This window comes from Myodes glareolus, chromosome 6 (genome assembly GCF_982192425.1).
Source record: "Myodes glareolus chromosome 6, mMyoGla1.1, whole genome shotgun sequence".
Lineage (NCBI taxonomy): Eukaryota > Metazoa > Chordata > Mammalia > Rodentia > Cricetidae > Myodes > Myodes glareolus.
Window position 1 is genome coordinate 24,050,019 of NC_142031.1, and position 135,141 is coordinate 24,185,159.

The following is a 135,141-nucleotide window of genomic DNA, read 5'->3' on the forward strand; positions in this document are numbered from 1 at the left end:
ATGTGACAGTTGTCAAGGCAAGACCGAGACCCAGAAATCTGTCTAAAATCCGAGGCCCACACTCAGTGGACTCAATGCTGCCTTCAGTAACAAGAACCCTATAAGGCAGCCCCCCTACGTCTAGTCGCTGGGGTTCCTCTTTATTCCAGGAAGTTTTGCTCTACCAGTAGACGTCCACAGAAGCCTTAACCTGCAGGGTTCCTATGCAGGTGCTGCAGATCAACCGCTCCAACCCATCGTGATCAAGGTTTCTGTTCTAGGTGGGCAGAGAAGGGGGACGTTAGGCACAGATCGTCCTGTGGCTGTTGGTTGGCAGGTGCTGTGGGTACTGTTTCCCAGGCCAGCAGGTCACACATTTTCCAAAATGGAATAGCAACTTCTCAACAGTTTGACAAAATACACCTTCACTCCCAGCTTGCTCACACTGTCCTTACAGGACAGAAAACAGTTCTCTCCTACTTCACTCACTTGACACGGCTGGGGCCCTAGGAAGACAGGGAAGAGATGGAGTGGGCACGAAAGTGCCCTCCAGCTGTCCCTGGTGAAGTCTAGAGGTTAGCCATACCCCTCCGTAGTAGAAATACTAGAAGGGAATTCAAATGTGGGAGGCACGTGTGCTGTGCTTACTCACTGCAAGATGAAGGTATACAGATAAGACTGCCTCTCACTCCCAGGCCTGTGATCCATCCTAGTAAGTCCCAAAGCCTCTAGGCTGTGGTTTCTGGGGTCACTTTGCCTCCTTTAAGCTCACTGCAGGAAGTTCGCAGCGCTGTGACTTAAGGCCTGGCAGCATGGAGCTCTGTCTTTGCCTGTGGCTGGGCACGCGAGTTGCTTGTGTATAGCATGGTTCTCTCGGGCTATCGGGGGAGCAACCAGCCGTGTGGGATATATGGGGCACATCTGGAACAAAAAGCAGTCAGTGAGGCCTTCCACTAGGGAAGCAGCCTTGGGACAAAACCACAGCACGGGGATATCTGTCATTTTATACCAGCTGCGCAGCTCAACCCCCTCCATGTTTAAGACTCTGACAGCTGCAGGCTCCCTGACAACTGTCGAATCAGCCCATCTTGTTTCTACTCCCTGCTCCCAACAGGCATGCCCTAAATCAAGTCATTTCATGCTTAAAGCCTCCTGTGGCTTCCCAAAGTCCTGTGTCAGTCCAGCTTTTCCATAGTCCTGTTCTTTTCCTAACTGAACAGCCTCATTCACCTTTTGTGTCTCTGTTCTTACTCTGTTCTGCCAAACAGGCCAGTCCACACTGGCCAACCAGTCTGCCAAGCAGGCCGGACGGACAAACCCAGAAAAGGTTCCTTATTCTGTTTTGACTTAGTGTTAACTATTGTGTGCAGTTGGGTGACTCACCAATCGCCAGTTAGGGTTAAGGGCTAAGGTCTGAATCATGGACGGGGCTGGGGTAAGAACGAGTGGTTATGGTTATGGTTCTAGTTAGAGTTTTTTTTTTTTGTCAAAAGTTAGGGTCATCTAGGAAGAGGAAATTTCAATGGAGAAAATGTGTCTATCAGATTGGCTCTCAGGCAGGTCTGTGGAAGTATTTTTTGATTAGTGATTTATGTGGCTTGCAAGCCGTGAGGACTAAGCCAGAAAGCAGCGTTTTTCATAGCCTCGGCATCAGTTCCTGCCTTTATGTTCCTATCTGGAGTTCTTGTCCTGATGTCCTTTCATGACGGCTACAAATGCAAGCTGAGGCAAACCCTTTTGATGGCAGACGTCACAAAATAATCCCACACTATTTCATAATTATGAATAATAAAGGGTTATTTATTTAGGGGAGATTTACAGATCACTGTCCTAGACAACAGTCCTCTGCACTATGGGGAACAGGAACAGAGTCTAGCAGCCAGAAGTGAGAGCTGGAAGCAAGAGAACAGGCACATGCTTTACAGCTGCTTTTACAGTATAAGAGACCATGCCCAAGTGGGCTGGTATCTTAAAGACTATTGGCTGAAGGAGCTGAACATACTCCCACAGCACCCTTTCCTGTCCAACTTGGTTTTGGTCATGGTGTTTCATCACATCAAGAGAACAGAAATTGGTGCCAGGTTTGTGGGATGCTGTCACGACAGACTTGACAGTGTTGTTTTGGGAAGAGCTGTAACTTTGAACTTGAAAAAGTGTTGGATGCTTAGAGCATTATGGGCTGTTCTGGGAGAGCTAGAGGGTGATGCTGACAGCAGTGCAGATGATGCAGGTCTGACTTGTCAAATTCACAGGGAAGCAAAGACTATCATGGCTGTTTATGTAATACGTATTAAGAATCTGTAGTTTATGATCAATTGGAACTAAAGATCAGTTGTGATTACCGGAAGACCAGTAGCACCAAAGGGAAGCCTTTGCATTGCTGGGATAATCAATAATGGTGAGCTGGAGCTAAGATATTAGCAATGAATAAGAAGAGACCAGCATCACTGAGGTCAAGTCTTCCTGGAGTCTCCCTCAGGATCAGCACATGGAAGCTGTGGTCCAGAGGGACCAAGGTTGCATCTCAAGCTGTTAGAGATGTTGATAATGTGTAAGAGTTACCAAGTAGTACTGGTTTTGAAGTCATGGAGGGGTCACAGTAGCAGCTGAGGCTTGGGACTGTGAATGGCCAAGTGATGCCACCGGGGAAGGTGTAACTCAGGTGTAGCGAAGACCCCAGGAGTAAGTGGGCAGACAGAGAAGCTGAAGTTTGGCTCAGGAGAGACCATTAGCGAAAGGTTAGGGCTAAGATTAATGTTAGAGTTGCGTAAGCACACACACACACACACACACACACACACACACACACACACCACACACACACACACACCAGTCTGTTGAACCAGTTTCCACAAAAATGCTGCACTACAAACTGTCATTTTTCTGGATCCAGAAGCTTCATTAAGACCCAGGAAGTCAGCTAGATTGAAAGTCACTATCCCTTCCTCTGGTATTAACTGACAAGTCTATCCCACCAGGTCAAGAGCACGCTCTTACAGTGTGAGGATACATGCCACATTCATCTCTGTATACCACAATCGCAGCATCTAGAGCCAATTTCTTGGGTGTTTTGTTTGGTTTGTGGCATAGCTAACCCTAACCCTACTTGTCTTAGTTAGGGTTTCCTATTGCTGTGAAGAGACACCATGACCACGGCAACTCTTATAAAGGAAAACGTTTCATTGAGGTGGTGGCCTACAGTTTCAGAGGCTGAGTCTGCTATCATCATGGCAGGGAGCGCAGCTGCTGGGAGTAAGGCAGCATGCAAGCGGACATGGTGCTGAAGAAGTAGATGATCCAAGGTAATAGGAAGTGTTCTGAACCCCTGGGCATGGGTTGAGCATATATGAGAACTCAAATATAGAAATAAAACAGCATAATTAAGAAAGACTGTGGTGGTCTGAATGAAAATGGCCCCATGGACTCATAGGGAGTGGCATTATTGGAGGTGAGGCCTTGTCGGAGGAACTGTATCATATGGGGTGAGCTTTGAGGTTTCAGATGCTCAAGTCATTTTCTCTTCCTGCTGCCTGCTGATCCAGATGAGAACTCTCGGCTCCTTCTCCTGCACCACATCTACCTGCATGCCGTCATGCTTCCCACCATGATGACAATGGACTAAACCTCTGAACTGTAAAGCCAGCCCCAACTAAATGTTTTCCTTTATAAGACTTGCGGTGGTCATGGTGTCTCTTCACAGCAATAGAAATCCTAAGTAAGACCAAGGACCAAGTTTGTCCTAAGGGTGGGCAATTATCCCACCCATGAGTACTTCTCTACTTCAAGGGAATCGCGGGACTATTGCCAACCTCTGAGTGTTTCACATATTTAGGAAACATAGCGGACCACTTGAAGGGGATGGGAGATGAACCTCTACAGGGTGCCTCCACAAAAGATTGTCACATAAACACTGGCCTTGTCCCCATCCAGTTCCATCCAGGCCACACAACTGTGAAGGTCACCAGCGTGCAAGGCTCTCACTGCGAGCCGGCTTGTGACAGTCTTCTGATGGGGGGAGATGACAATCCTCCTGCTTCAGGGTGTGGTTATCATGTTGCTCAGAGCCAAGACTTTTCTCCAGGCCTTCAAGTTTGGAGGTTCTTGCTGGCGGCCAGGCTATAATTTGAGCAATCACAGGAAGCACACATGCACTCTGGGATTGGTAGTTTTTTTCATTTGCACATGTGTTTCATAAACTACAAGGTTCAGAGTGCTTTGCCCTGGACTGGTGCTGGAAAGGTACAGGGCAGGGATGTGTGGGGGTGGGGGTGGAGAGAAGAAGAGGACTTCAGACTGAAAAGGGATGTTTCAGTGTAAGTGTTGGCTGGGGTGGAGTCCGTGTAATCTGTGGCAAAAGCCTGGACAGAGGTGATCAAAGAAGAGACTTGGTGCTTGCTTGCTCTGGCATGGACCTGCCCTGGGAGTCTGTAAGTGGCAGCTGCGGGGCATCTCATGACCATGATGCTCAGCCCTCTTGTCATGAGAGATTCAAGTTGCAGCAACTGTGTGTGACTCTACTGGGTCTGATACCCAAGAGTGTTGTTGGAAGCTTCTTGTTCGATCCGGCTACTCAGACAATCATCTGTAATAGTCAAGTTTGTAGTTAGTTAGGTTTTCTAGGTGTAGAGAGATATATTTCGGTTAGATAGATAACCTTCAGACCTTTCAAAGACCTACGGAATATAGCATTTAAAATATTTTAAGAAGTTAGGACTTTTCATGACATGAGACACATATGCTCCTGGCAGCACCAATCTACTTCAAGAGGAAGATCGGCATCCAAGAGGCTCCTTATGGAGTCGGTTAGCCATTTGGGCAAGAAACTGCTCTTGCCTGGACTGCTTGATGTTATGCCGTATAAACTGGACCTGCAGAACCCACAGAAAAATGACTGCTGAACTTGCCTAAAGGTGCCTTCGGGGGTTTTTATTTCATGAAAGAGTCTGTCAGGACACAGAAGAAAGTGACTGACAAACCGCTAATATAGGCGAAACTGTCTTTGAAATTTCCTGCTTCATGGGAAAGTCTTCCAGATACTATGGACCAGAAGGCTGAAGATGGGTGCCCACAACATTACAGAAGAACTTTGGGTGACTGTCCAGGCAGCGAGATATGTCCATCAATTCTAGAGTTTTGGAACTCTACAATGTAAATGTAGATATGTAATATGTAAATGTAAGACATGCTTACAATGCATTTCCTGTTTACTTAGGTAATATTATATCCTTCTGAGGTCTTTGATAGAGTTGAAGAATAGATAGTTATAATTATAGTTTTTCTTAGTTATGATAAAAGAAAAAGTAGATAAAAATATTGTAACTGTAATTCTTGCTTGATAACTGTTTCACATATATAATTTTGCCGTGTTAAAGTTAAAATCTTTTAATTTAAACAGAAAAGGAGCAGAGTAGTAGTGGCGCATGCCTTTAATCTCCACACTCGGGAGGCAGAGGCAGGTGGATTTCTGTGAGTTTGAAGCCAGCCTGCTCTACAAGAGCTAGTTCCAGGACAGGCTCCAAAGGCACTGAGAAACCCTATCTCAAAAAAACAAAACAAAACAAAAAACCAGAAAAAGAGAAATGGTATGGGAGGTCCTTCTGTACATGTGTTGCTTTTATTGGTTAGTGAATAGTTATTGAATAAAGAAGCTGCCTTGGCCTGTGATAGGGCAGAGTAGAGCTAGCAGGGAAAACTAAGATTTCTTTCTTTCTTTCTTTCTTTCTTTCTTTCTTTCTTTCTTTCTTTCTTTCTTTCTTTCTTTGGTTTTTCGAGACAGGGTTTCTCTGTAGCTTTGAAATCTGTCTTGGAACTAGCCTGGCTTAGCCTGTATTTATTAACTATACATTACATTTTTTAAATGAACTGCACAATTACAGTGCCTTAGTCAAGAGCAGAAATACATATAAGATTGACCTATAATTTGTATCAATAGACCAAGAGCCACACCAAAGCAAATCATTCATATCTATAGCATATCCCCTTTAAATATAAATAAACACTTATAAACAATATTTGGTAATTTGGGCATAGTTATTTCCAAACTGTTTCCTGATTTTTGTTGGGTGAAGCATTTTCTTTTTGGGGGTTTTCACCGTGACCCTTCAGGAGGTCTTGGTCCATCAAACCACATTAGTCTGCAAGAAATCCACAGGTTCTCATCCTCTGTGGAAACAAAAGAAGAACATCTTTTCCAAAGCAACATATCCTTAGACCCAAATTCTGAAGTCATGATACATTTAAAACATATATGTTAGTTTAGCTTAGCAGGTTCCAGAATCAAATGTCTCTTTGCAGTGAAAAAATTCAAAGAAAACACAGTAGTATACACAATCCAGACTCTGTGTGTACATTCCATCTTTACATGGCTTATTTTTCTTTATTACTTTTTAAGACTTATCTTATTATCTTTACTTCTTTAATCTATGACTGTCTGTACTCTGTCTCTTTAAAGATTTTGTTTTATTTTTTAACTATTTACTTCCTTTTAAAACTGTCTATTTTTTTCTTCCCTCTCTCAAACCTCCATACATTTATCTAACACTGTGACCCATTTAGTGTTTTTTTTTTATCTGAATCTGTCTTTATTGTGTATCTATAATGCTTTTCTGATCAGAAGCACTTCTTAAAATGCAGAGTAATGTGGCTAAGACTAAGACTGCTATTTAAAAACATTACATATGCCTATGGTCAACTAAATTATATTCTCTATCCTCTTTGGGAAGATTACGAATTGGAAAAATTTCAGATTTCACTAAGGAATTGTATAATAGTTGTGTTGAGTTGGAGTTCCTGGGGGAAAATTAATAAAAAAGCCAAATGTTGTGCTTGTGAGTCTTTGGAAGGTTTTAAGACTTGGACAATAAGTTCATCAATGAATAAAGGAAACCAAAGATAGAAAGGGTCAAATAATCTCCAGTGAAGCCTCGGCTAGGTGGGAAGGAGATATTTTGGGAGGGTAACCACCCAAGATGTTCCTATGATAGGGTGACTAAGGTTGCCTGCAAGTGAGGGCCATACTTGGCCAGGGACATCATGTTGAAGTACAGATTAATTAGCATTGGGTTTTTAGTGGATACGGAGTTTGAAAGGACCTTAATTCATAATGACCAAAAGTGCAGGGACAGCTGGCAACAGTGGATAGACACATGGACAAAACAGTACAGCAAAAAAGAACCAAACAGAGCCTAGGAGTGGTCACTTATCCCAATGAACTGTACAGGGTGTGTGTTTCTCCACTGTGGGAGGACATTCTAGGGGTGGGTGTATCACTGAGACACATCCCACACGCCACCACTGGGGAGTTTCACCTGATGGTGCAGACTGTGAGGGCAGTCATCTGTGAGTGGCAGACATGGGAACCGGGAAAGCTTCCTCTCCCCAGTAAGGTGGGGAGTATCAAACGCCAAGACTGCATCAGCTGTGGCAACTGCATAAAGTGCCAAGGAGTCAGAAAAGGTAAGGGTCTTCACGTCCTCACACCAGAAGACTGTCACAAGCCATCTTGCAACGATAGCCTTGCACACTGGTGACCTTCACAGTCGTGTTCACTGGACTCTGCAGCTTCAACTCCCATAGATGAACTCCACATGCATGGGTAAGTGGCCAGGATGGATGGGGACAGGGTCAGTGTCTGCGGCTAGGGTTAGAATTAGTGTTTTGTGACAATCTTTTCTGGAGGCACCTTGTATAGATTTGTCTCCCATCCTCTTTAAGTGGACTTCTATGTCTTTTATATTTCAAACCATTTCAAAAGCTAAGTATAGCCTTTGCAAAAGCCAGGTGGCCCCTAGAGTGTTGGGGGCCTTGAGTATCAGCCTCAGCACCCCACAGGGTCCAGCTAAGATTCTCTCTGGCAGGCAAAAACTGGCTGGGGAAAGGGATCTGAGGGAAAGAACAAACTGACTGATTCGGGCACATTCCTCTTGCATATTTTTTTATTCGTTGGGGGAAGGAAGGGAAGATAGGAGAAAGGGAAGAAGGACCATTCTCCACAGCTTATATAGGCACACAGACAAGCTAGCAGTTCCATAGACGATAACAATGGTATCAAGCATGTATTTCCACAGAGTCACAAGAAATAGTGACTCCGACAAGGAGGTGCATTATGTCTCAGAGGAGGCGTTATGTGAAGCTCCCAGCAGATATTGGGAGGAACAATTAAGAATAGGACTTTGCTTTTGACTTCAGCCAGGTACCCAAGTGAGAATTATTTCTGAAGCTAGTTTTAGTGACTCAGGCCTTTTTCCTGTATGAATAGTTAGTTTCCTGGGCTATGGTCTTATGTTAATTGAAACCAAGGTAAAGGATAAATACAGAATATTAATAGCTTGTTGGGTTAGAACAAAGGGCCAGTAGATTACATCTTCCTGAGTCTGCTGTTAGAGCAGACATATTCCCTTCTGTTCGGGGTGTAAGAGTCTGCACTTCCAATGGATACCCACGCCCGACCCAGGCTGCGCGCTTCCTGAACTCGGGCCCACGAGAAGGGACGATTGTCCTGAGGGTTGAAAAAGAAGACACAGACAAAAGAGACTTGGCTCATCTACAAGAATAAATGGCAACTTTATTAAACTCAAGACAGGTATTTATATCAGTGGGCTAGAAGGATCGAAAATGCAAGGCCTCCTCCCATCCAGGAGCAGGAGGAAGATCAAAGCCTTCCCGGCGCCTCGGGCAGGGTCAGCTAGGGGAGGCAGGCATGGGCCCACTGCTAAGACCTTGAATACAAGTGGAATCACCATAACAAAGAGAACCAGGTTCTAGCTAGGTTATCCCCTCAAGCCAGAGCTAGTGCAGAGACTCCAGGAAGCCGGAGGTCACAGGGCCCTGTGAATCGCCAGGAGAGAAGGGAAGAAACTTTGGTAGCTACATTGGGGTTCCTTTCTTACCAGTGAGTGCTGTCAATAAAGTTGAGGGGGCCTAGTTTCATGTAGATTTTGGCTATGAAAACAAAGGTTTGACTAAGTGAATGCTTTCACACCAGGGCTTCACTGTGTGGGGAGATATCTGGTCGCCCTACATGAAAAGTCAGGTTTATACACTGCTGGGATACTACAGAAGGGAGAAATGTCATGATTTCACAGGATTACAGAATTGACAATGACTTATCCAGAAGACAGGTGTTCCCGAAGCTCTGCCAAACAGTTTTCTCCATGTGGATGTGGATGCCACACTTCCCGTGGGTTAGTCTGATAGATCTGCCAGCTGTGCATTTGCTGTGTTCTTGCGGGCTCACCACACTGGAGAATGGTAGTGGATTATGGAGCTAGATAGCTTCTCCCACTTATGTCTCTATGTTCAGCATTGTTGTTTTGACTTAACAACTGGGTCAGGATGAGGGTCTTTCCATGCTGTATTACACCTTGATAATATGTTTTTTTCATATTCTTTTGGATTCTAGATCCTAAGACCAATTTGCATTTACACGAAACAGTCAAGAATAGGCCTTCAGAATTCTTTCCCAAGGATCTTCTTATGGTATTCTTATTCCTAATAGGATGGTGACCTCGGGCTCTGCTTTTGTTTACTTGTTTTGTTTTGTTTTTTTGAGATAGGGTTTCTCTGTGTAGTTTTGGACCCTCTCCTGGAACTTGCTATGTAGACCAGGTTGGCCTCAAACTCATGAAATCTACCTGCCTCTGCATCCTGAGTCTTGGGATTAAAGGCATGCACCACCACCGCCCAGCTTGGGCCCTGCTTTGTAAAGATCTATAGGAAGGTTTCATTAGCTGAATTACATCAAGATAACCTCAGAGCAGTTTACAGATTTAGAAAAGTATCTAAAAACAAATAGAGAACTCTAAAGAGGACCATCCACACGAGGTGACCCTAAAGGAGTGGGGATGGGGACCATCCACACAAGGTGACCCTAAAGGAATAGGGATGGGGACCATCCACACAAGGTGACCCTAAAGGAATAGGGGGATGGGGACCATCCACACGAGGTGACCCTAAAGGAATGGGGATGGGGACCATCCACACAAGGTGACCCTAAAGGAATGGGGATGGGGACCAGTCCACACAAGGTGACCCTAAAGGAATAGGGGGATGGGGACCATCCACACGAGGTGACCCTAAAGGAATGGGGATGGGGACCAGTCCACACAAGGTGCATGGAGCAGGCTCAGCTGTGTGATACCTAACAAAGTCATTTTGAAAAATTGTACAACTTGTGCTTGTAAACTGCCCAAGGTATTCTCAGCCTCTTGGGTCACTGGCAGATATTCACACCCCAACTCACCCAAATTGTCTACTGCGTGTATGCTTGACCACGATGGGCTCCATGGTTTGGATAAAAAGGTTCAAGAGGGTTTTGGACAGGCTAAGCATATCCCATGACACCAGTGTCCCTCTGTGTTATAAATCAGTAGGACTCAGAAGCTATGTATCCCGGGGCTGGGGACTATGGCACCAAAAAAAAAAAAATTAAAAATGAGAAAATGGCTCCAGTGGGCTTTTGCTCTTTTTCATGGGAAGGGACATGTCTATGTGCTAGGTTGGCAACTGCCTATAACATAGAAAGCATTATAACAGACAGAATAATCACCAGCCCTACCTCAGTCACAGAAAAGGCAGGATTGAAGATCTTCAGGCCAAGCCTCTTTCTAGTGTGCACAAAACGAGTCCCTATATGTGACAATCATAGTCTTAACAACATGGTGTGATGTCTAAAGGAATTGTTATTATAGTCTCTCAGCGATGCCCTACACAGTATGAATAGCGGCCTGCTCATGTCTCCCTTCACCACATAGGCTCTCACAACAACCGCTAGCCATAATCCTAACTCTAACTTCTAACATGAGTCTTCACCTCCGACCCACCCGGTCCCTTCCAACTACGCATCGGTGTGCTCAAGGTGGGTTTACTCCCAGGAACTCTCCACATCAGAAAACACAACTGTGCAGGCGACTGGGTCTCAGGGCCATTGCTGGAAGCAGGCTCTGATGGGTTCCAGTCCCTTGTGCTTCCATCGAGAAGAGGAGATTCTCTCCTGCAGATCCAAAGTGACTTAGGATCCTTTCATCTGAGCTCCAGAGAGGGGTAGAAGGAAGGCTCCCAGGACTCCTAGGCCAGTGCTCCCTGCCCCTGTCCCCTTGGGGCAGTCATTTGGCTTTATGTAACGTCTGGCCAGGGTGGAAGCAGAACTCACTACCTGCCTTAGAGGAGAGTCTGGTTCACCTCATTGAGGTGACTGTGGGAGGCCAGCGTGTCTGCAGGAGGTGGGCTGGGAGGCTGGGCATCCCCTGGTGAAGGTTCCCTGCCTGTTCTCAAGCTCTGTCCTGGAGCCCAGGAGATTCTGATTGGCCACAACAGGCGATTAACCCAAGGTTATTGGTGGTGGGCAATGATTGGCTGTGACTGCTGGCTCTCTTGAAGCCAAGGTGGCTGCTCATTGATCCTGTCAGGATTTTTTGTTTGAAGGAGTACATTTTCAGTTTTAGTCAACTGATAACATTGTTTTATGTTGCCCCTAAAAAGCCCTAACTATTATCACTGCCGTCTTGGCAGGGGTAAATTCAAGCTGGTTTTGTGTGGGTTAACTATAACCTAAAAGTGGTTATTAAACAACAGCCATTAGCTTCCATGGTAAATTACTAGGGCTACAGCCTTGGCATACCAAGTCTGACTGTAATAAAATAGCCCTTTACAGAAGGTGGTCAACCCAGGGATCTTACCTCCCTGCTATTTCCTTCTAGTCCCTTCTGCAGAGCTGAGTGGACCTTACTGTTAGGTTTCAAACCCTGGACAAATGGCTGAGGTGTGGTGCCTGTTTAACATATCAGAGTGGACCTGGCTTTGAGGTTCTCTCTGCACCCCTCAGTCCCTGCCTATTAAGGGATCCTCCTGGCTGGCAATTCTGCCCTTGACCCTACATCTCCAGCCCAGGGACTGGGCTGCTCTTCCCTATATAATCCAAGTATTTTGGTTACCTGCTCTTTTTGTCTTTTTGCACGTTTGGGCCTCCTGGCTGCTACAACTTGTTCCCCTCTCTCTTCCCCCATCTCTTTCCCAACATGGTTCAGGGTCATGTACAGGCTGGACTTGACCAGAGGTCCCTGCCCTTCGCTGTACTCTCCCACATAGCTGCAATAAATCTTCTCCTCCATCATGTCTAGGAGCAGCCATGTTTCCTTTCCTGTCTTTTTTATTTCTTTTTATCATTCACTTTTATTAAAAGTTTTTTTCTTTTTCATTGATTTTTAATTGATCTTTAAATGATATGATTGTGTTATGATCCTTAAATGGTTGTGAACCAATCCTTTACCTAAGGAAGCTGTATAATTTCATACTTTCAAAATTTTTTCAGATACTTTTATTGTCTTTGTTCAGATGAAAACAGTCAGACCACAAGCTGGCTATTAAAAAATAAAAACGCTGAATGTGGTAGCACATGCCTTTAATTACAGCACTCAGGATGCAGGCAGATTTCTGTGGGTTTGAGGTCAGCCTGGTCTGCATAGTGAGTTTCAGGACATCCAGGACTACATAGACACTGTTGCAAATCAACACCACCACACCCCATATATCTTCAGCTATTAAACTGTATATTCTCTACCCTCTTTAGGAAGATTAGAAATTTGAAGATTGGCTGGAGAAATAGCTCAGTGGTTAAGAGTTCTGACTCTTCTTCCAGAGGACCCAAGTTCAAATCCCAGCACCCACATAGTGGCTCACAACTGCCTGTAGCTCTCAGGTTCTTAAGTTCTCCTTAACTCAAGGGAATCTAACACACTCACATAGACTTACACACAGGCAAAACACCAATGCACAGAAAAGTAGATAAGTTATGTATAAAAAGCAGTTTGAAGATTTTCAGATTTCATTATGTAATGTATTTGTTTCTTCCAAAGTACATCTGTGATTGTCCCATCCCCATTCAACATTTCTGTAGTGTCCATGTATGCCCAGTGTTCTACAGATGCTAGCTCTGTGGTCCAGAGATAAATATGGCCTGGATCTCACACTGTAATGATGTTCTTCCTCTTGGACTGGTGGGATAGAGTTTCATCAGCTGACACTAAGGGGTAAGAAGTATTAATTAATTAATTGTAGTTAATGCCAGAGTCTTTTATTTAAAAAAAAAAAAAGATTTGTTTATTATGTATACAGTGTTCTGCCTGCGTGTATGCCTGCACACCAGAAGAGGGCACCAAATCTCATTATAGATGGTTGTATTCCTCCACGTAGTTGTAGGGAATTGAACTTAGGTCCTCTGGAATAGCAGCCAGTGCTCTTAACCTCTGAGCCATCTCTCCAGCCCCAACGTCTTCATGGAACCATTGGTATTAGGATTATGAATCTTTTGGGAGTAAGAGGAGTGACAATTTGCAGTAATCTTGTGGAAATTGGCACTACAGGTGTGTGTGTGTGTGTGTGTGTGTGTGTGTGTGTGTAACCTTTCACCAGTGGCTTTCCTCAGCTGCTCTTTATGATATCTTAATGCCTTTAAGACTGGCAGTCTGGCTGTAGCATGAGAGTCAGCCTTGGTGCCTCTGCACCACAGCTTCTGTGCCCTGACCCTGAGGAAATACTCCCAGAGTTCGCTGTAGGAGAGCCCGCTTGTTCGTCCCAGCCACTCAGCTAGCTTAGCCTCGAAATAACCACATAGAAATTGTATTAATTAAAACACTGCTTGGCCCATTAGCTCTAGCTTACTGGCTAAGTCTTACATCTTAATTTAACCCATTTCTATAAGTCTGTGTATTGTCATGTGACAGTAGCTTACTGGCAAAGCATGTCTATCTTCAGCAGTGGATTCATGGTGTCTCCTCACTCTGCTTTTTTCCGCCCAGAAATCAGTTCTGTCTACTCTGTCTACCTAAGTTCTGCCCTATCAGGCCAAGCAGTTTCTTTATTCATTAACCAATACAAGCAACACACAGAGGGGACTCCCACATCAGTTCACCTCGGTGGTGCTGGTCTCTTCTTACCGCTAATGTCTCAGCTCCTGCTAACCAGCATTGATTGCCCCAGCAAAGCAAAGGCTTCTCTTTAGTGCTGTTGGTTTCCTGTTAATCACAGCTGGTATTTGGCTCCAGCTGACCATAGACTGCAGATTCTTAGTAATATCACACAAACAGCCATGACAGTATTTGGTTCCCTCTGAAGCTGAACGAGCCAGGCCCTCATCAGCCTCACTGCTCTCAGCATTGTCTCCCAAGTCCATGCATTCAGCCCCCTTTCACCCCACAGCCCAAAGTCTCAGAAACAACAGGGTCAGGTCTGTCACAGCAACGTCCTAAGAACCTAGTACCAGTTTCTGTTCTACTTTAGGTTTCTACTGCTGTGATAAAACCCCATAACCAAAGGAAACTTGGGCTGGAGGGGATTTATGTCAACTTGCCATTGTAATCTGTCATGATGTAACAGGCCCCCAGACCTCAGTACAACTGATGCCGTGATGGAGGGCCATTCAGGCCTCAAAGCCCAGCACACAGGCAGCAACACCTGCCAAAATAAGGACAAAGACCTCATCTATCAAAGTCCATATTGTGGGAAATCCCTTAAATGGTAAACTTGCTTTTTGGCTTCCACAGTTCTGATTCAGACTAATGGAAGTATGTCAACCCAGGATGAGTTTTTTTTTAAAATTGTTTTTATTGATCTATATATTTTTCTCTGCTTCCCCCTCCCCCATTCTATCCTCTCCCATGCTTCCCATGCTCCCAATTTATTCAGGAGATCTTGTCTTTATCTACTTTCCGTGTAGATTAGATCCATGTTTGTCTCTCTTGGGTCCTCTTTGTTGTCTAGGTTCTCTGGGATTGTGAGCTACAGGCTGTTTCTTTGCTTTATGTCTAAAAGCCACTTATGAGTGAGTACATATGATAATGTCCTTCTGGGTCTGGGCTACCTCACTCAGCATCATGTTTTCTAGCAATATTTTTTTTCAGTACAAGGTTATTTTTTTTTTTTTGGTGCTTAAAAAAATCACTCTGACCAAGAAAGGCTCAGGACTACACACTTGGTCCTGAATATCAAGGTGGTCACCAGTTGGCTAAAAGACTTCCTATTGGCTTGAACCCATGCCCAAGTGGTCTTCTCTGGTGGATCCCTCACACCTCACAAGAAGGCAAGTCAGGGCAAGCACTTGAGGCAAGCACTGAAGCAGAGAGCATGGAGGGCTCTCACTCACAGGCTTGCTTGCTCAGCCTTTTTTGTTGTTGTTGTTGTTGTTGATTTTTTGAGCTAGGTCTCACTGTGTAGCTATGGCTGTCCTAGAACTCATGGTGTAGACCAGAGTGGCCCCAAACTCACAAAGATCTACCTGCTTCTGCCTTGTGAGTGCCAGGAAATTCCACCACACGTGACTCAGCTTACTTTCTTCTACAACCATGATCACCTGCGCAGGGGTGGCACCGCGTCAGTGGGGGCCTTCCCAAATTAGTCATTAATCAAGAAAATGTCCCACAGGCATGCCCACAGGCCAAACAGATAGTGATTTTTATGCAAGTAGGAGTTATGGATCTAGTTTCAATCTTTTATGTGCAGGTCATTAGTTTTCCAGGCATCATTTAGGATTAGGTTAATCCTTAAATTAGGTTAGGAAAGGTTAGGTTTGTTAGTCTTCTGCTGTCACTTTAAGAACTAACCACGCCCACCCAGCCACTTCTGACCTCCCCCTTCGCCATCTTTCTCTCTCTCTTGTGTGGTTGTCTCCTGTCGTGTGCACACGTTTCTCTCTGTCTCTGTGTCTTTATGTCTTTAATTTGTCTATCTCTGTCTCTCTGTTTTTTTTTATTTCTTTTTAAGTAATAAATGTTTACCCTTATGTTTATTTACTATGTCTTGTGAGCCTTTTATTCGCCGTAACCGCCCGCCTGACTCCCCCGGCCGCATGGCGCTGCAGGGACTCACGGCCATCCTTGTCGGACTCCGCGAGCCGTGCGGGACATCCCATCATCATATTCTTTTTAAAAGAACAAAAGGTTCACTCCAGGTTTCCTGCTGGGTCCTCTCTTCTACCCCATTACTCTATGTATGCACTTTTTATGCCAATATCATATTGCTTTCATTACCATAGCTCTGTCGTATAATTTGAAATCAGATACTGTGATAACACCATTTCTTTCTTTCCTTTAGGATTGCTTTGACCATTTGGGGGTCTTTTGTGTCTCCATATTAATGTTTAAACTGTTTTTCCTAGTTCTGTGAAAAATGTCATTGGATGTTTGATTAGGAGGAGGGTCAAAGAGCTCCAGAGACTTTCAAGTCCATCTTCAGTTTCCCACAGCAAGGTCAAGGTTTAAATAGAGGGCCAGATACAGAAATACCTGAGCAGTCTCCAGTCAAGGTATGGCCCTGCCCATTACTGGCGGTGCTGTAGTTGCTCCAGCAAGGCATTCTGACAAGTTGACGAGACTGTGTGAAATCTCCTCTGGGGGAAAGTCTGTCCTCTGGCTAGCCCAGGCTTTAGACTGTTTCTTTTTCTTTCTTTTTTTAAAAAATATTTATTTATTATGTATACAATATTCTGTCTGTATGTATGAGTGCAGGCCAGAAGAGGGCACCAGACCCCATTACAGGTGGTTGTGAGCAACCATGTGGTTGCTGGGAATTGAACTCAGGACCTTTGGAAGAGCAGGCAATGCTCCTAACCTCTGAGCCATCTCTCCAGCCCCTTTAGGCTGTTTCTTATGTTTTGTTTTTGTTTTTCGAGACAGGGTTTCTCTGTAGCTTTGGAGCCTGTCCTGGAACTAGCTCTTGTAGACCAGGTTGGCCTCGAACTCACAAGATCCGCCTGCCTCTGCCTTCTGAGTGCTGGGATTAAAGGCGTGCACCACCACTGCCTGGTGCTTTCTGTTTCTTCACACAACATAATTTTACTGGGGTAAAATTTCAGTCTCTTAGGGCCCGTTGTTCTGATAGCTCAAGCAGAGACACAAGTGTCTCTTTAGACTATCTTCATCCCTACCAGGCTGGTTAGGAGGTGGACGGAAGACCTTGTGCCTCAGGGATGCATTGGGCATTCTTACTCCAACTCTGTGACAGGGAGACCTCCTTTGGTAGAGCCCTGTAGTGCCAGCCGGGATACGGAAGGGAAACCCTCCTGACACAGGGCCTTGCTGAGTCGGCTTCGTCTTAGCCACAAGAAATGAGAAGATCCGGCGGGCCCTTTGTCTCCTGAGTCCTGGGAAGACCTGCTAGCCCTGTTGCCCTGCTGAGCAGTTCTTCCCAGAGCGGTGAGTGGGTGCTCACCGGGGCAGCCTGCCTGCCCACGAAGAGAGCACAGCCCCCCTCCCCCCCAGCTTCTGCAGCAGGGTCTTCGGTGTTCCAAGGGACCCCTCCCCTCCCCCCACTGCTGCGGGCCCTTTGTCTCCTGAGTCCTGGGAAGACCAGCTAGCCCTGTTGCCCTGCGGAGCAGTTCTTCCCAGAGAGGTGAGTGGGTGCTCACCGGGGCAGCCTGCCTGCCCACGAAGAGAGCACAGCCCCCCTCAGCTTCTGCAGCAGGGTCTTCGGTGTTCCAAGGGACCCCTCCCCTCCCCCCACTGCTGCGGGCCCTTTGTCTCCTGAGTCCTGGGAAGACCTGCTAGCCCTGTTGCCCTGCTGAGCAGTTCTTCCCAGAGAGGTGAGTGGGTGCTAGCCTGGGCAGCCTGCCTGCCTGCCCGGGAAGGGAGCACAGCCCTTCCCCCCTCAGCTTCTGCGGCAGGGTCTTCGGTGTTCCAAGGGACCCCTCCCCTCCCCCCACTGCTGCGGGCCCTTTGTCTCCTGAGTCCTGGGAAGACCAGCTAGCCCTGTTGCCCTGCTGAGGAGTTCTTCCCAGAGAGGGCTGAGGAGCTCTATCCAGAGAGTGCTGTGAAGTCCTACCCAGAGAGTGCTGAGGAGTTCTATCCAGAAAGTGCTGAGGAGTTTCATCCAGAGTGGGGAAGATGGGCAGGCGCCAATGCAAGAATTCCTCCAACAACCTGAAAGGCAACATGACATCGCCAGAATCCAGGGAGCTCGAAACTAGAAGAATTGAACACCCTACTCCAGAAGAAATAGAAGAAATCGACTCTAAGCGCTTCTTTATGAAAATAATAGAGGAACTTAAACAGGAGGTGAAAATCTGCCGTAAAGAAATGGAAGATAAGTATAACAAAAAAATTGAGGAAATGAGTAAAGAAATGGAAGAGAAATATACCAAAAAGTTTGAAGAAATGAGTAAATCCGTAAATGAAATTCTGGGAAACCAAGAAAAAACAATCAAACAGGTAATAGAAACAGTTCAAGATTTGAAAACTGAAATGGAGTCAATGAAGAAATCACAAACCGAGGGCCAGCTGGCTATGGAAAATCTGGGTAAACGAACAGAGACTTCAGAAACAAGCTTAACCAATAGAATACAAGAGATAGAAGAAAGAATCTCAGACTCTGAGGACACCATAGAGAAATTAAACACTCTGTCCAAAGAAAACAGCAAATCCAACAAATTCTCATCACAAAACATTCAGGAACTGTGGGACACAATAAAAAAACCAAATCTAAGAATAATAGGAGTAGAAGAAGGAGAAGAATTGCATTTCAAAGGTCCAGAAAATATACTCAACAAAATTATAGAAGAAAACTTTCCCATCCTAAAGAACGATATTCCTATGAAGGTTCAAGAAGCATACAGAACACCGAATAGACTGGATCAGAAAAAAACATCCCCTCGTCATATAATAATCAAAACACAAAGCATTCAGACTAAAGAAAGGATATTGAGAGCTGCAAAGGAAAAAGGTCAAGTAACTTATAAAGGTAAACCTATCAGACTTACACCAGACTTCTCGATGGAAACCATGAAAGCCAGAAGGTCCTGGATAGAGGTACTGCAGAAACTAAGAGACAATGGATGCAAACCCAGACTACTTTACCCAGCCAAGCTATTGTTCACTATCAACGGAGAAAACAAAATATTCCAGGATAAAAACAAATTTAAACAATACGTAGCTACTAATCCAGCCTTACAGAGAATACTAGAAGGAAAATCACAACCCAAGGAATCCAACATTCCCAACACTGCCTACATTAACTCAGACATCTAGCGACCCTTCACAAGCACAACTCAAAGAAGGAAAACACATACACGCTACTACCCAAAAAAATGACCGGAGTCATCGATCACTGGTCATTAATATCACTTAATATCAATGGTCTCAACTCACCTATAAAGAGGCACAGACTTAGAGATTGGATACGAAAACAGGATCCAACATTCTGCTGTCTACAAGAAACACACCTCAACCACAAAGACAGACACCTACTCAGAGTAAAGGGTTGGGAAAAGGTTTTCCAAGCAAATGGACCTAAGAAACAAGCAGGTGTGGCCATTCTAATATCTAACAAAATCGACTTCAAACTAAAATCAATCAGAAGAGATGGAGATGGACATTTCATACTCATAACAGGAACAATTCATCAGGAAGAAGTCTCAATCTTGAATATCTATGCCCCTAATATAAAGGCACCCACATATGTAAAAGAAACTCTTCTAGAACTCAAGGCAGTCATCAAACCACACACACTAATAGTAGGAGACTTCAACACTCCTCTCTCACCAATGGACAGGTCAATCAGACAGAAACCTAACAGAGAAATAAGAGATTTACTGGAGGTACTGAATCAAATGGACTTAACAGACATCTATAGAACACTCCACCCAAATAGGAAAGAGTATACCTTCTTCTCTGCAGCCCATGGAACCTTCTCGAAAATTGACCACATACTTGGTAACAAAGCAAACTTCCACAGATACAAAAAAATATTAGTGACCACCTGTGTCTTGTCAGATCACCATGGATTAAAATTAGAATTCAACAACAATGGTAGACCCAGGAAGCCAACAAACTCATGGAAGTTGAACAGTCAACTACTAAATCACCCCTGGGTCAAGGAAGAAATAAAGAAAGAAATTAAAGTCTTCCTTGAATATAATGAAAACAAAGACACAACGTATTCAAACCTATGGGACACAATGAAAGCAGTGCTAAGAGGAAAGTTCATAGCACTAAGTGCCCACCTAAAGAAAACAGAGAAAGCACACATTGGAGACTTAACAACACACTTGAAAGCTCTAGAAAAAAAAGAAGCTGATTTACCCAGGAGGAGTAGAAGACTGGAAATAATTAAACTGAGGGCTGAAATCAACAAAATAGAAACACAGAAAACAATTCAAAGAATCAATGAAGCAAAAAGCTGGTTCTTGGAGAAAATTAACAAGATTGACAAACCCCTATCCAAACTAATCAAACGGCAGAGAGAGAACTTGCAAATTAATAGGATCAGAAATGAAAAGGGGGACATAATCACAGACACGGAGGAAATTCAGAGAATCATTAGATCTTACTATGAAAGTTTATATGCCACAAAGTATGAAAATGTACAAGAAATGGACATTTTTTTAGATAAGTACCATATATCAAAGTTGAACCAAGACCAGGTGAACAATCTAAATAGACCTGTTAGTCGTGAAGAACTAGAAGCTGTTATCAAAAATCTCCCTACCAAAAAAAGTCCAGGACCAGATGGTTTCAATGCAGAATTCTACCAGAACTTCCAGGAAGAGCTAATACCTATACTCCTTAATGTATTCCACAATATAGAAAAAGAAAAGTCACTGCCAAACTCCTTTTATGAAGCTGCAGTCACCCTAATACCAAAACCACACAAAGACACAACCAAGAAAGAGAATTACAGGCCAATCTCACTCATGAACATCGATGCGAAAATTCTCAATAAAATACTGGCAAACCGAATCCAAGAACACATTAGAAAAATCATCCATTATGATCAAGTAGGCTTCATCCCAGAGATGCAGGGATGGTTCAACATACGCAAATCTATCAATGTAATCCATCATATAAATAAACTGAAAGAAAAAAATCATATGATCATTTCATTGGATGCTGAAAAAGCGTTTGACAAAATTCAACACCCATTTATGATAAAGGTGTTGGAGAGACTGGGGATACAAGGATCATACCTAAATATAATAAAAGCAGTATACAGCAAGCCGACAGCTAACATCAAATTGAACGGAGAGAAACTCAAAGCCTTTCCACTAAAATCAGGAACACGACAAGGCTGTCCACTCTCTCCATACCTCTTCAATATAGTGCTTGAAGTTCTAGCAATAGCAATAAGACAACATAAGGGGATCAAGGGGATTCGAATTGGAAAGGATGAAGTTAAACTTTCGTTATTTGCTGACGATATGATAGTGTACATAAGCGACCCCAAAAACTCTACCAAAGAACTCCTACAGCTGATAAACACCTTTAGTAACGTGGCAGGATACAAGATCAACTCCAAAAAATCAGTGGCACTCCTATACACAAAGGATAAAGAAACGGAGAGGGAAATCAGAGAAACATCACCTTTCACGATAGCCACAAACACCATAAAATATCTTGGGGTCACTCTAACCAAGGATGTGAAAGACCTATTTGACAAGAACTTTAAGCCTTTGAAAAGAGAAATTGAGGAGGATACCCGAAAATGGAAAGACCTCCCCTGCTCTTGGATTGGGAGAATCAACATAGTAAAAATGGCAATTCTACCAAAAGCAATCTACAGATTCAATGCAATCCCCATCAAAATCCCATCAAACTTCTTCACAGACCTTGAGAGAACATTAATCAAGTTTATATGGAAAAACAAAAAACCCAGGATAGCCAAAACAATCTTATACAATAAAAGAACTTCTGGAGGCATTACCATCCCTGACTTCAAACTCTATTATAGAGCTACAGTATTGAAAACAGCTTGGTATTGGCATAAGAACAGAGAAGTCGACCTATGGAATCGAATAGAAGACCCAGATATTAACCCACAAACTTATGAACACCTAATTTTCGACAAGGGAGCTAAAGGTATACAATGGAAGAAGGAAAGCATCTTTAACAAATGGTGCTGGCATAACTGGATGTCAATCTGTAAAAAAATGAAAGTAGATCCATATCTATCACCATGCACAAAAATCAAGTCCAAATGGATTAAAGACATCAACATTAATCCGTCCACTTTGAACCTGATAGAAGAGAAAGTGGGAAGTAGTCTACAAGATTTAGGCACAGGAGGCCTCTTCCTAAGTAGGACCCCAGCAGCACAGACAATAAGAGAAACAATGAATAAATGGGATCTACTGAAACTGGGAAGCTTCTGTAAAGCAAAGGACACTGTCAGTAGGACAAAAAGGCTGCCTTCTGACTGGGAGAAGATCTTCACCAACCCCTCATCAGACAAAGGTCTGATCTCCAGAATATACAAAGAACTCAAGAAACTAGACACTAAAACTCTAATTAACCCAATTAAAAAATGGGGTACTGATCTGAACAGAGAATTCACAACAGATGAACTTCGAATGGCCAGAAGACACTTAAGGTCATGCTCAACCTCCTTAGCGATCAGGGAAATGCAAATCAAAACCACTTTGAGATACCATCTTACACCTGTCAGAATAGCTAAAGTTAAAAACACCAATGATAGCCTATGTTGGAGAGGATGTGGAATGAGGGGAACACTCATCCATTGTTGGTGGGAATGCAAACTTGTGCAGCCACTTTGGAAATCAGTGTGGCGGTTTCTCAGGAAACTGGGAGTCAACCTCCCTCAGGACCCAGCAATTCCTCTCTTGGGAATATACCCTAGAGATTCCCAAACATACTACAAAAGTGTTTGTTCAACTATGTTCATAGCAGCACTATTTGTAATAGCCAGAACCTGGAAACAGCCTAGGTGCCCCTCAATAGAAGAATGGTTAAAAAAGGTGTGGAACATATACACATTAGAGTTTTACTCAGCGGTAAAAAATAATGACATCTTGAATTTTGCATGCAAATGGATGGACATAGAAAACGCTTTACTGAGTGAGGTAAGCCAGACCCAAAAAGAGGAACACGGTATGTATTCACTCATAAGTGGATTCTAACCATAATTTAAGGTCTTTGAGCCTATTATTCGTGATCCTAGAGAAGCTAAATAAGAAGACGAACCTGATGAAGATTATTTAGCTATCCGCCAGGAGGTAGGAAATAGTCAAGAGTCCCAGGTAACCTTGGGTGCATGGGGGGTGGGGGGGTGGGAGGGTTGTTGGAAGGGGAGAGGGTTAGAGAGAAGGGAGTAGGGGAGGAATGGAGAAAGCTCGGTTGACCGAGATGGGGGGAAGGGAGGAAGGATGAATGTGGGATCAGGGAAGAATATATTTCAACTAAGGGAGTCATTTTAGAGTTTACAGGAAACTTGATTATATATGGGATCCCAGGTCCAAGGAGAGATCCCCAGATTGTTCTCTGGACAGAGGAGGGGGTCCCTGAACCGGCCTTGGCCCGGGACCATACTGATGAATATTTTGCTTATCACCATAGATCCTTCATCTGGCGTTGGATGGCGATACAGATGGAGGCCCGCGTTGGAGCACCGAACTGAGCCCCCCAAGATCCAAATGAGGAGCAGAAGGAGGAAGAAAATGACGAAGGACTGCGAGGGATACTATCACCCACTGATACAAGGGGTCGGATCTAATGAGAGTTTACCAAGGCCAGATGGACCGTGACTGAACGAGCATGTGATCCAACCAGATTCTCTGAATGTGGCCGGATTTTCTGAATGTGGCTGGCCTGCAGTCTTTCTGAGAAGCCATTGACAATGACACTGGGACTGGTTTCTTCTGCATATACTGGATTTTTGGGATCCAGTCTGTTTGGATGCTCACCTTCCTGGACCTGGAGGGAGGGGGGAGGAACTTGGACTTCCCACAGGGCAGGAGACCCTGACTGCCCTTGGGGACAAAGAGGGAGGAGGAGAGGGAGGGGGGGAGTGGGAGGACGTTGGGAGGAGGGGCGTAAATGGAAACTTTTTATAATTTAATAAAATTACTTTCAAAAAAAAAAAAAAAAAAGAAATGAGAAGATCCTAACATGGTAATGCCGAACTCTGGCCCAGGCTCCCTCCAAAGAGAAAGTTCCCTCTAACTGTGAGACCTGAGCTTAGCACATGGCTTCTCCATAGTAAAGACACCCACCCAGACACACACACACACCATATATTGTCTTCCCCCAAGTCAGGTCTCTCCCGTTTCTTTTTGGTGCCTGTACAGATCCCAGCCAGAGAACAGGCCTCCTCTATAGAGAAGGAAGATTCTCCAGCTCCATGGGCCAAGTGCCTAAGACAGACTTTTGCCTTAAAGAATAGAAGGCCTGCTGGCTGCAGATCTCTGACTGAGCATGGGGCTCCTGCACAAGAGACAAGACCTCTTGAGGGTGAACCCTAAAAATCTAGTTCAGACATCGTCCAAGGAGTACGGAAAATACTCTTGCCACTGAGGCCTTATTCTAGTCCAAGCCTCCTCCTTATGTAAAGGAAGGGGAAGAAACACACACACCACACTCAGTTGGGAAAAGAACGTCCCCCTGTCGGGAGGTCACAGGGCCACCAGGCCAGCGATGTGTCTATTTAAACCGGCCTTGACATCAGGACTACTCTTGCGCAGTTCCTTGTCCCACAACTCGAATCTGCACAGGCGCAGAGATGCACGCATTACCTTCTGGGGTTGGTAGTTTTTCCAAGAGGTCTGTGCTCCGGAACGGAGCGGAAGGGAGGTGTCAGGGACTACAAGACCCAGCATTCCATGAGTCCTAGGGAGGAAGCGCCGGGAAGTTGTGGCTGTGAGCTCCAGCTTTTAAGTAGTAGTAGTTTGTCAGTGAGTTGACAGGGAATCCCTGCTGGAGTCACTGGCCCACGTGGAGTAGTGATTCCGGAAAGAGAGGAAGCACCCTCATCAGTGAAGGAGCCTCGGGTTTCACATCCCTCCGGGACATGCCCCGTGTGTCTGACGGAGGTGGCTACGAGGCATCTCCTGGCGAAGGAACCTGCTCTCAACTCCATGTCTTTGGACTTCTTTCTGCAGCCTCTGGATGGCGGTCCCCCAGTGTCCGTGGGACCCGGGCAGACGGTGATAGGCCGCGGGCCTCTGCTGGGAGTAAGTGTGTGAGGTGCCCGGGCAGCCGCAGTTGGCTGGGCTGAGGCTCGGTCTCCCGCCCCAGGGAACTCTACGGCTTGGTTCTGCTTGTCAAGATTTTACAGTTTGGGGGCAGTACGTTTTCAGCCAATGTTAGTCAACTCACAGACATTTCTTTTTGGTGCCCGTAAAAAAGTACTGAGTGTGTTAACAGCGTTATCATTCTGCCCGGCTGACAAACTAGGGTCAAATCCAGGCTGAGCTAAGTTAGATTATAAGATGTAAAAGGTAAACAAACCAAAACAAACGAACAAAAAACCCTATTAACTTTTAAGGGCGAATTGTTACTCTAAGGGTTAACATATGGCTTGTTGACCTACAAAGCTTACAGTATTTGCAGCACTGTATGGCCCATTACAGAAAAGGTTGGTCAATCCAGTGCCCTTCCCCCCACACCCCAGGTTAATTCTTTTATCCCCTGGTGTCTTCTGCAGGTCTGGTTGGCCTTACCTAATAGTAGCAGTCCTTTGGGTAATATCAGTAGCTAACCCTCAAGTAGTCTTTGTAGCTAACGAGTCATTGGCTAAAGAGATACTCTAATTTAATCCTTTCAAAGCTTTTAAGTCAGTCACTTTTTATTAGCCTGGTTCAGATGAGAAAGCTAGACTATAAACTGGTCATTAAAAGATGATACATATATATTTTGTTCATTTAAAAAGAATATGATGATGGGATGTCCCAGGCGGCATATATACACAAATGGCCACTAAGCTATATATTTATACTCTCTTTGGGAAGATTAGGAACCAGACATTTGCAGATTGCACTATGAAGTTGTATTCGGTAGTATTCAACCATTTGGCATTGCTCCAAGACTTGTTATTTACAATGGTCGCCCTAGAGAACCTGGCAGTCCAGTAAAAACTATCAGAAGGGATGGAGGGATGGGTTAGCCATTCAGAGCCTGTGGCCTCTTACAGAGGACTGAGTTCAGTTCCCAGCACCTATGTTGGGCAATCACAAACACTTGTAATTCTGCCTCTCTGGGCACTGCACACATATTCATATCTGACATAATAAAAAAAAGATCTAAAAACCGCATAAAAATCTCAGTGTTTTAAAGTAAGTTTATGACCCTTTTGGTTGGCTACATTTGTAGCTATTTCCCTAATTATATTTATAACCCTCCCCTCACACCCCATAGTATCTTTTACAGTGACCATGCTGTGCACACTGCTTTGCTGATTTTAGCACCGAGGGTGTGCAAAGCTGAATGTGGCTTCCAGGGTCTTGTTTTGTCTTGGATTAGTGGAGCAGACTGGGGCCAGCTAGTACCAGGGTGTAAGGAGTGTAGTCAGTCTGGCTGGTTTCCAGCATCTTTATGAAACTTAGTATTAGCTCTAAGGCTGTTTGGGGAATAGGAGAAGAGGTGCTTGAGGTTGTCCTTTGTGGGTTGGCTCCAGAGGGATGTGTGAGGGAAGAAACGCGTGCATGGCACAGGATTGACGAGGTAGAAATTTGCATGCTGCCCACCTCTACCCCAAGGTGATTATCTAAACCTTCCTGTAACACCGTGTTGCGTTCTGTCGTCTACTAGACTGCACAGAGGGTGGCTAGCGTTCCCTGGAACAGATCTTTTGAGTGTTGAGGTTCAGTCCTCAGTGAAGCTTGTGCTTCGTCTGGTAGTCAGATGCCTGAGACTAACCTGCTGTTGCTTGCTTTAGAGGGGCAAGCCATCCTGTTGCTAATCCAGACTGCTATGGATTTGGTGAGGAGAGGGGTGGTTGGGCCTTATAAAAACAGGCTTGTAGATCCTGCCAAGGTCTCTAAGCCCTGCTAATGTGAGATGAGCCTACCTGGTTTTTAGCTAGAGACACAGCTGATTTCATCTGGTCAGAAGTTAGACCTTCCTCTTTAAGCATCGTTTTTGGGTTCATTTTCTTTTGGAAAAATGGACTGCCATCATTTCCCACCTGAGTGGTATTTTCTCCCTTCCTCCCTCCCTCCCTCCCTCCCTCCCTCCTTTCCTTTCCATTCTTTTCTTTTTTTAGATTTATTTACTTGCCGTGTATAGTGTTCTGCCTACAGGCCAAAAGAGGGCACAAGATCTCATTACAGATGGCTGTGAACTACCATGTGGTTGCTGGGAATTGAACTCAGGACCTCTGAAAGAGGTGCCAGTGTTCTTAACTGCTTAGCCATCTCTTCTGCTCCGAATCTTGTTTTTCTTTCTTTTTTTAAAAATTGTTTTTATTGAGCTATGTATTTTTCTCCACTCCCCTCCCTCCCTCCCTCCCTCCCTCCCTCCCTCTCTCCCTCCCTCCCTCCCTCTCTCCTCCCTCCCTCCCTCCCTCTCCCCTCCCCTTCTCCCCTCTCCCATAATCCCCATGCTCCCAATTTACTCAGGAGATCTTATCTTTTTCTACTTCCCATGTAGATTAGATCCATGTATGTGTCTCTCTTAGTGTTCTCATTGTTGTCTAGGTTCTCTGGGATTGTGATTTGTAGGCTGGTTTTCTTTGCTTTATGTTTAAAAACCACTTATGAGTGAGTACATGTGATAATTGTCTTTCTGGGTCTGGGTTACCTCACTCAATATCATGTTTTCTAGATCTATCCATTTGCCCGCAAATTTCAAGATGTCATTTTTTTCTGCTGTGTAGTACTTCATTGTGTAAAAGTACCACATTTTCCTTATCCATTCTTGGGTTGAGGGTATTTAGGTTGTTTCCAGGTTCTGGCAATGACAGACAATGCTGCTGTGAACATGGTTGAGCACAGGCTGAGTGTCTCGCTGCCCCGCTTCTCTTTTCCTTTTCTCCTTTCTTCCCTGTTACCACTGCCTTTCCTGCTCCCGCGTAGACTGTCGGATTGCTGTTGCCGTCTTTCTCCAGCATGTTAGCTAAATGGGTTTGGAATCTCTGTTTCCTGGTTGTTGATACGTTTTTTTCTAGCTGTTGATCTCTTTGACTTCTTGGAGGATGTGTTTAGAATTTAGGTTATTTCAAATGTATTTGTTTTTAAAGACAGGATCTCACTGTGTAGCCCAACCTGCCCTTAAACTTATAATTTTCCTGCCCAGGAGCTGGGGTTACAGGCATGCAGCTTTGTACGCAAGAAAACCATTTTTTTTTTTTAAAAGACAAGAGGCGTTTGTAATGGAATAAACCATTTGCCCGCTAGAGGTCACACTATACTTTTGTATTACTCAAAAATAGCCCATACTTCCTAGAGTTTAGCCTGAGTTATGGAAGATCCGTTCCTGCTGATGGATAGTGTAAAAAGGGGAGGAGCCTTGGGTTCGCTACTAGAGGAACTTTCCTTGTGGTTTTCTCACGACATTCCCCCGACAGCAAGAGAGTCCATCTGTGGTGAAGTAACGATGAGGTCTTGATCCTCACAATAAAAACAGGAACTTTAGTTTGTATTGCTGTGATTGCTTTTGAACGAATGATTTCATTTAGGTATTGTCATATGTCATTTTTTCCTCTCATATGGCCTTCATTTTTATTAGTAAGAGTAAGGACTTTGAACACTGCTGCTCTGAGCGTGACTGCCTGAGTTACTTAGAGCCCTGGCTTTCAGTATCTAGATATGCAAAGTGAATCAGAGCTGCAGTTGCACCACGGCGAGTCCCAGTGTGTAGCCCGGCATGTAGCTTAGCGGTTGTGACTGCTGCTGGTTCTGTCCACTCAGGGACATGTCACAAACAATGGCGGAGCCTCTAAACTTCTTTTTTTTTTTTAAATTAGGATATTTGCTTCTTTGAAATAGCCATATTTTTAATTGATTTTTATTGAGCTCTACATTTTTTCTGCTCCCCTCCCTGCCTCTCCCCTCCTCCCTTCAACCCTCCTCCAAAGTCCCCATGCTCCCAATTTACTCAGGAGATCTTGTCTTTTTCTACTTTTTACTTCCCATGTAGATTAGATCTATGTAAGTCTCTCTTAGTGTCCTCATTGTTGTCTAAGTTCTCTGGGATTGTGGTTTGTAGGTTGGCTTTCTTTGCTTTATGTTTAAAAACCACCTATGAGTGAGTACATGTGATAATTAATTGCCTTTCTGTGTCTGGGTTACCTCACTCAAAATAATGTTTTCTAGCTCCATCCATTTTCCTGCAAAATTCAAGATGTCGTTATTTTTTTCTGCTGTGTAAATGTACCACATTTTCCTTATCCATTCTTCAATTGAGGGGCATTTAGGTTGTTTCCAGGTTCTGGCTATAACAAACAGTGCTACTAAGAACATAGTTGAGCACATGTCCTTGTGGCATGATTGAGCATCCTTTGGATATATACCCAAAAGTGATATTGCTGGGTCTTGAGGAAGGTTGTTTCCTAATTTTTTGAGAAATAGCCATACTGACATCCAAAGGAGCTGTACCAGCTTGCATTCCCACAAGCAAGCAATGCAGAAGTGTTCCCTTTTCCCCACAACCTCTCCAGCATAAGTTGTCATCAGTGTTTTTGATCTTGGCCATTCTACAGGTATAAAATGGGATCTCAGATTTGTTTTGATTTGTATTTCTCTGATGACTAAGGATGTTGAGCATTTCTTTAAGTGGCTTTCAGCCATTTTAGATTCCTCTGTTGAGAGTTCTCTGTTTAGGTCTGTACTCCATTCTTTTTATTAGATTATGTGTTCTTTTGATGACCAATTTCTTGAGTTCTTTGTATATTTTGGAGATCAGACCTCTGTCTGATGTGGGGTTAGTGACGATCTTTTCCCATTTTGTAGGCTGTCATTTTGTTTTATTGACCATGTCCTTTGCTTTACAGAAACTTTTCAGTTTCAGGAAGTCCAATTTATTAATTGTTTCTCTCAGTGTCTGTGCTGCTGGGGTTATACTTAGGAAGTTGTTCCCTGTGCCAATGCATTCAAGTGTACTTCCCACTTTCTCTTCTATAAGGTTCAGTGTGGCTGTCTTTATGTTGAGGTCTTTGATCCGTCTGGACTTGAGTTATGTGCATGGTGATAGATAAAGGTCTATTTTCATTCTTCTACATGTTGATATCCAGTTATGCCAGCACCATTTGTTAAGTATGCTTTATTATTTCCATTTGATATTTTTTCTTCTTTGTCAAAAATCAGGTGTTTGAAGGAGTGTGGAATCTATTCGGTTCCATTGGTTCTCCTGTCTGTTCTTATGCCAATACCAGGCTGTTTTCAGTACTGTAGCTCTATAGCAAAGTTTGAAGTCAGGGTTTGTGATACCTCCAGAAGTTCTCTTATTGTACAGGATTCTTTTGGCTATCCTGGGTTTTTTGTGTTTCCATATGAAGTCGAGTACTGTTCTTTCGAGGTCTGAATAATTTTGTTGGGATTTTGATGGGCATTGCATTGAATCTGTAGATTGCTTTTGGTAAGATTGTCATTTTTACCATGTTAATTCTACTTACCCAAGAACATGGGATATCTTTCCACTTTCTGGTGTCTTCTTCAATTTCTTTCTTTAATGATTTAAAGTTCTTGTCATACAAAGACTTTAAAACTCTTGTCCACTTGTTTGGGTAGAGTTACTCCGAGATATTTTATGGAAATAGCCATATTTTAAATGAGGTTTTGAAGATATTTTTCCTAGATTTTTTTTTAAATGAACTGTCTTTTGGAATAATCGCTTGTGTGGTCCTCACTCTGGTGTGGCCCTGTACGTTCAGAGTCATTCAGCATGAAAGTGCTACCTGATTTTTAAGAATGAATGCTGATTGGTGACAGTTTCAATGTTTTTGCAGGCTCACTGGGTTTAATTTTATCTATACATTGCTATAGCATGCTCAGAGAGATAATGTTGACCCTGCTATATATAATGCTAGACCTCAAGTATTCGATAGTAGGTAATCTAATCAAGTATTTGATAGTAGGGTCATATGATGGTAATGTCATCTAGTTGTTGCTTAGGATTTTTTTTTATCATGTACCAGTCAGGGATAAACAAGTTAATCTCATCTATCATGTTTACAGTGAGGTGGGAAGGAGGATCTTTTTAGCATTTACGATAGAAGCAGTTTTGAACTTTGGTATGGATAAATAATTGTGAGTGTAAATTGGCCACTGTTAACTCCAAACAGGAAGTATTTGTACTGAAGACATAGATGCAGATCTCTTCTCCACTGTAAATGTTTGGCTTGGGCTGCTTCCCTTCTGCCTTCTTACTGTTTAACTGCCACACGTGGCCCCAGAACAGGAATGCAGGTTGTTCAATCTGTGTCTGCTTAAATTGTGGCCACATCCTTCACATTTATCACTTAATATTTATGACAAGCTGAATTTTTATGTTTGAAATATTTCCTGACTGGTACATTGGAATATTTTTCTTATTTGTTAGGTTTTACTGGTAGGAATTCTCTCTAGGTAGATTTCATGTGTAGGAATTGGGAGGATTTGGGGATATGTAGATTCCAGACTTTTTTGGTAGTCATTTACTCTATCCTGACTTTGCTAAGTCCCCTTTTCTCTGAACTGTTTTGTTATGTGTTAAATGAGAGCAGGTATTTGACAAGTAGTTATTGAGTTAATAATATATTTAAATCTAGCCTACTGATTTCATAGGTGTTGCTAAGGGTTTTGTTTGTCTTTTAAGGAGGTGGCTAAATTTGACATGTTTTTCTTGTAGATAACAGACAAAAGAGTTTCCAGAAGACATGCCATTCTAGAGGTGGTGGATAATCAGCTTCGAATCAAATCAGTGAGTTTATTGATCCATTTTAACCCTTTGCCTCTTGCCTTCTAACGTCTGGTTAGAGATGCCTGTTTAAGGTTTGGAAACAGGGAATTTATGTCAGAACCTATTTGTCTCATACTTGCAAGGTAAAATCTAAATAGTAAACTGTGTTTCTCGTAGCACAGAGCTGAATTTGAGTGGTTAGAGTTAATGTGTGTAAATTGTAATTTTGTTCTTAACTGGATATGCCGAGTAATTCCCATAGAAACGCCTGTAACTTGGGTAATGAAGATCACTTCCTGTGCGAGACCTGAGCTCTGACCCTAGTGCACACCTGGAAAGCTGTGTGTGGTGGATTGGAAGAAAAATGGTCCCTAAAGATGGCATTATAGGAGGTGTGGCCTTGTTGGAGGAAGTGTGTCACTGTGGAGGCAGGCTTTGAGGTCTCATACATGCTAAAGATACAATTCAGTGTCTCAGTCTACTTCCCGTTGCCTGCATATCAACATGTAGCAGCTCCTTCTCCAGCACCATGTCTGCCCACATGCTGCCATGCTCCCACCACGATGATAATGGACGGAACCTCTGAACTTTAAGCTGCCACCTCAGTTAAATGTTTTCCTTTATAAGAGTTGTTATGATCATGGTGTCCCTTCACAGCAATAGAAAGCCTGACTCAGAGACCATGTGTGTGTAACCATAGTATACCTGCTGTTTGCTGGCAGCTGACCTAGCTAAAAATGCATGAGTTCTAGTGAGAGACTCTGTCTCAAGAGAATGGAGAAGAATGTGATAAGGCACCTGAGGTCTTCCTCCTGTCTCCAAGGGACGTGTGCAAAGTTCCCCTCTCCCCAACCAAAGAATGCCTGTAACCATATAATGTGCAGTTTTATGGGGACAGGTGAGGTAATAAGTAAATTCAGTGTTAGAGGATTTTTATCAACACATTTTTATGGTTCTTTGTATAGAAGTGAGTATTTGTAAGTTGTAGAATTTATTCTATTTCATTTGAAGCATTAATCCTTTGCTCTACAGCCTGAGCATCAGTGTTTTGCTGGGGTGATCCTGGGACTGTAACTATTCTCTTTCAGTTGCAAACTCCATTGTATAGGAGAATGAGTTGTGTGTATGAGACCCCATTCACTTTGGAGTATTTTATTTGTAGTGAAATAAATATTATGGAACTAAATCCACTGACTTACGACATTTAAGCCATTTTGTATTTTCACCCCCATCCTGGCTTGTGCTCTGCTTCTGAGCTATACCCTATCTCTGTGATTTCTATATTACTGTCTGTTGTATAAGTCATTTTATACAGGCTTTTAAAAATATACTATTTCTTTCTGTTATTCTATGTTGAACTGTTGTGGCAATAATAGTACTGGGAAAACCTTTAAGTAGAACTGAATTCACCCCACCTCAACCCTGAATAAATGACATTTTAAAGCTTTGCACGTTCTCATGTTGTGCTGAGTGCCGGGACGATGTGCCGGTGTCACAGTCAGCCCTCTGGGGTCTCTGGATCTTTACTTTATTTCCCTTAGTTGAGATCACTTAAGCTCATTGAATATGGGGAGTTGGACTCATTTTGTGTCTCTGGTATTTACTGTAATGCTGTATCAGGTTCTTAGCATAGTTGAATGCATGAGTCAGTGCTGTGATGAGAAATATAATGTGAAATTTCTGGAAGTGGATATACCATGGGTTTTTATAAAAGTACTTATTTTTCAGTACTGAATTTCTAATGCCCTTCTAATGACTACCATGACTCAGAATAAAGGAGTTTGCTGTTCCTGAAGGAAAAAGGGGTATTTTCATTTCTGTTTCTGTAAAATGCTATTTGTTTAGGTTATTAAAACATCTTAAATGCCATATTCTGTAGATCTCTGAAGTGTTTGAAGACCGTCTATCTAAAATATATCTGTTTGACCTTGAAAACATACCTAATATGACTATAAATATGATTGGTATAAATAACTATTAACCTGCATTTCTTATAACTATTTCTAAATAGTTTCTAATAATGGCTTTCAATGACTAAAACTTTACACTACATTTTTAACTGAGCTGCATATGTATAATACCTTAAACAAGAGTAGAAACATATATACAGATCTTGTAACAAAAATAACCTTAAATTTGTATCAATATACAAAAATACATTAAGAGTAGAAGCATTTATATAGTATGTTGTAACAAAATTAACAAATTTGTATCAATATACAAAAATCCATACCAGTGGATTGTAATATTTACAATTAATAGTTGCTTATTAGTTTAAAAATAGATTCAATAATCTACCCTTTTATTTTATCGTTCCTATAACCCCCTTTTAAAATCCTTTCAGAAAGAAATCCTTTAATCTAACCTCCTTGCCTTAGTTTCCTCCCTTTCCAATAACAACTTGCACCCCCCCTGCCACACACACACAATGATAAGCATCCATAATCCACCGAATGGCAAACTCACCCACCCCACCTCTTGGGAATGTGGGCATCATGTTCTTAGAATTACTTCCTGTTGTCTGGGTGTGTGTGTGTGTGTGTGTGTGTGTGTGTGTGTGTGTGTGTGACAGCACCTTTGGAGGACCCTGAGAAACTGAGGTAATGGAAGTCCTGGAAGAGCTAGCTGCTGTTCAGTCCCAGTGTGGTGGGAAAGTGCAGGACTTCTCTGAAGTCCTGGCTGGAGTAGTCTGTGAGGCCATACCATTTCAGCTAACCACCTTGAAAGTATCCTGAGCAGTTTGTAGTTCAAAGCTGATATTTGGGTGGTGTTTGTCAGCTTAGTGGTGTTACCATAGTCCCGGTGGAATCATCATTGCAGGGCCCCATCATCTTCTTGGAAACCTCAAAGGTCACTGCTGGGAATGGCCACAGTTCACTGCAGAAAACTTAAACATTTTAAATGTTATCTGCAGTAGATCTCTGATAGGTTAAAGGACCACAATCTGTTAAATACATCTGAGGTACACAAACTTAGTTCCTAGTTACCTGCTTAGGACTCAAGTAGTTCTCTTTATAAGGTTAATTCTATCACTTTTGGGATAATTGCTATTAATCTCTCCTTAAAAATTAGCACAAGCTCTTTGCCAGTGTTCATTGTCTTCCCATAATTTTTTAATTTCATCAGCAGTAAAAGACACTACAATCTCTGCTGGGTGTATACCTGCTAGTTGACGAAGTCTCAGTTTTCTTTTTATAATTAATTCAGAGACTTTTCCCACATAAGTTTTTATTTATTTTTTGCTTGGTTTATGTGGTAAAAAGATCCATTTTAAGATAATATCTTCCTTTTGCATTAAAATTTCTGTAGGGGAAATTCTGGAAGGCAATATGACTAAAATGCAATTAAGATTTGGATTCACCCTATCCACATGTGTCTCCTGTAATTTTTCTTCAACATCAATTCCTTTTTCACTTCAGCTGTTAATTCTCTGGGACTATTTAAGTCTGTCACCATCTAAGGTTTTGTTTAAATGAACTATTAGATCAGGTGTTATCCCAACAGTCAGTCATAGACTGGAAATGTCTCCTAACAATCTTTGAAAGTCATTCAGAGTCTGCAACCAGTCTCTTCTAATTTGTGCCTTTTGTGTTCTAATTTTCTATAAACCTATTTTATAACCTAGGTAATTGACAGAATCTCCTCTCTGTATTTTTTCAGGAGCAATTTGTAATCCCCATTTTGACAAAACTTTCTTTACTTCTTCAAGTATTCTTTCTAAAGTATCTATGTTTGAATCAAGTAGCAAAATGTCATCCATGTAATGGTAAATTATAGATTTAGAAATTTTTTTATGTTGTATTCCCAATGGCTGACTTACAAAGTGTTGGCATAGGGTGGAGCTACTCCCTGTGGAAGGATGGTCCATTGGTATCTCCTAGTAGGCTGGGAATTATTTTAAGTAGGCACTGTGAAGGCAAATTTTTCTCTATCCTGTTCTTGTAAAGGTATAGTGAAGAAACAATCTTTTACATCAATAACTATAAGAGGCCATCCTTTTGGTAATAGAGAAGGCAGAAGAATTCCAGATTTCTTTGTAACAACAAATACAGGAGAATTCCAAGGGCTGGTTGATTCTTCACTATATAGTGAGTGTCTAGTTGCTCCTGTACCAGCTGTTCTAAAGCCTGCATTTTGTCTTCTGTTAACGGCCACTGTTTTAACCCATGTTGGTTTTTCAGTTAACCATTTTAAAGGTAGGGCTATTGGTACCTCTAAAGGTTTGCTAATTGCTTTGTGTTCTTGTACAGCCTGAATGGCTTGTGACCTTTGTGTGTAGTACCTTATAATATCCTTCCCAGAATTATGAGTTTCTGGGACTGCAGGAATGCTAATCTGGGTATTTCATTGCTGCAACAGGTCATGACCCCATAAGTTTACTGCAATATTATCTGCATATGGCCTCAGCCTTCCTCTCTGTCCTTCTGTCCCTATGTATTTAACCCATCTTGTGCTTTGTTTCACTTGAGATAGGATGTTGAACATTCTAGGAATTGAACATCTGCCTCTTAAAGAGGCCAATTTGGATGCCAAGATTCTGGAGTAATTATACTCATGTCCACACCTGTGTGTATCAAACCCACAATTACAATGCCATTTATACGCACTCTTAGCTTTGGTCTTTGATCATTTATAGAAGTCTGCCAGAATATATGTTTCCTATTTCCTATTGGAATTTTTGATTCATTCTCCATGTTTAGTCCATCATCCAGAATAGTATGTTTGATTTTGCAAAGTCTCAAGTTCTTTTGCTTTTCCTTGTTGTTCTAAACTTTTAGCCTCTTCTCTGAAATAACATTTAAACATCAGCTGAGGCCTGTCATCCAGGACTGCTGAAACTAACTGAAGCCAGTTGTGTGGGATTGCTTTAATGCTAGAAGACCATGTCTTTATTGTCTCCCTAACAAATATAGAATGCAAGCCATAAGTTTGGGCATTTCGAACTTGATGCTTTGTCAGAGTAGATTACAGGGTAGGAAGTGGAAACCCTGGGTAAGTCATCTCTATTTAGTCTCAGGTTCTTGTCTGCTTTAGCAGTGCCAGGCATGCGTTCTTCTCATGGAGCAGGCCTTAAATCCCATTTTTTTAAAAAAGGGGTTACTCCCATAACATTTGCGCCACATTTTACTGGTTTATCTTGCAGGCCAGTCTTTGCTGTAGGCCCCAGGACTTGTAACTAGGTAAATTGTTCATTATTTTTTCCTCTGATAGCATGCAAAATACCTTTCAGCACCATGAATGTTAGTTGGTATGGGTGAAACTTTTAATTGGGCACCGACTCCATGTTACTTATCAAGGAACATTAATTCTCTATTTTTGTGGGTGTATTTGATAGCTGCTTGATGATTTGATGTTTTAAACCAATCTTTCATAATTCCTTGGGATGTGTTATTGCCTAAATAATGATATTCTCCATTCTTAGGTAGTCATATGTGTATATTTAAATGGCTGATCAATAAAAAATGCTGAGTGATTAAGTTGGTATACTAGGGAAATTGTTGATTTCTCTAGGAAAAAAAACTTAGTAGATGTAACAGAGGAAGAGGTCACAGGGAGAGGTGTTCTGTATGAGAATCTATTGAAAAAAATCACAGATTTTACATTGTTTGCATTATCATATATTAAGTTATTATACAGTAAGGCTTCTTTATTTCAAAACCTAATTATAATAATATGTAAGAGAAATAGCCAGTTTTACCTTGATTACATTTAAGATTTTTTATTTGTGTGTGTGTGTGTGTGTGTGTGTGTGTGTGTGTGTGTGTGTGTGTAGGGAGAGAGAACAGAGGACATCTTGCTGAAATTGGTCCTCTCCTTCCATCATTTGGGTTCTGGAGATCGAGTTTAGGTCCTCATGTGTGGTGGCAGGTGTCTTTACTGCTAAGACTGCTTACCAACTCATATTTGCAAACTTTGAAGTCTCTTTCAATAGGTCTTTTAAAAATTACCCTTGAGAAAACTAATTATCTTTGCTAATATGGAGGCAGTCAGTGGAATAATATAATCTAAATAGTTAGTGCAGTAATAGTTTTGTTTTTGATATGTGTTAATTACTTGTGATTTCAATCTAAATGATACTCAAAGGGATTTTATTTAAAAGTAGATTTATTCTTCACTACAGCTAGAAAGAAAGCAGTAATGCTGAAGATATTCGAACACCATCTCCTGCCTCATGTTTTTTTATTTTTAAATTGTGTCAGAAATTATTAGGAAAAAATAAATAGCAAAGAAGAGCTGTTGCCAGGGGACGAGTGCGTTTCGGATTAACAGTGGGGACCACTCCCGTACTGAGAAGATGAGTGTGTTTCGGATTAACAGTGGGGACCACTCCCGTACTGAGAAGATGCGTGTGTTTTGGATTAACAGTGGGGACCACTCCCGTACTGAGAATTATTTTTTCACCTTTCTTATCCATTGAACAGTTTATTAAACTAATCAATTGATTTTGTTTGCTATGTTGGATTCCTTTAGGAATGAGAGGTAGAACCTGTTGTGATATTATCTTTGTTCCATAACAAATAAAGCTTGCCTGAAGATCAGAGAAGCAGAGCAGCCAGCCACTAGTTCTTACCTCTATGACATTCTCAGACCAAATTGGGTATCCTGTCTCTACAAGTCCTCGACTAAATGCTGTCTCTACAAAACATCAGACTGAAGTCTGTGCTCCTGTCTCCTCCCACCTTATATTTCTCTCTCTGCCCAGCCATATCACTTAACCATCTCCACCTCCCTAGTGCTGGGATTAAAGGTGTGAGTCACCACCGCTTGGCTCTGTTTCTTTTTTAGACTGATTCATCCTCAGGTAGCCCAGGGTGGCCTTGAACTCACAGAGATCCGTCTGCCTCAGTCTCTTGAGTGCTGGGATTAAAGGTGCATGTCACCACTTCCTGTCCGCTATGGCTAACTAGTGTGGCTAGCTCCTTACTCTGATCCTCAGGTTAGCTTTATTTGTTAAAGCACAAACAAAATATCACGCGAACCCTTTTTTCATTTGCAAATGTTTATGGTACTGGGTGCCAGGCTTACTAAACTTTCAAGAGTAATTTTATACTTAATTGTTTTGGGGATCAATTCATATTTAGTTGTATTTTTCCTGTTGCACACTGTGTTCTCTTATCGATTAGATCCATACGAATCCGTGTTTCCTTCAGTCTTCTGAGGAGAGCCAGCTCTTGCCAATGAAGACACACGTGTGGTGCTGGCTGAATCCTGGGGATAGCTTTTCCTTGTTACTCAACAAGTACTCCTTCCGTGTCTTCTCTACACAAGCTGAAGAGGAACTGGAGTGCACTTTAAGGTGAGTTTGCGAGTAATGGCGTTTGAATCTGATTTCGCCACCTCCACAAATGCCTCACTGAAAATCATTCTAGGTTTGCGTCATAGTTGGGCTGCAGTAGCCACATAATTTGTGTTTCTGGAAAACATTTGACTTTGGAAACATTTGCCTTATGGTATGCCCCAATATGCACCATTCTTTACCTTTGTGTTCCTAATGTTTCCACCAGACAAAACTAACTATATATTTTCTTGAATTTTTAACTTCATTAAAAATTTTAAGGTATCCTGACTTCTATCACTGACATCCTAAAGTGCAGAGCAGGGGAACTGGAGAAGTTAGGTAGTAGGACGGAAGCACTGAATCTGGTATAGAGTTCACATTTACAACTAGTTTCCGAGCCAGTTGCCAGGCAGCAGTTGCTGGGCTTTGTTTCTGCCTCTGACTGGCAGAGATCAAACACTAGACCTGTAGAACTAGTTGGAGATATTGACATATACATTAGACGGTTCTTGATATCATTGAGGTTTTCATGTATTTTAGAACAATCTCTATTTTACATTGTTTACCACATCAAAAATTTAAGGTTGTTGTTAGTCCTGTGTTCGTCTGCTCACACTGAAAGCCAACACACGGTAGAGAAGAGTACACTCAAGAGCAGTCACCCTAAAAAGTAGAGGGAGCTTTCTTCTCCCCAGAAGACCATCTTGGGGAGCTAAGTGCAGGAAAGGGCTTTTATGGAGATGGAGAGGAGGTGCACAGGCAGTGGTGGGGAGACCTGTGCTGGGCAAGGTCTTTAGGCAGCACCTTCATCACTAGCCATGGGTTTTTTCTTTGTCTTGTTCTTCTAACTGGAAAGGAGCAGCTCCTAGGGCTAATTCCTTTAGACAAGCATATTATTTTTCTGCAGGCCGCCCACCCTGGCAGTTCACATGCTCGGTGTTAGTTGATGTTCCAGACACAGGATAAGGAGGGATGTCATGTTTCCTAATGTTATCTGAGGGTTGCCAGATGGTCGGATTTCTTTCTTTAAAGAAAGGTTGTTTAGCAGTTACTCATCTCGGTGTTTGTGTGGAATGTAGCACAGTGAGCAAAGGAAGGGAAGTCAGTGCAGCTGCCACACACAGCTCCTGGGAGTAGCCACTATTCACTGTGGCGTAAGCTTCATGTTTTGAGCAATGAGATCTTCATAACGAGAGTGGGAGGGATTCACGCTACGAATTTCTCCATGTTGCAGTCGAAGGAAAGCAGAGAAGGTTTGAGACTTGCCAGGTTCTAGACCCGAGTCTGCTATTTCCAGAATAATGCTCTTACGGACGACTACCCACCACTGTGCCAGAATGCCTGTCCTAATACCTGGAGGATGGCAGAATCGACCTGGAATGGTCATAGAATGGGAAGAAAGAGGGAGGGAGAGAGAAAGAGAAAGGGAGTGTGGAGGATGGGAGGGAGAGAGAGAAAAGGAGAGTGGAGGGAGGGAGGTAAGGAGGGAGGGAGGGAGAGAGAGAGAAAAAAGGGAGAGTGGAGGAAGGGAGAGAGAGAGGGAAAGTGGAAGAGAAAGGGAAGGAGAGGGAATGAGGGAGGGAGGAAGGGGGAGAGAGAGAGAGAAGAGAGATCCTTATTAAAACCTGGGCAAATCTCTATGATATTGAGGTAAAAATTACAAGTATATAAAGTATATACTATTTCTATCAAATAATGGATGCTTTCATATAATGAAGTTATAAAGACATCATATTCAATCATTTAGGGATAGGATGGAAGGGAGAGGAACAAATTTGAGTTTGTGTGCTGAGTGAGCTTTGATTGTTTTTAACTGGAGCAAATATGACAAAGTACTCTCACTGGGATAGTGTCCATGCATTAGTATTTGTAGACAGGGAGACGGGTGTGCTCTCGTTGCTGCCTGCTTAGCTCTGGAGTTTAGAAGACTGGAGAGGATCCTCTCTAGCACTTTGTTGCAGTTGTTAGAAGTCGTCTAATGTGTAATATTTTTTCTTTCAACTGATTGGATATTTAAGAAAAGAACCCAAACAACAATGTAACATTTAAAAAAAGAAAACAAAGCCCCTGGTCCATTCTCATTCTGCTTTTGTGTACGTATTTTTCAGTGCCTTAGGATTGTATAGTGTCATTCACAGCCTACAGTAGGAGCACGTGGCTACCGTCACCTCTAAGTTTTCATTTTCACTTGTTTTTACTTATCTCTGAAATTATTTTGCTAGAAATTCCAATGCTTATACTTTTATTTTGAGAAACCATAGAGAAATCCAAATGAGGAGAAATATACTAGGTTTTGTATTTAAATAGTTAAAATAATACACATGGGAGCAGGGTTACTTTTGCATTCCTGATGTGTCTCCAGTATGGCATGCAGTGTGCGTATTGGCTCCTTGGATCTCAAACTGAGTGATGCCGTCATGGGAGTATGACCGTGTTTTTATGGCTAAACTTCATTGTGGATAAGGAGGTAACACAGTTTCACCCTGGGAAGATTTTCTTAAGCATTGTCTCAAGGAAACTACAGTAAATTGATGCATGATTCATAAAAACTCAGAGTCAGATGTTGGGATTCATCCTGAAGATACGAAAAGCAAAGCAGCCAGCCTCCAAAAATGTCAGGATGAGACTGAGACTGAGAGCTCTTTCCTCCCGCTTTATATTCCTCTCTAGAGCTGGGATTAAAGGCGTGTACTGCCTGGTTTCTATGGAAACTAGTGTGGCTACTGGGATTAAAGATGTGTGTTACCACTACTTGGTCTACAAGGCTGACCCGTGGGGCTGTTTTACTCTCTGATCTTCAGGCAAGCTTTATTTATTAAAATCAAATAAAATGCCACCACAGTAAACTTATTTTTTCCAGACTATTACAGTTCTTAGCACGTAGATTCCAGGTAAATAGCTGCTAGTTTCAAGCACTAACTCTGAACAAAGCAATACAGTGTTTAAAATCTCAGTATAATGGGACAACTCATTTGTGATTACAGAAAGGGAGTGGAGCTGGATGGGAAAGGAGCTGGGAGGCTCTTGGAGGAGTTGGGGAAGGAGAACCATAATCAGACTGTATTGCATGAAAAAAAATCTCTTTTTAATAAAAGAAAAATGAAAGGAAAATTAGAAATTTCATTTGTAATTATTTTTAAGTCAGTTCATTTGTACTAGAATATTTTATATTAAAGATATAAAAATAAGTAACATATTTGAACATAACTTAGACTGTATTTTGAGCCCTTAAGGATAACTGCACAAACTATCTTAAATGTGAAGAATATTACTGAAGAACTCACATCTCCCAATTTTAAAACCTGCCATGAAGCTTGTACAATCATCAAGACAGTGTGGTCTGGCTTAAGGACAGAAACGAGCCCTTACATTTACGGTCTTTACTGCTGACAGGGCCACCAATACTGATTAAACAGGGTAAAGTCAAATGTCAGAAAGTACTGGAACAGCTAATATCCACATGGAAAAAGTGAAGTTAGACTTTCGCTTTATATCATATAAGACTCAAAATGGATCAGAGACCTAACTGTAAAGAGGGAGAGCATAGGTATAAATCTTTACCACCCTGCTTCAGGTGTAGCTTTACGAGTCTAACATCAAAGCAACAGCAAAAACAGGAGCATTGGAGAAATTAGATGTTCTCATGTATGAAGATATGTATGCTTATGAGAGCATAGTCAAGAAACACAAAAGACAAGTGAATGACAAAAATTTGTATATCGTATATGTCTATAACATATTTACAGATTATATAAGCAGTTCTAATTCAACAACACAAGGTCAACCCAATTTTAAAATGTACAACTGATTAGAATAAATATTTCCTTATAATAACATTAAAAGATAGCATCATTAGTCTTTGGGAAATTTAAGTCAAATCTATAATGAGAAACTTTTAACAATTTGAAAAAAATGCTCATTAAGCTTCTAGGCAGCTGTAACCAAGGACATTAGTAAATGTTGTTATTAGCATACGGAGAAACCATAACTCCTATATACTGTGTGGTATTATGAAACAGTACATTCTCCTTGGAATGTCCATATTCAAATAAGTTTTTAGATATTTAGAAATATAAACAGCTCTGTGTTCTGGCACTCCCCCTCTTGGGTTTATGCCCCCAGATTGAAAACGTGTTCACACAAAGCCTTATACATGGAATCACGTGTAACATCATTCATAATAGTCCAAGTGGGGAAAGATGTCCACCAGTTCTGAGTTAGTAAGCAAATATAGAGTAATTTTGGAGTGGAATATACTTCCTGCCGTTTATTATGATTCCTGCCACTGAACTTCAAGTCTCTTTGAAAGAGATAATTCTTTATTTCTAAGCCACTAAAAGAACATTTCAAAACTGCAAGTCGGCCTCTTCAGCTGCCCATGTCTGCCCATCTTCAGTTTTAAAGGTATATTTATTTTTATTTTATATGTGTGCGTGTTTGCTTGGATGTATGTGTGTAAGTGCACCATATATATGCCTCTGACCACAGAGGCCAGAAGAGGGCATTGTGCCTGGAGTAACAGACGGTTGTGAGCTGTCTGTGGGTACTGGATCCTAAACCTAGGTCCACAGCAAGTGCTCTCAACCACTGCTCCGTCTCTCTGGCCACACCCATGAGTTTTAAAGACAAGTGTATGCTGTGATAATATATTATAGATATAAAATATATGATATATGTGATAATATATGTGGCCAGAGGTAAAAGCCAAAACCAGAAACAACCCTTTTACTGTAGTAGAAACTGTGTTTTTAGTTTTTGTAACTTTGACAGAGGAGCCCAGTACCCCAGTGAGAGTCCTCAGAGGTGTAGAGCTGATCAGCCTCAGGTTCCACCAGAAGTGTTGTAAATGATAGGAAACAAAGTTCTGTTTTATTTTCTAGGAACAGTCAAACTCTTGATGAAGAGGATGTGTTGAGTGACTTGCAGAAGTCCCCTGTGATTAATCCACCCGATAAGACAGCTGGTGCTTCACAGCCACAAGGAAGCCCGGGAATACCCAAGACCAAGTGTACTGCCCTAGAGCCTATGGTGAGAAACTTAAGAAGCACCTTCCTAACATGGTCTTTATCTCACGGAAAGACAGCTGAAATCATGCATATTTTAACACCTGCAGCATTGATTTGCTTCCATTGTTTTTAAGTCTGTAGAGAATGTCACACTAGGCTGACAAAAACCAATAGGAATGAATTTCTTGTTGGAAATTTAACGAATTTAGCCTACAGTTGTGGGTCGCTCTGTTAGTGGTAAATTTCTCCAAAGTAAATCATTTTACGAATTCACTAAGGATGCATGGCACCTTTAGGAATTAGTTCATGGGTCTTCTTTTAGTCCTCCTCAGATGCTCCAAGTGGTATCAGTGAGCACCAGCCACACCCTGCTCAGAGGAAAAGAATCCTCCCGGCTTGGATGTTAGCAGAAGATTTAAGTGGTCAAAACCTTGCAGCTCCTGTCAAGGGTGGAGGTAGGTTTGTGTTTTTGCTGATGTTGAGTTTCAAGGAAGCATTAAAGTCAATTAAGAAGTTTCTCTGAACAAATAGGTATAGAGTGGTGGTCGCACATGGTATGGGTTAACCTGGGACTTTAAATTCTATTCTATTTATCTATTTTGAGACATAATCTTATACTTGTTATGCCCCTGCCTCAGTCTCCTGAGTGCTCGGGTTGCAGTTATGGGCTGCTATGCCCGCTAACCTGAAATTTACTTTTAGATATGTGTGGAATATAATTCAAAACATAAGCTATTGCTTTATGGCTTTTCTCAAAGAGCATTTTATCTATTGATACCTTGTTGAGCATGTGATATTCCTCTTATTGTTAGGAATACTGTATGTGTATATACATACATATACACATACAGTATATATATATTCATTCTCAGGTGAGCATGTTGGTGTCATATCTGAGATGAAAGAACACCACAACCAAAATATTTAAAAATAATTAGATAAAATAATGCCAGGTTTACAGTGTGTATGCTACGAGATTCAAGAACACTTGCCTCTTGTCCTGACTCAGCTTACTGTCATGGCAGACACCTCAGTGATTTATGTCTTTCTGCTGGGCATCCATTGTTTCATCATTGTTTGTTTGTGTATCTTTCTTCTCCCATATAATACATTCCTACTGAAGATCCTCCCCCACTTCCCCTCTCCTACAGTTTCACTGTGTTTCCTTTCAGAAAAGTGTAGGCCTCCCAGGGATATCAACCAAACATGGCATATCAAGTTACAATAAGATTAGGCACCTTCCCTCATATTAGGGCTGGATAAGAAAACCCAATAGGAGGAAAGGGTCCCAAAAGAGGCAAAAGAGTCAGACAGCTCTCACTCCACTGTACGAGCCCCACAAGAGGACCAAGCTACACAGCCATGCCATATGCAGAGGGCCTGGTCAGTCCCATGCAGGCTCCCTGACTGTCAGTTCAGTCTCTGTGAGCCCCTATGAGCCCAGGTTAGTGATTCTGTGTTTTTATTTTATTTTATTTATTTTATTTGTGGTGTCTTTGACCCCTGTGGCTCCTATAATTCTTCCTCTCTCTCTTCCTCAGGATTTCTCGACCTCCACCTAATGTTTGACTGTGGGCCTCTGTATCTGTTCCCGTCAGTTTGCTGCATGAAGCCTCTCTGATGACGATTATGCTAGACTCCAGTCTAGGAGTATAGCAAAATATCATCAGCAGTCATTTCATTGACTTTTCCTTTTGCTGGTCATGTTTGGCTCTATCCTAGCCCTTTTCTGTTTGTGATTTTTCTTAAGGTTTCTGTTTTAGCACATTTTAAGTGTTAAGTGTCATTCCTGTATATCAGTAGGATTTGATATCAAATACCTTTCCTATACATCGTAGGATTTGATATCAAATGCCTTTCCTGTGCATTGTAGGACTTGATACTAAATCAGCCTTGCATTCTTAATAAACCCCTTTGACTCTTGGGCTCTTTTGTTTACTTTTCAATTCTGGGAATTGAACTTAGGTCCTCACTTGGTGAACAAATTCTACCTCAGCTGATTTTTCTCTTTTTTATGTCCCTTTTAGTTTTTAAGGATTTTTAAAATGATTGTTTTAAGTGATGTTGAGCTATAATTTTATTTTAGTGTAAAGTGTTGTGAGGGGTTTTAATGTAAAACCCCTGGTAAAATGCATTGAGAAGTTTATGCCTCTCTGTTATCTGAGGAAGTTTACCCTAGTTCTGCCCACTGTAACAGAGTACTGTAGCCTAAATGTCCTATGTGATTTACTTTCTCACAGTTCTGGAGGCCAGAGATCCAATACCAAGGTGTCAGCATTGTGTGTTCTGATAGCTGTCTCCTCTATGTATCCTCTCCCCCCACCCCCCCCTCGCCCTCTCTGTCTTGCCCCCCCTCTTCTACCCTCCCCCTGTCTCTCTGTCTCTCTCTGTCTCTCTCTCTCTCTCACACACACACACACAAATGATTTTGAGATGTTGCAAACATTGCATTTGCAGCAATTTGCCAGTGTCTCTATTCTGTGCTTTGGAGACATTTGGAATAAATAATCCTTGCTTGACTGCAGGTGCTGCGGCACAGCAGCTGGTCTAATAGAAGACACACTAGCCTGAGCGTGCTAGAGACGTGTGTTTAAAAAAGGAACAGGATCGTGAGATCCATTGTACTACTTAGAAGAACATGCACTTAAATGGATGAACTTTATCTGGAACTTTCCATAATTGACCGTAATGAAACGGGGAAATGACTGAATGAAAGGTGACTACTCTGTGTTACTCCTGCTTTGGTGCGATGGGTAGTTCTGCTGATGATGTAGACAGTTGTTGAATGCTGCACAGCCGCAGGGATGAACCTGATTGGGATGGTGAGGAGCAGTGAAGAAATATAAACACACGGAAACACAGAAACACAGAAAATCCTGGATTGAGTAGACTGGGCTCTCAGATGGAAAAACTGCAGCACCCTGGAAGCTCAGCATGCCTGTGTGTGTGTTTGTGTATGTATGTACGTATGTACGTATGTATATATGCAGTTGAGTATGTATGTGTTACACACACACACACACACACACAAATAGGGCAAGGAGTCAGGGTCATTGTATATAGCTGAACAGGAGGCCAGTTTATGATATATAGGTAAACAAGGAGGCGGAGGCAGGCTTAGTTTATCTCAGTAGGAACTGTCTCTGTGGGAGTGGTCTTCAGGCCATAAATATCCACAGGGAGGAAGCTGTGGTGTATATTTTCTGCACACATTGTCAGCATCTACACTCAGACTCCCATGGAAGGTTATCCCGTGGGACTGGGACATTGCAGTTCTCAACATGGCTGTGCCCATGCCAACAGCACATTTGTTTGCTCAGCACTTCCTCTGCTCTCTACAGCCATGTTCCAGTGGAGTTTATTCCCTGAACTGCTCTAGACCCTTTGGGTGTCCTTCAGAATAAGGCTAAGTGACTGATGCCCATAGGCCAGATGTGGCCACTGCCCATTTTCGTGAGTAAACTTGTACTGGAGTGCAGCCGTGCTCACCAGTCTCTGTCTGATGACGGCCTCTGTCGGGAAGGCAGGGCTGAGTGGCTGGAGCGGTGCTCACCAGTCTCTGTCTGATGACGGCCTCTGTCGGGAAGGCAGGGCTGAGTGGCTGGAGCGGTGCTCACCAGTCTATGTGATGAAGGCCTCTGTCGGGAAGGCAGGGCTGAGTGGCTGCAGCCGACATCCTGTAGCTCTCTACAGAACGTCATATTCTGTGTCTTTTTCTAGAAGAATATTACTAAACTCTGCCTTAGAATGACAGCAACTACAAATTGTTTCACACCTGCATCCTAGCTCTCCAGGGAATCTTCAGACGCATTGTAGTTGTATTTATAATTCACTCAGTCAAAAGTCTTGAGCACTAGTTTTATCTGAGGCACATTTTCTGGCCCTGCAGACCTTCCTGAGGGGAGGATGGGAAGCAAGGCCCTGGAGTCTGTGCCCTCAGGAGCTCCCGCTGCAGTATAGAGGACACAATTAACCAGGAGTGTTTTCCTCCCGCAGTACAGACTGGTTCATCTTTTCTGATTAGGTGATTATGAATTTGTTGATAAATGGGATCCTTACTATGGTTCACCAACTACACTGAACTTTGGATAATATGTGGAATACAGTGTCCATTGTTAAGAGATTTCTTTATTTACAGTCTGCAGAGGATGTTCTCTTTCTGGGATTTTGGAGTTTTTTACATATATCTGTAATAATTTAGGCTGGATTTCTTACTTGCTGGTAGACTTTCAGGACATAAAATTCATTGGGCTACTCTGTCAGCTTTTCTCAGAGAAAATTATTGCTACAATTTAAGAAATTGTAACAGATCTGTCGGGTTCTCTCTTAGTTCCTTTACTTCTAGTGACTCCATGAGTTCTTACAATGGCTGCTTTGCAGATTCAAACAAAAGACGGGGTTGGAGTGAACATTAAAGTGCCCAGTGCCTCTGAGCCCGGTGCTCTCTGGGGTTGGAGGTCTTGGCCACTGTGCCACCTAATGCTGTCTGAGATGTGTAACTGGGTATTTCCCAGTGGACGTTACCGCAGTGAAGCTTGGATTTTGCTGGTGACCATCTCTATTACTCTGGGCTGTACCCCTCAAGATAGGATCTCTCACCAGATCTGGAGCTTGGTGGAGTTTGGCTCCACCCACTGGCCAGCATCAACCCCAGCTGATCTTTATCTCTGTCACCACCACAAGTGCTGGGGTTACAGGCCCACAAAACTCTACCCCCACCTTTTTTTTTTCTTTTTCTTGTGTTGGTGCTGGATCCAAACTCAGACCCTTCAGCTTGCACAGCAGTTACCCCACCCACTGAGCTACCCCACCCACTGAGCTACCCCACCCACTGAGCTACCCCACCCACTGAGCTGCCCCACCCACTGAGCTGCCCCATCCACTGAGCTACCCCACCCACTGAGCTACCCCATCCACTGAGCTACCCCACCCGCTGAGATACCCCACCCACTGAGCTGCCCCACCCACTGAGCTACCCCACCCACTGAGCTGCCCCACCCACTGAGCTGCCCCATCCACTGAGCTACCCCACCCACTGAGATACCCCACCCACTGAGCTACCCCATCCACTGAGCTACCCCACCCGCTGAGATACCCCACCCACTGAGCTACCCCACCCACTGAGCTACCCCACCCACTGAGCTGCCCCACCCACTGAGCTACCCCACCCACTGAGCTGCCCCACCCGCTGAGCTGCCCCACCCGCTGAGCTACCCCACCCACTGCGCTACCCCACCCACTGAGCTACTCCACCCACTGAGCACCCCACCCACTGAGCTACCCCACCCACTGAGCACAGCTGTGAGCATTTGCTATTTTATCCTCTTTAGTATGTGGAGTATTGACCTTTGAAGATACAGGAAGTGGTTTTCTTCTTGTTCTTTGTGTGTGTCTGTCTGTGTGTTAGATAAGGATGCTGCTGTCCAGAGGGGTGGAAAAGAAGGAGTCTGCAAAGATAAAGCCCCAGTGAACATCACATGTCATGGAAGAAAGCGATTGATTCCACCAGGAAATTCAGAACGTGTGTCGGCAGAACAGGATCCTGGGAAAAAATGTAAAAGTTCTGATCAAGAAGATCCAGTTGTTTCATCTAAGGTGATTAAAAAGTGTATTATTTATTTTCTTTGTCTGATATTTGAGACAGTAATTAGTTCCTTTCAGCCATTTGGATAAAATCAAGTGATAGGAATGAATTATGTGCTGATTTACCAAACTAAGCTGCCCCTTTTTTGAGTTTATATAGATTAAAAACTAGCGCTCTCTCTATATCTATCTATCTATCTATCTGTCTATCTATCTCTATGTTTTAAAGAGGGCACCAGATCCCCTGGAACTGGAGTTACAGACCCTCGTGAGCTGCCATGTGGGTGCTGGGAGTTGAACCTGGGTCCTCTGGAAGAACAAGAAGTCAGTGTTCTTAACTGCAGAGCCATCTCTCCTACCCCCCATTTTTTGCTTTATTAAAATTAATTTTTAATATAGAGGGAGAATTTGCATTGTAGAATGTATTTCAGAGTAGAAAGGGTGGAGACCGCTTGGCTCTTGTCTTAGTTTGTTCTGAGCACCTGGTTGCTGTTGTGTGTGGACCTCATGTAACCACTGTGAACGAGGCCGACGAGAAGAGCGAATGGTGGACCGGGTGTCACAGTGCCAAGGGTCACTTTGCTGTGGCTCTTCAGTGATTGCAGACCTTTGGTTCCTCTTCCTGTTGGTACCAATCCTCTAGAATGGTTTGGCTGAATTGACATTCCTTGATGGTGGATAGTTAAAAAAAAATGAGGCCTGTTTATTATATGAAGTTTTCATTTTTTTTTAACTTGGATGTTGTAGCATATTAATATAAGCCAGACTTTTTAAAAAAGAAATCAATAATTTTATTTATTCTTTGGGAATTTTGTATTCCTTAACTTCTCCCATAATCACCCTCTCCATTCTTCTGCTCCTACCTACATAGCTGAGTTTTCTCTCTCCCAGTCCCATCAGATCCACTTTGTGTAGTCTTAGGAGTGAAGGCTGCCTGGACTGTGACTAATTTACCAGGGGTCACATCCTTGGCAAACACGACCCTCTCTCCCAGCAGTTATCAAAAGCTGTGAGCGCCTCAGTTAGCAGGAAATCATGCTCACCTGCTTCCTCTAGCTGGATTCTGTGGAGCCGGAGCTTGCATGGGGTTTGCGCATACTGATGCATTTTAACAGGAAGCAGTAGCAGTGGCCCCAGGCCTTTTTCCTTTGCCAGTGGTAGCTGAAGGTGACAGTTTTTATGGTCCTGTAGGCCGCTGCCTGAGCTCTTCTGTGGGCCTCTTAGTCTCAGGAAGCCAGGCAGGTCCTGCCCTGGTGGCGGGCACACTGGGTCAGTGAAATGTCACCAGCTTCCCAGAGGTCAGACTCATACAGCACCTTCCCTAGGGAGAGAGCAGACTCTCCCTAGCCGCTCTCCCTGCCAGAGAAGTGGATCTGTTCTCTAAGACTCAATGTCTTTGTTTACTAATGGAGTCAAGTGTAAGAAATCCAAGCAAGATAAATTCTGGCTCATAGATATTTGCTGTTAAATCTTCTAAAATGCAGCTTGTCTTATAAAAAATTTTAGTATTCCTATATTTTGAATAGTGAGCATACCAATTCACTTTGCCTATTTTACAAGAAATATTTAGTTTCAAAGAGATGTTTTAATATGTTTCATACTGACTAAGTTTGATAATTATAAGAAAACTTTAAGAAATATCTTGTTAGCTAATAAGTAGGAGAAAAGCAGTAAGCAGATTCCAGTTAGTTAAGGCGTCTGTGAGGTTTTGGTGACATCAGGGAGCACAGCAGATCCAGGAGGGGCCATCAGCTCTACAGTTGTTCTTCCCGGGAGGGTCCTGAGGGAGCTTACCTTTCTTTGTTTAGTGGAGAAGAGGCCCAAACTGTCATAACCTCTGTGCTGGGCTCTAGTGAAGTTGAGCCAGAGGACAAGGCTGAAGCTGAAGTTCCAAGCCAGACTTGGCCAAGCTCACTCTCTGTGTGTACCCTGTTTGTCTTAGTTCTTAGCCCTGGAGAGCATCCAATCTTGATGGGATAGCACAGCAAAGAACAGGGAGACAAGTTCATCGAGAGAGAAAACAAAAGGTTGGCTGGCCCATCTAGTCTAATATGCAGAGCTGCCTTACAAGACCTCAGTCCAGGACTGTAGACATTTCCCTAAGAAAGGCTGGAAAATGAAGTGGGGAGAATGGGCAGAAATCCTTTCTGGCCCATTTCCTGAGATGTGACTCATGTAGTCCATGGCCTGTGTATAATTAGTGCCTTAAGTGTGCTCCTGCGATTTGAACAAGCCCTCAAGGAGAGCTGCTGATGCGCCAGCCATCCTTCTGTACCCGGAGGAAACTGAAGCCCACGTCACGCTGCTCAGGAGCTCTGGTGGCCACAGTAGACGCTTGTGTGTGCAGTGGGTTTTCTTGTTGTGCACATTAGACTGTGCGAGTTTTGCGGCTAGTACTTCTCTCTTCATGACACCAATTGTTTGTTTATAGTCCAGGACTTTGTCAGTTCTATGGGTTTGCTGCATCCTTACAGGCTGTGCATCTGTCCAGCTTATGGCCAAAGTGAGGGATCTGGAGTCAATGAAAAGGACACTGCTGTGGTTTGGATCCTATGTCTCCTATACAATTCTATATTGACACCTACATCTAAAAGTCCTACTCTCCCTGTGCAGTTGCATTAGCAGGTGCTTGATCAATTGATCAGTAGGATCCATGCTTGTGAGTGGACTCACACTGCTAAACAAGCCCACAGGAGTCGGTACACTCTGTCTGCCCTTTTGTCGTAAGAGGATGGAAGTGCACGTCCTGCTGTGCCTCCGTCAGAACACGTTTGTCCTCCTTTCTCTTCTGCCCTATTAGGACAGAGCAGGAATTCCCACATCAGATGTCACAGCTGACCGTACATTCTGGTACTCCAAACTGAGAGAATACGTGGCCTGGGCTGTGATACTCTGTTCTAATGGCATAGACACTGAGAAAATACATTCTGTGGTTTATAAATGACCTGGGCTGTGGTGCTTTGTTCCTGTAGCATGGACACTGAGACAGCAGTGTTTCTTTTATGTAATCTAATTAGAACAGTCACAAAAGGAAGCACAACCAAAACAACTTCTGCAAAATACTATCATAAAATTATTAGTTATCTCTTGCTGTAATCAAAGCAAGCCCTGCACTTAATCACTTAACACAATTATTTCACACAGTTCTATGAGTTGGCTGGGCTTGATTGGACACCTCTTTTATGACACATTTTTGGTATTAGCAGAGGTGCGTTCATCCCAACTGACTTTGCTGTCCAGAATAGTGCCTCTACAAGGATTGATGGACTATGTGAAAGCTTGCTGGGCCTTTCTCCCTCCAGTTACCATAGGTAGTTGAGACTGAATACCTTTACCTGACAGCTGAATTCCAAGAGGGTAAAATTTTTAAAAGCTGCCAGATCTTTTAAGGCTCAGGGCTAGAACTGGCCATTTCTGCTGTACTTTTTGGTCATAGAAAGTTACAAGGTTCCAGGTAGATGACAGACTAAGTATGAGAGCAAGGGAGAGCAAATACATACTGAGAATCCCTAATCCCAAAGTAAAGTAAAAATTGAAACTTTTTCCATACTGACAAGATTCTCAACTCACTTGGGACTTTGGATAGTTTCAGATATTGGTGCTCAACTGTAAATCTTTACAAATACTCCAGACTCCAAAAACTCAGAAATCTTAAGCATTTCTGGTCATAAACGTTTTGAATAAGGGATAGTCAGTCAAATGTTGTCCTTAGAAATTTGGATACAAGGAAGGGCATTCATTTAAAATTGAAGCCAGCAGTAGAGACCTTCACAGGAAGAGGGACTAAAAATGTATTGGCCACTGAGGTCCTTTTAGCTTTCTAGAGAGAGGTTGGAATAGACAGGAGAATGACAATTGTATTGACAAGATTAGGAAATGCAGAGACTTTGAGCCACTTAAGGACAGAGAGACATTGCGTTGGGAAAGCGCCTAGGGTGCAGAACTTCAGTGCTCAGTGTCCGAACAATGGGTCCGGGGAAAGCAGGAGGCATGAAAGACAGGTTCCAAGCTTCCAGCTGGGATAGATAGATAATGTGTAGGGAGAAAGTACGGTAGAGGACAGAGGATCTCAGTTGTTAGGTTCTCAGTTTCAGGGACTAGACCTTAGGAAGCAGTAGTTCGCTAGTGCTTGAACTCTCAGTCTGAGGCTTGGGTATGAGGCCGGGGCTTTTCCAGTATTCTCCCAGAAATGTTAATGGGATTGATACAGGACTTTTAGGCACCTTATCAGCACAGACGTTCCTGCCAAGAGCATCTTGGAAACAGCAGCTCACCCTGCTGGATTTATGTTAGAGGGCAGTTCTTTATCCTACCTCTTGCAGTACATTAAAGCTTCAGATGACCAAGGGCAGGGAAGTGCTTACTAGACACGTTGCCGAGCTATTTTAATAGTCTTAAAAGTGCGTTCTGTCTTCCTCAAAGGACCACTAGCCCCAGGATCTCCAGTCTCAAGCACATAGACTTACTTTGTAGGTGATCTTTCTACTGTTACCGTGACTCTCTAGCCTCCCATGCCTAATCCTTTACGTGTCCATCAAATCTTAGTGCACAGCGGGGGATGCTATGTAAAACTGAAGCCCTCATCCTCCTCCTTGCACCTTCCCTTTTTCCTGCTCCCTTACCCCCACTCCCGCCCCAGGTACTGTCTTGCTTAAGCCCATGAGCTTTGGAATTGGCACATTTCAAATTTATGTATCAGCAAACTTAAAAATTACTGTGTGTAATGGATTTTGGGATCATTTATAAATAATTGAAACCAAGAATGTTAAATTCTTGAATGCCAAGGCCGCTATATATTAATATTGCATGAGCTCCATAAAGAGCATTATGATTTCCAGCTTTTGTGTCTCATTTGATTTTTGGGGGGATGGGGTATCTCGGGTCTCCCTACATAACCCTGGCTGTCCTATAACTCACAATGTAGATCAGACTGGCCTTGAATTCAAAGAGATCCACCTGCCTCTACCTCCTAAGTGCTGGGATTAAAGGTATATGCCACCATGCCCAGCTATCTGTCTTATTGTAATATTGACACCTGTGATTTTAATCTTCCTTTCTCTCTAAATCGGAATGTGTGCATGTTCTGGTGAGGAACTAAAGTTTAGTTTTCAATAAAACAGATTCTTTGTTTCTTAGAACTGCAGAAAGTTGAACTATGATATTATACATTTCATTCTCTTTAGTTTTTCATTTTTAAATAGCAGAATAATACAAGCTTATTACCAAAATAGAATATCCAGAAGCATATATATTAAAGATGAAGGCTTCCATGTGCCTTGTCCTTCAGTCCTATTGTTGTACTGACTTTTGTAGCCTTACAAAATATTCATCAGGATTTACACAGGCAAATGCTCACACATGCATATATAGAGATGTTGTATTCGTTTCTGACATGGTTTCGCAATGTAACTTAGCTTGGCTCGTAACTTGCTCCCTCTGCCACAGCGTTCAAGGACTGTGATGACAGGTGTGTGTGTGACTGCTCTTGGCTAAGAGAATTTTTTAATTTAAATTTTTTGAGAGTTTAATACTTGAGTACCTATTTCCATCCCTTCCCCCACTCCCACTTAAATTTATGACCCCTTCCTCTTTAATTCTCTTTGTTAAACTCTAAGGCACACACGCAACCTACTGAATCCACCCCGTGCTGCTTATGTGTTCATGTGTTTAAGGCTTCTCCTTTGGGACTAGATGACCTATCAGAGGACTCATCCCTGGAGAAAATGGAATCTCCCTCTCTCAGTGGCAGTTGATTGTGGCAGCTCTTTATCTAGGGCTGGGGTCTTGTTAGATTTCCTTCATCTGTGTTGGCATATCAAATGGTGTTTTCATTATACAGGTCTCATTTAGACTACATTGTTGAGGTTTGGTGGGTACAGGCTCCCTGCCATGTTTAGGAGACATTGTCTTACAGCAGGTGTTTTGGTCCCCTCCCTCTTAAAGGCCTTCTGCCCCCTCTCCATGGCTTACCCTGAGCCTTCAGGTTAGGAGTGGGGTTTGGGCACCCACTGTCATTTGCTTTCTGCATTTTGACTGACTGAGGGTCTCTGGAATCGTCATTAACTGCTTCAAAATCTCTGATAAGAGGTGGTGTGAGAGAATACGTAAAACTTTAAATATCGTCATAGAATAATGTTGTTCTTTAGTTAACAACGTCCTAGAGGGCAAGGAAGATGCCTCAGTGGGTAAGAACACTTACCATGAAAGCATGAGACCATCTCCAGTACCCACATGAAAAACCAAACACAGCCTCACTTGCCTGTGACCCCAGCATTGGAGGGAAGAGGCAGGCAGATCTGGAAAGTTCTCTGGCCAACCAGCCTAGTTTAAAAGAACCTGTTTTGAGCCCTAGTGTGAAGACTAAGAGAGAACGGCATCCGCTATCCTGCTCTGGCCTCTGTGTATGCCTATGGGGATATGCAAGCACCACCGCTACACTACATAAATAAACCCCTTTAAAAGTATCCTTAGTCATGCCACTATTAGGTGACCATCTCTACAATATTTTATAGAAAGGTTGTGTTCTAATTGATTTTATTACTTCCCGATGTATCTCTTTGTTCTGAAATAGATTGGCTAATAATAAATAAATGAGTGGGATTGTTTCCCCCAAGCTTTGCTGTGGCTGGATGCTGGAACAATGCTATGACTACCCCGTGAAGGAACCCTAGCAGTGAGAATACCCCTTTCCTGTGGGGCTTGTTCAAGGGCATGAAAATCATCTGCCCTTTCACCCCCAGGCTTTGCACAAAGATACCTGAGAAGACGGGAGCTTCTAAGGCCTAGGGAAGTGTGGTGTTTCTGAGCAGTCACGTCCTTCCTTTCTAAGGATGGAAAATGACCTCTAGAGCCCAGAAGTACCTCAGGAACAGTAATCTAACACAGTTTTGACTATTCGCTCAGCTGGCAGACTTACTGACTCACCCACAGCTGAACAGGAATGAAGGAAATAGGGGAGAGCTGTTGAGTGGGCTGGTAGGATCAGGACTTCTCAGCGCCGGTCCCTGAGTTCTAGCTGTTGGCTGTGCCTGTTGGTCCTCAATGGAAGGGGATGGGATTGGGGTGTGGTAGAGAAGCTTGGGAACAGAATGTTTGGTACAGAGAGATGTAGCCTAAATGCCACCATCCAAGTGTAAGTTACAAGAGACAGCCAAGCGACTGCTTTCCCTAGACTATCTGCTGGTGTGCAGAGCCATGGTAAGACCCACATTCCGTGGAGAACATGATTAGCCAGAATGGGTAGTATTTCCAAATATTTTTCCTTTAAAAATATTGAGCCATTTAAATAATTAGTCTAAAAGAAGTCATGTGAAAATGTCAAGAAGTTTGAACTATTAGCTATCCATTAGTGCTAAAATGAGCTTCCACCAGATGGCAGCCAACAGACCCCGAGCCCTTAGAAACGGAGGTGAGCACATTCATGTGTGTCTGGTGTGTGCTCTTCGTATCTGTGACTTGGCTAACAAGGACATTTGATGTTAGAGAGTTAGCAATGTTTCTACTTTCCAGGAAGAGGAGTACTTAAGTGATTGTTTCCGGAGACAAGGCCTACTCTTCATGCCGGTGGCCAGTCCAAGTTAAAAAAGCTTACAGGAATGGTTAGAATATCCCCTTGGTGCAGCGTGCCTGTGCCTTGGGCGCAGGGACTGTGCTGTAGCTCTCCCGTTTAAGGTGGGGCTCTCCACAGTCGCTTATTCTCTGCTTTCTGACCTGTTGTGTTCTTTCTCTGTGGAAAGAAGCCGCTTTGCTGAGAGGTGAGAGCACAGTCGTCTATGGGTGATCAGTATCAGAGGGTGGGTATCTGTTTCATCCTTTAACAAGATGGCGGTTGTCAGCTCTCTAGGGCTTACTTGGCTAAACTGACACTTACCAGACCGTCTCGAAGGAAAGTTGCTTGCTTTCTCCAATTGGTGATAGCAGACCCTCATGCAGATTTATCAGCAGACATGAACCAGCTTGATCCTTCTGCCATGTGGAAAGTACCATTGTTTAGAGAGAAGTAAGTATCACATTTAAGAACTTTTTGAGTTAGATTATGTGACAGGAAAGAGAGTATCATTATAGCTATAAATTGATACTGTAAGAACTACAAATTGTTAAGAAGTTTCTGAAGTAAAACCAGAAAATGGTGTCTTCAGTAACTTTTCATGTCGTAGAACTTGTGCTTTTGTCGTCTTAAACTTTGATTTTCATTTTTTTTTAAGTTCTCTTTTTTGAAGGGATGCCTTTTCTCGATTTCTTTTACAGGAAGTCCCAGAATCATTGTCTTCAGTCACAGTAAGTGACCCAGATATGGATACCGTGAAGACAAATGAACCGAGCAACACAGTTTCAGTAGAGGAACTTGGTGAGGTCTCCAGACACAAAGCTATCAGCAAACCGGCAGCTAATGACGAGGGTGAGAGTCAGTCGAGTGTCCAGAGTAAGGCGCTCCCTGAGACATCGCCAGGACTTCATCCAGAGTCCAGCTCTGCTCCCCGCAGTCCTGATGCTTCGCACGCCATGGCTGCTGACTCAGTTGTCGGCTGCTCAGAAGAAAGCAAGGTCCGGAGGACGTCCTGCATGTATGGGGCTAACTGCTACAGGTACGGTGGCCTCTGGGGTCATCAGCCCAGAGCGTCAGTGCTGGTGTGTGAGAGCTTAGTAAACCCTTGCCTTAGAGTGGGGCTCTTCAGTGCAGTTCTACCCGCTGGCACTTCCCACTGTGCATTCTGGCAAATCCTGCCAGCAGCTTTTAAGATATACAATGGGGAATTAAATGTTTATGTTCAGACATGCTGACTAATGCAAGGGTCTGGATACCAGGGAATCCAGACTTAAAAACTGAATCACACAGACTTAAATACCTGCTTATTTAATGTTTTAATTTTAAAGAGATAATTTTAAAAATAGTTATTGTACCCATCTACTCAGATAACTTTAGATTGTGTTTAGGCATTGTGTTATATGTCTATTCATACTTTTCCATAAAATAGAAAATGTTCTACTTTGAAAATTAGGAAAATGAAATTTTTATGAGTTCATATTTCATGCATTTAAATTTTAATCTTAGTTTTAGACCGTGGGTTTATAGCAGTACTTGCTAATCGGTGTGTTTCTGTTGTTAGCCATTCCTCTTGTCAATCTGTGTCTACGTAGTGTGTCCCCATGCTGTGTGCAGAGAGTGCACACACCGCACACTCTAGTTACTCCTCGTTAAAACACACTGCCATTTTAGCATTAGAGTAACAATATTTTAGCATTAGAGTAATGATATTTTTCAGTTTCAACAGCTCCAAGTTTTAAATTTAGACATGATGTTATTGTCTGTGGGATGTCCTTAAGCCTAGAACACAGTATAAAAATCTACAGCAAAAGTAGCTTGAGCCGCTCTGCTCTAGTGCCCAGGGACACGGGTTTGAATCCTGCCTGGTGATAATGATAATCGATAATTGATAAATCGATAAATCGTTATTGATAAATAGGGGGAAAACGTTTAAAAAAATCTACAGCAAAATGTAAGCTGTCTATTACTTTGAATTTTGAAAGATGTTCTGTGCCTGCATTAGTTGGCTAAGGCAGCCATAACACAATCCTGCAGACGGGCTTGCTTTAGTAACAGAATTTACCTTCTCTCAATTCTGGACACTAGAAGTGCTAGACTTCAGAGTCTGCAGGCCTGACTTCTCTTCTTGCTGTGAAGGTGGTTGTTTTCTTGGTGCTTTTTCTCCGTAGGTCATTTTCCTGGGGTCTCTTCCTCACCTCGGCAGATACCAGTCAGTTTGTGTTAGAGCCCAGCATTATGACCTCACTTAACCGTCATTATCTCTCTCACGGGTATTTTGGAGACTAGTGTAATGTAGGAGACTTGAAGGGGATATAATTCAATGAATGGCAGTATTCAACACTGTCATTTCCTTTCATTAAAAGGAGTAACTGTTTTATCAAATAATAATTCATTTGTAGTTTATAATGATATGTTAGTTGTAATCACTCAGCTTTAGGCAGTAACTACTTATTAAATGTGAAATAAAGAATGTCTAAAAAATGTTTAAATCAAAATATATTTGTAACAAAGAGGAGATGTTTATGTTTATAAGAAGGGAGAAGAATGGCATAGTGAGTTTGAGATAAACCCACATAGCCATACAGATCCATATCTATAAAATCATCAAAAGCCTAGCTTTTCTTCAGCCTCTTTAACCGCTTCCACTCTCTCAAGTGGATAATATCCCAAGTCTCTATATTTTCTTAGTTTACGTTCCTCTTTGTTTTGTGTTTCAATTTTTAAAAATTTATGTGCAAGGTCATGGGTTTTATTACAATATTTTCATATATTTGTTAGTGTAATTTATTCTAATTTATCCTCCTCTGTTGTCTTCCATGTTCTTTTTTTTGTTTTTTGAGACAGGATATAGAATATCCCTGCTTGTCCTGGAACTTGCTATGTAGACTAGACTGGCCTCAAACTCACAGAGATCCTCCTGCCTCTGACTCCTGAGTGCTGGGATTAAAGGCGTGCACCATCATGTTGGCTCTCTGTGCTCCTTTTACCCCTTCCCCCAACTGGCTGATTCCCTTTTCTTCCCAAACAGCTCCAGTCCCACTTTCACCTCACATTTATTAAGTTACTGTCTCTCTGTTTTCCCTTCCCCTTTAAGATCTATCTCCCTCTTTCTGCCCTTTGTCATTTAATGACCCTGCCTAACTCTAGGATCCACATAGGAGAAAGTGTAGCGTTTGTTCCTCTGGGGCTGGCTCATCTCACTGAACATGGGTTTGCAGTTCCATCTGGTTTTTCTGCAATATTATGATATTTAGAATGTAATTGTCATAAGCACACAGTAGAGTTCCCTAGAGACCACAGAGCATTGTTGTTACTACTGATCAGATGCAGAACAAGGAAGAAAAGCCAGATGCACAAATTTTATATTGGAGCTAAGCAGTTATTTAAGGGTCAGTGGGACGTGTCAGTGCCTGTGCTGGATAGTTGTTTAGTAGTATTATTTTGTCAACTTGGCACAAGCTAGAATCATCTGAGAGTAGGGAACCTCAATTGGAAAAAAAGAAATACTTCCATGAGGTTGGACTGTAGGCAAGCCTGTGGGACATTTTCTTGATTGACTGATGTTGGGAGGGGTCAACTCTGAGCAGGTGGTCTTGAGTTGTACAAGAAAGCAGGCTGAGCCAGCCTGAGGAGTGAGCAAGCCAGCAAGCAGCGTCCTCCATGGCCTCTAATCCAGGTTCCGCCTCCAGGTTCCTGCCCCAGCTTCCCTCAGCGATGTTGTGTAACCTGAGTTGTGAGTGGGCACAAACCCTGTTTTCCCCAGGTTGCTTTTCATCAGTGGTTGACCACAGCAATAGAAAGCTAACCAAGACAGTGGGCACATGCTCTTGCCACCAAGCCTAATGACCTGAGTTGGATCCCTAAAACACACATAGTCAGAGGAAAGATGAACTCCCACAAGTTGTCCTCTGACCTCCACGTGTGTGCCAGGGTTTACACACACACACACACACACACACACATGCACATATGCACACACACACTCACAACACACACAAATAAAAATACAAAGGTGAGTTTTTAAAAGCTGTTAAATGATATTTGTAAAATGTGAAAAGGTATATTATTATTATTTTAAATAAATAAACATACTTTCTGGTTTCTCACTTTACATTTCTACCAGGGTAAACACACATGAAGAGATGGCTCTCAGCTCTAGTAATACATGTCTACCAGGGTGAACACACATGAAGAAATGGCTCTGGTAATCATTCTAAGAGCAGAGGAGAGGCCTGAACTGAAGAGATCGGCTGCCTTTAGAAGACAGAACAGAATACTTCGTATATTCAAATGAGGTTAATGACTAGAAAGGAAACGTGGGTCTCTCTGGAGTGCTGGTAATGCGTTTATCTTAGCAGAGGATACAGAAATCTTCAAAGGCCATAGACGCTTGTATTTGTTGTATATCTCTGTGAATGATGTAATGTTCACAAAATGCCATTTTGTACACATAACTTGTCACGTGACACTAGGACCTGATGTTTCCCTGGGAGTCCTGTGCTGACTAGCTGTGACTGGTGTCACCACTCTAGGGATGGTGGGACCTGGGAGAACGGAGCCAATAAATGAGGTGACCCAAAGTCTAGTGCAATAGCTGCTTTATTCCGAGTCCCAGGCAGTCTGTGCTCTGAGGGTTAGGAAAGGCCCCTGAGTAAAGGTCTCATGAGTTCAAACTGTGCACAGATACAAGGACAAGCCACACATGGAAACACGTTTTTCATAGAGGCATATAAGGGATAGATTAAACATCTAATTAAATGGCAGCAGCAATAATGAGTAAATTGAAGTAAACTCACTTCTGTCTGTTACCCCTGGGAGGAGCATGAAAGCACATTCCAAGAACAATTCTGTGTTTGAAGAAACCGAAGTCACAAGACTCTTGTTTTGCTTTCTTGGGGTTTTCTCACAAGCACCCAGAATTCTCTTCACAGGACTCCATTCCTGGATCGTTTTCCAGCAACTCTGTCAAGTTGCCCACCCACACGGCATGGAGATGTCTTCTGTGTTTGCATCAGCAGCGCAGGCTTTGGTTCCCTTCTGGAATAATCCGGCATTGCTTGGTTTCACTACAGCGACTACAGACCCATAACTTGCTGTGATTTTTCTTCTGACAGTGTGTTTACCCCCTCACAGGAAGAACCCTCTCCATTTTCAACACTTCAGCCACCCTGGTGATAGTGATTATGGAGACGTCCAAGACACAGATGGAGATGTAGCTGGTGACAGGCCCGAGTGTCCCTATGGGGCGTCTTGTTACAGGTAAGGAACCTGAGCCTGTGGCTGCCCTCCTCTCTCCTCCCTCAGCGCTTCTCAGCCAGGTGAGACCGAGTGACTTGAATGGCTCTTCATCTTAAGCCTGCAGTATAGTTTTCATTAAATTTATGTAGAACACATTTTCTTTCTGATAATTCTAAATTTTTATCAATTTTTATAAGTACCTGAAGCTTTTCTGTATTCCTGTCTAAAATACACAGATTAAGTTATAATATACTGCAATACATACTCTATGAAGACTCTGAGATGTGATTTATAAGTCGATTGGGAATGTTATCTCTGTTTCTGTCTGCTTCCTCAGCTCCCACTAATCCACCCCTCTTGGCAATGCCCAGGACTCAGTGACAGCTGAAGAACACGGGAGCCTTCCCTCTGTCCATCCACATTGTTGTTCCCCTCCCCGTGTCAGGCAGAGCCTCCCCCTGCATGTCCACACTGTCTTTCTCCCCCATGTCAGGCAGAGCCTCCCCCTGCACGTCCACACTGTCACCCTCCCCCTGTATCAGGCAGAGTAGACCTGTCCATACCACAGTCTGTCTTTATTGTAATGTCTCCCCAACCAGGCAGCAAGCATATTACATTGACAGAAAAGATTCTTGTTATTTTGAAACCTGGTTTAATGATTGAGTCGGCTTGAATTTAACCAAACTACAGAAGAAAGTAATCCCAAACCCAGCGAGCTTTAATGCACATAGGTAACTCTGAGTCCAGACTGCCGACTGAATGTACGGCCTCTGGCGCTGTCACACATGGCCATTGTTACTGAACACACCAGGGCTCTCCAGGCTGCATCTGCAGATGCCCCAGCTAGTTCCTCTGTTGTCGGATCGTGTGTTGTGTGTTGTTCAGATCGTCTCAGTAACAAAAATTCTTCCGAATTTTTAAACCTCTTTACTTGTATGTTTATTTTTTTTCTTTAATCCTGTCAGTTTTTTATGTCTTAAAAACTTAAGTCTTTCCTCACTGGAAAAGCCCTAGATGTTGATCTTATGTCTGCCACTTTGCTGGAACTGCCCACTGTGAATCTTCTGGTGGAGGTGTAGGCTTCTTAAAGAGAGGACCGTGTCACTTACAAAGAGGGGTAGTTTGACTTCTTCTTCTCCCCCTGTGTGTCCCTTTTATTTCTTTGCTTTACCGCTCTGAGATGTTACAAACTAACTGGAAAAGAGAGTTGAGAGTGAGCAACCTTTCTTGTTTCCTCAGTCACCTTGATGTTGTCCTTGGGTCACAGAGAACTCAATACCGAGCTGCCTTCATTTAACCAGACATGGGTCTTGGAGCCCACGTAGCAAGCAGGTGCCAGGGACGCTGTCTCCCTGGTAGTGGCCCCTGCCCCAGTGCTTAGAGGGGTAGGGTCTTTGGAAAGCTCCTGTTTGAGTGTGTAGCCTTAGGAGTCGCGGATCCCTGTGCTGTCCTGTCTCCAGGAACCCACTAGAAAAATTTGTGCAGAACCCCTGAGTGTTGGCCTGCAGCATTGGTCAAGCTACCAGAAAAGGAGTTTGTGTTATAATTGCAGAGAGCCCTCTGAAGATAGCCTGTCAGAGAGGAAACAGAAGCTGCTTCCTCAGAGCCATCAGTAGAGAGGCCCAGGGAAGGGAGGGTGTGGGAGGTGACCAGATGCAGGAGAGATGCAGAGCCACAGTGCTGGTTACTGCACCCCGTCTTATGACACTGCATCTTCGCCTTCTGTTTGAAAGTGGCAGTCCTGTTCACCTCTTGTCCTGCCAGCCCGTGTCAGGCAGCCTGTAGCTTTTGGTTCACCTGTTTCACTTGTTTGGAAAGCCCAACATTTACGTACTTGGAATTTCTAAGCTGAATGTTGAAGGACACTCATGATAAACAACGAAGACCGTATTTAACTTTCCAGTGATCCTGCTCAACTGTTATTAAGTGGGGAGAAGGACTGGACATGTTCATGGAAAAAGAAAAAAAAACCCTTTAAGTTTCAAGTGACTCCAGAAAATAATAAAATAATAAGTGTTCCATGTAGAAAATAATACTTACCAGTCAGGGTTGTAGTTCAGTGGTTAGAATACTTGTCTGGCATGCTCAAGTCCCTGGGTTCGATCCCTAGTACTTCTAAAAAAGAACGGAAAGGAGGGAGAGAAGGAGAGACAGAGGGGACCGAAGGGGATAGTAAGAGAGGAGAGAGGAGAGGAGTATTTGTCAGTGGCTTATTCTTATTTTAGTAGAACTGAATTTTTTTAAAAATTAAAAACTGACAGAACTCCTGAGCTGCCCAGAATCTCTTTCCCTGATGAAGGAGGAAGCTCTTTGGTGTCAGTGCCTTGTTTCCATTCCTGGTCCATGATGCTCGGCACTGTCCTAACATGAACTGAGTCTACAAGTTGGTCACCTGCACCAGCGTGCTCAGCGGGGAAGGCCCACAGAAGCTTTGCGCTTGTCGCTCTGAGAGCACAGGGCAGTGGTCTCCTTCTTCTTCTGTCAAGCTTAAAGTTTCCGTTCCGGCAGGTCAGGCTTAGGTTAATTACCCCAACTACGTGGACTTAGGTAGACTCGTTTCCAGCCCTCAAGCCTGTGGAATTTCGACCCTAATTAGCCGTACAGTCACGCACTTACACTGTTTACTACTCACCCACAGGAAAAGCTGGGGAAAGAGGCTGTTAGCATCAGGGAGATGGCCCAGACACTTGGCACAGGGCTGGCCTGCAGAGTAGTCTGCCTGATGCTGGAACTGATCCCGGCAGTGCCTCTCCGCCACCAAACTCGTCCTCACCTGGTGTGGGCTCTGTTGTCAGTCTTCCTCAGACAGGGAAACTGAGGCTTAGCTGGCCAAAGGGTGTGTGAGCCAGGATTCTGAGCAGGTGTTCCTCGTGGTAATCCCTACCCTCCTTTCAATAGTGACATTCCTGTCTATAGAGTTTTTACTTTTCTTAAGAGTCAATAGAGGATGTCTTATGGTGGGAGTTTAAATTGCTCTTGAGTGGGCAGGGTACTGTGTTTTTTTCTTTTCTTTTTTTAATTTGTGTTGTTCAATATGCTAGTCAAGTTAGCTATAATTTGACTAAGTGAACTAAAATCAAATAGAACTCATTATAACTTACATGCAATGACATTGTAATTTTCTAAATCTCATCACTTAATAATGACTTCCAATTGTGTGGAATAAGGAAAATGCTTGGAACAAACATAAAATATTAGGTAATGCTAAAAACCAGGAAACAACTGTTTATAAATCAGATGGTTCCATATAATTAGAAAGTATTTATTTTATTTAGTAATTTCAGAGGCACAGAAATTTACTTTGAAGTAGTACTTTAAAGATATAACTTTATTATGGAACATTTTTACAAAGTGTACAGGTTTTAGCTGATAGAAAAGAACATTTTTATACTGGTGCTATATTTTATAGGTAGAAGATTTAATTATCTGATTATTATGAAGCTCTTAAGTCTAGTTTATTACTTTGTCTGCCCTCTCTCTATACTGTCGTTTCTTGAGTTCAGAGGTGCTAACCTGGCACAGGATGCGCACTCAGTAAATACTGTAACGAAAAGGCAGATACTGTTGGGCCGAGTAGCACATGCCTGATACGGAAGGAGATGGAGGAAGCAGAGGAAAGGGAAGAAGGGAGGAGGGAGCAGGGAATAGCGACACATCCTTTTGTAAGATGCTCTTGGGCCCTAGCTTTATCTGTAGGGTACTGAGCATGCTGCTTTATTTTCTTAGCACTCCCGGCCTCTGGAGAGCTCTGTCTATCTTTGCCTCCTTTTCTGTTTCAGGAAGAACCCCCAGCACAAGATGGAATACAGACACAGTGCACTTCTGGGTGAGTAACTGTGCTTCAGCAAACTCCACAGAGACCTGTGAGTAATTCTGATTGTTGCTGCTTTGGATAATTTCTCTTAGGTTATTTTTTTTATGAGTTTTTAGTTGATTTTTTTTTAAAAAGTGAACTTTCAGAAGCTAAGTATGTTAACTCATACCTGGAATCCCAATACTTGGGAGGCTGAGGCAGGAGGATTGCCTCAAGTCTGAGGCCAGCCTGGACAGCACAGCAATTCCCAATCCCAAATAAATGAAAGAATTACAAGCGTATATATAGCAAATGCCTTTCCCGATCATAGCCCAGTGGTGTATGGTTTCCCGTGTCTGCCAGGCGTCTTGTGTTTAAGTTGTGAGGACAGGACGGCCAAGCGGCCCGAGCAGCGATGGAAGCGCAGTGACTGCAGCGGGAAAGCCCGAGCGGGGGCTGGCTGTGCACAGTGCTTACTGTGTCGGTGCCTTATTACTGTAAGTAGTGTTTCCCATTTCCTGTCATCTTTCTGTCTTAGAGGGCTCTTCCTTCTCAAGGTAGTTTATCTCAACCAGAAGAATTTTTACACCCTTATTAAGCTGGGACAGTAGAATCAGTGCTGACATCTGAGGAAAGAATGAATAACTTGTGACTCACGATTCTTAGAAAGGATGAATTTTCCTCCTTCAACTAACCCGACCAGATTCTTCCCTTTGAACCAATCACTGTAGCTGGTGATTATTCTGAACCAGAGAATGAATCTTTTCCAGTACCACGAGGACTGTGGGCATATCTATAAAGTGTAAACCATCCAGTACCACCGGGACGGAGTGTAAACCTCTAACTGCCCAATTGACCTTTCTCTTACCTGTTTTTGAGCTCTTTAAGAATTTTCCTAGGGGGAAAAAAAAGAATTTTCCTTTTAGTAAACCTCAGCTTCTTTGGTTGTGTATTTAATGCAAAGACCACATCAGTAAATACTACTGCTGCCCCTGAGGAGAGAGAATAAGGCACTGGCTGTCCGGACCGTGCTCTCTAGTACCCCGTATGTGCATGTGTAAACAAGCTGAGACAAAGCCATGAAGATAACTCACAATCAGAGAAATCAACAAGAATCGCTTTCTTACCAACCACTTCAGTGCATTAGTGCTCTTGACTGGCGAGGTCTAGGGGCTGTTACGTGACAGAATTCTTTACTGGGTTGGATTTAATGATTTTCTAGCAATAATGCAATGTTTTATTTAACTGTATTTTACTGGGAAGTTATGCCGGTATATTATTCCATATAAAGACGTTGTCTATCTTTATAGAAATAGGAGCTTTTTACCTAAAAGCTGTCATTATGCATTATATAGCATAGTTTAAAATATCTGGATAGTCTTTACAAAGTTTGTTGGGATTTGTTGAAGTGTTTTCTAATTGAAGAATGTACTTTAGAATTGTGAACTTAAAGTAATTTTGAGATTACAATATAATTACAACATTCAACAGTGAATGTTTAAAGAAATTTTTTTTTTGTACGGGCATCACCTGTTTTTGTTAGCAGCACGGTATCACATGCATGGAGCACGGTTAACCAGGTAGCCTGAGCGTCTCAGTATTGCTTCCCACTGTTTCAGTTACAGCAAAGGGAAAAGTCCCAAAATAAGTAGCTCGTAAGATGTGACTACTGTTGTTGATTTAGTCCGTTTCATTATTGTTGCTATTAATCCCTTACTGTGCCCAGTTACAAACAGGGTTTATCCTGGTGTGTGTGTGTGTGTGTGTGTGTGTGTGTGTGTGTGTGTGTGTGAGAGAGAGAGAGAGAGAGAGAGAGAGAGAGAGAGAGAGAGAGAGAGAGCGAGCTGGCTTCGGGCTCCCAGGGAGCTCCTAGAGCAGTGTAGTAGGAACAGCTCTGAGCTCTGGGTCCCTCTGTGTACTGATGTAATCAGAACATCTTTCCTCTTCTAAAACTTGTAGGTCTGGATACTTTAAATAGAAATTAAATGTTAGGGTCTCACATTTTCTAATTTAGGGATATCTAAGACAGAATTCTGACAGTTGTTTTTCTCATCTCCCAGATGTTTAATGTTTTGCATTGCACAGATCCTTATCTCATATATGTATAGATTCATTTCCTCACATACTCATTTTTTCCTGTGCCATGTGTCTTCTGTGTGAGAAGGGTCGCAGGGATATGAGAAGTGCCCCAAAGTTAAGAGATCTTGAAAGAATCAATAGACTTGCCAACTGATGTGCATGGGACGGAGGCCAGCATGAGGGTGAGAAAACAGCAGTGCCTTGGACAGTAGTGCAGGTGATCAGGAGAATGGAGGTGACATTCCACATAGGGGAAGCAAGGAGAAAACCAAGCCCTTGTCTGTTTCTTTGAAAACATGTTGCATTTGAGGTGGACACCCGTGCCCACATTAGATAATACAGTATAGCACAGGATCAGTATGGAAGCAGCCACACTAGACTCTGGGTGTTTAATTTCTCACTCAGCCCCTCTGAAGTGCTGGCTCCACAGAGTTTTCTACATGTCGCTGCTCAGGGGTGGCGCTGCTTGTTCCTCTTGTCACCTGCCACGTTTCTTCTCTCTCTAGCTGGCATGAGCTCTTACTAGCTCTCCACACATTTTCAGAGTGCTGGAGCCTTGGCACAAGATAGTGGATGCAAGAGAAATCAGTGCCAGGAAAATTTGTCGTATACTTTGCTAGCTGTCTGCCCTCTTGACGGCATCTACAGGCAGTTATCACCAGCATTCACTTCTGACTAGTGGAGCTGTTCTCTCAAGCCCCCCTGTGCAGTATTTCCTTACTATGAGGTATGCACCCTGTCTATGTGGTATTCATCCTTCCAGACAACTGATGCTGTTGCAAGAACTCAGAGGGATCATTGAGAGCTGCTTTAAAGCTTCTAAATTTCTGCAGTAGTGTATACACACTGATATACTCTCCCTTCCCCCAAGAAACAGAACCCACTTTCTTTCTAGATAAGTAACAGGGCTTACCTGAGATTCAAGCTGCTACTTAGATAGGGAGAGCTGGGAGAATGCAGGAGTGTGGGCTGTCGGGGACCCGATGCAGGGGTGTGGACTGTTGGGGACCTGATGATGCAGGAGTGTGGGCTGTCGGGGACCTGATGCGGGGGTGTGGGCTGACGGGGACCTGATGATGCAGGAGTGTGGGCTGTCGGAGACCTGATGATGCAGGAGTGTGGGCTGTCGGGGACCTGATGCAGGGGGATACAATGCAGCAGATGTTTACAAGCTGCTTTACTACATGTGAAAACCCATTACCATCTTGGTACATTAAAAAGCAAAAGAACAAAACAAACTAACCTGGGCAGTAGTGGTGCACGCCTTTAATCTCAGCACTTGGGAGGCAAAGGCAGGCGGACCTCTGTGAGTTTGAGACCAGCCTGGTCTACAAGGCAAGTTCCAGGATAACCAGAACTGTCACACAGAGAAACTCTATCTCAAAAAACAAAAACTAACAAGCAATCAAAGAAAAAAGAAAAGAAAAAAACTAGTCTTTGGTTGTAAAATGAAACATTATTAAAAATATTATAGTGTATAATAAATTTTTCTTCTCTAGAGGTATTGTACCAAATAATATTTATGGGAAAGAAAAAGGAAAATAAAACCTGAAGAACTAAGCTATTAATCAGCTCTGAGGCACATATAGCAGCAGTTTGGATGATTCTCCTGGGAAACTCACCCAGTAGTTTGTGCTAGGCAAGAGCTGTGCCGCAGAGCCGTGTCCCAGCCCTGAGCTGCTATGTCATTCTGCTGTTCCTATGTTGTGTTGGTCTTACAGCTTCCTCTGCAGAGTTAGGGCAATTAGAGCGTTAGAGAAGGCCAGCATGGACAGCAGGTGAGGTCAGACCTCTAGTTTATTGCTTTTTCTAAAAGCTGTTTTCACCGCTATGGTAGATAAGTGTTTTCCATCAGTCTGTAAAGGTAAATGACAGCTTATTTCTCCAGTTCTGTCTTCAGGCAGCTGGGCTGTCAGGCCGTTTTCACAGTTCACATTGTTACACTGATCTGTAGAGATGCTGAAAAGCCCTATTTTGACTTTCAAATGAATATTTTAGAGTTACAGAGGATCTTTGAGACAACTTAATTGCTTTATAGATTAAAAAATATTTAATTCCATTAGATAAAATTCATCATTGTCTTGGTTAGTTGTATTGTCAGCTTGACACAAACTGAGTCCCCAGGGAAGAGGAATCCATAACTAAGGATTTATCCAAATCAGCCTGGCCAGTGGGCATGTTTATGGGGCATTTTCTTGATTGTTAATTGATATGGTGGGGCCTAGCCCAATGTGGGTGGCAACATCCCTAGACATGTAGGTCTGGACTGTTAAAAAAAAAAAGGTAGCTAAGTGTGAAGCAGAGCGCAAGCCAGTAAACAGCCTGAGTCCCTGCCCTGACTTCATTCAATGATAGACTGTAACTGGTCAAATGGAACCAGCCCTGTCCTCCCTAGGTGGCTTTGGTCACAGTGTTTATCATAGAAGTAGAAAGCATCGACCTGCTTACAACACAGGTGTCTCGACTCAGATACTTACTGTTTCTCATAAACCATGACGATTTTTGCAAGACTTTTTTGGGACCCTGTGAATGACCAACCGTAAGAATTAGAGTGACTAGTGGGAAAAAGAAACAAAAAAACCAAAAATCTGTAAGCATTACTGGGGAAAGCTGCGAAAGAAAAATAATAACTTTTATATTCACCTTACTTTGTAGTAAGCAAGCTCACTTTGATTTTGCAGGTATACTCAGAAATTATATTTTAAATAAACAGAGTCTAATACAAGAAAACACTGTGAGCTCTTAAAGTATGTTATGCTCTTGAATCCCATGCATGTCTGCTGGGAGTCACAACTATGAAAACTGAAGGTATTGAATCGTGTGCGTTACTGATTTTACAAACGGGACATCCACTGCTTGGTTCCTTGACCTCTGACCTTCTCATGTGCACCATTGTACCTATTGCACACATACACACACATACACAACAAACAAACAAACAAATAAAACCATTTAAAACCATGTTAACACATGTCTAGCCAGTCTGTAACCTAAGCACTCTGAAGCAGAAGAATTACACTTTTGAGGCCATCCTGGACTACACAGCAAAATCCTGTCTCCAAAGGGGGAAAACAAAGTGTCTGCTGGGCACTGTTAGCAAACTGCTTAGTGTGGAGCTCCAGAGCAGGGGCACTTGTGTGGTGCAGCAACGGTTCCTCAGTCAGAGCATTAGTAACACTCCGTGCTTGGGAGATGTTCTGATAGATTCCAGACCTCCTGGTAAAGAAGCACAAACATACAAATGTAAATTGTGAGAGATGTAAACAGTCTTTTTGAGAAAGAAAATAAGATTCTTCTGATGACTAGGACTCACTGCCTCAGTACACCTGAAATAAAGCCCTGTGCTTGTGGAGTTTTGCAATGATGGCTAGTGTATGTCTGAACATACATGAATTATATGATGTCATATGCTTATAGCACTAACGGAAAGAGAAGAAAAGTCAGTCTGTCTAAGAAAACATAATGGGGCTGGGCGGGGGTACCCTTCCAATAGGACAATGAAAGTCATGCTCTAATGTCAGGTCTGCAACGGGGAGAAAACCAAGTGAGTTCAAAAGCCTGTCAATGGCCATGCTTGAACTTCTCTAGGACCAAACAACTGGAGAACTGAAGAGAGAGCCTAGCTAGCTGTGTGTAGAGTAACTAGATGCACGCCTGTGACTTAGCACTTGTACGGCAGAGGAATGCAAGTTCAGCCAGCTCGGACTTACATCATGAGACCTTAGGAGAGAGAGCAGAGTGGTGTGCACTGAGATCAGAATAACCGACATCAAAGCAACTGGAGAGGAGCAAAGAGCTAACAAGCAAAGAGAAGTCGAGATCTAGACAGCAGAAGCCCTGAGCCATCCTCTCCAGAGAGTGTGATCTGCTCTAGAGAATCAGTCTCTCCTTTGTTAGATCAGTCAGAAAGAGAGAACAAAGTTGGTGAATCTGTCAGGAAAACCTTCCCTATAGCAGGCTGGGGTCCAGGGTCAGAGGAAAGGAAGATGGGACCTGGGACAGTCTGGACAGAACCCACGTCTGACAGGACTTTCCTGAGCTCCCACTGCTCGGGGGATTGCCCTCTGCCACCGAGGTTTCCAGAGAAAAAGCTTCCAGGCTGGCTCTTGGTCTCCAGGCATCTACTTACAAGTGGCACGTGCCACCACTTCCTTCTGTCTTTGGCCAGGTCAGCGGGGATGGAAGAGCAGTCCTCTCAGGAGGGGGTGGGCTTAGCATGGCTGGGTGCAGGGCTGGAGAGCATGGTGTTATTAGGGACCATTGCTTTGATGTCATGGACCACGTTAGTCCAGGGCTCTCCAGTGTGGAGAGATAGAATAATAATAAACAAGCGATCACTTTAGTGCCCTTCTGAAACTTAAAGTAGTAAGCTATGTATCAATTTTTGCTGCAGGGAGACAGTTTACAACAGATGTCTCTAACCCCAGGTGGAATAGCGATTGGTGTATTGTTTGCAATATTCTGTTTCTCAGTCAGAGCTGCTCTGGATGAAGATGGTGATGATGCTGGGCACCCCAGTGAGAACGACCTGAATGACAGCTGTCCAGAGGATGAGGATGAGGATGAGGAAGAGTATGAGCCGACAGATGAGGATTCTGACTGGCAGCCAGGAAAGGACGAGGAAGAGAAGGAAGACATGGAAGAGCTTTTGAAAGAAGCAAAAAGGTTTATGAAGAGGAAAAAATAGCTTTTCTGCAATAACGTAAAACTCCTGCTAGTGTTTTCTTTACGGGAAGCTTCCTTAAACAGAGTGGCACTCAGGGCTCGTTCTCACCTTTTCATAGTTCTTTGCACGCGCAACATTGAAGCACCAGCTTTCAGTGAAATAGGCGGGCTCTATGTTATTGCCTGTTATGGTGCTATTTAATTCATCTGTCAGAGGAAGCAGGTAAAGAGCTTAGGTAGGGACCCATATTTTTCATGTACTTTCCATACTGCTAAGAAAAGCCATAGGTTGTACAGACCTTCGCTCTCTGTAGTGCGCTGTGCAAGCTTAGGTGATCACAGGACGGCGGGAGGACGTCCTACACTGCTGTCTGGAGTCCCTCCTGAAGCGAGGCTTGAACAGAGTGACAGCCAGCGCAGTGTCTGTTGTTTTTCTAATGCGTTAGATGTGGCTTTGTGATTCCGTTTACTGCCTTTGTCCTTTGAATCCTGGGGAAATTATTAAGAAACAGATGTTGCAAATGGTCCTGTTGATGTATAGAGAAGGGACGTTGTCCTTGCAAGGGAATTTTTTTTGCACATCCCACAACTATGATTGTTTTCACATCATGCATTTCCTTGATTACCTCACGTGCACTGTGTAGCTTTACACTTAGCATACAGAGAAGCTTCCAGCCATAGTTTTCTCAGAGGGTCTCCTCAGTGTGGTGGGAAAAATTCTTTTCCCTGGCTAGGGTTCTGGCCTCTGAAGAAGGCCCTGCTCCGAGTTAAAGAGGTTCATCTCCTCACTCCTGTTCTTGAACCAGGCTCTCAGTAACTCTCTGTTTTAGGCAGCTTAGAGTTTCTAGGAGCTCAGTGTTCACTGTGTGCAGTCTGAGCACAGAGCTGGGGTGCATCAGATCACGAGCAGCAACCTGGCAGTGCCTTGGCATTCCGTAAGAGGAAAGAAGATGCACATCTTAGAACAAAAGGTGTTGATCATGTTTTCTTATTCTCTCCATATAATTGTACAGTGATAAATTTTACTTAAACTGAAGAAAGACAAAATAAATATTTCTCTATACTATTATCAGTTCCTTTGACTTCTTTGCAAAGTTGTTTTCCCCTTTTGTGTTTGGTTCTTTAGAAGAACAGAACGAATAGGAATTTGATGCAGGGGGATTTATTAGATTGGCTGCCACGGTGAGGGTTGGGTAGTCCACATGGCTGTCTTCACTCTGGAGAGACAGAGGACCAGAAGCTGCCCAGTACACAGGCGGGTGAGGTCCTCAGCAATCCGAATCTGGTACCCATGGCCTAGAGGACTCGGGAGAGCCGTTGATCCTTGCTGCACCTTGAAGGCTAAAGAGCGGGGTTCCAGTGTTGGTAAAGGATGCCTGCTGCAGAGGCAGGAGGGGCTGACCTGCTCACCAGCAGAGGCAGGAGGGGGCTGACCTGCTCACCAGCAGAGGCAGGAGGGGGCTGACCTGCTCACCCGCAGAGGCAGGGGGGCTGACCTGCTCACCATCCGAGGCAGGAGGGGCTGACCTGCTCACCTGCAGAGGCAGGAGGGACTGACCTGCTGACCTGCTCACCTGCAGAGGCAGGAGGGGCTGACCTGCTCACCATCCGAGGCAGGAGGGGCTGACCTGCTCACCTGCAGAGGCAGGAGGGGCTGACCTGCTCACCAGCAGGGAATGGGTAGGTGACAGAGCAGCATCTGCAGAGGCAGGAGGGGCTGACCTGCTCACCAGCAGAGGCAGGAGGGGGCTGACCTGCTCACCCGCAGAGGCAGGGGGGCTGACCTGCTCACCATCCGAGGCAGGAGGGGCTGACCTGCTCACCTGCAGAGGCAGGAGGGGCTGACCTGCTCACCAGCAGGGAATGGGTAGGTGACAGAGCAGCATTACTTTTCCCCCACATGGATAACTTTTGGTGTCAGCCCCCTGTGGGGAGGGTCTCTGTTCCTCTCCCTGATAACCTTGCATGCCTTAACTAACCCCAGATCCAATCAAGTTGACAAACTAAGATTAACACTCACACCTTCCATTGGCTCTTTATTCTTGAGGGTCTTGGATATAGCATTTTCCCCCTCCATTTCATGGGTATTTATGCAGTGCTGGGTATTAAATCCTGGGTCCTATGCAAATATTCTACCAACTGAGCCACATCCCTAGCTCAAAAGCAATATTTTAAAACTTGGCTTATCTACCTACCTATCTATTATCTATCTATCTATCTATCTATCTATCTATCTATCTATCTATCTATCTATCTATCTGAGACTGAGTCTGAGTCTTTCTGTATAACCCTGGCTGTCCCAGAACTCGCTCTGTATACCAGGTTGATCTTGAACTCACAGAGATCCCCCTGCCTTTGCCTTCTAAGTGCTGGAATTAAAGGTGTGCACTACTACCGAAAGGCTAAGACAATTAATTCTTAAAAACAAAAACTCAAAAAACTAAAAAGAAAGAAAAAAATAGTTGTTCAAAATGGCAGTTGAGAACCAGTGCTCTCCAACAGTGTTAATGATAACACTGTGTAATATAATAATTAGTAATAAAATAAACTGTGTCCCAGCCTTGATCACAGTAAGAGTTGTTTCCTGTGCCTGTCACTTAGCTTAATTTTTGTGGCAAATGTGTTTAGTTGATCTTTTGAGAGGAGGAGGGTTTTCTAGGACCTGGGGAAGCTGGAGACCAGAATATGGGGGATACTTGGGTATTAGAACATTGCCTCTGGGTTTGAGATGGCTTTCTTTCATACAAGATTTTTTTTCTAGAGATAGTAGTGACTTCAAACATTTACTGTAACAGACGTACAGGTTGTGAGCACAGAATGTCATGTAAAGCTAAGAGCAAGTGGATGGCGCCTTTCTTTCCATTAGTCTGCAGAGTGCAATCTGCACCACGAAGGGGGAACCACACACCTGCAGGCTGCATCCAGCCCTTCTCTGTGAAGTTCTCCTTGCTGGTTAGAAATCTCCTGGGGGAGTGAGTCTTTCTGCTACTCCACCAAACCTGTGAGGTTCCACTTCTAAACATGTAGAAAGAAAAGTGATAATGGTTGTGATGGTGATGCTAACATTTGCCATCCTAATGTAATGTGCATAATAAATATTGTCCTATTTAATATGTGCCATGCTGTCTCAGATGCTAACAGTACAGTGAGAATGCAGCGGTGCTGGTTGTGATGTGTGTACAAGCTTCCTGGGGTATTCATTCACCTCCTCAAATTTTCCTGAATACCTGAAGCCCTCACAAGCCACCCAGTCTAAGTATTCTGCACCCACTACCTGACTCTCCTAATCCACTCCTTACACTCAGTTTTTTTGGAACACTGATTCCTTTCCACAGTGTGTAATTTATGTTTTCTTTTCTCCGTTAAGATGTAAGCTTCATTAGTCAGAGTTTTTATCCATGCCTTCCACTACTGCCAGTATTTAAGAGTAGAACCTGAAAGACTTGAATGGACTTGAAGTTATTGAGACGTTAAAGGTGGTGTCAGGAAGTCGTGCAATGTGGACAGAAGCAGGAGCGCAGAGATTCCAGGATCCAGTGGTGGAGAGAAAACCGAGGTGTTGGTTGCTACTGAGAAGCTCAGACATAATGAAAGCCGAGGCTGTTTGTCTTGTTGCATTGTGATAATGAGAGGCAGGGATTAGGGGAAAGGGAGATTTTAAAAGATGTGTTTGTCAAGGACTGAGCATTTGTACAGTACTTAGTATTTATTTAAATTTAATTTTCTCTTAACATATAATTACATAATTGTGATGGTTTGAATGAGAATGGCCCCCATAGGCTCATATGTTTGAATACTTGGTCCTTAGTTGGCGGAACTGTTTGGGATAGATGAGAAGGTGTGGTCTTGTTGGAGATCTGTTGCTAGGGGTGGGCTTTGAGGCTTCAAAAGCCTCCTGCCATCCCCATGGTGCTTCCTGCTTCCTGTTTATGGATCTGGAGGTGAGTGGTCAGGTGCTGCTTCAGTGCCCCGCCTGCTCCCCGTTCCCTGCCCGTGGTGGTGATGAACTCTTATCCTCTGGACCCATAAGTCCAAATAAACCCCTCCTTCCTTTCATAAGCTGCCTTGGGCATTGTGGTTGTTTGACTAGGAATGCCCAGCCTCTCCCCCCACCCCCATAGACTTATGGGTTTAAATGCTTGGTCCATAGGGAGTGGCACTGTTAGGAGGTGTGGCCTTGTTGGAGGAAGTGTGTCACTGTGGAGGAGGGCTTTGGGGTCTCTTATGCTCCAGCTAGACCCAGTGGGCAGTCTCCTTTAGCTGCCTGCGGATCGTGATGTAGAACTCTCAGCTCCTTCTCCAGCACCGTAATGGACTAAACCTCTGAAACTCTGAGCCAGCCTCAATCAAATGTTTTCCTTTATAAGAGTTGCTATGGTTATTGTGTCTCTTCACAGCAATAGAATCCTAACAAAGATAGTCATGGTGTTTTTATCATAGCAAGAGGAAAAGTTCCTAATGTAGTGATTTCTCCCTTTCCCCTTTCCCCTTTCCCCCTGCAACTCTATGTACTGTGCCTCTGCTCTCTCAAATTCATGACTTCTTTAATTGTTATTACGTATATATTTTAATTTACATTTATTGAAACTGATTTTCAACTTGATTGTACCTTAGAATTCATTCTGAAAATCATTTAAACGCTAAGTGCTGGGCTGTGTCACAGACCTGCTGGGTCAGGATCTCCGAGCTGAGCGGCAGCACTAGTGCCAGACAAGTAGAACTTCGCACTGTTGTCTGGCAGCAAGGATGAGATGCTGTTGAAGGGGAGAGGGCAGCAGTGTGAGCCGCTTCTGTGGGTCCCCAGTGAGCAGCCCAGCTCCAACAGTGAGCTGACACCTTAAAGGAAGATGACACCGAAGCTGAGGACTAGCCTGTGAAACATTCATTTTCATAATAAAGATTGAAACAGTAGCAAATACTCCTTAAAATCAAACTACAAGTTCAAGGCTTCCGTCAGTATCCTATATTAATCTTCACATTTTAAATTCCGTTAGGTGTGAGCTCAACTTCTCACACTACCAGCTAGCTATGGCCAGAGAGCTCAGACATGTAGGGGAGAATCAGATCCATGGAGCCCATGAGGAAGACCTGTAGTAACAAACACCTAGAGGACGAGAAAAATAAACCCAACTGCCTTAATGCCATCTCTTGTTGCTGTGATAAAATCCTAAGGACACAAGCAACATAAAGAGAGGAAGGTTTGCTCTGCTCACAGTTCAGAGCACAGAGTCCATCACTGCAGAGGAATTGGGGCAGCAGGAGCTGAGCTCACTGTACCCATAGAGACTCAAGAAGCAGAACGTGATGAATGCTTGTCTTACTCTTCATTTTTCCTGCCTGGGGGTGGGAGGGAGGGAGGGAAGGAGAAGAGGGGATTCCAGATTCTCTTATATTGGTAACATTAACCACCACACTAATAAATGTGAAATTTTAATCTGAATAAAATTGTCTTTGTGGAAAAAATGTCAGCTGGAGACTGGAAGTTAGAAATAAACAATGACAACATTGTGTGATGGACAGATAGTATGCTTGGTGAATATTTTGTTTTAAATGTGTAGGATAAAAGATTAAAATATATGAACTAGGTGTTTTACCCTCAAATCCAGACAGAGGTATCTATATAAAACTAGGAAAAGCAGGACATAATAAAGTAAAAATCTTAAGATGAAGGACTAAAAAAGCAGTAGACTTGATTAATAAAGCAAAAAATAGTCTGAAATGATCAATAAAACTGAAACTCTTCCCAAGAGAAAGACAAGAATTAGATATGGGAAGCGTTCCCACTGCAAATATGGACATTTTACATTTTGTAAAGGGGTATGCATAATTTTCTGTCAATTTAAAGATCTGCATGAATATGAATTTAAGAAAAATACAATTTATTAAAATTTACTCCTAGAGAGATTTTTAAATCTTAATAGATCTGAAGATTAGAAAGTATTCAGAGGTCAACTCCTAGCTCACCAAATCCTTGGCTTTACATGCAAAGTCCACCAAACCTTAATTCATGAAATAGCTTTCCTGTTGGAAATCTGAAGATGTGGGAAAACATGGGGCCTTACAATTCTTTAAGTCATCTGAAGACAGCTCTGAATAATGTCAAAGCTGATCTCAGTGTGAGCACAGTGAGTCCTAATGGCTGGTCGGTTACCTCTGCTCTGCAGGCAGACCCTGGACCTGCAGATTCGAGGGACTTCAATGCCAGGGATGACCCCTGAACCCCGTCGTGTAATGACGGGTTTGGTCTCCAGCATGTAATGACGGGTTTTAGAGGAAGCTGGATTCCAGCAGCGCCAACAAGCCATGCTTAGGCACCTGACTCGTACACCAATAACAGAACTGCAGCAAAGACCAGGAAAAGATTTATTCAGTGTGGCCACACTGGGAAGAGGGACAAAGGGATCCAGTAGAACCAAGTGCAGACATAAGGGAAACTTTTAGATATAGGCACTTAGAATTTTCAGTGATAAGTGCTAATTGGCCAGGTCTTTTCTAGAAGTCAATTTAGCCCTAGCTATTAATATAAAAAAAATCTTTGACTCAGCTATTCCTACTTTAGGAAGCTGTCCTCCAGACACATTTGAACCTCACTATGAAGGTAGATACACCAGGATATATGGCTCCATCTGTACCGAGAGGAGAGGAGGGATTGAGAGATGACTGCTCTGGCTGCTCTTCCAAAGGTCCTGAGTTCAAATCCCAGCAGCCACATGGTAGCTCACAACCTTCTATAGTAGGATCTGATGCCTTTTTTTGGCCTGCAGGTGTGCACGCAGAGCCCTTACACATAAAATGTAAACAATTTTTTTAAAACAAGGAAAGGAAAACAAGCAATCTATGAAGTAATACACAAGGAAACAAACCTACAGCATCCTTCTGTGGGGGTGGGGACCAACCTACAGCATGCTTCAGTGGAGGTGGGATCAACCTATAGCATCCCTCAGTGGGGGTGGGGTCAACCTACAGAGTCCCTCAGTGGGGGTGGGGTCAACCTACAGAGTCCTTCAGTCAGGGTGGGATCAGTTATGTATAAAGTGACTGCTGCAGTACTATCCTCCAAATAAGAATGACCGTAGGGAGGGCAGGCTCATAGAGGTGGGCTGTCAGATTCAGTGTACATCTAGTATTCTGCTTGAATAATATCAAAGATGGGTCTGAGTAACATTTGTGCCACCAGTACATGTTTCTGGCCGTGGCATTTGATTCTGGGAGTGAAAAGGACAGCACGCGATCTCAAGATGAAGCCCCTGGAGGCCAGAGAATTGTTATTGCCAGCTCCACGGAGATGTTTCTAGCAAACTGTTTGGCTAAGTGGTAATCTTCACCCTAACCCTCAGCCATTGCCTGTGGGGTTTTGCTAAAATATAAATCAAAACTGCTTAGCAGCTAGAATTTTAGGAGACTACGGATTCCAGGCATATTCCTTGTTACAGGACAAATGCCCTGGCCCACATCTGCTGCCTGGACTTTCCTCATATTCCCCTTGTAAAGGCAACGGGGGTGGAGAGTTGGTGGGATCCAGGGGTGGAGAAAGATGAGGTGAAAGGGTGAGTGCATTGAGTTATGACATCTTTACCCAGAAGGCACTGCACCTTCTGGAGATTTGCTGACATTCTGTGCTGATCCATCCCCATGATGACACTGCTGATCTGGCTTCTCCTGGATGTCTGGGGTAAGGACTCTGTGCAGTGTTTATGTGTCTGGGTGGGCACGGAGAGCTGCTCTACTGTGAAGGATGGCTGGAAAGAGACAAGCAGGAGATATCCAAGCTGAAGAACCTGGACTGGTGCTGACGCCATACCACAGCCTCACCTCGTGCTCAGGTGGGTAGTGCAGAATCGTCCCTAATTGTCTTAACTCCGATTTAATGAAAGGTTATCTTTGGAACTCATCTCTTTGGCTTTGAAAGACAAGTTATTTGTTCCAAAAGGAAGATTAAGCAAAACATATACCAAGCATCCTTGGTTACCTGTTGGAGAAATTTACCTCTTTCACCTGTGTTGAAAGGTCCATGCTAATTGACAGGAGATATAATTTAGTTGCTTGGTAGGTCTAATTAAGAGCCCCAGATCATGCCTGATAGTCTTCATAAATCCAGCCTTTGTTTCTAAATAACGGCTGACATCTCAAGATGCTGCTAATCACTACGTCTAAACATTAGCCATGCCACCTGGAAGAGATGGTACTCTCATGGCTTAGCTGGTCTCCATTCATTAATAAACCAGCTTCTGGAAATTAGCGATCTGGATTCCCTAGCCAGGGTACACGCTTGTTGCTGAAGTAAAGTTAACATGGATCTACATGATGGTCTGGCTGTTTACTGAGACAATGTCTGGGAATTTATATGATCGTGCAGGTGCTTGGTCAATATTCTGCCTGAATTCCAGACACACAGTAACTTCATAAAGAGAAGTTCCTTGGCTCTCCAGAGCCCTCTGTGCTGCATGCTGCCCAGTGTGTTTCGCTTGTTACCGAGTCCTGTACAGCTGGAAGCTGCAGCTGTTGGAGGGGAGTTTTAGATGAAGCAGGTTTTGCAAGTAAGGGAAAGCTTGGCTCTGAAGGCAGGAAGCAGAGCAGAGGCCGCACAAGTTACACTTCTTGGCGGGCTGAGCCTTTCTCAAGAGACGACCTTGATACCTCCAAAAAGGCATAAGTGGGACAGGCTATGGCAGCACACGCTGGCGACAGGACAGTGACCCTGCCGCCGTTCCAGTCACTTCCGGTACCCGCCGCTTCCTTTCTGTCGTATAAACTTGGCTCTGCACAAGCCCACTCCTGGGTTTGTTCTAAACCGACCTAAACTCATGTCTGGACAGGGAGTGTCGCTGTCTCTCGCCAGCCTGGGACCTGCTGCTTCTCAACCACGCTGTCTGTAAAGGTGCAGTGATGCTCTCGGGCCCAGAGTCAGATTCAAACCCTGACGCTGAAATTTCTCAGGGTCGACAACTCAGAGCAAGGGTCAAGGGAAGTTGCAAGCGGTGGAGAAGAATGTCTCCAAAAGTAGTTTGTGTGTGTGGTAGACATGGGAGAATTTAGGTTTTTATCTGGGTGGTGGTGATGCACACCTTTAATCCTAGCACTTGGGAGGCAGGGGCAGGTGGATCTCTGTGAGTTGGAGAACAATTTGGTCTATAGAGTGAGTTCTAGGACAGCTAAGGCTACACAGAGAAACCCTGTCTCAAAAAACAAAACAAAAACAAAAAAATTTTTTTTTTGAAAAAGAAAAGAGATACACTCAAAACAAAAGCAAAAGCAGCCTTGTCTGTTCTCTCTGATGGCAACACAGACACACAATGCAGCTAGCTTACCATCAAATACAGGGCGCCAGCATTCCATCACCCAGTTTGGATGATGCATAGACTAGGAAAGTGATGGAAGAAAGAGCAGGGTGTGATGGGTTAATATTTGCTGTCCACTTGACAGGGTCTAGAATTGCCTAGGAGGTCAGCCTCTAGGCATGCCTGTGAGCGCTTATCCTAACTAGAGTAACAGAGGTGAGAAGACTCACCCTAAATATGGGCAGCAGCATCACCTCGGCTAGTGTTGTACATCACATCAAAGGAAAAATCGTACTGAACACCAGAAGTGCTCTGCTTCTTGATGGAAGATTCAGTGAGGCCCAATACCTCATCTTCTTGATGCTATGACTTCTCTGGCCTAGCAGACTGAACTCTGTGCTATGTGATACTGTTCTAGGGAGACATGAACAACCTCCCCCACTCCCACATAGGGAATCCACAGTGGACCAGCCTGGCAAACCATGAGCTCACTGATGTTACAGTGGTGTGGGTGAGGGTTTCTCATAGGATCCGGACGACTCTGGCTCACCAGGAGCACACGTTAGTGTGAGTGACAGCTCGCCTAGAACCCCAGCGCACACTGCAGACTTGCAGGCAGCTTGTCGGTCCCAAGAGTCTCTTCAGCAGTCCTGCTGCTTATATATCCTTGGAGGAGGAGCCTGTGAGTCAGGGAAGATTCCAGAATTTCCTTAGACCAGAGTTACTCTCTTCGTAATGAGTCTCCTTTACCTCAGTGTAGAGAAAATTGGTATGCAAGACCCTGAAGTGTAAACGGAAACAAACCTTTCCTTCCTTAAACTGCTTTGGACGGATTTTGTATTACGTAATGGAGTGAATGTTGGTGCTGAGAACTGGGGACACTGCTGTGATTAACCGGACCATGTGGTTCTTAGGCCCTCAGAACTGCTTTGTGGGAAAAATATGGAAGTGTTTGCAGCTTTGGGCTAGAACAGTTCGTTGATGCTTTAGGCAGAACTTAATGGGTCATTCTGTAGGGGCTTTCCAGAAGACAGGAAAATGCAGAAGCCAGGTTCATGGGCTTCGGGGGGAATCAGGAGCCTATCAGGAACTGGCTAGGGGCCATTTTGTGTGATATTTTGGGTAAGAATCTTGCTTCATTCTGCCCATGAGCTGAGAACTTGAGGGATACTGGAAGCTGTAGCGGCTTCTAATTGCACGTTTCTAGCCTACAGGGAGTAGACGTTGAGAAAGTGGGAAGAGAAATACATGTATACATATACATACATACATATATATATATATATATTAAAAAACACAGTTTGTTGGGAGGAAAGAGTGCAAAAGTTGAAGCCGAGGAGCGTGTTAGCACAGAGACTGTAACTATCAAAGAGAGGCATCCTGCTGAGCAATGAGACAATAGCAGATGTACCCCTAGGGCAAGACCCCAAGAAAAAAGGGGGTCTCTAAATTGTGAGGATGTAAATTTAGTTGAAAAGAGAGAGAGCCTGAGCTGAGAGTACAGGTAAAGAGTCCTCTAAATCATTAAAAGTATACAGAGAAGGGTTTCCTCAGCTGCAGGTTCAGATACACAGACAGCTGTGGTCCCAGGCACCCAGGTCACATCCCCAGCTGATCCTCAGGTCCAACACAGAGACAGCTGTGGTCCCAGGCACCCAGGTCACATCCCCAGCTGATCCTCAGGTCCAACACAGAGACAGCTGTGGTCCCAGGCACCCAGGTCACATCCCCAGCTGATCCTCAGGTCCAACACAGAGACAGCTGTGGTCCCAGGCACCCAGGTCACATCCCCAGCTGATCCCCAGGTCCAACACAGAGACAGAGACAGCTGTGGTCCCAGGCACTCAGGCCACATCCCCAGCTGATCCCCAGGTCCAGCACAGAGACAGCTGTGGTCCCAAGCACCCAGGCCACATCTCCCCCTGATGTTGGGACTTAGCATCATCTGAGCGGTGCTAGCTCTTCAAGCACAAAAGACGCAAAATCAGAGCTTCATGCAGTCCTGCTCCATGGTTTTAGAGAGCAGCTGATTCCAGGCTATGTGTGGCAGGAACAGAATCCCCTCGAGGAGGTTCTGAGAGGCCCCTGCACAAAGCTGTGGCACCTGGGTTACAGTGGAGAACCCAGGATGTTAGAAATACCAGAACACTGGGATATCCACTAAGGAAAGCTCCAAGCACAATGTGGAGCCTTCTCAAGAGAGGTGATGTGTATGCTACAGGCAGCAGAAATGGCAAGGTACCCAGGATCTTTGGTTGACTCCGGCATAAAGTCCAGATGTTAGCCATGGAGCTGTTACCAGTGCTTGACCTCTGGGCTAGCTGTTTCTAGATTCTTGGCCCCTTATTCAAAACTTGAAATGAAAGCATACAGAGCACAAAGTCCCAAGAAAATTGTCCAAAAAAGAAGCAGTGCCTGGTAGTGATACACCTTTAATCACAGTACTGAGGAGACAGAGGCCAAACCAAAAAAAAAAAAAAAAAAAAAAAAAAAAAAAAAAGACAAGGAAGACTTTAGTTGCTAAGGGGTGTAGTGGCTGTGGTTGTGGAATTAACATGCTTGGATCATGTCAGCCCTTGCTCACTGCACATGCCTGTTCCTGTAATGCATCTGATTCCAGTCCTCTGCACACCCAGCTATGCACAGCATAAGATGGTAAGTAGGGGATTCTCCCTAAGCATTCACTGAGAGCACACATTTTACCTTATTGTTCTTGCCCCCCAAATCAGTTCAGGCCAGATCAGCCCATCTGCCTTGTTTGGGGGATGTGCTTTGGGACATGTTTGTCTAGAAATTATCAAGGGGTTGCTGAAGGGCGTGACTTCGTTCCATTGTTTAAAGCAAATGTGTGTGAAGCCTGGCACAGGTTGGGGCACGGGTCTCACCGTGAGAGGAGATGGGTCCACATAGTACGTGCAGCTGTGGGTTTAGGTTGCCACATGTGCTTTTACGGGAGGGATGTGTGCTTAACCACACCAAGTGGAGTCCCAGCTTCCTGAGCCCTTGCCTAGGGCTGCAGGGTTTGCTGCTTTCCCGTTGAGGTTCAGTCTTGACTTGGTGTAACCATTCCTGGCTGTGCCTATTCTTCCTCTTGGAATGACAATGTTTACTCGGCGCTCTTGTGTATTGGAACGATGCAACTTCTCGTTGGTGTTAAACATGTTAAGAGATGGCTTTGGGTCTCCGAAGAGACTTTGGGCTGTTAATCACTGTTGCAGTTCTTAAAAGTTACCTGGACTTTTGGAATTAGACTGAATGCGTTCTGCTTTTTATGAGATGCCCATGAGCCTGTGAAGACAAGGGGTGAACAGTTATGGCTTAAAAGTGAAAACTTGGGGTGTCAAGTTGACAAGGGATGAGCCTGTGGTGCTCAGCATTACCTTGACAGGGTTTAGAATCTCTAGGAGGCAGGCATACTCTTGAGGTATTATCTTGACAGGGTAGTTAAGGTGGGAAGACCCGCTGTGAAGATGAGAGGTACCATTCCCATGGCTGGAGGTCTGCACTGCACAAAAATAAAGCTAGCTAAGCACATCTCCAGCTCTCTGCCTCCTGGTTGTGAGCACTCTGTGACTTTACTGCCTCAGGCTCCTGCACCAGGTCTCCTCTGCTGTGATAGACTGGGCCCTAACAACTAGAGCCAAAACAAACCCTTTCTTCCTAAGTTGTTTTAATAGGCTATTTTATTGTAACAACTTAGAAAATAACTGGGGTGTTATTTTGAAGGGACAGCTCAGAGTAAAACAATAGTGTCTTAGAAAGATTCCTGTCACTTATAGGAGTCAGGCCTGGTGTCAGACTGACTGCCTCCTTGTGGCCCTGTTAGCAACAAAAACCAAGAAACTATCAGGATATCGTGTTTCTCTTTTCTCAGAGAGCCTAGACTGCCGAGAGTGGGGGTCTGTTCCTGGTCTAGAAATGTGAAGAAAAATGGCAGAAGTGAGAAGGGAAGCTGCCTGGAGGCCACTCCTTTCCTAAAATATACCCAGTAGATTGTCATGTCTAACTGTGGACTTTTTCGAGGAATTATCATTCTCTAGAATATTTAGAAGTGGGTGCAAAGTGCAAGATTCAGCTGGGTTCTCATTCTGAGGCATGCCATTGACTATTAGAAATAAATGTGTAAGGTGAATCTTTAACACCAAGAAGGAAGAGTGAGAACCACTGAGGACGCTGGCTGACCTTTGGGAGTCTTGATTTCCAGAGGGGCCTGACCCACAGGGGAAGGCTGGTTGGCCACACTACATGTATCACCAATGGTCTAGTTTTCCTGAGAATGAAGCCTGTCTTTATTCTCGCACAATGCTTAGTCCTGTAATGTGTACAGAGCCTGTTCACAGCCAGCAAAATCCAGGCCCTCTTAGCTAAGTGGTATGTTATCTGCAACACAGGGAACACTGCAAGCTTTTCCATCATAACTATCTATGGCACCCGAATTACACAGTGCTAAAAACAAACTCCATCGGAGATACTGAGTAGCTTGCATATGCGGAGATGGGATGTGTTTTCAGGTATGCCTGCAGTGTGGAGGAGAGCAGGAGTAGACCCAGCCCTTCCGAGGCATAAGTGCACGCTTGGCTATTTTATTTAAGTTTCAAAGCTTGTCGCTTTTGTTTGCAGAGTATTATTGTGTTTATGTAATTCAAACTAATTTGGGAAAGTCAGTTTCTTCTCTATCCTTATCACTGTATCTGATGTTATTAAAACTGTATATTAAAAGCAGTTGAAAATATGATTGATCATGCCATAAGTGATATATTAAATTCCTTAAAGGCTAGTTTATTTTCCTGGGCTTTCCTGTATAACTCAGTAGCTTTCAGTCAGACATCAGCCACAGTGGTAAGGACATCGCTGCTGAGTGGTGTGGGAGAATTGTTTGTATTCTGTCAATCATATTTTAATAAAATGCTGATTGGCCAGGCAGGCAACGTGGGCAGGAAAGCCAGACAGGAAATAGAGGTGGAGCAAAGAGACTGGGAGTATTCTAGGAAGTTCCCTCTGCCAGTTCTGCCCAGACCACCGGAGAGGAAAGAAGTAAGCTGCCCCTCTGGAAAAGGTACTGAGCCATGTGGCTAATGTAGATAAGGATAATGGGGTAATATAAGTTATAAAAGCTAATAAGTAGCCTGACCTAATGGGCCAATCAGTTTATAATCTTATGGAGTCCTGTGTGTGATTTTCTCTTTGGGGCATGCCAGTTGTGGGGTACTGGGCGGGACGGAAACCCCAACAATCCGGCCCCCTCTTGCTACAGCTGAGCTTCACCTTGACCGAAGGACTGTGATGGGCCGTCCCTCTAATGACGTCCTGTAGAAACCATCTTCAGAAACTACGGCACTCACCAAACTCAACCAGCTTGAGTTTGGTTCTTCAGCCCCACACGGTAGAAGGAGAGAACCAACTCCCGAAAGTTGTCCTCTGACCGTTGCATGTGGCATGTACATGAACACACACACACACACACACACACACACACACACACACACACACACGTGAATAAATTAAAACTGTGGAAAATACAGAAGGATATTTGTTACAGAGTCATACGGCAGAGTACTAAGGAAGCTATAACATGTAATAGTGGAAGAACATTTAAATTTTATAATAAAGTAATGATTTCTTTTCTGTAAAGTCAGAAATAACAGGGAAGGGGAACAAACAGCGTGTAGACCACATACAGCTCCCGCCCCTGCCAACCCACCCTGGGCGGCTCCTCCTTGGGTAGCTTAGTCCTGTTTCGCAGTAGGCAAGTTAGATTAGTGTGAAAGGAACTCACCAAAGTTACAAGGGAAAAGTAGTAACAGTGATCAGCTAAGAAGGGAGTCACATGACCATGGCTTTCTCCCTCACAGGCTCTGTAGCAGCCTCCATGGCTTACCTGTCACCCTGGACAACTCACGACCTTTTCAGCTTCGGAACGGGGGCCTGCTTAGCGATGCGGTCAGGAACGGAGTTGGTGCTCTCACATACGCTACAGCCTCTCACGCCTGAACTTACCGAGTTTGTGAGGTCTCGTGTTTGTCTTGTGCTTTGATTTTGCTTTTAGGCCCCACTGAAATCATCGTCATGCAGTCTGGCTTCTTGTTTGCTAGATTTGCTACTGAGAAGACTAAGTCGCCATAGGATGGCGAGGTGGGTGCCCACTTGGCGTCATTCCTCCAACTACAAATGAGGTATTTTGAAAGAAGAAATTCTAATTGGAGACACAAAGACCACATTTTGCCAGTTGTAGCTGATTTCCTGCATCAAATGACTTCCTGCTTCTGTTACTGGCAGTGAGTGACTGGCAGCTAACTCAATCAAATTCAAGCGCTGTTTGCTCTTCTTGACCTTTACCGAGAAACACATTTTTGAGCGCTGGACATAAATGGGATGTTTAATGTGGGGAAGATAATGTGTGATTCACTCTTGGCAACAAGAAGACCTGATTAGCTGTGCCATCTATATCCCACTCCTGAGCGAGATGGGTTTGTCGCAGGTCTCATCCAAGCTAGGGCATGCTGGTTTCCGGTTGAGTTAAGGAGGATTCTAGCTAACCACAGCTCCCAAGCCCATTTATTTGAAACATTCCCCTTGGTTACAGTTTTCTTTGCGCTGGTTGAGTTGAACAAAATTGTTGTCACCTTTTGTGGTTTTTTCTGCTTCCACGTGTGCTCTCCACGCCCTCTCCTGGGCAGACTGAGTAGTGCGGCAGCTGATTCGCCATCCGCTCTGGGGTGTGGACTGCAGGTCACTTGTTGGAAGGACAAGTGTTGCAAGGACGTTCCATGTGTCCAGCATCTGCTTCGTACCTGCTGTGGCGACCACGGCGCTCCTCAGCTTTTTACCTGTATATCCAAGTCGTCTGTATGACGCTTCCTTCACTTCCATACTTTCCGACATATTTTCTAAAATCCTCATAGAAAATTGCCTGGGAGAAAATTTCCTTTCCACGTCAGGATTAGTTTGGCTATTCCAGAACCAGCTGGGGCATTTTCTCTTCCTGGTTATCATCTATTTGACACCTCCTCAGTCCTCTCCTGGCAGTGGTGAGCTCAGTCTGTGGGTGGCAGCCTCCTCTGGGAACAGAGTCCAGGAAAAGTAATCACGGGTTCTGAAGCTTGTGTTCAGAGCACAGGTGTGTGTGATCTGTGTGCAGCCAGCCTAATGTTTTAGAAGCAAATGATTTTGAAAATATGTATTCAATGACCAAAAAATTAATTATAGTGTTTTAACAATCTGTAAAATTGTGTATTCAAAGTGTTTTTTCAAAAATAAAAAGTTAAAGCTTAAGTATATAGATGTAAACAGTTTATCAAGATTGTATATTCTGAGTTCCAGCATTAGTATAATATTTATTTTTGTACAGATTCTTATACTTTAGTCAGTTTATTAGCCATATCTGTTTTTTTAAATTCTGTGACAGTATTCTACTGAAGAATACATTTTAAAAATATGGCCTTATTTTTACATCTTCATAGTTTCCATGTCTGGGAAATCAACCCCAAATCATTTTACTTTTCTTTGAAGAATACACGACTGTTAGTAGGTGAAGCACCTACTATAGGTGCTGAAGTATCACGTGAGCTTAATAAATTAGATAAACTTTGCTAAATAGAGCTGTCCCCAAATATATTTAGTTTTGTATTGATAGGGAGCTTTGCCAACCCAAATATTTTATAGCTACTATCTTGTGCTTACATCAAAATTTTTCTAATCATCTATTTTATACCATAGACTCATCAAATATATGTTCAGCCAAGGACTGTAGGTGCCTTAAATCACAGATCTACTCAGTCCCATCCAATTTCAGCACTGGATGTGATTATAAGTAGGAACTCCATCAAATTCTCTTCTTGGAGGGTCCAAAGAGTTACAGGACATAAAGAAAACAAAACAAAAAAAAAGGCAGCAACGATTTTCTCTGCCTACAATTACACCAACTACAAACAAGATTAAAGTCCTCTATAAATGTGGATTCACAGGTATCTCTTTCGTGGGATGTAGAGTCCTAGGGTATTTGCCTACAGGTACTATAGCTGGATCACATGATAGATTTATTTCTAGCTTTTTGAAGAGGCTGTACCCAGATCTCCACAGTGACTGAACCAGTTTGCACTCTGACCAGCAATGAACAAGCGTTCCCCTCTGTTTACAATACCTAGTGTGGGAACCGCCTGACTGTCCATCAGCTGCTAATGGAAAATGGAAATGTGCTACATTTTCACAGCAGAGTATTATTCAGCTGTTAAGAAAAGTGAAATTATGAAGTTTGCAGGTAAGTGGATCATACTGGAAACAGTCATTCTGAGTGAGGCAACCCAAACATACGAAAATCATAAGCTTTCTCTCATTGGTGGGCGTTATCTTTGAATCTCCAGATATGTATATTCCACTTGGAATACCCAGAAAGGTCAGGAAATTAGTAAAGGGGTTTAGGATGGATTTCAGAGAAGAGGAGTTAGAATGAGATGAGAGGAAGGGCTAACAGAGAACAGTGGATCAGTCGTATAAATGGGGAGAGAGGTAGGAAGGTAGGGGGGAGGAGGGGACACAGGAAGGGATGAGTGACATCTCAAAATGCTATTTGAATAAAAGACACTTCAAAAAGTCACATGAAAACCTACTATTGTAGAATCTTCCTAAAAGATAAAAGGAGTTTAGATGTAGTTACCCTATAAGGCAACTGTGTCTCTACTAGACACCATAGACCATCAAATAAAATACCTGGTGTCTGGAATGGGTTATCTCTTCTGGAGTTGTTGGCAAGTGAAGTCCCATAGGTTCCCCAAATCGAAGACTCTTGCTAATGCCATTGGCCACCATCTGGAGCTCAACAGTAACACTTGATTGCTGAACTCAGCACAATACTTGGGTCACAGAACATGGTAAAATCAAGTTGGTACTGACTTGGAGGCTTCATCCCTACTGGTTAGCTTGAAGGTGCCACCCCTGCTACTGGAGGAATAAAGTCATCACCTACCTTACCCAGCTGTGAACCCTATGATCATCAAAAATGTCCTGCTTGGCAACGCATGCCCTCTGGCGCACCAGCGACACCGTCATCATGGGACCAACCACTTCCTGATGAAATCCACACCTGGCACCATTCTCAGAGCCAGTCACCTGAAATAGACAGGTCATAGGCCCTAGGGGAGAGACTATTACTCTATATAGGGATATGTAGAGTATATATAGGTATATAGGAATAGTAACAAAAGACCCCTAGTGGTATCATGACACTCATTACACCCATAGATTAGCGCGTATTTTGATCCTCATCAGAGAAGCTTTTTTTTTTAAATCAGTAGTTAACAATTAACACGGAGACATAGTACTGGTCAAGGCCCAGAGAATCATAGACTGTGGGATGCTCAACCCTAAATGGGACATCTACATCACTGCCCTCCCTCAGGAACAGAAGTCATTGAGGAAGAGGGGGCAGAAGACAGTAAGATCAAAACAGGGCAGTCATACATAGGAGCCTGTAGTGACTGAGACAGTAAGGCAATGGGATCCATGCATTTAAGAGTCACATAGCTCAAGGCTGACAATTCTAGCATGGAAAGTGGAGGTGGGTGCAAAGTCCCATCCGTAGATGAGGAGCTATTGGCAATTGATAGCTGCAGAGAGTGAAGGATGGAACAGTTTTCTTTAAGGGTGTGACCCCTCGTTGCTGATCATGCTCCGGCAAAAGCCATACCTCCCAGAGCATGTGGACAGCACCAAACTGTACTGATGGATTAAACAAAGGACAGAAATTCGGGAGGGTAGGGAAGGGGAAAGAGGACTGGGAATAATGGGGAGGGGGGAGTGACTGTGGTTAAAATATACTATATGAAATTTGCAAAGAACCAGTAAAAAACAAAAAAAAAATCCCTCATCAAAATTCACTTTATGGCTAAGGACATTGAAGTGACAAGATTGCTTAGTGGCAGAACACTTGCCTAGCATGTGAAAGGGCCTAGGTGTGATCTTCAACAAAACAAAAGGGAATAGGTAAAAGTCATAAGCATATATACTAATACCACATGTAACTAGCAAGTGGGTGGAGCCAATCATGAAGATTCCACACTAAAAAAAAGTCCAAAGTCCCCCCAATTGTAAACTCTTTCCGATACCAAAGCCAGACAAGCACAGGAATAAAATATTTTTCTTCAATGTCCTCAATGTAGATGCAGACAAAAGAAAACATTTTGCAAAACTCCATGCCATCTTAGGAAAAGGAAATCACGGCAGGAGAAATAGAAGGAAATCGTGTGAACATGATATAGCATCCATAGGAAAAGCAGACAGCTGCCATCACAGCCAAGAGGACGACGATGACAAGAGCTCCTATTCTCATCACTTCGGTGCAACTGAAAGTCCCAGACAGAGGAATCAGACAAGAAAGATAGAGAAAAGGCAGGAAAAGTTAAAAAGGAAGAATCATTTCAATTTGCTGAAAGCATATGTAAAAATCATAATCCATAAAACACGTACTCACATGAATATAGGGATGTACACATCCTGTTTTAATCCATAAAGAAATTTAGCAAAGTTGCAAAAACAAACACACAAAATTCATTTTCTCTTTATCAAGATAGAATAATCTGAGAAGGAAACTAAGAGAATAATTCAACTTAACATAGTATCCAAAGTAATAAAGTACGTTTATATACACACATGCGGCATATGCAATGAAAGCTATATGACATGCTGAATGAAATGAAAGAGAACAAAAGACATTGGAAGATCTAGTATTACACAGATCTCATTACATGCCAAAGGATCCACAGATTGAACAGAAATCCTATCAAATTTCCAGCAATATTTATTGAAGATATGATATCCCCTCACACTTATTGGGGGGGGTTAGAATAAAAAACAAAACAAAATAGAAGCTGACAAGCATTGGGAAAGATGTGGGAAAATTGGAACCTAAGTGGTGTGGCCACTGGGCTGAGCTAAAAGTAGTCTTTCTCCTTCATTTGCAATACCGCTTTGGCACACATCCAGGAGAATGGAATGATACATCTCAAGTTCATGCTCATAGAAAGCATTATTCAAATGTCCAAAATATAGAGGCAACCTGCATGTCTACCAACAGATGATGGAAAGGCAATGGGATCCATGCATTCAGTGAAGTCTCCTTCCACAAAAGGAAGCTTGGACACAGGCTGCATCGTGGGCGAAATTTGAGGACACTGTGCTAAGCGAAACAATCTAGTCACAAAAAGACAAGCGTAGAATTCCACAAAAGAGCTGTAGAAAACAAATTCACAGAGGTTTAGAAATAGAATGGTGGTTTCCAGAGGCTATGTGAGGAGTGGAAATTGGTTAACAATGAGTATAGAGTTTCAGTTTTGCATAAGGAGAAAGTCTGGAGGCCAGTTACTAAACAACACAAGAGTGGCTCACAGTGCACTTAAAAATGTGAAAATGATGCTTGTTTTTGCCACATTTTAGAAAAAGATTCTTTTCACGGTAGAGACATTCCAAAGCACCGTCAGAGTTAACACTGTGCTGTTTGATTTCTTTCCAGTTCTTTAGCTTTCTCCAACAGGTAAATGAATGTCTTTATTTAGGGTCTTTGTTTTTAATAACTTGCAATTCCTCTAAAGCTACAAAATTTAAGTAATCTTTTGTAGTCATTGAGTGCGTTGACTGAAAATGTTAAACTGTTTATAATCAAGGAGAAGCCAAAATTTAGAAAAACTTAACCTTTTAATATAATTGTAAGGTACATTAGTTGAAAAATATTTCTTCAAAGATGTAAAAATTCCTAAAATCTGATTTATAAGAGAGACCATAAAGTAACTGTCTTCAGTTTTCAACTTATTACTTATGTTTTAATAATAGTTACAATGATATCAAATTTTGTTAAAATCAGCCTCCAGAAGCTTCACCATGACAGAGTGATCAAAATTAAGTTAATTCTTTGTTAGCATCAGCTTGACAGATATTCTGTTAGGATCATCTGATTCTAATACAATACCTATGTGCGTTGTATTAAAATGTTCTAATATCTATATAAAGTGCTTCTAAAAATTTTATTTTACAAATGGAGCCAACGTACCAATAATTACTGCTTCAGTTGATTGCCTACATCAACCAATGATGAATTAGAGTTCTTTAGTCTGGAAGACTGGCCATTTGATGTCATTTAGAGTCATGTGTTAGAGTTAAATCCATCCCAGCACATCTGAGGTGCAACTCTTGGATACCTCTGCTACCAAAAGGTCCCATGTCATGGCACTGTGAGTGCAACCCTTTTAAAATAGCTCCTGTTGGTGGCACACATGCTAATGCTATTATGACATATTTGTGTCTTCTGGCTTCATGTACTCCTTGATGTCTTACTGTTCCGGTGGATGGCTATCAGCTGCCCTCAGCTGCGTGAAGTGTCTTGAGGGCCACTGCTGGCTGGCTTGCCAAGAAGTCAGCACAAAGGCCACACTGAGCGCTTTTCAGTCTCCGCTGGAAGAGCTGAAGGGGAGAGAAGACCCCCGAGTCTGTCTGCACTGTTCTTCACGGATTCACCTACTTACGTGTGACTTTCCAGGTAGGCATCTGAGTGTGCTACCCCTGGTTCTACAATGTTTTGTTCTCTAGCCTTGGGAAAGCAGAATTTTGTTTCTAATTCTTCGTTTTCTCTGGACATTTCAAAGACCTCAATATGCACCAACTTATGTTCTCGGCTTCTGGTGGCAGACTCGTTGGACGTTTAGCTAGTAGAAGGAGGCACAGGAATGTGGACCAAAATTCACATTCTGCCCAAGACTGCCTCCTACACTGAGGCCCAGCAGAGCAGAGGTGGTACACATTCACAAAATTGCTCTGTGTTGAGTCTCCCAATCCTATAGTCGGCAGCTTAGGTCTGAAGGATCACTGGGCTTCCCTTTCAGCCTGGCCTCAGCAGCTGTGGATGTAGACACATGGTTGTCATGAAATTTACATTAACAATGCTGAGAGCAAATGAAGGAAAAGACATATTTCAGGAGAAATAAATGTTAAGAAAGGAGAAGGCAAGGGAAAGAAAGATATGCATTGGAAGACAGCTGTTTCCGACAGAGATGTTCCAACAGAGAAGACGTGAGCAAAAGTATGGATAAAATGGAAGCCAGGGCATCTGGGGACATGGGGCTGTTCCAAGGACGGGGTGGGGGCGGGGGGGGGGGGAACAAGTGCAAGCCTCTGAGCAGGATGTTCAGGAGGAAAGGGTAGAGCATAGAGTCAGGGCCGAGAGCACAAGGACTGTGCACTATGCAAGAGGACGATGGACATCAATGGAGTGTGTGCAGCTCTTTGTGGCTGCTGCTAAGGCTCAAGGATGCACTTGAGAGACACCTACTCCACTCTAAAATCTGTGAAAATGTATTCGCTGGTTGCGTCCATCCTCCCTTCCAATTTTTCCGCTTTGTTCCTCTTTTCTTCCCTGACTTTTTTTTTTCTTTTCTCTACCATCAGAGGTTGGGCCATGTTCCTTACCCAAGATTAGCATAGTGGCTGACACGTGAAGGCACACATCCACCCATTCTCTCTCTCTCTCTCTCTCTCTCTCTCTCTCTCACACACACACACACACACACACACACACACACACACTTCTTTGAGCGAGGGGAAAACTGAGACCCAGAAAGATAGAATAGCATTTTCAAGGCCGTGTGAATATTTAGTGGTAGGCGCCAAAGCCAGATCTATTTTCAGTTTGTTTCCTGCTCGTCTACCACATCAGGCACATGAAAATCAAAAACAGATCCAAAGACCTTTAAAATTATTGTATGTGACTTATTTCCTGTCACTGACTGTGAACATGGTCCAGAGTCACACAGTCACCCAAGCGCACAGGCTGTGAGTGGACGGACAATCACCGTCATTGGAAAGTGGTTGTCGATTCACTGAGCTAAGATGGCTGGTTTAGGGGTGGCTGTGAGCCTCAAAGACGTACAGTTTTGTAGAGTCAGAGGGCATGCTGGTAAGAATGGGGGGCTAGACCTTTGGTAGGGTTGGACAGAGATAGTCTGAGTGCAACTTCTCATTAATGAAGAGATAAGCGATAAGGGGAAATAGGAAAAATTGTCAAAGCAAAAATATGTAGCATTTCTAGAGGCCTGAAAGAAGCCTGAGCCAGAACACAGGCAATCAAGAAAGACCCATATATTGAATGGGTTTGGAGAGAGTGAACATCATTGTCTTGTTCCTGATGTTAGTGGAAATGCTTCATTCAGGTTCCTCTCTGTTTAGCATGATGTTGGCTGCCGGTTTCCTGTACATCACCTTTATTACACTGAGGTATGTTCCTTATGTGCCTAGTTTCTCCAGGACCTTTTCATGAAGGACTTTTATTAAAGATTTTCCACCTCTGCTCATAGGATTATGTGGCTTTTGTCTTTCAGTCTGCTCATATGGTGGATCACATTTATTGATTTACATATGTGGAACCATCCAAGAATCTCTGGGATGGATAATCTTTGTTATGTTTTCTTGGATTTGGTTTGCAAGTATTTTATTGAGAATTTCAATATCTCTATTCATAAGGGATATTGGTCTATAACTTCCTTTTTGTGTTGGGTCTTTTGTGGTTTTGGTAGCAGAGTAACAGTGGATTTCATAGAAAATAATCAGGAAATGTTCCTTTAGTTTATAATTTGTAGAATAATCTGAGGAGTGTTAGTATTAATTTGTCTTAAAATGTCTGGTAGAATTTTGCATCAAATTCATCTGTGATGGGCTCTTTTTGGTTGCAAGATTTAAAAAAAAATTGAGTCAGATTTTCTCTGTGTAGCCTTGGATGTCTTGGCTACAGATGTTACTCTGTAGATCAGGCTGACTTCAGTCTTGGATATTGGCATTTCTCTGCCTCCCAAGTGCTGGGATAAAGGTGTGCACCACCATACATGGCTCAGTTGCAAGATTTTTAATGACTGTTTCTATTTTACTAGGAAGTATGTATCTTTAAAAAAAATTGTTTAGTTCATCTCTATTTCATTTTGATATGTCATATATACCAAGTAATTCATCATTTCTTTTAGGTTTTCCAGTTTGGTGGAATACAGATTTTTAAATCATGTCTTTATGATTCTTTAAATTTCCTTGGTATCTATTATAAAGCCTCCCTTTTTGTTTCTAATTTTATTGATTTGGATCTTCTCTTCATGTCTTTTGGTTAATTTGGCTAAAGGTTTGATGTAGGAGAGTCTTCTGTATTTCTGTTGCTTTCATTGGCTAATTAATAAAGAAACTGCTTGACCTGATAGGTCAGAACATAGGTGGGTAGAGTAGGCAGAACAGAATGCTGGCAAGAAGGCAATGAGGCAGTTGCCATGACTCTCCTCTCCGAGACAGACACAGGTTAGGATCTTTCCTGAGAAAATCCTATACTAGTGAATTAATGGAACATTTGAAAATTTTAGAACAAAAAGAAACAAACTCACCCAAAGGAACTAGACAGCAGGAAATAATCAAACTGAGAGCTGAAATCAACAAAATAGAAACAAAGGAAACAATACAAAAAAATCAACGAGACAAAGAGTTGGTTCTTTGAAAAAAATCAACAAAGTAGAGAAACTTTTATCCAAACTAACCAAAAGGCAGAGAGAGAATATCTAAATTAACAAAATCAGAAATGAAAAGGGGGATATAACAACAGACACAAAGGAAATCCAGAGACTCATCAGATCATATTTTGAAAACCTGTACTCCACAAAATTAGAAAACTTAAAGGAAATGGACAACTTTCTGGATAAATATCACTTACCAAAATTAAATCAGGACCAGATAAGCAAATTAAACAGACCTATAACTGCTAAAGAAATAGAAACAGTCATCAAAAGTCTCCCAATCAAAAAAAAGCCCAGGACCAGATGGCTTCAGCTCAGAATTCTACAAGATTTACAAAGAAGGACTAATACCAATACTCCTTAAATTGTTCCACACAATAGAAATAGAAGGAACCTTGCCAAACTCTTTCTATGAGGCTACAATTACCCTGATACCCAAACCACATACAGACATTACTAAGAGAATTACAGACCAATCTTACTCACGAACATTGATGCAAAAATGCTAAATTAAATACTGGCAAATCAAATCCAAGAACACATCAGAACCATCAACCACTATGATCAAGTCAGCTTCATTCCAGAGATGCAGGGATAGTTCAACATACAAAAATCTGTCAATGAAATCCAACATATAAACAAACTGAAAAATAAAAACCACATGATCATCTCATTAGATGCTTAAAGAGCTTTTGACAAAATACAACATCCCTTCATGTAAAGGTCTTGGAGAGAGCAAGGATATAATGAACATACCTAAACATAATTAAAGCATTATACAACAAACCAACAGCAGCATCAAGCTAAATGGAGAGAAACTCCCAGCGATTCCACTGAAAGCAGGAACAAGACAAGGTTGCCCACTCTCTCCATATCTATTCAACATAGTTCTTGAAGTCCTAGATAGAGCAATAAGACAACAATAAGAGATCAACAGGATACAAATTGGAAAAGAAGAAGTCAAACTCTTACTATTTGCTGATGATATGATAGTTTACATAAGCGACCCCAAAAATTCTACCAAGGAACTTCGACAACTCATAAACACTTTCAGTAATGTAGCAGGATATAAACTAAAAAAAAAAGTCAGTAGCCCTCCTGTACACAGATGATAAATGGGCTGAGAAAGAAATCAGAGAAACATCACCCTTTGCAATTGCTACAAATATCAAAATTTATCTCAGAGTAACTCTAACCAAAGAAGTGGAAGACCTGTATGACATGAAATTTAATCTTTGAAGAAAGAAATTGAAGAAGACACCAAAAAGTGGAAAGATCTCTGGTGCTCTTGGCTAGGTAGAATTAACATAGTAAAAATGGCAATCTTACCAAAAGCAATCTACAGATTCCATGCACTGCCCATCAAAATCCCAGCAAATTCTTCACAGAGCTTGAAATAATGGTACTCAACTTCATATAGAAAAGCAAAATACCCAGGATAGCCAAAACAATGCTCTACAATAAAAGAACTTCTGGAGGCATCACAATCCCTGACTTCAAACTCTACTACAGAGCTACAGTACTGAAAACAGTCTGGTATTGATATAAAAACAGACGGGAGGACCAATGGAACCAAATCAAAGACTCGGATATTAATCCACACACTTTCGAACACCTGATTTTTGACAAAGAAGCAAAAAAATACCAAATGGAAAAGGAAAGCATATTTAACAAGTGATACTGGCATAACTGAATATCAACATGTAGAAGAATGAAAATAGATCCAATAAATATGGATCTATTTTCTCAAGTCCAAATGGATCAAAGACCTCAACATACAGCCAGCCACACTGAACCTCACAGAAGAGAAAGTGGGAAGTACACTTGAATGCATTGGCACAGATGACTACTTCCTAAATATAACCCCAGTAGCACAGACACTGAGAGAAAAAATTAATAAATAGAACCTCCTGAAACTATAAAGCTTCTCTAAAGCAAAGGTCACGGTCAATAAGACAAAATGGCAGCCTGAAGAATGGAAAAAGAGCTTCACCAATCCCATGTCAGACAGAGGTCTGATCTCCAAAATACACAAAGAACTCGAGAAATTGGCCATCAAAAACAAACAAACAAACAAACAAAAAACCCAAGTAATCCAATAAAAAATGGAGTACAGACCTAAACAGAGAACTCTCAACAGAGGAATCTAAAATGGCTGAAAGACACTTAAGGAAATGCTCAGCATCCTTAGTCATCAGAGAAATACAAATCAAAGCAACTCTGAGATTCCATCTTATACCTGTAAGAATGGCCAAGATCAAAAACACTGATGACAACTTATGCTGGAGAGGTTGTGGGGTAAAGGGAACACTTCTGCATTGCTGGTGGGAATGCAAACTGGTACAGCCCCTTTGGATGTTGGTGTGGTGATTTCTCAGAAAATTAGGAAACAACCTTCCTCAAGACCCAGTAATACCACTTTTGGGTACATACCCAAAAGATGCTCAATCGTTCCACAAGGACATGTGCTCAACTACATTCATAGCAGCTTTGTTTGTCATAGCCAGAACGTGGAAACAACCTAAATGCTCCTCAACTGAAGAATGGATAAGGAAAATGTGGTACATTTACACAATGGAGTACTACACAGCAGGAAAAATAATGACATCTTAAAATTTGCAACAAATAGATGGCGCTAGAAAATATCATATTGAGTGAGGTAACCCAGACCCAGAAAGACAATTATCATATGTAATTATCATATGTACTCACACATAAGTGACTTTTAGACATAAAGCAAAGAAAACCAACCTACAATTCAGAATTCCAGAGAACCCTGACAACAATGAGAACCCTGTAAGAGACCTACATGGATCTAATCTACATGGGAAGTAGAAAAAGACAAGATCTCCTGAGTAAATTGGGTGTGTGGACCATGGGAGAGGGCTGAAGGGGAGAGGTAGGGAGGGGAGCAGAGAAAAATGTATAGATCCAAAACATCAATTAAAAAAAGTTAAAAAATCTAGAATACATAATGAACTAAAAAAGAACAAAATTAACCGAATTAAAAATGGATTATAGAACTAAATAGAGAGTTCTCAAAGATAAAAAACAAATGACATGAAACACTTTTTAAAAATGTTCATCATCCTTAACCATCAAGGAAATGCAAGTTAAAACTACTTTGAGTTTTCATCTTACTCTGATCAGGATTGCCAAGATCAATAAAACATATGACAGCACATCTTGGCAAGGATCTGAGAAAGGGGAACAGTTGACCAGTTGTTCACTGCCATAGGAGCGCAAACTGGTACAACCACTATGGAAATCAGTGTAGAATTTCCTCAAAAACCTGAAAATTGATCTATTACAAGGTCCATCTCTACCACTTTTGGCTATATACCCAAAGGACTTTGCATCGTCCTGCAGAGATACTTACTCATTCATGTTCATTACTGCTGTATCCACAGTAGCCAGAAATGAGAAACATCCCAGGTGTCCTTCAACTGAGGGATGAATAATGAAAATGTGGTACATTTACACAATAAGATATTATTCAGCTGTTAAGAAAAAATGAGGTTTGCAGATAAATGGATGGCACTGGAAACAATCATCCTGAGTGTGGTATCCCAGTCCCCAAAAGATGAATGTTATCTGTTTTCTCTTATGTGTGCAAGTTAGCTTTTAAGCTTTAGGCTTGTGAGTTTCTGGTTCGGGAGAATTGTCTGTATTCTGTCAATCATATTTTAAATAAATGCTGATTGGCCAGGCAGGAAGTATAAACGGGAAAACTGGACAGGAAATAGAGGTGATGCAATGAGAACAGGAGAATTCTGGGAAGGAGGAAGCTGATTCCTCCCAGTCCTGCAAAGATCACCGAGAAAGCAGGATGTGACCTGCCAGCTGAAAAAGGTACTGAGCCATATGGCTAAAATAGATCAGAAAAATGGGTTAATATAAGTCATAAGAGTTAATAAGAAGCCTGAGCTAATGGGCCAATCAACTTATAACTTATGGAGACCTCTGTGTGATTTTCTTTGAGGCTAAACAGCTGTGAGAACTGGGCAGGACAGAAAAACCCCAACAAGCAAGCCCCTCATGTTACAAGTTTCAATCTAAGTAACCATAGATGTTAGGTAGCTAGTGAGGGACCAGGGGAGAAGGGGGATCTTCTGAGGAAGGGGAATTAGAATACAGAGTTATAAAAAGATAAAGGGGAAATACAATAGGGGACCAAAGGGGGAGCAGAATTGGACAGATTAAATGAGGGACTATGGGAACAACTAATACTAAAGGCCTTTTTAAAAGTTACTTGAAAACCTAATACTATAGAAGTTTCCGAAAATACATACGTAAGAAAGGAATTTAAATTGAGTCATTATACAATGAAGAAACAGACAGTGCTCCAACTAGACATCTTATGCCACAGGTAACCTTCCAGTGGCAGGAATAAGTTACATCTTTTAGAGTTGTTGGCTAAAGGGGTCCCCAAATGAGCTATTGTCAAGGTTATTGGTTGCTCTCCATAACCTGATGGTAAGTCCCTATTGTTGAAGATATAACTTACTTAAATCCTTGAACATGGAGAAATCGAGTTGGTGCCCAACTTGAAGCTTCACTCTATTGACTAGTGTTCATGGTTGTAGAAGGTACCTTGTACGCTTCTAGTTAGGGGTGGAGCTATACGTCTATGTCCCCTTGTCTCAGTTGAACCTGTGTAGTCTTGTGTGTGCTCTCATGGTTTCTATGAGCGCATGCGTATTATTCCTGCTGTATCTGCTATTTCCTTGGAGCCCTCCACCGCCCCTTGCGCTAACAATCTTTCTGCCCGCTTCCGTATAGATCCCGGAACCTTGAGGGGAGGAGTTTCTTAAAGAAACCCATTTAGAGATGAGTGCTCAGAAGCCTCTCACTCCCTGCACACTGTCCAGTTGTGGGTCTTTGTGTTAACTACCATCTGCTGCTTTTCTGATGAGTTCTGGGTGATGCTCTGATCTACAGGCATAGAAATGTGTCATCAGGAGTCACTTTATTGCTATGTTACTTTAGCAGAATAGTAGAAAGTTTCCCCTATGACCAAGACCCATCTAGTCCTGGTTCTTGGCCACTTTAGCTGTGTCAGGTTTGGGTTCCATGACGGAGCGGGCATTAACTCCAACCAAACAATGGTTGGTTACTTCCGTAACATTGTGCCACCGGTATAGCTTGCAGGCAATTCTCTGTTTAGGACAGTGGTTCTCAACCTTCCTCAGGCCTCAACCTTTTAATACAGCTCCAAATGTTGTGGTGACCCCCAACCATAAAACTATTTTTGTTACTACTTCATAACTGTAATTTTGCTACTGTTGTGATACTGTTATGAACTGTAATGTAAATATCTGTGCTTTCCAATAGTCTTAGGAGACCCCTGTGAAAGGGTTATTCAACCCCCCAAACACAGGTTCAAATGAGACAAAACCCCAGCCCTGTGAAGGGGACATTGGTGCAGAGCTCCACCCCTAACCAAGGAGCTATTTGTAATTGACACCTTCTGGGAAAGGGGAAACTGATTTCCTTCGGTGGCATGTCCACCGCACTCCAGGGCAGGCCCTATGCCCAGGAGCAGCTGGTCACTATTGAACACACTTCACGTTTGTTTATTTATTTTTGTGTGTGTTGTCTTGTTTGGTACCCTTTGTTTTATCGGATTGTTTGGTTTTGTTTTGGAATTATTTTTAGAGAGACAGAAAAACATGAATTTGGATAGGTAGGGAAGAGGGAGGAGTTGGGGGGGTGGAAAAGAATATGATCAAAATATAGTATATGAAAAAATTAAGGCTGGACAGTGGTGGCGTATGCCTTTAATCTTAGCACTCGGGAAGCAGAGGCAGGTGGATCTTTGTGAGTTCAAGGCCAGCCTGGTCTATAAGAGCTAGTTCTAGGACAGACTTCAAAGCTACAGAGAAACCCTGTCTCAAAAAAAAAAAAAAACCAAATAAATAAATAAATAAATAAAGTGGCCCACACACTTTAGAAAGCAGTAATGCAAATGAACAAGACTTGAAACATCTCTTCCAGGGCCCTGGAAGGAGGTCAACAGTGCCTCCAAAAGACATGACCTAGAACTGACAGAAATCTGGAAGGCTAGACAAGGTGATGGAGATTGGCAGCAGCTCATCCACGCCATTTCCCCGTGTCAGTGCTACAGTCAAGCTAAACAGCGCCCTCCGTGATGGAAGGAGCGAGCTTTCTTGAGAAGCAGAGATGCCAGAGTGGGTCCTCCAGTTGCTGAGACATCAGCCAGGAGAGGGCTGTGAAGGCAGCCCAGGTCTCCACTTCTGCTGTGACAGTAACGCTACTTCATGCTTCCTTCAGAAAAGGAAGCAACTGCAGTGTGCGTAGAGCAGATGATTGGACAAAAATGGCCTCCTGCAGGCAGGGCCCCAGCCCATCCACAGACTCCAAGATAGGTACAGCGCCAGGCACGTGAGGCACAAGGGCTGCTCTTCCCTAATCTCCAAATCTTGAAGCCCCAGAACAGATCAAGATTGGACAAACAGCTCACATGGTGATGGCGACAAGTACTTGAAGCTTGCTAGCAGGCCAGGCTACCACGCCCAATAAGTCTTTGAAAAGAATGAGAAATCTGCCCAAACTCTTTTAGCAACAAATGAACTTGAATGGTACCAGTGGAAATTTTGGGGAGCAGAGTAGGATGGGAACTGTGGAAACTGTGGGACTACTTTAGCACAGGTACAAGGTAAAGGTGGCTGGTTTGGGTGAGGATGTGGTCTATGGACAGCTTCTCCCAAGCCACACATTCAGTAAGCCTAGCAAGGGCTGGAGAAACAGACCATTGATCAACAACATTACTGCTCTTGTAGAGGACTGGGGTTCAGTTTCTATCACTCACACTGGGGCTTTTAACCATATTCCAGGTGATCCCATGCTCTCATCTGGCCTCCTTAGACACTTAGACACTTAGACATAAGCACAAAGGCAAACCACTCACAGACAGAAAACATTTAAATTAATTAGTTGCTGGCGTGGTGGTGCACACCTTTAATCCCAGAACTTGGGAGGCAGAGACAGATGCATTTCCGAGCAGAAGCTCTGGTCCCCTTGAGCATGGGCCAGTGACGTCACCACAGGAAGTATCTGGTGAAGAGGTTGAGTCAGGCTTGTCCCCTCTGCAGTGTGGCCTGCGTTAGCAACTTTGATTCTTTCCAGACATTTTTTTTTTAAGTAAACAGGGCTTTTATTTCTTACCTTCTTTGTAGACAGATTTAGTCGTTCATGTTGCTATTTCTAGCCATTCCGTTTTCCCACTATGCTTTAGTTACTGGTTAATTAATGTTGAACAGGGTTTCGTTGGGTCAAATCTATTGCCCTTCCTGGGCTTTTGGTTATTAATCTATGTTGTCTTATCCTGGAATAAAAGAAAAGCATTAATAAGTTTTTCAAAATGTGTTTCTGGGTCTTTCCCACTTTCATCTCTACCCGTCCCCCAGCACACATACACTTGTTGCGCGCTCGTGAAACTTGAACACTGTGTACATATAAGCTATGCAGAAGATTAACTCCACACTTCAAGATTCCCCCCCGAGTGTCCTTGGAGTTCGTCTCCTCTGGTGCATTTCTCTAGACCTGTGCTGGTTCTCTGACACTCCCAAGCGCTTTGAATGATGTCATCTTTCTGGCCCGATGCTCCTAGCTGTTTGGCTACTGGCAGCAGTTGAAACAAATGTCAGGCAGACCAAGACCCAGGAGACGGAAAGGCTGTGTGGAAAGCACTGAACAGCCTGGACGCATTGCAGGGCCACCTGGGCAGCCCTCAGTACAGACTAGAGAATCTGAGGGAGACCAAGATGCCTCCAGAGAGACGGTTTATTCGGTCCTTCAATTGAGCCGCTAATCCAGTGTCCATTTCTAGTTTATGTTGCTGTGTGGTCTAGACCAAGTGATTCTCAGCTTTCCTAATGCTGTGGCCCTTTAATACAGTTCCTCATATTGTGATGATCCCCAACCATAACGCTATTTTCAGGCCACTTCATAACTTTTTTTGTAATTTTGCTACTGTTATGAATCATAATATAGATAACTGATATGAAGGGTATCTATAGCTGACATATGACTCCGAAGGGTTTGTGATCCGCAGGTTGAGAACTGATATAAACAAATAGTAGCTTATGTTTATTAGTAGTTTTTGTTTTTGTTTTATCTTGTTTTGCTTTTTGAGGCAGTCCCCCTGTATCTTAGTCTGACTTGGAACTCATTCCGTCACTCAGGCTAGTCCTCAGCTAAAGGCTGGGATTACAGATGGGCACCACCATACCTGATTTCTTGCTGTTTTAAATGGCACAGTTTTGGTTACTGGTGAGGATAAGCATTTTTATTATTTAACATTTGTGGTTTTTTTCAATTACCTATTTGAATATTTTCCAATTTTTCTATTATGGTACTAGCATTTTCTTTATTAAAATGCAATAGTACATGCTCTAAGGATCTTGCTCCTTTGTTTGCTATATTTTTCATAGCTATTTTTCTTTCTTAGTTATCTTTTAGTTTGATCTATGCTTCAAGTGTTTAAATTTTATTTATTTGTTTACTGTCTTTTTTGAGGCAGGGTTTCCTCTGTATAATAGCCCTGGCCATCCTGGAACTTGTTTTGTAGGCCAGGCTGGCTTCGAACTCACAGAAATCCACCTGCCTCTGCCTCTGAGTGCTGGAATTAAAGGCATGCGCCACCGCCTTGTGGCAAATGTTTAAATTTTAATGTGGAAAAGTCTATCCATTTTTTCCTTTGGGATATTACCTCTTTGTTGTTATTGCTTAGTAAATATTTTACCACTCTAAAATCAAATATAGTTTTATTAATGTTCTTTATAGCTTTGATTTTTTTGCCTTAAACTCCTTTAGTCCTCCCATGTTGCAATTTGGAAGGCTTTTTTCCCTTTCATTGTCTCTTTATTACTTTACTTGTTTATGAGATTTAAGCCACTACACAAGAACAGGAGTTCATTAAAACATCAGAGAATGTAGATAACGGAAGGGGAAACATTTGTAGTTTCTCTCCTTTGACCTGTGTAGGCCGCTTGCCTCTGTTCTCCAAACATTTCCTGCTTTGAATGTAGGCTGTGTGTATTTCCCTTCCAAAAAGAACCAAATTGCAGCGTGCTTTTGTAGCCTGATGTTTTCCACATAGTATTGTATCCTGACTGCTTTCCATGTTGATCACTACTTTCCAGCATCAAATCCTTTTCACGGAGACACACTGGATATTCAGATAAGGGCCCCCTCATAAGGGCATAGCTGAATAAACTGTTGCAAACCAAAGATCTCATCTCAGGAGCTACCATCCAGAAGTGGGGCGTGGCCTGTCCCACAAAGGCCCTGAGCCCCCACCTGACTCCGTTCCCTCAGCCGCTGCCCTTCTATTCTGTGTAACAGCTGCCCTTTCACTTCCCATAAGCATGACTTGCTTCAGGTGGCAGTGAGGTTTCAAACCCTGGACTGGTGGCTGAGGTGCCTATTTTACATATCAAAGTGCACTTGGTGGCCAGATTCTCCCTGCACTCCTCAGCCCCAACCTGTTACAAGGCCTTCCTGGCAGGGGCAACCCCATCCCTTACTCTGAACTGTCTAGCCCAGGGAGCTGAGCTGCCCTTCCCTGGATAATCCAGACATTTTGGTTACGCTCTCTCTGTACCTTTGGGCCTCCTGGCTGCTGCACCGGGTTCCCCTCTCTTCCCTCTGCCCTCTCTCCACACGGTACAGCTGAGTCTGGTCATGTCCACTCTGGACTCTCCAGATGTCCCTGTCTCTGGCTATTCTCTCCCACATATCTATAATAAACTTTCCCCTCCACCACACCCAGGAGCAGCCCTGTTTGCCTTTTCGTTTTTTTTTTTTTTTTTCATTCGGTTGTGTTTTACTCTCCCAGAAGACCTGCTGAAGTTCCAAGCCAAGGCCTGTGAATGTAAGCTTTGGAAATCAAGCATTCGCCCACTGATCAGCAAGTGAAATGAGGATACGACCTCATGACCTCTCCAAGGTGTGGCTGAGGAGGAGGATTTTATTGTAGACATGGGGAGAGCACAGCCAGAGGCCTCTGGAAGAGTCCAGAGCAGGGAGAGAAAGTAGTCTAAACATGGTGGTAGGCTGAAGTGAGCCATGGGAGGAAGAGGAGAGAGAGAGACAGGGAGGGAGGGAGGGAGGGAGGGAGAGAGAGAGAGAGAGAGAGAGGGAAGGAGGGAGGGAGGGGGAGAGAGAGAGAGGGCTGAAGTCTGAAGAGAATGGCTCTCGCATACAGCCAAAATGCCAGGGTTCTCTAGAAATCAGAAGTGGAGGAAGGAAAGCAAAACTCACCGTTGGAGAGGTTTAAGGTGGTGGGGGAGTGAGAAGAACCGAAAGCTCACAGATGCTGGGTGAGCCTGGGGGCCATTGTACACTTGGGGATGTTACTAGCCACCACGGCCATCTGTCCTGAGTTTCTTTGGGATTTGAGGTAGAGATGAAGCCCTTAGAGTGGACCTTGATCTAATGTGACCGATGTCAACCCAGGTGACAACAGAGGAGCCAAGCAGCTGCAAGCCCCAGGTTACCATGAGCAATGGCCACCAATATAAGCCAGAAAGGGTCTAGTCCCCAGCTCAGGGGAGTGTGACTGAGACTCCTGGCTTGCTTTGGGACTTTAGCCTCTAGAACTAAGAGATTAAATCTCTGTTGTTCGTGACACTTCCTTGTTATGATAGCCCTAGGAAACTGCAGCATTGTGATTTCCAATGATACCAGGTTTTCCCCTATCATTCTATCGGCCTTTATAGAATTATGTATAAATATTTCTTTCACTTTTTTTTTCTCAGAAGTAGGTGTAAACTTTCTACAACGAGTGTGGGCCACCACACCTCACCTCCGAGGGCCACATTCGAGGCACAGACCCTGAGCCTACGCAGTCTCCGCTAACTGCAGCTGTTCCGTTCCCCGCCTGTGGCAATGCCGCTGCCTCCTGCTAACTCGGGCAGAAAATCAGCGCCTCAAGCCTGCGCTCGAAAAGGACTGATTTTTCATATCGTCTATCCACTCCACCTGTCAACACATCTTCCTAAAAAATGTTTGGGGTGCCTTGCCTCAGGCTGCAGATCTCTCCCAGAGAGAACTTTCTTCCCTGTTCCGCACCAGAGGCCCCCAAACAGCGTCCCCTGTCCTCCTTTTCCCACGGTGGAGTCACAGGCAGAGTCCATATGAGGATTCTGTCCCTGCCATTCTCCTTCCCCCTCCACTGATCCGTGCAAGAAGTTATTTCTGTAACTTGACTGTAAATTGTCTGTAGTGGGACTTCGGTCTTCACACACAGGTATGTGCTGAGGCCCTGTGTTCAAGCTCAAGGTCACCCCACTGTTGCTTAAACAGCCATAACATTCCGATATTAAAAAAAGACAAATTTCTTTTTGTTGCACTTTAAAAAGTATTTGCTTGCTATTTCTGTTTATTCTTCCAAATAAATGTAGGAATAGTCTCTCCACCTTCCGAAAGAGTCCCTTGAAGAATCTTAAGATACTAAAGGAGTGAGATTTATAAAAGCATCGCTATTCTTTACATGTCAGGGCTTCTGTGCCAGGGCCTGTCTCTTCATCCATCTGCATCTCCTTTCACACCCCCTCCAGCTAGGCTCAGGGAGTGGAGGAAGCGGGGCAGTCCAAAGAACCTGCTGAGTGGGCTTTAGGGAGGCACTCAAGCCTAGCTGGCTCGCTGGCTCGCGTTCTAGAGAGGTAATTGGAACAGGAGGCAGGATGAGCTCTGAGCCAGCTCTGGACAAGGGTGCGCTGAGCACAAATCTAATGAAAGCAGAAAAGGAGCTGATTTAGTACATTTGCCAGACAGAAAGAACTCAGGCGGGCCCCTGGAGCCAGGGACGGTGGAGGGAAGGGCGAAGAGGGCAGGTGGAGACAGAGCAAGCTGGGCAGACAGGAGAGGCCAATCATTGGCCAGCACTGGATGGGGGCGGGACTTGTTAACGAGGCCCAAAAGAGTCCACAGGAGAAGCACTTTTTTGTTTGTTTTGTTTTTCGAGGCAGGGTTTCTCTGTGGTTTTGAAGCCTGTCCTGGAACTAGTTCTTGTAGACCAGGCTGGCCTCAAACTCACACAGATTTGCCTGCCTCTGCCTCCTGAGTGTTGAGATTAAAGGCTTTTACCACCACTGCCCGGCTGAGAAGCACTTTCAAAAATTTGTCAGAAGACAGTTGGCTGTTTCAAGTGCCCCCTGTGGTACGTTAAATACATTGACAATGTTCAGCCATTGTCACTATTCATTTCCAGGACCTTGTCATCTTATCCAATAGAAAGTCAACAACATTATCTTCTCTACCTTCCCCTTCCTGATACTTTGCTCTTCTTCACACATGCGGAATGACATAGTGCTTTGAGGCTTTGTGACCAAATGATTTCACACAGCGATGTTTTCACCCATGTAATAGCTTAAGTCAGTAATTCATTTCCTCCACTTCCTATGCAAAAAGTACGGAAAAATTGCAGGCCATGATGGTACACACACATTTAATCCTGGCCCTCAGGAGGCAGAGGCAGGAGGAATCTCTGTGAGTTTGAAACCAGCCTAATCTACATATGGTGTTTTAGAGAGATAGCTCAGCAATTAAAAGCACTGGATGCTTTTACAGAGGATCTGAGTTCAGTTCCTAGCACCCACATCAGGTGATTCATAACCACCCATAAATCCTCTTCTGGCCACTGTAGGCACCTGCTTAAACACACTGCACATACATATACTCAGGTACACATGCACATAAAATAAATAAATAAATAAATGACTGTTTTAAAATGTGGAAATATTAGAGAGAGAGGGAGAGAGAGAGAGAGAGAGAGAGAGAGAGAGAGAGAGAGAGAGAGAGACCCAGGTCTGGTAGCACCCATCTTTAATCTCAGCCCTTGAGAGGGGGAGGCAGGCAGATCTCTGTGAGTTTGATGTCAGCCTGGCCTACACAGTGAGTTCCAGAACCACCAGGGATGCAAGGACGGGTCACACACATTTACTGTTATAATCATTCTAAGTTGACCAGTCGGTGATATTAGGCAATTCTCACTGCTGCCTCCCCATTCCCCACCACTCATCTTCAGAACTCATTCTGTGAAGTTAAAATTCTGTACCCATTCATCAAGAACACCCTCTATTATCAGCTTTCTGTCACTGTAGTCGGCTCATTAGCTTTAAAAAGAAAAATTCGCCCTGGCTCACTATTTCTCAAATTTCAGCCAGAGACCAATGGGCTCTTCTGCTTTTGGGGTCTGTGGTGAGGCCAGAACATCATGGGGGAAACTTGGTCAGATAAAGATGCTTGTTCATGACGGCTAGGAAACAACGCAGTAGAAGGGGGCAGGGTCTCAAAATCTATCTCAAGCACAGCCCAATAACTTAGCTTCTCATAAGGAGGCCGTGCCTCTTAAAGACCACACCTTGTTTTTATAGTAACACAGGCTGATTGCTGCCAAGTTTTCCCCAGACTTTTATTTTGTGGGGACAAGGGAGAAGGCATTTAATTTCCAGCCATAACATACTCCAGCTCCCCATTTTTCCAAGTTTCTGTCTCTACCATTTTACTTCTTTCTCCATGAATTGACTCCTCTTAGTAACTCATATAAGTGGAGTCCTACAGTCTTTGTCTTTTGGGGTCTGGTTTCTTTCACTTAGCATGATATGCTAATAGATATAAGCTTATATCTATGCTAAGCATAGGTCAGATTCTCATTTTTAAGGCTGAATACTCTTCCATTATGTGTATCTCTATCTATCTATCTATCTATCTATCTATCTATCTATCTATCTATCTATCTATCTATCTATCTATCATGTATCTTTTGTTATTCATCCTTCTTCCCATGCACTTGGATTGAAAACTGGCACTGAAGTGGGAGGTGTTGCTGTTGGATCCCATGCTTTGAATCGATTTTGTGAGAAGGATTTGGAAGAGTTTGAACCTGTGGCTTAGAGGAGCTCTAGAGTGTTGTAAACAGTCCTGACTGGATTATTCTGGTGCGAGTTTGGGAGCCCAGCATGCTAACAGACATGTGAATAGTGGAGACTTGGATTATGAGAGTTCAGTGGAGAGCAAGGACACTCTGAGGAACCGGGCTATAGGCTGTTGGCAGAGATTTCTGTCCAGCCCAGTCCTGCAGTCATTCAGTTTCAAAGAAACACACAAAGGTCTACATTAATTATAAACTGGTTGCCCTATTAGCCCAGGCTTCTTATGAACTAATTCTTACATCTTAAATTGGCCCATTATTCTTGTCTATTTTAACCACGTGACTTGGTACCTTTATCAGTGAGGCATTCTGATCTTCCTTCCTCTGCATCTGGGTGACGATTGCAGACTGAGCTTTCCTCTTCCCAGAATTCTCCTGTTCTCATTGCCCTGCCTCTACTTACTGTCTGATTGCCTTGCCTAACTTCCTGCCTGGCTACTGGTCAATCAGAGTTTTATTAAACAAGTTCAAGAAACAAATCTTCACAGGGTAAAATCATTGTCCCACAGCACTAGAATGTTCATGATACATTCTGTCCATACCCTGAGAATTTGAGTGAGACTAAATTCATAAACAACGAGCCAATTTCTTTGGCAGCAGAATTTTGATGACAGCATAGCATTTGGGCTATGGCCTGGTTACTGCTAATGTCTCTAGTTCAGAACTGTATATAGAGAGAGCAGAGATTAAAGTTACAGACAAGGAGGGTGTGGTTGGTTGGATTTTACTCTTTTGGCTCTTTTGGGGACCTGCCACCCAACTCCCAAATAATCACATGCATGGAGACTTAATTCTTACTTAAGAAAGTCCAGACTTAGCTTGGTTTGTTTCTTGCTAGCCTTTCTTAAATTATCCTGTCTACATTTGCCTCAGGGCTTTTATCCTTTTCTATTCTATATATCTTTCTTTCTCCCTCCCCTTCTCTTTCTTTCTCTTTCTCTTTCTCTCTCTCTCTCTCTCTCTCTCTCTCTCTCTCTCTCTCTCTCTCTGGTTGTGTAGCTGGGTGGCTGGATCCTGATGTTCTCCTCTTCTTACTCCTCCGTCTTACCTCCCAGATTTCTCCTCTTATTTTTTCTCTCTGCCTGCCAGCCCCACCTATCCTTTCTCCTACCTATCTATTGGATGCTCATCTCTTTATTAGACCAATCAGGTGTTTTTTAGAGAGGCAAAGTAACATAGTTTCATGGAGTTAAACAAATGCATCATAAAAGAATGAAACATGTCTTTGCATCATTAAATAAATGTTCCACAGCATAAACAAATATATCACACCTTCAACTAATATTCCACAACAGGAGGGTACAGTAAAAGTATCTGCAATTGTTAGAGATAAACATAGTCCTTGTGCTCTGTGTTTGAACAATAGGAAAGGTGCCCTCAGGACAAGACCCCACCCATCAAAGTCTCAAACTTGGGAAGATGTTAATTCACTTGCAAGAGGAGAGCCTGAAAATGTCACCAGAGATGCTCCGTTTGCAAACAACCACCAGCTGTCTAGGGAGGGGCTTTTTCAGGCCTGGCAGCTAATGTGTATAGAAATCACTGTAGCTGCTGCACAAGGCAGGCACACTGCATCTGGAACTGGCAGCAGGACTTGACTATGTCATCCTCTTGGTGCTGGCTTTACGGACATGTAAGGTCATGCAGACTTCCATGAAAGCCTCAGAAACCACTGAGGCCCAGGTAACATGCAGCTGCATTGAATACTCTGAGAGGCCACTGCGTGCAGATATGAATGTCAAGTTCAAGTTTCAACAGTGACTCCAGGATGCTTGAGATGCCTGGACCATGAACTATCACTAAGAAAAACTTTGGAATGGAGCGGAGCTGGACCAAGAGAGTCTACATATGTTACAAGTGACACCAAGAGAGTCTACATATGTTACAGGTGACACCAAAAGAGTCTACATATGTTACCGGTGACACCAAGAGAGTCTACATATGTTACCGGTGACAGAACTGGAGAAGTAGGGATGCTGCTTGTCAACTTGCCTGTATCTGAAATTAACTAAAAACCTATGTTTCTGGTCACACCTGTGAGGGATTTTTAGTCAATTGGGTCACTTGAGCTAGAAGAGCGCCCTCAATTCCAGATGACTTGAGGTGGGAAGACTCACCTTAAATATGAACTATCTGAGGTCAGAAGACCCATCTTCTTGTGGCAGCTTACATAAAGGACAAGGAAGAAAGGGGCTTTTGCTCTTTACTTGTTTGCCCTTGCTCTAGCTATATTGGCATTAGAGCCCGCTTCTTCGGGATTCTGGTGTACACTGAAGGCCAGCTGAGACATCCAGCCTCATGGACTGAACAACTACTGGATTCTTGGCCTTTCTGTTAGGAGACAGTCGTTGTTGAACAGCTGGACCACAGTCTGTAAGTCACTCTGACAATGGCCCCTCCCCATATGGATAGAGATTCATTCTATCAGTTCTAGGCCTCTAGAGCAGTGGTTCTCAACCTGTAGTGTGCAATTCCTTTGGTAAACCTCTCTATCTTCAGAAATATTTACTACGATTCATAGTAGTAACAAAATTACAGTTACGTAGTAGAAGCACAATTTTATGGTTGGGCATCCCCGCAGCATATATTGAAGGGTCGCTGCATTAGAAAGGTAAGAACCACAGCTCTAGAGAAACCTGACTAATACAGATTGTATACCAGGAATGGGGGAGGGAACCTTTCCACTTCAGTTGATCTGGATTTAAGATGGGTCTTCCGAGCTAACTTATCCAATTAATTTAAAATCCATCATCCATCAAAGGTGTGCCCAAAGGCTCGAGTTCTTAGTTAATTCCAGAAGTAGTCAAGTTGGCAACCAAGAACAGCTGCACAGCTGCCTCTGCCCATTGGTAACGGACACAAGTCCAGAGACTGGACATGGGTCTGCAAAGTTTGGCGTTTGCTCTTCTGAGTGTTAGCCTATCTTTCTTTACTGTTACTGTTCTTCTCTTTGGGAATGGATATGTTTATCCTAAGCCAATGTAAATTAGAAATATACAACTTAAAAAACAAAGACAGGAGCTCACAATAAAGGGGCTGCTCGAGTCTTAGGAGAGACTCGCTCCTGGGATGTTAAGGACGGTGAGGGCTGCGGGAGCCAGAGTAATGCAGTCTATTTTCTGAGACGGCCATGAGTCTCTGAGAGCCAAGCGTGGAGTATTACAATTTTAAGGCGATATATTTGGGCATCAAGTTGACGAAGGGTAGTCTCCTGGGGGCTTACTCTTGTTATTATCCTGATGGAACTTAGAATTACCTAAGAGACAAAGCTGGGCATGTCTGTGAGGATATGTTCAGAGAAGTTTAAACTAAGGAGGGAAGACCAAACCTGAACGTAGGCAGCATCACTCCACAGGCTGAGAGCAAGGAGACGGCTAGTAGGACATTTCGTCTCTCTCTGCTTCCCAACAGCAGGCACAGCTCAACCAGTCGCCTTGTGCTCCCATTGCCACGCCTTCCCTGCTGTGATGAACTGTATCCCTTCTTACAACTGGAGCCAAACTAACCCTGGCTTTGTCAAGCTGCTTTTACCCAGTGTTGGCTACAGCAACGAGGAAGATAATTAATACAGGTGTCTCCAGTGTGACCCACTGCTATGAACAGGGTATGCAAACATCTCTTTGAGAACTTGCATATATCTGATCTTAAGGTAACACCTAGGAGTGGAAATGCTGGATATTAAGAAAAGTCTGTCTATCTATCTATCTATCTATCTATCTATCTATCTATCTATCTATCTATCTATCTTCTATCTATCATCTATCTATCTTCTATCTATCTATCTATCTATCTATCTATCTATCTATCTATCTATCTTCTATCTATCTATCTATCTATCTATCTATCTATCTATCTATCTTCTATCTATCTATCTTCTCTCTCTCTCTCTCTCTCTCTCTCTCTCTCTCTCTCTCTCTCTCTCTCTCTCTCTCCCTACCTACCTACCTACCTATTACTGTTTCCCATGACTGTTATTTCATTTTACACCTTCACCAGTGCCCAGGAGGGTTAAACCTGTTACAGTTCACTCAAATTGAAAGTTTAGTAGTATTCAACAAAATGCATCCTCCTTTGTTTTTCTTGTATCAATTGATGGACATTTGGGTTGTTTCTGCCCTTTGATAACAGTGAATCGTGTTGCTGGCTATTAGGGTACCCTAATACCTAAATTGCTGCTTTGGGTCGTTTCTGCAGTCTTATATTTTAGATGGGATTGCTGACTGTGTAGTGATTCGTATTTAACATTTGGGGACCAGACCAGGTATGGGCGTAAAGCCTTCCTTCCTGTGCCCACTCTCCAGAGAGCCTTTAGAACCCAGCAATGTGCTCAGCTGAGGGCCTCAGAGGAGAGCCCAAGGGTGAGGTCTGAGCTGTCCCGGGTCCTCAGGCAGAGTAGCTGGGGAAGAGATTTTCTGTCCTTTGAAGGCGCCAAGCTCCCGTGACCAGCCCGCCCACCCACTTGGGCGGCAATGAGGCAGACAGGTGACCCCGAGGTGCTCAGTGCTCAAGGCAGGCACAACCTGCTCTCCCTGTGCGGGACACCCAGAGTCACCCCCTCTGCGTCCAGACACTTCAGCAGGCTCAGCTCTAGTCGACTCGGGCCCATCTCGGAGCTCAGAGATCTCCAGGGTGGGGGGTCGTGAGTGAGGGGTGGGGACAGAGGGGACAAGAAGGTGAGCGCGCGGCGGGAACAGCGGGCACGAGAGGGAGATCACTGACTATGGGCAGGAACATCGGCTGGGGCGGGGTCAGCGCGCTGTGGGCGGGGCTGGCTAGTCTCAGCCGCAGCTCTTGTGCGTCCGCAGGGGTTGCAGGAACACAACTGCCTCCGGAGCCTGCAAAGACCCTCAGAAGACAGAGGAGCTCCTTTCCCTTGCTGCAGAGCTCCCGAGGAGCGTCTGGTCTTCGCCCTGGTCCTCAGGTACCGACAACCCCGGAGACGCTCAGAGAACCGTGCTTAGGGAGTGGAGGGAGCCCAGGCTGCTCCCGACTCAGACTTAGGTGAAGCAGGAGAGGGTCCCTCAGGACTGAAGCCCCAGCAGCCAACAACAATGGTTAGTAGGCTTCTCCACAGAGCTGAGGACAATTCCAGGAAAGACCATGAGACAAATCCTCCAACCTTCTATCTCCTCTCCCTTAGGTGTTTCTGGACGCTTTCTTTACATCCTGACTTAGAGCAGTGCTGGCTTCGAGCTTATGGGGCACCCCTAGGAAGGGATGTGCTTGGGCTCCACTGCACTCTCAGCTCCGGGTTCTGCCTCTTATTTGATAGGAGCAAAGCTGGGGACTGAGCTGGCCAAGAGAGAAGGACAAAACTCCCTGAAGAGCTGTGAAATAGAGCAAGTGGGGCGAGCCTCCTGGGGTGTTGAGGGACTTTAGCTTGTCTCTTCTTGCTTCTGGAGAGAAGAATTTCTGGCAGCACATGGGGAGTGGGGAGGGTACGGGGATGGGGATCATCTGTCTTGGGGACAATTTACTTTTTCCCTTTTTCAGGATCTCAGATTTGGCTATTTTCTTCCCTTCTGACATTTAGGGTACTTTCCATACCCCAGTCCTCTCCCAGATCCAGTTCCCTGGTCTGATGTCTTCATGTCTTGGGAGGGGGTGTAATGGGTGCGCGGGGGGGGGGGGGGAGGGGGGAGATAAGAGATTCGCTACTGACAGGCCTTCTCCCCTGTCCTGCCTGTGGGGCCTGTGGGATGCTGGTCTCTGATTCATGGTTCCCTCCTTTCCTTAGAGCTGGCCTAAAGGGCTGAGTTCTGACTCCCGTGGTTCTGGAACCTACCTCTGCCTCTCCAACAGCTCTGAGCTTTACAGACAGTATTGATCTGCCTGAAGGATGTTAAAACCCTGTGTGTTTAAGCTATTAACTGGAGGACACACCGCTCAATCAGGGATTTTGCCCTCAGGTTTTCATTCTAACCCTCTAGGTTGAGTGACAGCCTGTGATTGTGCCCCTGCGACCACTGCCTAGGGCAAGCCTTGGCACGCAATGTGCCAACCTTCTAGAGGCCCAGCAGGAACAGGAATCTTGGTGAGGAGACGTGGCTGCTGGTGGGCTCCACGTTCAGTTCCCTGTAGAGGGTTCCATGTTCAGGGCTCTGATTTTACAGGTGTGTTTTGCAGACCCCATGGCATGTCATTTTTTTTCCCAGATGTGAAAAGCAGCTATTGTTGCTACAGAGTGGGACTGTTCCACAAGGCTAGAGTTCAGCCTGTCAGCTAGGGATTGGGGTTTGGAGCCGGCTACCTCTCTGTTCTGCCTTTCCACACTCACGGCTTTGGTCTTTGAGGAAGAGCACAGGTTTTTGGGCTCCATTGGAGTGGAAATAAATGGAGTTACAGTCTGTCTCCCCAGTTCCCCCACCACCTTCCCCAGCTGAGTGGAAATGTGGTTTCCATTCTCTCGTGTTCTCTCCCCAGCCCCTTTCTTCCACTCCATTATCTGTGTGTACGGTGAGCAGGTGGCTAATGGACCTGCATAGGTTTCAGGATGATTTTAAACTTACCCATATTCTCTCCAACACGTCCCGGACCTTGTGTTCTTCTTTCAAATGTTTAAAATGGAGCTCCGATCCTGTGTTCCTCAGATGCTGGTTAGGAAGATCTGACTCACCCAGGAAGAACCAAGAGCCTCGGAGACACCGCTCTGGGACAGCTCCCGGTGGTATTCATGGCACCACCTGCCTGGACGGAGACCACCGTGGGGGCTCTGGGTGAGAATACCACAGACGCTTCCACCAACTTCCTTTCTGCATTTGATGCCCACGGAGCCCAAGCTGCTTCCTTCCCGTTCACTTTCAGCTATGGTGACTATGACATGCCCTCGGATGAAGAGGAGGATGTGACCAAGTCTCGGACTTTCTTTGCTGCCAAGATTGTCATTGGCATGGCTTTGGTGGGTATCATGCTGGTGTGTGGCATTGGCAACTTCATCTTTATCATTACCCTGGCCCGCTACAAAAAGCTTCGCAATCTCACCAACCTCCTTATTGCCAACCTGGCCATCTCGGATTTCCTAGTGGCCATCGTGTGCTGCCCCTTTGAGATGGACTACTATGTGGTGCGTCAGCTCTCCTGGGAGCACGGTCATGTCCTGTGTGCCTCTGTCAACTACCTGCGTACTGTCTCCCTCTATGTCTCCACTAATGCCCTGCTGGCCATTGCCATTGACAGGTGAGTGCCACAAAGATGGACACTGAGCAAGGGTGTTGCCTTGGTCCCTTTCTTTCCTGTAGTTGCGTGCTGATGGCATGCATCTGTCGTTTTCATAAATGGCACCCATAGGCACTCAAAAGCTCACTGACTGAACATCTTACCTTAGGCAGGGCTGGAGGCAGCTAGGCCTGGGGCTGGGCAGTAGGAAAGTCTTTGCTCTCTGTCTGTGGATGTCCTCCCAGATAAGCCCAATCACAGCTTAGACAGGTAGGAAGAAGCGTTGAGGGACGGGGCTAAGTTATAAGGAGTTACTTCTTATGTGAACATGAAAATCTGGAGGGACTTCCCCATCTCATCTAGATTTCCTCTATTAACTATGATCTCCCAGTACTAACTGGTTTTTAAATAAGATCAAGGGAGTTGTTTTGAATAAAAAAGCTGTGTGTGTGGGGGGGGGGGGAGGTGACCAGAAAAAAAACAGGTGATTGCTTACTTTTTTTTGTTAGTGTTGTCTTGACCCCACCTCACTTCCTACCCATCATGTCACAGTACAAGACCTTCTCTAGTGACGGGGTATGAGCTCAGTGGGAGCAACCTCTGCATGTCTTTCTTATTCTGGGATGTTTTCCTTGGTATGAACTGGTGCTAATGAGCCAGGATCACCTTGGTTTCAGGGAGTCTTTGCAAGCCTCTTGGTGCATTTGCCTTGAAGTACAAAGCACCTTGTTATGGTCTCCGGAAGCTACCCTGAGGGGCTGGTCAGGCTTCCACGTTCCTTGACACAGCTTGCTCTCCTCCTCATCCAGGGAGCCTAAGGCACAGGCTCTCCTTGTTCCATGGCCTCAGGGCTCCGGGGTGTTTGACTTGGGCTCCAAGTCAGAGCAACCAAGCAAGTTTTCTGGCAATACAGCTGGGGGTAGCATGGCCTGTGAAAGGCAGTTTTTAAGGCGGGGACACCAAAGAGCCTGGCGTGAAGACCACTGAGGTGCAGGGCTCCTGTCTTCCTTCTCCAGAGAAGGATGTCAGAGAGTCAACAGCTGATGGCCCCTTGGTCTGTCACCCATAACAGGTCTGTTGAGGTCCTCAATACAAGTCAGCAACCTTGGGACATTTGCACACTTGCTTAAGGAATCCAAATAACCCTAGCCGAGGATAGCATCAACCAGGCTTTCTGCTTCCCAAGTGACTCTCAGAGCTGCCCAGGTCAGGCTCCTGTAGCTTTGTCGCAAGCATCCCCTGAGGATGGAAACGCTGCCTTGTCTCTTAGCACAGGACAAAACAGACGGGCTCATTTCCTGGACTTTCACATTAGGGACACGGCTTTACCCAGGAGATGTTCTTGACCGCTAGAAGTTGGATAGATGGGAGCCTGCTGCGACAGAGTCCTGCTTCTGCATGAGATCCATGCACCACGGAGGGGGCTAACAACTGTGCGGGAAAGAAGCCAGGAGCACGGAGCTACTCCCGACAGCGATATTGATCAACCACGATACAGGACAGGATCCTCAATACAGCCCAAGCGTATCCCATCTTCCCACCATCAGCTGCTTTGAAACATGGCATCTGTCTCCTGCACAGTGCAAGCCAGGCACACTGAGAAGGATGAATCCAGTCATGCTCTGCTCTGGGGAGGGCTGCTGGTGCTTGGAGTGGGCTTCTGATTGGACATTTGCACACGTATGTGGGAGAAAGCCCCAGGTGCTGGCCTAGGCCTCCCTTAGTCTTAGGTGACTCACTGCCCCGACACGTTAAGTTTTTGCTGTTTAAGTTGACATTTGAAGGCCTTGCCCCAGGTGGTTTTTATTTTACGATGATGCTATCATCTAATTTCAGTTTTGTGGTTCATTCATCATTAATTTTTTTTTCTTTGTGAGCTGTTCAAAACCCAGTGATATTTCAGGTTTGGTCTTCCTAGCTCGGGCCAACTACATTCTCATCTCTTATAGCCGATAGACACCCTGCTGCTAGAATGCCTTTATTTTGTTTAGTGAAATTTCTACAGGAACTGTTAGTATGTACTTGACTTGAGTCTGTTGGTGGAGGCCCCTCCCCGCATGGTGGGGCTTTCCCTGGTTTTGGTTCTCTGCCCTCTTCCTGCCTCCGGCTTTGAGGATGGTAAGGGAATCTCATGTACTCGGTTGTTCTGACGATTGAATGAAATCATATCTATAATACAGGCATTTTCTTTTTCTGTCTTGGTATTTTGAGACTGGGTCTCACTGTAACGCTAAGGATGGCTTTAAACTCACAATTCTTCTGCCCCATGCATCAGAATGCTTGAACTACGGGGGTGTGCTGCCGTGCTGGGACAGAATAATAAGAAGTCAGCACAAGCACGGGATAAGGAGTGGATATCATGGTTCTCAAGTCAATATTAAGAAGACCATAAGTGACAGCAAAACTGAATAAACTGACTGTTTGAGTGGGCTGGGAATCATTTTTATGATACACGAATCACAGTATAAGGTTTAGAAGCTGGCTACAAAGCACTGTCTCACAGTACAGTTTACTTTCTGCCAGCCTGGACTTAGCGCTTCTGTTCTTGCTTTCACTCTCTTCCTAGGCACCAAGGCTGGAAAGTTTCTCTCCTCCTGGCCAGTCTCTCCGTTCTAGAGCATTTGGCCGGATGTCCTGGTCACACTTGTCCCTTTGGAAGCTCACTGGGCTGGGTGGTCTAGCCTTCATCTGCCTTTAGTCTTCTGCTTATAGTGTCTCTTGGTTCTGCCCCACTGCCCCGTTAGATCCACCCTAGCTTTCCTTCACTCTTGCACGCACACGTTCTTTCCTTCGTAGAGTGTCTGCTCCGTGTCGGAGCCTGTTCCAAAGGCTGGGGATTACGGTGGAGAGCAGAAGGTAGCACTGGCCCCTGACAAAGCTACACCAAAGGGAGGAAGAGAGCTCTCTGTCAGGCAAAGAACGACGGAAGGTGATTTCAGAAGTGAGCAACACAGAACAACAACAACGACAACAACAGGAGACACCCCAGCAGAGACATCGAGGGTGGCAGAGTAGGAGAGATAGGGTGGATGAGTCAGGAGAGGTGTCTCTGAGACGACAGTCGCATGACCCAGGAGTGACATGGACGGTTCACTTTGTGAGGACTGAGAGACAGTGTCTCTGATAAAGGGACTTGTCAGCCCCAAAAGCCTCGAGGCAGGGACAGACTTGACGGTTCCAGGAGCAGAGAGATGGCTTTGACGTTTAAGGCAGGTAAGCAAGGCTGAAGCTCACCAAATCTTGAACGTAACTCTGGGTTCTTTCTGAAATAACTGATACATATTCTGAACCTTGCAAGCTGAGGACTGGAGTAAATGTCTTGTCCAAAGCAGCATGCCTGGCTGAGCCACACCTTTCCGCAGAGTTCAGCCCCAGCTCTCACACTGCGTTTCCAGCGTTTTATTGCTTGGCCCCACACTGCATCACAGGCTCAGGTGAAGTAAACACACCTTTGTCCCTTTTCCCAAAAATGATTGTCGTCTTTTTGACAAGTTTCTTTTCACCTAGTACCAAACCACTGACAGGGGGTAAAGTTTTATAAATGTTAATCTAGGTGCTGCAAACCCACAGACGGCAAGAGTGAGAAGAGATGCAGACAAGATCACTCGAGGCAAGGAATGGATACTGACGAAAACGGCTAAGTAACAAGCCAGGGAGGCGTTTACAATGACGTTTGGAGAAGAGCAGGGTGCAGTGGGCAAAAGAGGTGGTGCAGAGGAGGCAGACTTTGATGTGGTCATCAACAGATGATCAATAGCAGGTCTTCTGATGGCCAAGACAGCGCTCAAGGAAGTCAGGTGGTGGGTCCTCCCGGTGACTGCAGAGCTGTGGGAAAGCATGTGGACCAGGGACTGAGTCTTCAGAGTCATGATCAAAAAAGATGGGGTCATATTTCAGAAGATATAAAAATCCATCAGACGATGACAACCTGAAGGAACTGGCAAGATCCTGTAAGAGGTCCCCTCCCCCACCCCAGCCCTTGGGCAGGACCTCTGGGCCTCCACTTTGATGTGTGTTGAGGTGTCTGTAACATTCTGGTCTGCCGCTTATGAAATGCTGGGCGACTCCTCTTCCCCCGGCCTGGAGGGCTGAGGAAACCAGCCAGGGTATGTGTCTCCTGGTGTTGAGTCGTGTTGTCCACGATCAGAAAGCACAGATGCCCCTGACGAGTCAGTTCATCGGCTGGGGGTCCGTTACCCACGTCATGGCCAGCCTGGTAGCTGCTACAACTGCCATTCTCATGTGAGACCTTAGATGGGGACCTTAGACCTTAGACATGGGTCCCAGACTCTGCTGAAACACCCAGCCCATGGTTAATCATGCCACCCTGCACCCTGGTAGCCTTTATTTGCTAATTCTCTGGGAACTGCTGACTTTGAGAGGATCTGAACCTAAACCACTGTAGCTACGGGCACAGAGCAAGTGAAGCCATGCTCATCGAGAGGGAAAACTTGCTGCCAGTGGTCTGACTGCCTCAAGGGACAGTGTAGGTAGAAAACAAGTCTGCGGTAGAGAGAAAAGAGACAGGCTGCTAGGATTTGGTGAAGGCCAGGGAGAAGGGAGCATGCCCCACCCTGCTGTTAGGGAGGTAGCAAATGGCATCGTAGAGAGAACATGGGGCGTATGGAAAGATGTGGGCCAGCGAGCTGTGCAGCCTTTGACGTGTCCTTGCATTTCTTCATGCTTCAGCTGGCTGCTCCAGCAAATGGGCATCTTTGCTCTCTCTTTCCTTCAGCAGGATTGAGATGACCTAAATGAAAGTATGGACTTGCTATGGTAAACTTCGTTCTAATATAGAGTTCCAGAGCCAAGGCTGATGGAAATCTGGAGTAGTTTTCTGCACGTTTCCTGCTGGGTTGTGTATCAGTGATGGCAGCGTTAACTGGGCGAGATCTCTGCCTGGGTGAGGGTCAACTGTATAAAATGGCTAACACAGGGAGAGCGCTGGCATTCATCACTACTGACTGTGGATGTGATGTGTGTGACCAGTTGCTTCAAGCTCCTGCCATGACTTCCCTGCCAGGATGGACTGTAGCAAAATGTACTTGCCTCAAACTGTGAGGCAAAATAAGCCCTTTCTTTCTTAAGATGTTTTTGTCAGAGTATTTTAATCATAATTCTGTAACTAAAAGATGGTGTGTGTGTATGTGTATGTGTGTGTGTGTGTGTGTGTGTGTGTGTGTGTGTGTGTGTGTGTGATGTGACCCTAAGACCCTCTGCATGCTGGACAAGTACTCTACCACCAAGCCACACTTCAGCCAACATGACGGCTGCGATGAAGGGCCCACGTATGCACAGTGCCGACAGTGCACTTGATTCTGTTCATTTTCCAGCACTAAGGAGTTTCCTAGAGTCCCAGAGATGCATGTTGGTGGCCAGTAGCAGCCATCTGGGGTGTCCAGAGGGTAATCACGCTCTATCCAGCTTCTTCAGACTCCTGGGAACTGGAGGAGCACAGGAGTCTCACTTCAGGATCCTCCAGGTTTGCCCAGCATGGGATGATTACCTGTGAAATTCAACCAGAAAAGCACAAGAAGGGTTCTTTCTTCAGATCAAAGTCCCAAGAAAGACGACTTCAAAGGGGTAGTCTGCAAGGGAGCAAAATTGACCTGGCTCTCCTGCAGGGCCCTGTCACATTGCTATCGACTCTGCCTGGGCTCAGCCCTGGACATAAAAGAGTTTGTTTCCTGCGTTGGTCAGTCCTTTCCACTCCACTCCCATCCTTCTTCTAACCATGCCAGCTGCGCAAAGACTTCCGGAAAGCCGGAGCTCTCCGCACAAATGTGCACTCTGGGAAGTGTTCCATTGGGCACCCGGGTGACTCATAGCCTCATGAAGTGCTCTCTGCTTCCTGGACCTCTGTGGTAACAGTGTAGCCTCTTCAGGAGAGAACAAAAGCAGCGTCTTTTACTGCCTGATGCTTTGTGGTTAAAAAAAAAAACCAACAAAAAAACCATGTATATGCTAATTGATTTTCACATCAGCCCTGTAAGATGGGGGTCTAAATGTTTTCTGTCAAGGGTCTTGTGTTATGTAACCTTGAGAAAGTTCCTCATTTTTCAGCGGCCTGTATCTTTCCAGGTGGAAAATGAGGTAAATACACTTTTCCTCTCTGCATGCAGAACAATCCTTTTTAAAACTTGGAATGAAAACAAAACCTTGGGCCATGCTTTGGTTGGAAAGGGTGGTTTTTCCTATCAACTAATTCAAGTTGGAGTTGTTGGAGTTGTCAGGCCTACTTAACTTTGAACCTTGCAGGCTTTAGGAGATATGATGGACCGGTGCCTGGCCAGAGACCCATGGGAACTGTACTACATTTAAAAGTCATTTTCCCCAGTATATGTCAGATTTAAAACTTAGCTAGGAATATTGTATTCATTATCTCATTTCATCTTTAAACCACCCAAATACTTGGGCAGATGAGAAGGCTGAGCTGGGGGAAGTAGTTAGAGGTGAAACTGAGGCTTGCTACAGGGCCCGTCCTGTGCGTCTCCCTCAGGTGACATCAGTATCACAAGCAGGCTCCTTCCGCGGCTGACTCCTCTTCTGTTCTTGCCCAGGTACCTGGCCATAGTGCACCCGCTGAGACCGCGAATGAAGTGTCAAACAGCTGCGGGCCTCATCTTCCTGGTGTGGTCCGTGTCCATCCTCATCGCCATCCCTGCCGCCTACTTCACCACGGAGACCGTGCTGGTCATCGTGGAGAGTCAGGAGAAGATCTTCTGCGGCCAGATCTGGCCAGTAGACCAGCAGTTCTACTACAGGTCCTACTTCCTCTTGATCTTCGGCCTTGAGTTCGTGGGCCCTGTGGTCGCCATGACCCTGTGCTATGCCAGGGTGTCCCGGGAGCTCTGGTTCAAGGCGATGCCTGGCTTCCAGACGGAGCAGATCCGCCGGAGGCTGCGCTGCCGCCGCAGGACCGTGCTGGGGCTCGTGTGCGTCCTCTCAGCCTATGTCCTATGCTGGGCGCCCTTCTACGGCTTCACTATCGTACGTGACTTCTTCCCCTCGGTGTTTGTGAAGGAGAAGCACTACCTCACCGCCTTCTATGTGGTGGAGTGCATCGCCATGAGCAACAGCATGATCAACACGCTGTGCTTCGTGTCGGTCAGGAACAACACCAGTAAGTACCTCAAGAGGATCCTGCGGCTCCGGTGGAGGGCTTCTCCCAGCGGGAACAAGGCCAGCGCTGACCTGGACCTCAGGACCACAGGGATGCCTGCCACTGAGGAAGTGGACTGCATCAGACTGAAATAAGCAAAATGGCACCACAGTGCCTGAATGCTCACAGCAACGATAAACTCGTTTTTCTGCAAACACAGAGGAAAGCGACACACTGTTCAAGAAGTACTGAAGTGTAGCATTTCTGAAGTGGATATTTGAGACACTGTCCCCAGTGGTCAGTGTTCATGGAATACCTAATTTTTGCAAAGAGTAGACACCAGTGAAAATCATTTATTTGACAAAATGTCGTGGGGATTATAGCAAGGAAATGTGGTACAGAGTGTGTGGAAGAGAGAGTGTCCAGATAGAAGCAGAACAGGCTCTGTAGAGCTCCCCTGGGCCACACTGGGCCTTGCTCACCTCTAGCAGAACTCTTGGGCTTTCTTTCCCATCTAGCATTAGCAAGCCTGGAGCAAGAGCAGCAGCAGAGGTTCTCAGCTCCTCCTGGAGTCATTCTCTGCCCACCCCAGAGCCCGATCGCCACTGGGAATCCAATGCACGTGTGGATACGCCAGGACCCACAGCCAAGTTCTGATGACCATCGACAGCCACTTCTTAGGACTATGGCTCTGCATCAGACAGTGGGGTCTTCTGGGGAGAAAAGACCTGGGAGAGAAGCCACACGGACTCTGGGTGCCATTTGGGGTTCTGAGTCACATAGAGAGGGGAAGTCTGAGCTCACGAGAACACGGTTCCCTCATGGCATGGTCTAGGTCTATTTGCTGCAGGGAGAAAGGAGGTGAAGAAGGGGAGTCAGCTGGGACCTCTCACAGTGTATGCAGGCTAACAGATGCTGCGGCTCCATCTCTCAGCTACTATGGTCTGGACCACTATGCTTCCCCTTGAGTCCTGGGCTTATGGAGCATAGAGACCTTGAAGGTCAGCATCACTTTCCCATTCTCTCCAGCTCTCAAACGCGAGGGGTTTCAGTTCAACAAGCCCGTTTGATGAGGTTGCCAGAGTGGTATAACTGGGAGAAAGATTTCTTAGTCACTGTGCCTGACTCTTGGCCTGGTCATGATTCTGGGGATTAAGATTTGCTCTCTTTTAAAACGAAGGTGACCTGGGAGAAATCACCACCTCTCTACTCTTCGGTGTGAATGAAGGCTTGCATGTCAGTGGCACAGCCTGAACGCTCAAGAAAAAGAGGTTGGCCCAACAGGGGGCTCTAGTGGCCCCACAGACTTATAAAAGTTTTACCCGTTTGGTAACGTGCCTCCTTAGAGGCCCAGCTTTGATTGGGTTGTCTACACAGGCCTGAGATGAGCCTTCTGAAGACAAGGGTAATACTTAAGAAACTTTTTTGGATTGTTTCAAAATCAATCAGATAATATGTGGACGATATGCTTTTAACTATTTGAATAGAAAATAACAACTGCCATTACCGCCATCACTGCCGCCACATCACCGCCATCATCACCACCACCACCATCGCCACCACCACCGCAGTGAACTTAGCAACTGTGTGGTTCATGGACAAAGGAAAACTTGTATATATATATATCTTGTTTATAGATCCATTGGCCTCACCAACATCTCCCCTCCATGTTCTTCACGTGCATTATTTTCTTATGCCATCCCAACCAGTGACGCAAACGACCATGAGCTTTCAAGGCGGATACACAAAGGGAGTGGTGCACGGTCCCCAGTCAGGAGAGAAGCACGAGGTTTTGTAGACCCCAGGTCAGAGCATCCTTGCTGTCAAGTAGACTTCCCACACGTCCTCCCAGAATCAGAGCATCCTCATAGACCATCCTCCCGCATGTTCCCAGTCAGCATGAACAGCGTCTTTCAGACTGCTTTTGTTCTTATGAATGTGCAGAGCCGTGGAGTGGCCGTGTCCCTTTCCGCAGATTTCATTATAGGGTAGGATACCTGTGTGTGTTTTCTCTCCAAATATAGGCAACTCTATTTTTGACCACAAAACTTTTTTATTGTCTATTTCCCCAGAAAATATGTTTTAAAGACCCATTTATTTATTCTCATTCTGTTCCCAGCAGATTTACCTTACTTTAAATCAGAATTCTCTCATGGATGAAAATTCATTAAAGTACAAACCTAAGCCACATACAGAGGGGAAAAAACTATTTCTATTTTAAACTTTATTACAAAAATGCAAAAAAAAGAAAGAAAAGAAAATTACCAAAATTGACTAGACCCAAAGACTCTTATTTTTTTTTTTAGATTAAAGCCACATATTACATTACAAAATGACTAAGTTAATTTGGGGATTTAGAAATGCTTAGATGGTATAATTTATTGGGATTTTGTTCCTTGTTCCTACTACCAAGGTTAAACATGAGCTGACTCTGTTAAATAGTTGCTTTTAATTTATGGCATACGAACTCTTCTGCCTTTCAAAATGTCCCTTACACACCTGTCTGTGATAATCCAGATCCAATGGTTGCGCTTGATTTCATGGTGGGTGGCTGTTGTCAAATGGAATCCCAATAGATGTACACATATGCTCGCTGACCACGCTGTGCCTGTCATTTCTTCCGCCCCCATGCTCTTCTCAGCTCTAATATGACGGTCTCTGAGATAACACCGGGTAGATTCCATGACCATAGGAGCTGTGAGGCCAGTGCTGTCTCATGCTACTCTTGCCAAGAGCACCCCATCTCCATCAAGAGCTATGGCTGATGGATGTTTCTTCTTCCTTGAGTCTGGGTGATGGATCCAAGAAAGCTTTTCAGCCCCTGAGTACTAAGATTTGATGTCTGTGGGCCCATTTATGCCGACTCTAGGAGTAACCCATGAGCAGGCCCAGTGTCCACACACGCAGGGAGGATGAGGGAGAGACTGAAGACTTGGCAGTGCATGATTCCCGGGGCTAACCGCTCAGACAATGGGCTTCTCAAAACCAAACCAAATCAACCAACCAACCAAACAACCAACCAAACAAACAACCTTACATCACCAAAAAGCGACTACTGGTTATCCCAAAAGATGACACTCATAACAGGTATTACTTTTGTGTTTTCTAAATACTTTTAGCATTTAAAGAGATATGCAGATATCCTATGTAGAAGGATATAGATATGATTTTGCAAAATCATACCCTTTCCATAAGTAAGAGAGGAAATGAAACATAAATTTTTAAATCAAAGACATTGAAGCCGATAATGTGGTGGTGGCCACCACTGATGCTCTGAAGCATGAAGCAGGATCCATGTTCATCATGGGCAAGGATGCTGGAACACCTGTGAGATGACAGGTTATATTTATGACTCCTGTTCTGGAAAAACATGATCTTGTGTAGCCTGCTTGTGAGAAGAGTCCTGTTCTCCTTCCCAGAGTGAGAACATCAGGTTCAAAACACAGATTCCACAGTTGTAGAAACTTAAGTGGAGCAGGCAGGTGAGAGGGGGAAGCTGGGGGTGAGGTAGAGGTAGGGGAGGGTGAGGGTGAGAAGATTAGACGTGATGGAGTCCAATGTCACCCAGCTGGACTCTGAGAGCCAGTTAGACTCAAGGTTCCAGAAGCTGAGCCCAGCATTTTTCTATCACAGAATTCCTTGGTGCAGGGTTCATAACATCTTAGAGAGGTGGGATTCTGTCCAGGAATCCTTGAGATGTCTATTCAACCTGCCTGGTCTTCTCTGGAGACCCTTAAGGAGTTTAGCAGAGACATTCCTGGCTCCTTTGCAAGCCAAGTTTTAGCTCATTCTACCTCCTGACCTCACAGCCAGCCACAGTGATTCCAAGACTTGGGGAGAATGGCTTAGTGCTGCTTCTTATGGCTCTACTTACCTAGCCTAGCCTGAGGCTCTGGAATGCAACAGAACAAAACTTGGCTTCCCTTCCCTAAGATTTAGAGACTGCACAGAGCCAACTCATATCCTTCCCTGGGAGGCCAAAGCTGTTGAGTTTGCAAATGAGGCAGGATTTGAACTTGAGGACTGAGGCAAGAGAACACGATGTCACAGGACCAGAAGCCTTTTCTACTCCTGGTAAGCAAAGGTTTTCCCCATAGTATTGAAGCTGTGGTCTCTTTGAGAAAGAAATTAAAACCTTAAAAGAATATAAATATAATTAAGGGCTATCACAGTCTTCCCTTTTCCCTCACAGTGCTTCCCAAGGCTGGAGTAAGAACCATTTCAGAATATGTGTAGGAGACTCTGTTCTTTTTGGAGTTTGTGTGACAGTCAAGTTTAATTATGAATTGATTGTATTCATAAACATGGAGAAGACACACGGCGATGTGTCTGTGACAGCTCCTCAGAGAGGATTAATTAAGGAGGAAAGGCCTTTCTGGAATGTGGGTGCACCATTTAATGACGTGGGGGCCAGGACTAAATGAAAACGGGAAAACAGAAAGCCAGTCAAGCACCAGCTCCCGCCTCTCCCTGCGTCTCTGCCCACGGAGACTCAGGTTCACACTCTCCCTGTCACACACCTCGAGCTGCCTCCCTTCAGGACTACTGAACTCCCGTGGGTTTGGTCCTTCCAAGCTGTGATGAGAATGAAGCCTTTCATTCTTGTTGCTCTGTGGGGTATTTAGTCACGACAGCAGGCCAGGTGACGAATACAGTCTGAAACGGTTTATGGTTTTCATCTATCACACCTGCTAGTCTCTATCTCATCACTTTTTATTTAGTTATATTTTTTTGCCATATCTCCCTAATAGAACTGTAGGTGCCCATGTGCTATAAGAAAGCTGTTATCTTGGAAGGTGTCTTAATCAGTGTTCTCTTGCTGCGAAGAGACACCATGGCCGAGGCAACTCTTATAAAAGAACGCACTGAACTGGGGCTTGCTCTTCCAGAGGTCTGGTCCATTATCCCCATGGCAGGAAGCATGGTAGCACGCGGGCAGCTCTCCAGGCACACAGCGCTATAAAGGCAGCTGAGTTTTACAACTGGATCCAAAAGCATCAGGAAGAGAAAGAGACACAGGGCCTGGCTTGGGTGCTTGAAACTTCAAAACCCACCCCCATACTTCTTCCAATAAAACCACATCTATGCCAGCAAGGCTGCACCTCCTAATCCTTGGCAAGTAGTGCCACTCCTTGATGACCAAGCATTCAAATGTATGAGCCTATGGGGCCTATTCTTACTCAGATCACCACATGGGTTAGTGGTCAAGACAGGAAGCAGAAAGACTGATTTGGAAACACAATAATAAAAGAGACGGATGGAGTGGATCTTGTGGGAGTGTCTAGCTTTTTGACATGGCCGCAGGACGGTATCACCCATAAATGTGTTGGGCTCATTCTGTGCTGTCCTGGGGTACATATGGGCCATGACCCTCAAGTAAGCCTAAGTAGGAAGAAGGAAAGGATTATGACTTTATATCTGGTAACTGGAACTTCTGGGACAGGAGCTGATTTAGGAGGTATACTGGACATTTATTACTTGATATATTGATTGGAGGTATTGATAAAATATTTAGACTGCATTTCCATCAAGTAGCTAGAAAGAACAGAGCTCAGAGCAAATCATAAGTCAGAGAGTTTTCACTGTGAACTCATGCAGGGGTCACATTGTCAATTAGACTCACAGGTTAGAACACTCCCAAAGCATCAAACTGATCACCTCTAAGCTCAGAACCGTTGACAAAGCAGAGGTTGGCTGGTACAATCCAAAGGCTCCCGGGTCTTCTCATATCAGACACAATCTTTGCTCCAAAATAAAAGATGAGTAAATGTAAAAGCATTAAAAATATTTAAGTCAGGAAACATCATTTTTTGAAAAGTAGATCATCTCAGGAATTTACCTGTTCTTCCCCAAGAGGCCAAATACCTTCAAGCAGCAACCAGAGGCAGGAGCTGTGTGGTTTGGCTCAGGGCTTGAGGGGGAAGAGTCTATCATGGCAGAAAAAGTGCAGCAACTGTGTGGGGCAGTGAGCGGGTCCTGGAAGTCAGAAAGCAGAGAGAGATGAGTGCAGATGTTAAGATGGCTTTCTTCTCTCCTCAATTTGTTCAGTCTGCGACTATGGTTCATATGGCCCACATTCAAGGCCATCAGGGGCATGACCAGAGGTGAGCCTCACTAATGCTGGGGAGACTGACGTCCTTAATCAAATCAATTAGCAACTCAAATTGACATCACACTAAGTGTGATGGGATCCCTCTGACCACATCTCTCTATCCCTGGATACACTTCCGTAATGGTCCACTGTCGTATCTAGGGTTACTATTATGATGAAGCACACTTCTATAGTGGTCCACTGTCATTGCCAGGGTTACTATTATGATGAAGCACACTTCCATAGTGGTCCACTGTCATTGCCAGGGTTACTATTATGATAAAGCTCACTTCCATAGTGATCCACCGTCGTTGCCAGGGTTACTATTATGATGAAGCACACTTCCATAGTGCTCCACCGTCGTTGCCAGGATTACTATTATGATGAAGCACACTTCCATAATGGTTCACTGTCTAGCTAGGGTTACTATTGTGATGAAGCACACTTCCATAGTGGTCCAGTGTCATAGCTAGGGTTACTATTATGATGAAGCACACTTCCATAGTGGTCTGCTGTCGTAGCTAGGGTTACTATTGTGATGAAGCACACTTCCATAGTGGTCCACTGTCATCGTAGCTAGGGTTACTATTGTGATGAAGCACACTTCCTTAGTGGTCTGCTGTCGTAGCTAGGGTTACTATTGTGACAAAACACCATGACCAACGAAACTTGGGGTGGAAAGAGCTTATTTGGCTTACACTTCCAATTCACTCTGCATCATCTGTGGAAGTCAGGGCAGGAACTTAACCAGGGAAGAAACCTGGAGACCCAGGAGCTGATACAGGGTCCATGGACAGTGTTGCTTACTGGTTTGTTCCCCATGGCTTGCTCGGCTTGCTTTCTTATAGCACCCAGGACCACCAGCAGGCCAGAGCACCACCCACCATGCCGGACCCTTTCCCATCAAGCATTAATTAAGAAAATACTCTACACACATTTTCTCAGTTGAGGTTCCCTCCTTTCAGATGACTCTAGCTTGTGGCAAGTTGATACAAAATTACCCAGGATAGTCACACTCTAGCTTCCTGGGTGCCCTCCTCCCTGTGTAATTAGAAAGAGTTGAGTTTATAGAAACCCTTAATAACTGTTTGAGAAACAGAAGGAGATAGAGGAACCAGAGATGGGAGAGAAAAAAGAATACTTTAAAAAATTTTAGAATGACTGAGAAGTTAAACTTCCTTCCATATCCTGTATTCTGTTTTTTCTCGGTAAAAATAAATCAACTTTATATCTCACAGTAGATATTGTGTTTCCCAGGTTCCCTTGTGGTGAGGGTGATGACAAGTTATCTGCCAGTAAAATCTAGGAGGAAGCTTAGTGCAGCATTCCTTTCTTCCCTGAGAAGGAAAGAACCTATTTAATCTTCTCTTTCCAACATCCTTCCGTGAAAGGAATACAGTCGTGATGGCTGGAGCTCCGGCAGCCATCTCTGGTAATTAAAGTGAGGCTTGTGCTCGACTGTGGGGAGACATTGGATCTACTAAAATTCTGTGGTGTGCACACCAACCTGACCTGACTGCCTCAGACAGAAATGAACTTCTCTTTGGTTTAAGGTACTTTCAAAGATTGTTTTTTCTAGTGTCTTCCTGAAGGAATTCTGACTGGCACCCAGAATAACTGTTCCAGATATTTAGAATGGCATTTTGTCTTCCACGGAAACTTTCATTTGTATTCAACAAAAGTTATATGGCCAACCACATGACTGGGATATCCGCATTCTCCAGGAAGTGTGCTGCCATGAAAATCTGATGAGAAGAATTCCCGTTTAGTTTTACCAAGCTGATAAAGACATTTTTTAAAACCTGACTTCAAAGTGCATCTTCTTATCGTGATCTTCTCTCTCTCTCTCTCTCTCTTTCTCTCTCTCTTCCATTTTACTTTTGTTTATTTGTTTGTTTTAGTTTTGATGTTTCCAGGCAGGATCTTGCTGCAACACTGAGATTGGCCTTCAATGCGTGTAGCCCAGGCTGGCTTTGAACTCAAGATCTTCCTGACAGCTGCATACTGTCGTGCAAAAAGGGCTTTCTTCCTTTAAAATTGCTTAAATGCTCCATTTTGCTTGCGACTTGGAATATAGCATTATACAAAACATAACACATAACAACAGCATTATTGGCTCTGACAACCCAACCCTCTCTGCATGCTGTATGCTTACTTCACAAGCATGGTGCCATTAAGAGCAGTGGTAATGGAGCTCCCGAGGGCTGCTGGTCTGGAGCGGGGGCGGGGTCAGTTGACAGGTGAAAACCGGGCTTGTGTTGCTCTGGGGTGTGATATCGGTAAGCAGTAGTATCTGCCAGTGCCTAAGATATCTTCCTTTTGCACATAAAAAGACCAGTGATTGAAAAGAAGGAGCACTGTAGAGATGGAGTGTCCCTGCCAAGTCTTTTGTTTCTTCTTCCTTAATCCACTGTCTACTAACGCTCAGGAAAGGCTTGAGGGTGTGGATGCCTCCATGATACGGATTCAATCTAGGTGTCATATTTTACTGGGGCTTCCCTGCTTTTCTGAGGTCGCAGGAAGGGAAGACGGATGCGGGAATGGTGTTGCGAGCTTCCACACACTGATGACCAGAGAGACACAAGCTGGCCACTGAGGTGGAAGCTCTGAGGCTCTGGATTCCAGATACTGCTTCCACAACTGCTTTTTGAGATGTTTATACCACTAAACTACATAGACAGTGTGTTGAGTGCAGGTTTGCTGAAATCCAGGCTGAGAACTGTTTCTTGTCTGGGAGCTATGTGTATGGTTCTCTGACTTTTTAATTTAAGATGTAGCCAAGAAAAGTCTCCCATGGCTTTCTAACAAGAACAGTTTGAACATCAGTAAATCTAAAATGACCCAAAAAGTACATTTTATTTATGAATATCAAAGGAGAAATAAGGAATGATGAAGTCCATCTCATGTGGACATACACAGAAACTTTCAGAAGCCTTGAATGAGAACAATCTTCTGGGTTTCAGTGACATTCAGTACTTTTAGAATCACCAAGAGAAAAAAAAGGTGTCTAAAGATCTTCAAAATGGAAGTTTGCAAAACAAACCCCACTCCAGGTGAAAAGAGGCTACAAGACAGGTGTATATCCAGATAAATGCCTTCAGGAATCAGTCATTGCGTACATGATAACACATCACAAAAGCCTGGAGGTGTATGTGGTCCTCCCACTTCCCCTCCACAGTGAGCACCGCTACCACAGGTGCTTGGCTCTCACAGTTCTGTGACCTAACAGGAAGGCCAGACACCCCTTCCACCTTCCACATGTTACTGAGCCTTCTCATAT

At 43.9% G+C, this 135,141-nt stretch overlaps 2 protein-coding genes across 6 annotated transcripts; both read left to right on the plus strand.

Annotated features, from left to right (window-relative positions):
- Positions 1-24,577: 24,577 nt before the first annotated feature.
- On the plus strand, positions 24,578-89,193 carry Aplf (aprataxin and PNKP like factor). Of its 4 annotated transcripts, none has more exons than XM_085690613.2 (10): positions 24,578-24,922; positions 31,515-31,586; positions 38,690-38,862; positions 43,725-43,872; positions 44,173-44,305; positions 49,258-49,445; positions 57,681-58,018; positions 62,113-62,238; positions 65,997-66,043; positions 87,885-89,193. In XM_085690613.2, the coding sequence occupies exons 1-10, from the start codon at positions 24,827-24,829 to the stop codon at positions 88,064-88,066; spliced, it is 1,503 nt and encodes a 500-aa protein (XP_085546739.2). In that variant the 5' UTR covers positions 24,578-24,826; the 3' UTR covers positions 88,067-89,193. The 4 variants fall into 4 exon arrangements, with proteins under 4 accessions (XP_085546739.2, XP_048272438.3, XP_048272439.3 ...); XM_048416481.3 differs by lacking the exon at positions 87,885-89,193 and adding an exon at positions 72,562-73,820; XM_048416482.3 differs by lacking the exon at positions 87,885-89,193 and adding an exon at positions 72,562-73,820 and having other exon boundaries at positions 38,717-38,862.
- A 27,108-nt stretch (positions 89,194-116,301) lies between these two features.
- Prokr1 (prokineticin receptor 1) lies at positions 116,302-128,368 on the plus strand. Of its 2 annotated transcripts, none has more exons than XM_085690614.2 (3): positions 116,302-116,567; positions 118,104-118,689; positions 125,229-128,368. In XM_085690614.2, the coding sequence occupies exons 2-3, from the start codon at positions 118,187-118,189 to the stop codon at positions 125,923-125,925; spliced, it is 1,200 nt and encodes a 399-aa protein (XP_085546740.1). In that variant the 5' UTR covers positions 116,302-116,567; positions 118,104-118,186; the 3' UTR covers positions 125,926-128,368. The 2 variants fall into 2 exon arrangements, with proteins under 2 accessions (XP_085546740.1, XP_048272614.1); XM_048416657.3 differs by having other exon boundaries at positions 116,302-116,434.
- The last annotated feature ends 6,773 nt before the right edge of the window (positions 128,369-135,141 follow it).

Excerpts from the sequence above, each read along its gene's own strand:
- Aplf (XM_048416481.3), top strand. The coding sequence starts at position 24,827 with ATGTCTTTGGACTTCTTTCTGCAGCCTCTGGATGGCGGTCCCCCAGTG. Across the intron at positions 43,873-44,172 it reads GTACTGCCCTAGAGCCTATG|TCCTCCTCAGATGCTCCAAG; the intron begins GTGAGAAACTTA and ends GTCTTCTTTTAG. Across the intron at positions 66,044-72,561 it reads CAGACACAGTGCACTTCTGG|TCAGAGCTGCTCTGGATGAA; the intron begins GTGAGTAACTGT and ends TCTGTTTCTCAG.
- Prokr1 (XM_085690614.2), top strand. The coding sequence starts at position 118,187 with ATGGCACCACCTGCCTGGACGGAGACCACCGTGGGGGCTCTGGGTGAG. Across the intron at positions 118,690-125,228 it reads CTGGCCATTGCCATTGACAG|GTACCTGGCCATAGTGCACC; the intron begins GTGAGTGCCACA and ends GTTCTTGCCCAG.